Source organism: Salvelinus sp. IW2-2015, linkage group LG14, assembly GCF_002910315.2.
Source record: "Salvelinus sp. IW2-2015 linkage group LG14, ASM291031v2, whole genome shotgun sequence".
Taxonomy (NCBI): domain Eukaryota; kingdom Metazoa; phylum Chordata; class Actinopteri; order Salmoniformes; family Salmonidae; genus Salvelinus; species Salvelinus sp. IW2-2015.
In genome coordinates, this window is record NC_036854.1 from 10,046,247 (window position 1) to 10,188,021 (window position 141,775).

Here is a 141,775-nt window from a genome sequence, read left to right on the forward strand (position 1 = left end):
CTCGCTCCACCCCCCCTCCCCGCTGGGAAAGCCTGGCCAGATCTAACTTACAGGGAGATATTACTTCACGATGTGGTTTACTTAGGTAATTAACCTGTCATGATAATTTGTCTACAAATTACTAGAAAGATGGCTATGTCAAATAAACTCTCAATCAATGCTTCTCCTTTGCATTATCCCTGAAATAATGCTTATGCATTGGAAAGTGTTGCCCAAAAAAAGCTTCTCACTTTTCCCCCAGCCTCCCACAAAGAGAACAGAGGCACTTGGAGGGAAAACTACACCAGTGAGTCAAAAAATAATATTGATTACCTTGTCTTGTCCACTTTACTTCCAGTGTACAGTCACAGCAGTGAGTTATCCTGTGAGAGTGTACAGTCACAGCAGTGAGTTATCCTGTGAGAGTGTACAGTCACAGCAGTGAGTTATCCATGTGAGAGTGTACAGTCACAGCAGTGAGTTATCCTGTGAGAGTGTACAGTCACAGCAGTGAGTTATCCTGTGAGAGTGTACAGTCACAGCAGTGAGTTATCCTGTGAGAGTGTACAGTCACAGCAGTGAGTTATCCTGTGAGAGTGTACAGTCCACAGCAGTGAGTTATCCTGTGAGAGTGTACAGTCACAGCAGTGAGTTATCCTGTGAGAGTGTACAGTCACAGCAGTGAGTTATCCTGTGAGAGTCAATAACGCCAGATGTCTGCCACATGGCTGAAATGAGTGGGACATCAATGGGGCCTCTGTTGACTGATTGATGCCCGGCATGAAATAACCACTTGCTGATCACGTTGTACCTTAGGGACCTCACTATTAGCTTCCTCAGATAACCCACAAATGACTTCTGAAATGCCTCCCTTCTGCACAGAAGCTGGACGAGGCCCCTGATGGGCAGATATACACTCCATTGCCTGATGGGTATAAGGAGGGTTAATGTATTCTAGATGGGGCCAGATGTGGTGTGTTAGTGCGTGTGCCTGTGCATGTGCATGTGCGTGTTTGTGCTTCATGTGCACTGTGGAAGGTAGTTAATGTACTCAGGACAAGGTGGCGTGTTCCCACCCTACCTACGAAGAGCCTGGATAGACATTGCCTTACTCATCACTGAACAGTACTCTCACATTTAGTCTGGGAATGATGACCTTTATTGGTTCATAATTAAACTGTCTTCACAATTGAATTATAGTAAATTGCTTTGGATGGCAAAACTGCTGTGATGAATAATATCGTTCTGCATTTGTTTGAAATTGCTTTGGTTTCGTTTTCTATAAGCTCCGTATTTTTTGATAGGGCTGTGCTCTCATCATACAGTAACTCTCACTCTTATCACTGAGCTTAGATACAGTGATTTGTAGCCTGCCCTACAATATGTCATTGTTTAGGGCCCAATGTCCATCTGCAGTTCAAAAGCACAGGTTAATCGCTAATAAAACATTTGTTAATGATGCAAAATAACATTAAACCCTCCCTCCAATATATTAGGAGGATAGCATATAGCCCATATAGCCCATATAGCTCCAGTCCTTGATAGAAAGTCCTCCATATATTTCTATGATCCATACCCAGCATCTCTAGCTGTGATCCGTGAAAGGGGCCAGAGATGGGTTGGAGCCAGCGCTATGGGGAGCCAGAGCCGCTTTCTGCCTGGGAATGGGATAAATGGGCCCATGATGGCTTTTTTATTGCAGTTTTATCTGCCCATGATTGAGTCGAGAAGACCATTAGGATTCTGGATTTGTTCTGATTTATCCCCAACATTGATATCCTTGCAAACGTCCATCTCCACTGGCAGGATTGGCTTGGTGCAGAGAGGGATACCATATGGGAACGTTATCTGAGTATTGTAGCCTAAAGAGACTGAGTAAGAGGAAATTGTGCCCTATGCACTGATTTAAAGGGCAATTGAACGCAAGAACCAACTTCGGCTGTTGAAAACAGCCTATGTGGCATCGATATTAGTCCGAAACGTTTACTTCAGAGCYAAAATTGACAAAAAAGTGCAAGTAGGATAATTTTGGTCATAAAGTCAGTATATTCCAACATTTTGTTTTGTGAGATTTGCGTGACTGAGTTTGTCCTGATTTACGTGGGCTTGGATTTTGATTTAAATTGTGCCAACTTGCTCAGGAATTGTCAGGCGAAATGAGACGATGCATACTTATTTGAATCCCAACTGCCATTTGTCAGTATTAAAAAATTCCAAAACATATTCATAATCATCTTGTGTCCTGCAGTGACCTGTTTTGTAACATGATTCCCTATGAAACACTGCCAGACAGACACACCCTGGTAACYGATAGTGAAAAAGTTGTAAAAAACGAAATGGCACCAAAGCACATACATCGCACCCGCCAGTGACTTGATAAGCTAATTTAGCTAGCGTGGCTCGCCTGCTCAATGTGCCTACTAGCTACTGCTAGCTAGCTTGATTGACAAACACAAATGGAACTTAGCTAGCTAGCTAGTGATTTTCAGTGGTGGAAAAAGTATACAATTGTCATACTTGAGTAAAAGTAAAGATAGCTTGACTCAAGTAAAAGTTAATTACTTTTACTTGAGAATGACTCAAGTAAAAGTGAAAGTCACCCAGTAAAATACTACTTGAGTAAAAGTATACTTATATGTAATTTCAAAAATATACTTAAGTATCAAAAGTAAAAGTATAAATCATTTCAAATTACTTATATTAAGCAAACCAGACGGCACAATTTCCATGTCTTACATTTTTTTTTTACAGATAGCCAGGGGCACACTACAACACGCACACATAATTTACAAAAAAAAGCATTTTGTGTTTAGCGAGTCCTCCAGATCAGAGGCAGTAGGGATGACAAGGGATGTTCTTTTGGTAAGTGCATGAATTGGACCATTTTCCTGTCTTGCTAAGCATTCAAAATGTAACGAGTACTTTTGGGTGTCTGGGAAAATGTATGGAGTAAAAAGTACATTATTGTCTTTAGGAATGTGGTGAAGTTAAAGTTAAAGTTGTCAAAAATATAAATAGTAAAGCAAAGTACAGACACCCCAAAAAACTACTTACACCACTGGTGAATTTGGGCTCTGATAAAGTGTGTAGCTTGTGCTTTACTTACGATAGTTTGACAGCTTGTTGACAGTCCTGCACAGCGGCAGACTCGGTAATGTGACTGTATGCAGTGCACTGCTTGTTTTCATGCACATTTTTGAACTTGAGAAAAACTGCACGAAACACCTCAGCTAGATGTAAAATTGAGCGACTAAAACCTCCTCAGAAAAWWWTMTCCAAATTAATTATAGATTTATTGATTTATCTTAGATGAATTCTGACTATTTTGAGGAAGTGGTAGGCTAGTGGTTATGTTGTTGCTACGCTGTCTCAGAAGTGACAAACAACAGTATCTGCCAGGGTACAGTAAACACATCGAACCACACCCCCAAGACTGAAATCTTKTTTTTCTTAATGAGCAACAGAAAAACGCATGGAAAAATCGATGAGTTCAGTCGCTCTTTAAGGCTAGTTTCGTCCTAACCCAACTACCGCCTAAAATAGGATTTGGGTATGGTAAGCTGATCCTAGATCTGTGCCTAAGGGCAAGCTCTACCTGAAGCATGTGGTCCTCACCTTAGATACAAGTTATGTAAAAACATCAACTTTGAAGCGACAATGTCATCATCAATTACAATGAAGGTACATGCTTGTCACCACAGCTCAAATCACAACTGACATGTTGACAGTGACTCACTGTATTTATTGATCAGCAGGGATGACAAGTTTGTCACATTGCTGTCACTGTCATCAGAAATTAACCTTGTAGTTTTGCCTGCATGGTCATTATAAACTCCAAAATAAAACTTTCGGGTGAGTTTTTGCATGGCTTTAATAACATAATAAATCCACATTTCAGTTGGGGCTTTGCACTTGGCATCTCTCAGTGGTCAGGGTTCAACTATAAATGACATTACTGTAACCTTGTCATCGGATGTGTGAGGCCAGGACCATCTACCGTACCGTACTGTAATGATAGAGGTCCGATCCACAGCACCTGGCCTGGCCACCGACAGAACGGACCTTCATCTGCACAGGACAGACATCCGGACCACACTGTACATGCTGAGGTAGCATATTATAAACATCAGCTGAAAAAGTAGGATGATCATGTTACTATGGTGTAAGGGCCGACGCCGGAGATGAGAAGCAGGTACGGGGAGTCAACATTTAACCAGGAACAGACAGGTAACAAGACAGGCACAGCGTCGGCACACTGGTAAACAAGGACATGTGACAATTAATGCTGCAGCAGGGAATAGAGCTGGGGAACAGACAGATATAGGGGCGGTAATGACAGAGGMGATTGAGTCCAGGTGAGTCCGATAAACGTTGATGCGCGTGACGGGTAAAGGCAGGTGTGCGTACTGATGGTGGCAGGAGTGTACGTAATGCTGGGGAGCCTAGCGCCTTCAACAACCAGGGAGGGAGAGGGGAGAAGGCGTGACATACGGACTATGTACAGTAAAGAGAACTACTGGTTTAGCAATGCGTGTGATGTACATGTTGATGTCACTCTGTTTAAACATCATCCCAAAATACACACCCTTCCTGGATCAAGTCGCTGTAGAGTATAAAGATAGAACGCCTTGGGAAGTCTAACAACTAAGTGTATGATGCTGGTAATATTAGCAGCTGGCTACCTCTGAGGAGTATTTCCCTTGCTTGCTGTGTCGGGGGAATGTTCAGGTGCATTTTCAAATGACCCAACATTAGCTTGGAGGTTGTGATCATTATCAATGACTTAGCTATAATGGTTTTCATCCTTACCAACGTTCTGCTCTGTTGACCAGAACTACAGCAGTTACACATCTTGTCTCCTCTTTTCCAATTAGATGAATAGGAGCAGGGGGGGGGGGGTGAGCAATAGAGATACTGTACGTCTCCAGCCCATGACTGAGCAAATTACTTTTTTTTAATCCACACTCAGACAATCATGTCATTGTATTCTATATCTCTAGCTCAGTTTATACCTGGTTCTAGTATGTGTCCTGTTTCATGATCTTGTCTACGTTCTGATTGTGCCTACATTTTCAGACATGTATCTACACATAAAATGTGTCTCATCTGTCCACTGTGTCCACATTTTGACAAGATTTCCTGGTCCCTCCCTGTATGCAAGTTATTTGACAGATATTATTTCAAAATAATATTTATTTTGACAACAGTTGATGCCATAAGTCAATGGTGCCACCTGTCAATGATTTTAGAGGGTGGAATAATTAGGATTTAAATGGTTTATCTGTCCAGATCTGTCTACACTTGTAAGATATCGAGACGCAATGCATGTCTGACTACCTCCAGAGGTGGGAAGGATGAACTGATCACAATCAGATTACAACGTGTATTTTGATTGTCAACACCAGTCTAAAAATGTGGGCACAATCCGAATGTGGACAAGATCAGGAAAAAGGACGCATGTTAGAACCAACGGTGTATATATACCCTGGATTGCTGATGCTATGCATTGGCCATTGAGAGGCTTTGAATACACTGGTCGGCCATATTGGTACTCCCCAGTAGGAGCAGTCCTCCATAGGAATGAATGAAATGCTGAAGTATTTACATTAAATGTTTGAAAGATWAAAAWATATATATATTTTAATCTTTTTTAATGTTTACACAATATAATTTCAAAGTATGCATTGATGTGTCTGTAATATAATAAATGTAGCAAAAACGAATGTAGACATTAATAAATGCATTTCTATAGCATCCAACATCGTTTTTTACAATGGTTTGGGAGTGCCAAATATAGAGGCACGGTGGGTTTAACACAGTTGGGGCGGCAGGGTAGCCTAGTGGTTAGAYTGTTGGACTAGTAACCGAAAGGTTGCAACTTCAAATCCCCGAGCTGACAAGGTACAAATTCTGCCCCTGAACAGGCAGTACAGGCACTGTTCCTAGGCTGTCATTGAAAATAAGAATTTGTTCTTAACTGACTTGCCTAGTTAAACATTATTATTTATTTTTTTAATCAGTCATCCAGTGTATATATAAATCATTGTTTAGAACCAGGTATAAATGAGACTTCTCTGTGCTTTATTGATGGAGCTGGGCAATTCACTAGGATGGATGCTCATGAAGGCCAAAATAAAGAACGGGTCTACAATTGTAGGTGTGTATGTGTCTGATGGTATTTGTGATGCTAACCATCTGTGAAGTCCTAGGAACTCCTGGAACACCTGTGCGGTGTTGGGATGTATAGTAGCTCCATGCAGCAGAAGAATCAGCCTACCAGTGGAGTCTGTGGGGAGCCATCAGGCTGCTCCTGGTTGGCAGGGAAAAGAGAGAGTACAGTAGCACCCGAGGCTACACCATAAAGACAAGAGGAAACACGTTCTGCAGTAGCAATAACAAAGTGTTTTACCCTACAAAAGCAAATGAAGTCAGTCATGTGAGGTGGAGCTCAAATGGAGGACAGTAGGCTAATATGTGTCGTTCGGCAGCAGACATGTCATTTGAGGCCAAGGGGCTAGTCTTCACAATGCAAAAAGCACTGGGACTTGAACGTTGTGAAACTTCAGTGCAACTTCTGGCGTGCGTTTACTGTGAATACTGAGGCTGTACCCGCTTAAAGTTACATTTATAACAGTATCCAATAAGCTACTGTGGCTATTTGATCATATTGTAGGCCTATCAGAGTGGCCTACCATAAAAAACAATGGAGAAAATACATCCCATAACATTGTAACATGGAAATAGCTGTTCTATCCTACAGTATCAGCCAATGTGTGGTGTTCAATGTAGGCCTACATTCCATGAAACTTTTGAAAAGATTGTAGAGATTGACATAAACCTGTTTATCCTCTTGTTCTTCAGATAAGGAGGTGACTAAAAATGTTGTGTTGTTTGATAAAAGAAACTCTTTACAAAATAAAATGTGTTATTATTCCCATAGCATTATTACAGAGAATCAGACAAATTATGCTACCCTCTGCCTATTGGCTACTTAGCTTATTCAAGCCTGTCTCAAAATACAACACTGCCCCAAAATACAACACTGCCCCTTACAGAAAAAAAGCTCTTTACCTGACTTACTTTTCAAAGATGGCTAGAAATGCAAATTTTTTGTCTATTAAAATAACATCAAATTGATCAGAAATGAAGTGTAGACATTGTTAATGTCGTAAATGACTATTGTAGCTGGAAACGGCAGATTTTTTAATGGAATATCTACATAGGCGTACAGAGGCTCATTATCAGCAATCATCACTCCTGTGTTCCAATGGCATGTTGTGTTAGCTAATCCAAGTTTATTATTTTAAAGGGCTAATTGATCATTAGAAAATCCTTTTGCAATTATGCTAGCACTGCTGAAAACTGTTGGTCTGATTAAAGAAGCAATAAAACTGTTGAGTTGATTATCTGGAGCATGAGCATTTGTGGGTTWGATTACAGGCTCAAAATGGCCAGAAACAAAGACCTTTCTTCTGAAACTCGTCAGTCTATTCTTGTTCTGAGAAATGAAGGCTATTCAATGCGAGAAATTGCCAAGAAACTGAAGATCTCGTACAACGGTGAGTACTACTACCATCACAGAACATAACAAACTGGCTCTAACCAGAATAGAAAGAGGAGTGGGAGGCCCTGGTGCACAACTGAGCAAGAGGACAAGTACATTAGTGTCTAGTTTGAGAAACAGACGCCTCACAAGTCCTCAACTGGCAGCTTCATTAAATAGTACCCATGCTTCTCTGTGCGGACTGATATTTCTTCTGTGTGGCAGTCCCAGGGGAGCTGCGCTCCCACGTGCAGCTTAGAGGGAACATTGCTGCCTACGTGTGTGCATTTGATAATGTGTGTTCTTGCATGCATTAGTCTCATTGTGAACCATGTTGAAGTCCATTCTGTGTCAATCCTGTGCATGTGAATGAGGTAATGACAGCTGGGAGGCAATACGATTCCATGCTGTCAGAACCAGTCTCTATGGTGACCAGATGCCACTATTGTAACAACACTGTTTGTGTATGTAGACTACACCATAGCATGCAAAGGCCTCACCATATACACCAGAGCGATTCGTAGCAGGGAGAAACTGTGAGAAACTGTTGGCCCAAGAACAGTTTGGGGAAATTGCTAAATGCCAGAACAACTCTAAAAGAGGAAAGAGGGAAAAGAAAGAGGGAAAAGTAGGTTGCTTTAAATTTGGCTCATTGGCGTTGCTCATTTGGATAATCCCCTGTTAAATCACAGGAGAATCCACCCTCAAAACAACGCTATGCTTCTCAAAAAAAAGAGAAAGAAAACTGTTGCTGTGTGCCTTCTTCTACAGTTCTCCTCTTACATTTCCAGGCATGTAATGCTTTATGTGGTGGCATTGCTCTCTTTGTGCTACAAAGACAAAACAAAAGGAGCTCAAACACATTTAAACAGTACATGCACGCATACACTCACACATACCTCTGTCTCTTTCTCTCACTGTTTCTCACTCACACATGTACATGTGTACACACACTCATGGCATGCACTCTCTCTCTCTCTCTCTCTCCTCTCGCTCGCTCTCTCTCTCTCTCTCTCTCTCTCTCCTGCTCCTTCTCTCTCTCTCTCTCTCTCTCTCTCTCCTCTCCTCCTCTCTCTCTCCTCTCTCTCTCTCTCTCTCTCTCCTCTCTCTCTCTCTCTCTCTCTCTCTCTCTCTCTCTCTCTCTCTCTCTCTCTCTCTCTCTCTCTCTCTCTCTCTCTCTCTCTCTCTCTACCTCCTCTCTACCTCTCTACCTCTAATCTCTCTACCTCTCTACCTCTCTACCTCTAATCTCTCTCTCCTCCAGCACATATGCTACTTTAGAAAAGGGCTGCATAGAATGCTCTCTCAGGGGACCACCATAGCATCTGGAATCCCATATCATTCTTCCTGTGCATTCTAGCTATCTGCACAGAACCAGATACTCTCTCCACTCCAACTGATCACACACATAATGGAATTGCTGACACACAATCACGGCCATAATGACACAGATCAAGGTGTTGCCTTGGAAAACACTCCACTCATCTCCAAAGGGAGATGCTGCCTGGTCCTAGTTGATAGAGCCCATCACCATCTTGGCAAGGTGCTAATATAAGTGGCTGATGCTTGAATTGCAGCAGAAACCTATTTTAGGTGGGTCTGTATCTGACCAGAGTCCATGCATTGAATCTGATTCGACTAGATTCTATCCACTTAATAGTTAAGACACACAGCATATATTCTCCCTGTTCTTTCTACCTTTTGATTTTTTATTTACAGTTCAGACTCCTGCTGGTGTTGGATTATATTCACTTCCCTACACAAGTTAGTTTTTTTGTTTTGCTTTGCCTAGCTGCCTTACGTAATGAGAAGACGTGCAGTATATTCATGGCTCTCTGGTTGTTGTGTACCTCTGTCACATTATACAGACTTTCTAGTGCAAACCTCGGAGCAGATTACTAGGTTACAGGCTCAAGTGGACCTCTGTTTGAGCCCTGTGAATGACAAATCAATGGAAATATATTCTACCGGAAGGTCAGTAAACTTTGTGTAGTGATCGCATTGAGGGGGAAGAAATGTAATAGAAAAATGTTTTCTATATTAGATCAAACTATTCAGTCCAAAAGTAAATGTAAAGATATTTTATTTGATTACTATTTTTGTTTCTTTAACCTCTATGAAAGCACAGAAACAGTATTCAAATAATATATGAGGGAAAGTTTCAAAAACTTTTTTGCAGTGTTTTTGAGTGATCTTATGTCCAGAAGTCGACCATTATGTACAGTAAAGTTTAGAAATGTATCTTTTAGTGTTCTATCAATATTCATGTGTTCTTGGGGAGAGACAGTGTATGCCCTATTTAACACTGTACAGAGAAAGAACATCATTTGGGAGATCAAAGATAATTAATTCCCCATCCACTCCCATTATTACACTCACATGTTTCTAATTTGTAGTTCCGTTCATTAGAAATGTTCCACTAATTAGATTTTCCCCTTGTTTTCCCCGTTGTCGCTTCTGCAATGTGGTTGTTGTCATGTGTGTGCGTGTGTGTGTATGTGTTTTTTGGACCCATTCCGAAATGGACATATAGAGACCCGTTCTGTAACGGACCCGAGGGACAGACCCATTCCGTATAGACCTGGTTGGATCCAGACCAGGTCCAATCCAATCCGAGTGAGGGAAGCAGCAGAAAAATAAATTAAGATACTTTATTAACCAGTCGATAAAGTGCGAGAGGAGGGAAAGAGGTGCCACTCTAGCAGGGAGGCAGGGAGGGGCCGTACTGTGAGCGAGTGACACAGGGAAGAGGGAGCGAGAGACGAAAGACACCAACCAACCAAGCCGACTTGCCATACCTAGGTGGCGTTAAGCTAGCTAATGTTAGCTAGCTAGGCTACCTAAGGCTGCAGTGCATTGCAGTTTTGATGACTCATGATTGGCCAACAACAAGCTACACCCGCCACGCTCCACTCTCGTGAAAAGCAAGTGCAGCACCACAAACAGCAGCGTTTCTCTCTTTCTCTACTGTAGCAGTCACGTTCGGATCTGTACAAGTCAGTTAAAATTACACATACCCGAAACCCTTGACAATCATATCAAATCCGATCCAGACCTGTGACATTATTTAGAATGCTGGATCCGGACACGCTCGGGTCCCGGATCAGGTCTCAGGCATTCGGGTACAGGTGGATCAGTGAAGACCTCTAGTATTTGTGTGTGTGTGTGTGTGTGTGCGTGCGTGTGCGTGTGCGTGTGCGTGTAAGAGAGATATGATGATGATATCAGACTAGCACAAACCTTCCTCACATACGCATGGTCATTATGGTCCTAATCTATATACTGCATGGAACAACTCAAATGTTATCTATGGATTTTATTCATTTAATCTCAAAAACGACTCTCGTGGGTAATAAAAAATGAGGCCTTCCAGATATATTGACCAATGATAACAGAAGAAAGCAATTTTAGTGTCTCTCAAAATTATCCCACAGGCCAGATCTTGGCCTTCTAATTCAGCTACTGTGTGGAGTAACCCAGTGCAGATCACTAAGTGGATATCACGTTATAAGATGCATGTCTGCAACTGAAGTAATGGCCACACCATGGAATGGACATGAAAATAGTTTTGATTATATAGAGATCCCTCTGCAGTGCAAAGAACATAAGGTATTCACAGGACGGTATGAGCATTGTACACACATGGAACATCTTGCCTCCGAATAGAATATGCATAAAAAGGACACAGAAACTATGTAACCTGCAGCAAACAAATAAAATATCTCCTTTTAGAATGCAAATAACATTTTCTCTCAGTCTCATCTCCTTGCCTCCTTGCCCCCTCTAAATGTGTATCGTTGATACTGACGGCCATTCCCTAAATTACACATTACGAGTCTACACAGCCTACACATAGTATATAATGAAATGCCTTTAATGTCTATGCTTATTTTCTTTGATGTATAGAGACACATTAGTGTGTTATTGGAAAACGAGAGACCCAAAATAAAAAAATGCAGCAGCAGTCAACTTCCTCACTGCCCCTTCTGCACACATAAGGCTGAACAATATATGGACAACAACCACATCAAAGGTCATGCTTCAGTGAGGCACATGACCCTGTCTTTCAAAGATAATTCGTAAAAATCCAAATAACTTCATAGATCTTCATTGAAAAGGGTTTAAACACTGTTTCCCATGCTTGTTCAATGAACCATAAACAATTAATGAACATGCTCCTGTGGAACGGTCGTTTAGACACTAACAGTTTACAGACGGTAGTCAATTAAGGTCACAGTTATGAAAACTTAGGACACTAAAGAGGCCTTTCTACTGACTCTGAAAAACACCAAAAGAAAGATGCCCAGCGTCCCTGCTCATCTGCGTGAACGTGCCTTAGGCATGCTGCAAGGAGGCATGAGGACTGCAGATGTGGCCAGGGCAATAAATTGCAATGTCCGTACTGTGAGACGCCTAAGACAGTGCTACAGGGAGACAGGACGGACAGCTGATCGTCCTCGCAGTGGCAGACCACATGTAACAACACCTGCACAGGATCGGTACACCCGAACATCACACCTGCTGGACAGGTACAGGATGGCAACAACAACTGCCCGAGTTACATCAGGAACGCACAATCAGTGCTCAGACTGTCCGCAATAGGCTGAAAGAGACTGGACTGAGGGCTTGTAGGCCTGTTGTAAGGCAGGTCCTCACCAGACATCACTGGCAACAATGTTGCCTATGGGCACAAACCCACCGTCGCTGGACCAGACAGGACTGGCAGAAAGTGCTCTTCAATGACGAGTCGCGGTTTTGTCTCACCATGGGTCACCATCAGATTCGCATTTATCGTAGAAGAATGAGCGTTACACTGAGGCCTGTACTCTGGAGCGAGATCGATTTGGAGGTGGAGGTTCCATCATGGTCTGGGGTGGTGTGTCACAACATCATCGGACTAAGCTTGTTGTCATTGCAGGCAATCTCAATGCTGTGCGTTACAGGGAAGACATCCTCTTCTCTCATGTGGTACCCTTCCTGCAGGCTCATCCTGACATGACCCTCCAGCATGACAATGCCACCAGTCATACTGCTCGTTCTGTGCGAGATTCCCTTCAAGACAGGAATGTCAGTGTTCTGCCATGGCCAGCGAAGAGCACGGATCTCAATCCCATTGAGCACGTCTGAGACCTGTTGAATCGGAGGGTGAGGGTGAGGGCCATTCCCCCCAGAAATGTCCGGGAACTTGTAGGTGCCTTGGTGGAAGAGGTGGGTAACATCTCACAGCAAGAACTGGCAAATTTGGTGCATTCCATGAGGAGAAGATGCACTGCAGTACTTAATAATGCAGCTGGTGGCCACACCAGATACTGACTGCTACTTTTGATTTTGACCCCCCCTCCTTTGTTCAGGGACACATTATTCKATTTCTGTTAGTCACGTGTCTGTGGAACTTGTTCAGTTTATGTCGCAGTTGTTGAATCCTTTGATGTTCATACACATATTTACACATGTTAAGTTTGCTGAAAATAAACGCAGTTGACAGTGAGAGGACGTATCTTTTTTTGCTGACTTGATTTCTTTCTTAGTTTATTGAATATATTTGACATTCACGTTTTTTGATTTGCCCTATTTTTTCAGTTACATCAGTGTATTTATTTAAATGTTATAACTTGTTAAGTAACAAGTGAATGTCAAATATATTCAATAAACTAAGAAAGAAAGAAAGTCAGCAAAAAAAGATACGTCCTCTCACTGTCAACTGCGTTTATTTTCAGCAAACTTAACATGTGTAAATATGTGTATGAACATCAAAAGATTCAACAACTGCGACATAAACTGAACAAGTTCCACAGACACGTGACTAACAGAAATGAAATAATGTGTCCCTGAACAAGGGGGGGGGGGGTCAAAATCAAAAGTAGCAGTCAGTATCTGGTGTGGCCACCAGCTGCATTAACTTCTTATGGCTGGGGCAGTATTGAGTAGCTTGGATGAATAAGGTGCCCAGAGTAAACTGCCTCAGGCCCAGTTGCTAATATATGCATATTATTAGTAGATTTGGATAGAAAACCCTCTGAAGTTTCTAAAACTGTTTGAATGATGGCTGTGAGTATAACAGAACTCATCTGGCAGGCAAAAACCTGAGAAAAAATCCAACCAGGAAGTGGGAAATCTGAGGTTTGTAGGTTTGCCTATCCAATATACAGTGTCTATGTGGTCAAATTGCACTTCCTACGGCTTCCACTAGATGTCAAAAGTCTTTAGAACTGTTTTTCCTCTCTTTCAGAGGTCACAATCATAAACTGTGGCTTCAGTTGTCGAAATGCGACACACATTCATTGTTGCTGTTGCACGCCAACAATAATCAACAGAACACAGTTTCTGAACACCTGACATACCATCAGCATCCAGTGGCCCCTCAAAAGCACCCAGAGGCCCTTAAACAGCGGCCAGTGGCCCCTCAAGAGCACCCAGAGGCCCTTAAACAATGGCCAGTGGCCCAACAAGAGCACCCAGAGGCCCTTAAACAGTCCACAGAGGAACTGTGTTATGTGTTATGTTATGTTGTTTAGTAAAGCTGACGTTGAAGTCAGCAGAGTCTCTGATCTCTTTACTGGAGCTGGTTTAACTTAATGTACAAAGCACATTCAGCTTGTCAATATGTCTATATGGTATAGTCTGTCTCCATTCTCATGAGGAAAGTAAATAGCATTATAAATCAGGATAGGTAGTAACTGTTTATATATGCTCAATGAAATAATATAATTGCAAAGTTATAACATATATCAACACAATTTTAACAGTACATGACATACATAACAAGTCTGTTGTTCGCTGCAACAATATCAGTAGCTTGTCTCAAATATAGCATGAGGCCAAAGTGTTACAGTGCTGGTACAACTTTATATAACATTTCTTATGATCTTCAAAAACGAAATACGTTTGTATTCAACGTGTGCCTTGCACAAACGTCTGTGTTTGTATTCAGTGTGTGACTGTCAAACCTCCGCCCACATTGAGCCCGACCCTGAACTGCACATTGCAGTCAGGGGTACATGTGTCTTTCTGTGTGCGTATGTACAGTACTCAATGCCACTACTATTATTATGAGCAGTATCCTTTTCATTGGGGGACTGGAGCCGCGGTGAACATCTCTTCTGTTGATATTTTAATGATTTAGTCCTTTGCTCACCAGCCCCTCCACCCCTCCATCTCTAGTTCTGTGACAGCATTATGAATGTGAATGCCCCCCACCCCCTCCTCCAGAGATATCAGAGAGCCTCACAGCGCCAACCAAAATAATGAAGTCATTTTCATAACGAACCTTTGAAAGAAAAAGCACCATATACCTTCTTGGGTCGGAGGAGATAAAAATGGCCAGTCTCCTTTACAACATTTGTATAACATTTTAGTGTGAGCCAGCTGGTTCGTCTTGGCTCGATGGAGTGCTGGTTATTTGCCATCAAATCACTCAAAACCTCTCCATAGCTCTTACACCTAAAGGACTCATTTGACCTTCATCTACACTGATTGTTTCAGCTGCATCATCTACCTTAGCCAGCCAGATGAGTCACCTAGAACTGGGATTTAACCCAAATGTCACCCTATTCCCTGTATTCGGCTCTGGTCCAAAGTAGTGCACTATGAAGGCAATCGAATGCCATTTGAGATGGAGACCTGGGCTTTGGGTAGCAGGCTCACGGCTAGGGAGGGGCCAGGAGATGATGGATGACCCATTACACCAGTCACGCGACTGCAATCGTCACCAGGAGGAGAAAGCAAGGGAGAAACCCCTAGACAATGAATTGCTACCACTCAACTTTCTACAAGTGGGTGAGTACTGAGAGGGAAGGAGGGTGTAATCCAGAAAAGCTATGTCAGCTTGGTGGCGGTAGAATCCACTGTGACAAGTTAAATTATTAATACGTTTTTTTTTTACCCCCACAACCCCCCACCCTGCTCCTTGTTATTTATGGGAAGTGGTTAAGAGATATTGCATTACAATCACAGCAGCATAATACTACCTATTGCAGAATAGTACTACAGTATAGCAGAGCCAGTGTGGACCGGGGCTTGGCCTGTCTCCCCTTCTTACAGGAGGGTTCACGATCGTGTGCTCAATGAAGACGTACTCAAGGAAAACACGGTCAGATTTCCAGACCAGGTGGTGCTTCCTGTTCCTCTGACCGGGTGCCAAGTCCATCCATGACTCAAGGTTGCTCTGACTGGGAATCAGAGGTGGGAGTCAGCACAAGACAAGGTACATACAGTATGTATAAAAGCCCATTGATAACACTGGCTAGAAACAACGGCAACAGACACTGTCCTTCTCTGGCCGATGTTCCATTGAATGGCTGTTGCGTTGTTTGTGATTAATTGATCAAAAGATAGGAACAATAATGAGAGACCTGCACCTCCCTCTCCTTCTTCTTCTTCTTCTTCTTCTTCTTCTTCTCTCTCCCCTCCCTCTCTCCCTACTGTTGTGAGCTAGTATGATGTTTACCAGAGGCTATAAGTGCAGAGTAACACTTGGCCAACCAAGTGGTGTTATGAATTACCCTATGTGTATAAAAGCGTGTCACGTTGGAGCAAAACACCCATCACTTCAAATCGCCATACACCCGTCGTAGGCCTCGTTCGTAAGTTGCCGCAAATCAAACTACAGTACATTAGGCCATTATACATGTGATTGCTGAATATGGCTCTGCAATGTTGACTCGCTTTCAAATGAGGGTTGTTGATCATCGACAGTCAAGATTCAAATTAAAAAAAGAAATTGCCTAGTGTGCACTTTGAGTACACTTTTCCAATATCTCCAGCCTGTAGATATGATCCCATCCCACATGGGACGTCTTTAAAACTGCATTACGCAAGTAGATACGAAATAATGCATAAGGTTTCGTATTTATATGATATGGGTGTATTGACAGCAGCAGTCTATGTGGGTCCCTTCAAGAGGAAGCTCTGTTTTAAAGCCAGTCTTAATCAAAGAGGCTCATTAATTTTAGCTGGGATGTTATGGCTGGCCCAGTGGTGATCTATACACATTAGTGTCAGCTCATGTGGGTGGTGTCTTCCTAACCAGAACACATGTCAATACTTCTGTATTCATACGTAGAAAAAAGCATAGCGATATGGCATCTGTTTGATATTGTATTATTGCATTAATAATGTAAATAGATGTACAATTCTATACTATGAAATGAAAATGAAGTATCATTTTGCTACACTACAGAGCATATTAATATATACATAACAATTAAAAGCATTCTACCACCCACATAAACAATAACAATCACAAATGCAAATTCTCAGCTGATGTCAATTATAGGTAACAGTGAGATAGATACCAGTCGATATCTATAGATGTCTATATCATATACACAGCTTATGGATGTTGCATAAGATAGTCTTTAATAACCCTATACTGTTCAGTACTACTGAAAATCCGATATACTGTTATCGCCCAGGTTTTTACCCTACTACAGTAGCTCAGGCCTACTGCCAATTTGTTGCCATGGACATGGGCAGATTGGAGTGGTATAAAGCGGATTGATGGTCAGACAGTAGTGATTGTGGATTCTGTCTGTGGCTGTGTGATTTATGAATGTAAAAGTCGTTCTGGGCCGTGTTTCTGAGGCAGAGCACCTCCAGAGTGCAGCACCTGGCAGCAGTGCTACATTAGGTGATCCACCCAACATCCCTGCATCCCTGCACAGAGGTAGGCCATCATTGTAAATAAGAATTTGTTCTTAACTGACTTGCCTAGTTAAATAAAGGTGAAATAAAACATTTCAATAAAAAGAGAAGGGATCCTAACTCATGGAGCACCCTGTCCTGAACCACATCCTCCTCCTGCCTACTCCACTCTGTTTCTCTGTCTCTCTCAACCCTATCACAATCTCTAAATGCATGAAGTCTTTCTCACCATGGTCTCTCCATCTCTCTCTATCAAGACTCAGCCCATCTCTTTCTCTAGGCGCTTTTCATGTACTAATATTCTTTGGGGAATTGATGATGTCTTGTGCTTCCCGAAATACACAGAATAATACTTTGCACTACCTTTTAAAGAAAAGCAGCATGTGCTGTACATCCAACATATGTATGTATGCACATATGTTTCCATTATTAAGTATTAATGAATGGATGTACAGTGTATTTCCATGGACAGTCATGAATAAAACAACAACAAAGCAACAAAGTTTAACTGGAGTAACACAGCACACATATCTCAGGCAATATCTGCAGTCGTGAGTTTGAAACCAGGAATCCTCAATAGGGTAGCGTAATTGTTGCCTGACTGGGGGGGTTACTGAGGAAAACTTTGAGCTGATTGAGACTTAATGACTCCCAATTTAGGTTAAATTAGCTAACTAAGAAATGTAGAATACAGTACTCATTTGGTTCGTCTGTGGGGAATAGGCAAGGACAAGCTGAATTAATCAGTGACATTCTCCATTGTAACCTCATTAGGGACAAGGAGTGTAGATTTCTGCTAAGTCACCTTTACATGGAGAGAGGGAAGAATTGCTCTTAAGATGCTCTGTGAATGTACTACTACAGAAAAAAGTAGCTGCCGGCTAAATTTAGATTTTTTGAAAAACATTTTTATAAATAATGATTAGAACAGAGATGGTGAAATTAGAACATGAATCAAATGACAAAGCTACATCCTTTAATACTTATTATACTTAGGTAGACAGTAGGCCTTTAGTAGTCAGGTAGAGACAGAAATAGATCATTTGAGCATAATCAAAGGCTCATTTGCTCAAGTTCTCCTGGAATTCACTGACAGTTTACTGATCCCCCTGAATCTAAGAGATCCGTAATTCCTTGTATTATATTCTTGTGGCTAAGCTCCTTGCAATATAATATTTGAAATTATATGCCTAAAGAAATGTTTGTTTTGTAACATTAGAATATTATAGCATAATTCAAGGGAACATTTTGACGGATGAGTATTGCATTTATGTGCCGAAAAAAAAGCATTATTATAAGTATAAAGGGTATGATGATGCATTTGAAACATAGCTTGACCTTATCACTGTTCAAACAGGATGTGCTGCAGTCACAGCTTAAGGTATTAGAGGTTTTAAATGTCAAAGCATTACCTCTGTTTGTCATGCTGCAGACCACATGGAGATTTGGGTTTGAACAAGTGCACACACATATATCAACACAAACCATTGTGACGTACTGTACAGTATGCTTGGCAAGGCCAACCACCCTCTTGACAGTGACTGTCATCTTTCATAGAACTCCACAACAAAGGAGAGCAATCCGTAATTCAGTGGGTAAACGTGTATACTCTCTCTCTCTCTTTCTTTCTCTCTCTCTCTGTGTCTGGGGCTGTTGATGAATAGGGGTGATTAGTTGTGAGAGGCAATGTGAGAGCCTTAATAGCAGTTTGCAGGATTACAAGCCATCACAAGGGTGGAAGACGATCACTGAGGCAGAAAATAACTTTCATAAAGAGTCTACATTTAAATAATACACACCACATACAAACAAGACCTGATAGGCCCAGGGTGCTGTAGTGGGTTTCGTAAAAACAATTTCAACATGGACAGCGAGGAACAAATTAAACCCCAATGCTGGTTCCCAACAAGAAATATAAATCAGAAAAAATCATTGCCATGTTTCAAATCAAAACCAGCAGTCACTGGTGAGATCAGTGTGTCAGTGTGGTATTCAAAACTCCACAGCTGAAACAAAATAACACTGTCCATAGAAAGTTTATGGAAGAAAAACTGAGCACTGTTAAAGAGGTAAAAAAGATATACTATAATAACTGCATGTTTACAACAACATTGGTTGGCTTGACTGTCATCTGTATGCTATGTATTTAAGAAACGCATAACTTATGCAAGGCTTGCGATCATTCAAATCAATTGTTATTTGTCACATGCTTTGTAAACAGCCGATGTCGACGAACAGTGAAATGCTTACTTAGGGACCCTTCCCAACAATGCAGAGAGAAAGAAAATAGAGAAATAATAGAAAAGTAAAAAAAGTAATAATAAATACACGAGTAACGATGACTTGGCAACATGCACAGATGTTGTGACTTTACTTTCATTAATCTGATGACTGTTATTTATTTAATCCAATAACTATGTTTTTTATGTTTTTTATTTATTTAACCTTTATTTAACTAAGCAAGTCAGTTATGAACAAATTCTTATTTTAATTGTTACCTGATTAAATGAATCATGTAACAATAAACTCATTAGGAATATGGGGAACCACAGTAGAGGTTGTTAAATCTCCTGAATTAAACTCTATAAGGTATATATACTGTATATATCTCTATTACATCGATAAACAGTCATCTTATTAATCATTACCTCTTATCATATTATCATTCTGAACAGGCGTAACCTTCTTGGATCTGCAAAAACCCCAGTCTTACTCATGATTCAGTACTCCACAAATTGGTTTAATTATTTATTTACTAGCTAACTAAATAATAACAGGATAACATGCACACTTTATACATGACACAAAGGTCCCTGGCCTAATGTTGAGTGATAATACCAGGAGCAACTAGAACTATTCCTCTTCCTCAGCTCTTGATCTTCTGAGGCTTCTCTCTGTGTGTGAGAAGAGAGAGAAGTAGAGAGAAGAGAGAGAGAAGAGAGATGAGAGAGAGAGAGAGAGAGAGAGAGAGAGAGAGAGAGAGAGAGAGAGAGAGAGAGAGAGAGAGAGAGAAGAGAGAGAGGAGAGAGAGAGAGAGAGAGAGAGAGAGAGAGAGAGAGAGAGAAGAAGAGAGAGAGAGAGAGAGAGGAGAGTAGAGAGAGAGAGAGAGAGAGAGAGAGAGAGAGAGAGAGAGAGAGAGAGAGAGATTCACACAAATCAATGCATAATATTATCGTGTATATATTTCAGAACTATCCTCACAGTAGTCAAATAGTTTGCACACGAACCGCCGCCCGTTTGGAATAAGAAATCATGAATGTATTTACATGTGACTGCCTTTGTTTTCTGTTTATCTCTGTCAGGAACAAGCCCTCCTTAGGAAGGTTGTTGGCCTTTCAGCGGCAAGATTGTATGGCTCTGACTGTCCGAAAGGGGTCCCCCCTTTCCCGTCTTCCACTGTTGTTCACTCTGGAAGATAGCTAGCCAGCCGTGTCAACGGTTCCCATTATGTGATGAGCATAGTAGGATAGTCTCACTAGCTTTTCTAGATATTTGACTCAAGACAGCTAATCAGCTGTCTCAGTGATTGTCTGAGAGGGGAGTTTGTTTTCTACCTTGTGTTGGTATTCAGGATTCGGACCACAATGGACATGAGCTGCAGCTCGCCGTCTTTCTGGTCTTAAGGAAGGAGAGTTTATTTCTTCACCTCATGTTGAGGTTCAAAGTTCAAACCACTTCAAACGTGTAGCTCCTGCCTCACGTTTCCTGGTCTCTGAGATTCAGTGTTTAAACCACTTTAGACGTGGGCTGCTACTCCCTGACTTTCCTGGTCTGAAATGTTAACTCTCAGCCAGTCCTTTTAAGCACTCTGGTCGAAAAGGATGGTCCCATCAGGCTGAAACACTCTTCTGACCTCACTCGGGGCATGGCTACTTACTATGCACAAAGTTATGTAAATGTTTTTCTCTTATGGCTCCTAAAATCATGTACTTATCTTAACAATAATACTTTCTTCATTTTTCATATTACTTGCACATTGTATTGGATGGAAACTTGACAGATAAAGTTGACATACTTTCCAAGTTACAGTATTTCGTCCATACCATATTTAATGGCATCACAAAACAAAAACCAATATGACATTTGTTTTCTATAGCTCTCCACTGACCATTCCCCACATTCTTATGTTTAAATTATTGTTTCCAGTATTCACGTTTGACCGCGTTAGAGTTTCGGGCAGGAAAACTGTCTGTGAAACAAAGGCACATTGCGATGCGCATTTGAAGAGGGAGGGAGAGAGTCTTCTTCTACCTTAATTTACAACAGGGTGTGGATGTGTTAAAACCCCCACACCAGTTCCCTCCTCCCCTCTCCTGTGGGTGAGAGAAGGTCTGGTTACTGTCAGCCATTGCCAAGCTGATCTGACCCATTCTGATCCTCACAGGACAGTCATGACACAGAGTACCTGTGCCTAGTCGATGTGTAGGGGTACAAGGTAATTGAGGAAGATACACAATATATACAAACGTATGTGGACACCCCTTCAAATGAGTGGATTAAGCTATTTCTTCTGCAACCGTTGCTGACAGGTGTATAAAATCGAGCAAACAGCCATGCAATCTCCATAGACAAACATTGACAGTAGAAGGGCCTTACTGAAGAGCTCAGTGACTTTCAACGTGGCACCGTCATAGGATGCCACCTTTTCAACAAACCAGTTTGTTACATTTCTCCCCTGCTAGAGCTGCCCTGGGCAACTGTAAGTGCTGTTATTGTGAAGTGGAAACGTCTAGGAGCAACAATGGCTCAGCCGCGAAGTGGTTGGCCACACAAGCTCACAGAACGGGACCGCAGAGTGCTGAAGCACGTAGCACTTACAAATCGTCTGTCCTCTGTTGTAACACTCACTACCGACTTACAAACTGCCTCTGGATGCAATGTCAACATAATAACTGTTTGTCYGGAGCTTTATGAAATGGGTTTCCATGACCGAGCAGCCACACACAAGCCTAAGATCACCATGAGCAATGCCAAGCTTCGGCTGGACTGGTGTAAAGCTCGCCACCATTGGACTCTGGAGCAGCGGAAACTCGTTCTCTGAAGTGATGAATTACACTTCACCATCTGGCAGTTCAACGGACTAATCTAGGTTTGGCGTATGCCAAGAAAACGCTACCTGCCCCAATGCATAGTGCCAAATGTAGAGTTTGGTGGAGGAGGAATAATGGTCTGGGGCTGTTTTTCATGGTTCGGGCTAGGCCCCATAGTTCCAGTGAAAGGAAATCTTAACGCTACAGCATACAATGACATTCTAGACGATTCTGTGCTTCCAACTTTGTGGCAACAGTTTGGGGAAGGCCCTTTCTTGTTTTAGCATGACAATMCCCCCATGCACAAAGCGAGGTCCATATAGAAAGGGTTTGTCGAGATTGGTGTGGTAGAACTTGACTGGCCTGCACAGAGCCCTGACCTCAACCCCATCGAACACCTTTGGGATGAATTGGAACGCCAACTGCGAGCCAGGCCTAATCGCCCAACATCAGTGCCTGACCTCACTAATGCTCTTGTGGCTGATTGGATGCAAGTCCCCTCAGAAGAAGCTGTTCAGTGTTCTTTTGGTTCCAGACTTGATGCATCAGTACCGCTTGCTGTGAAGAGAGAAAAGTCTATGACTTGGGTGGTTGGAGTCTTTGACAATTTTTTGGGCCTTCCTCTGACACTGCCTGGTATTGAGGTCCTGGATGGCAGGGAGCTCGGCCCCACTAATGTACTGACTCTACGCACTACAACCTGTAGCGCCTTGTAGTCGGATGTCAAGCAGTGTCCATACCAAGCGGTGAAGTAGCCAGTCAATATGCTCTCAATGGTGCAGATGTAGAACTTTTTGAGGATCTAAGGTTCTGAGCGCCCATGAGAAATCTTTTCAGCCTCCTGAGAGGGAAGAGGCATTGTCATGACTGTATTGTTGTGTGTGGACCATGATAGATCCTTAGTGGACACCGAGGAACTTGAAGCTCTCAAACCAAGCTCTTCATCCAATGCAGATCAGCATGCAGCAAAACCTACTGTTCTACAATATGGTTTCTTTCTTTCTAGAGTAATTGGAGAACTTCCTTTACTAGCTTTGTTGGTGACTTAATTTCCTCCCTGACGTTATTATGATTATTTATTTGATGTATGCCGTATATGACTTCATTGCCATGATGGATGTCTTGCTGCACTTTCAATGCCATGCTTGTTTTTATGTGCACTTTGGAGAATGCATCACCATAATTAGATCATTTCTCTTATAAGTGAGCTGAATGAAAAGTCATTAGTGTGAAGCAACGCAGACTGGAGGATTGTGTTACACTCTTTCACAACACCATTCATCAGAAAGCGTCACAAACTCAATTCATTAGTTTGTTGACGTGGTGTGACTGGCATTGAGTGAAGGGAGAGTTAGTTAACAGTAGCCTACAGGTATTACATTGCATATTTGATCATATTGCAGTAACCAGGGTGGTCTCAGCATTAAGCTTCCACTTCATCCACTTGTCTTGAGATGTTTTCCTTTCACTTATAATAACAGCAGTGTGCATGTGACCATCCCACAGACCTGGTGGATTTTTAAAGAAAACCCTTGGCACATATTTAAAGGCAAGTGGTCTGGTCAATCACTGAGGAGAGCAATAGTGAATCCGTTCTCCAAGGAGAGGGCACACTTCACAGTGCACAAGGGAACAAACATGACTATATTAGGCAACAATTTTGTCAATGTGTCTTTTGAATGTATGTAGCCTAGTGGAGGTAGTTGCAGCTAGCGTCATGCAAGGATGCAGAGTTCATAGGGGTGCCTTCCAGGTTATTCTAGGCGTCTCCCTCTCTATAGGCCCCTTTCCATGTATCCTGGCCTGGGACTCTCCAGTGTCAAGTGACTGTCGCTGTCCACGCTGTTCTGGTGCTGAAAATACGAATTCCGATTATGTCGCTGAATCGCCTCAATGGGGCTGAATTGCTTGTTTGTTTATTTACTGCCAATGAATCCCAACAGATAAAAGTGAGCTATAGATAGCCTGCTGTAACCCGATGGTATCATTGACAGTATTGTCCCAGATTGTGTGGCAGGTGTAAACAAGTGTTGTATTGAGAGGCAATCCAGCGTTGTCTTTACTTTACTTTGCTCCTGTAAGTCACTCTGAATAAGAGCTTCTGCTAAATGACTAAAATGTAAATATAAACTTCCTGAGGTGAAAAAAGTACTTCATCAGCAAACTCCCCATGACTTTGAAAGGCTTTGAAGGACATGCTGTCGCCCCCTCTCACGAGGCTAATTCATTAGCTAGTGTTAAATTTGAGCAAGACTATGTGATTTATCAAATACACCCACGTATAAAATACATCTAGCATAGCCTAGGCTACTGGCTATTTAGCTTTAAGCGCAACAGTATGGTTCTCATTCATGAGGTATTGGGAGTGATTTCAGGAAGTGCACTTGGCCATTGTGCAACCAGTGAATATTTCACGACTCTTATGGCCATTGCGCGTGTTCCTAAAATAACCCACCATCAGCATTTCTCCGTCTTCCCCCTTCAACCAGCACATGGTTACAGTCAAGTAGGCGGCACCGATAGTGTAGTTAGAACTTGGTATGCAAGCACATCAGACAGCCGCAGGTTGCTGCTATTGCAGCAGGAGCAATAGGACTAGTCACGGATCTGAGGTTAATAAGTGAGAGAAATGGCTTGAGATTAAACCCAAAAAAGCAACGAGAGATGAGCAATATCTGACAGTCTTGTTGGAAATTGCTGCAGTGCTCTTTTTCCAGGTGTAGTGTATTATCATACAGATTGAATAAACTGGGCAACGGAGTCTCATGTCACATGTGCTTCATAGGAAGAAACGGGGCATCTGCAAGCTGGATCTGGAGGAGGATGCTGCGGCAAATGATACACAGAGGGCTCAAAGCTTCTTTCTACTGGCTGGGCTTATTTGTTAGTAGGCATCCGGTTTTTTTCCTCACCGTTCCCGCAGTCTTAACCATCATTTTCGGATCTACAGTGCTGAGCAGATTCAAGCCCGAAACGGACCTCGAGATACTGGTTGCCCCGACCCACAGCTTTGCTAAAGTAGAGCGGAGTCTTGCGAACAGCCTTTTCCCCATCGACCAGTCAAAAAACAAGCTCTATTCCGACCTGCACACCCCCGGCAGATATGGCAGACTGATTCTACTGGCTAAGTCTGGGGGAAATATATTGGAGCTAGCCGACCAGGTCCTGCAGGTTCACAAGCAGGTGTTGGATTTGAGTGTTAATTACAAGGGATTCAATTACACTTTCGCTCATCTCTGTGTCCTGAGCCATCAGGATAAGCGATGCATCTTGGATGATATAATTACGATATTCGAAGATATCCGTTTAGCTATTCTGTCGAATTATACTTTCTCGAAGGTGCCCGTGAGCTATCCAAATACAACCTTAAAGGTAAGAAGGCGAGAATTCGGTTTTATTATAGTAAAATGATAGGCTACAATGTTTATGTTGGCCGCAAGCATCAATTACCGATTTTAGTGTCAGAGAACGTGACTGACACGCTGTGTTATTTAAAAAAAAAAAACGAATTACTTGGATTAACAGTGGGACAATGTTTCTGTAATGAGACCATAACCCACTGTCTGAAACCTGCAATAATTTCTCAATGAACGCAATAGTTGTATTCACTAAGCCTATTATGTAGGCTGCTGATGTCTTCATTTCAGGCAGTCAAAGCAAGGAAACACTCAGAATAGATTGATTGAATTGCCGGTGTGTAGGCTAGTTGTTAGCTGCAGGTTGTGAATTGGCGGCACAGCCCTGCACTGCTCCAGTATACAGGGAATGTCCCCCTTCCTATTCTGATGCAGTGTCTTTCTCCCTCTCCTGCACATATATAATGACATAGCTGATAGACTAGTATGGGCCTGCATCCCGTCTTCCCCTGTAAAATATTGTTATGCCTCCTAAATGTATGCTGTGATTGCAGCCCTCTGCAGATGTATGGCTAGGCTGCTAGGCTACCTCTGCCCATGTCATTTTAAACAGTAGGTTATAAATTAGGTTTATATTTTAATCAGCTGTTACACAGTTACAACAGGTAGCCTAATTTTACAACAGGTGACCAGATCTGTTGCTAGTAACATGGCACATTGAGCCCATTAAATTAATGAGTGTAGATAGAGCCTTAGGTAATAATCTACCTTGAGTGAGAGTCATTATGCTGGGTAACATGAGTAGCCTAGTCACTGAGTGGAAAACTGTACTGTACAAAATAATGCCTTTGCTACACAGAGCATCTTAAATTGCAAGGCACATGTCTAGCTACTGTGTCTCCTCCAATATGAGCATTTCTAGTGTGAGCTAGCTAATCCTCCTGCACCAGGCCTAGCTGTGTAATGCACTTGGGCCTGCTCTGTTCATTCATACTGGGCTGTCCCTAAATCACTTCTAGACAGCAAATCCTACTACCGTTCATTCCTCTGCATCCAAGGCCACGGTCTCCATGCATTACTATTGCAGCTAGTTGCCTGATTCGCTATATGTCTCTGGCCCTTGTGCACCCTTTGCCACCAACCCCTTTCACCTCATCGGGGTAAAAGGCTTCCGTTTTAAGGTTGGAATATACTGACCATATACTGACCTTCTTTTCCACCCCTCTTTGGCAGATACTTCCATGGCGCCATGCGTTGTGTGGTGTCGTCTGCATCATTGATATTCCTCGTCTGTCTGAGCTGAATGTCTTGACACATTTGTTGCTCTTCATTCAGTGCTGTGATATCAGCTGGTGGCTTTACTCATGTGCTTACTAGTCTGATGCTAAAACAAGCCACGCCACTGTACTACGAACGTTTACATCGCTGGTTGGTATGTCAGACTTTCATGTCGTCTGCTTGTTAGAGGAGTCTTTGTGGTGTGGGGTTGGCTATAATGTCCAGGCCCACTGTTTTAAGAAGCTCTTACTGATTACCCCATCTACATGATAATGAAAGGGAATGAATGGCAGTAATACCAGGCAATTCCCTGTTCTGCTGACAGTGCAAGTGATATTTAATGACAATACCCCATGGAATCATTCATTTTCTGACGTTAGAGTTGTACAATCAACATCAAGTATTGTATTGAAGCGATCCAGGATTGTCTGTACAGTACAGTAGGCTGCAGATTACAAATAGTGATCAAATCAGACCATCTAGGGCCCTTGTCCGAAAGGAACAAACAATGCTCTATTACATTTGCATCATTTCACAATTGGCTGACAAGTTAACTGTTCCCCCACTTGTCTAGGAGATCCATCTTCTCTGGAGGACAGTTAAGTGGTGTCCTATATCTCATCTCCACATATCAGTCACCTTCTGGGGGAATGAATATCACTGCATCCCTATACTAGTGGCGCGCCAATCTGATAGGACAAAATATGCCTTTCTAAAAACAACTAGGCAGCCAGTGATTGGTTTAATGTATGTCTTATTCAACAGTGTTTTAGGAATCATACTGCTCTGATTCTGTAGTAGCTGTAGTAATCAGACATTTTCAGGCATGATTCCCAGATACACAATTTACTATAGTATAAATGATGGGAATAGTTTATCATAGTGCAATTTTACTATTGCTTAGTAAATATGATATTATAACATTATTTATCTTACCGTAAAATGTATTAAATGTGTCATTATCTCTCCTGCAGGGAATTCATGCATTATGTAATGGTTGATTGATGGGTCACAGTGTTCAAATCATTCACAAGGTAATCATAATCCAAAAACATAACCGACTGTTGTTATTTCAGGCGACAGAAACCAAACAGCATATCTCCAGCTATGCTCTGTAGGTACTTGAGATTCCTCTGTCAGTGTGTCTGATAGTATCCTGTCTGCTGTGCTCCATCTCCCAGGACGGTCGTGTGTCTTTCATCGGCCACCAGCTGGGTGGAGTGGCCTTCTCGCCCAACAGCCGAGACCAGCAGGTGAAGTTTGCCCGGGCCGTCCAGATCACCTACTACCTCCGCAATCATGGCCCCGTGGTTCAGGACGTCATCGCAGAGAAATGGGAGAACGCCTTCTGCGCCCTCATCACGCGCCTGTCCACGCTCAGCGAGGACCTGCACATCCAGTCTCTCACCTCCTTCAGCCTGTGGAGGGATTTCCACCAGACGGGCGTGCTGGCTAAAGGGGAGGTGCTGGTCAGCATGGTGCTCCTCCTGCTGGCAGCCACCATTTCCAGCTCCATGAGGGACTGCCTGAGGGGGAAGCCCTTCCTGGGTCTACTGGGTGTGCTCACCATAGCCATCGCCAACGTGACTGCAGCTGGCATCTTCTTCATCTCCGACGGGAAGTTTAACTCCACGCTGCTGGGGATCCCCTTCTTTTCCATGGGTGAGTCTGGAGCTGCTTAGTCTTATCAGGGGAAGGCATGTTGCTGATTGGGGAGAGGATTAGGGTAATTGGCTGCTGTGGGCTTCCTCGAAGAGGGCCACCCCTTCCTCCACTGATTGTTTTCAGTTTGTTTTGGTGGGAGTGTGTTGAATTGTGTTTGTGTGTGTATGTGTGTGTGTATGTGTATAAGTGTGTGTGTATATGTGTGTGTGTATGTGTGTGTATATGTGTGTGTGTATGTGTGTGGATGTGTGTGTATATGTGTGTGTGTGTGTGTGTGTATATGTGTGTGTGTGCCTGCCCTGCATATATGTGAGTGTATCTAACATCAGTACAACAATGCTCGATATTTCCCAAATAATCATCAGATAAATGTTTTAATCAACTATTAAATCACAATTAAAATTCATTGTATTACGTATGTTACAAAGCACTACTGTACATCATCTAATGGCTGCAATAAAAAAGCCTGACTATCTATTTTTTGTATGAAAACTTTGAACTGAGTTATGATAATCTTAACAATCACAAATTGCAGGCTACTTATAACATTTATATTTTCTAAATAGATAAACTCTTTATGAAAGTGCATCTACAAACATCTCCATCTTAATTGTCCCATTGTCTGTGGAGGGTAATACAAGTTTCCTGGCAGAGTTTTTACTCAAACCATTCTAAGCCACAGTATCACAAGGCGATCTCCTGTGTATATGTGGTTTTCTGCCATATACAGTAACCTATTTTCCCAGTCTGAAAGGTTCAGAAGTCAGTCAATCCCTGGAGGCTGACTAAACTACTCTGACGTAAATAAAGTAAGAAGCAGGAACAGGAAGCAGAGGCATCTTGGTGACCTGCAGGTTGTGTCTCACCAGGGAAAGGGAGGAGGAGAGACAGAGTCAGGGAGGAATGGCGGGAGGATAGACATAGGCAGGGAGGAACTTAATTAAAGGGGCAATCTGCAGTTGCTACAACCATTTTTTGTACTTATAAATTTATGATATGTACCCATTTATTCATGAAGAAAATAACTTATTAATGTCTCATGAGCTTAGTTCAACTGTTGTACCCCATCAGAACTCAAAATATAAGCTTGTTTTACTCCAATGTTAGTTAACAATGTAATTTTAAACAAACACTATGCAGCTTTAAAACATGGTTAAAACTAATGTTGATATTGTGGATGGTCAGTCCTTGCATCCATAGCTCAGTCTATTAATTTAAGAGTAGTTACATTTCTCCAGCCCCATCCCTCAGCTTTTACCGAAACAGAGAGCGCTTTGTTATTGTTTCAACTGCTAATTGCTGCTTTAAATCACTAAATACATGTGACAGGTCCTCTGAGACTAAAGATTTCCACCACCAGGGATGACACTGTAGTTTCTCACAAAGTAAACAAAAACTGTACTTGACTCCATCCTTGTCCAAAATTAGTTTTGTAGTTATCCTTGAAATGAATGCAACATGATTATTGCCAGACTCAAAGTCCAAAGYATATTTTAGTTCTGTAATGTTAAATCATCTGACGAATTGTACTTAACCAATCAACGATAATCTTTTTGGACGGGGCCAACCCCCATGAGGGCAGTCGACTCTCACCACATGTCAGTGGACAACTGTAAGATGAGACAGACGGACAATCTTAACACAGTGCACCTTTTCATGTATTTTACCAACTATGTCTACCTGGGATGTCATCTTAGTGAAGCCAATTACTGTATCGCTGAGCTTGTCAGTTCTCGTCTCCCTGGGTAGAAAGTTGTTAACTGGAGGAAAAGAGGGAGAGAGAGGGCTTTGTGCCAGGACTCATGAAACGTACATGACACCACTGGCAGGTACTGCCTGTTGTTCTCTCTCCACCAAATGAGCTGTGGACATTCACCTTACCTACTGTACTGTAACTCACACACTATTCACTTTGCTGTAAATGAGTACTTACTTTCTGCAGTTCTTCTGAACCCACTGTTTTACAACATGTGTTATTCTTTGTCCTAGAAAGATTTCACTCTCACTACTAAAACATAAATCATTGTCAACAAATTGTTTTAAAGGACCAAATTAAAAAGTGTTGACGCTGTGTGTATGCTTAGCAGAATGGTTTTGCAGGCAGGCACGGTGGCCTTTGTGGGAGTTTTACTCCATTTAAAAGTAATTTATCCTGTTTCGTGACTACTGAACACTACCCTTGAAGAACTGGTAAAAGCCTACACCTAGTATCTAAACCATGCCTCCTAAATCTAGTCCACAGTCAGATCAATCACAGTGAATGCTCTACAGGAAGTCCTTTCTGATTTACAGAGTTTGCATTTTCCTTTCTGGAAAACATCATTCTGGAGGAATTGATTTTATCCCACAGGCTAAGACGAATAGTGACACTGGACACGGCTGGTTACAGGCACACAATGTGGTGAACACTGGTCCTCTGAGACCCAGCTGGCCGCTGATGGACTGGAACACTGATGACACGTTCATTAATATTATTGTCATGAGCGTAGGATGATGATGATTATGGATGTGACAATTTCTCAGCCATTATGATTATGGCCATAGTATCATGACACAAGGCGAGACCCAGATGCAGACACAGGAGGCAGATGGTTGGAGTCTTACAATATTTTTTTATCCAATAAGGCAAGAGAATGGTCGTGAACAGGCAAAAGGGTCAAAACCAGTTTAGAGTCCAAAAGGTACCGAAGGACAGGCAGAATCAAGGTCAGGGCAGYCAGGATGATCAGGCAGGCGGGAAAGTAGTCCAGTCAGGCAGGGGTCAAAACCGGGAAGACTATCAAAAGAGAATAGCAAAAGGAGTACGGGAAAAACACGCTGGTTGACTTGACTAACATACAAGACGAACTGGCACAGAGAGACAGGAAACACAGGGATAAATACACTGGGGAAAATAAGCGACACCTGGAGGGGGTGGAGACAATCACAGGAACAGGTGAAACAGATCAGGGCGTGACACATAGGGAATACAATATTCTTTAGGGCTTGATTAGCAAGAACCTTTGAATTGTACTCAGATTAGTGTCCAGGAACAGTCCTATCAGAGAGTGATTGCAGCAGATATGAGAAACATTCTGAGAGACCTCCACAGTGAATCAATGTCAGGATGAGGGGATGATTTTATTTTAGTGTATGTCAATGCAGACAGTTGTTCCATGTACAGTATACAGTATGGTCGAGTTAGAACCGTTTTAATTTTCGAGTGGCGACACTGAAGATACAAGATACGTATATATATTTTGTTGGCAAAAGCCTGTCCACCAGGACCAATGAGAATGGAGAAGGAAGCGGTGGGAAATGCTACAACTGATGTGTTTGGTACCTAATGAGCACACTGAATAATAAGCATGAGTGGAAGTGGGATTTACAGAGAAGAGGGAATAAGTAAACACTGTAGTATAGCTGGTTGAGGATTGATTGTCATTAGTAGTGTGTTGGTTATTATCATTCATGATCAAAAAGTCCATGGAATGAATGGATAATGTCGATACACCACCGAAGAAGAAATCACCACATTTACTCATTCCACGTAACACATTGATTCCTAAGAGCAGTCAAAGCAATATAATGTAGGTTCACAGGCAGCTGATGCACTTCTTGGGCCAATTTGTCACCACTGTTGCGTCACAGACAAGTCATTCGTATTCAGTGCTGTCACGTTCCTGACCTTGTTTCCTTTGTTTTGTCTTTGTTTAGTATGGTCAGGGCGTGAGTTGGGGTGTGCATTCTATGTTATGTGTTTCTATGTTGGGTTCATTTTCAATTAGCCTGATATGGTTCTCAATCAGGGGCAGGTGTTTTACGTTTCCTCTGATTGAGAACCATATTAAGGTAGGCTGTTCTCACTGTTTGTTTGTGGGTGATTGTTGCCGTGTCTGTGTTTGTGCGCCACACGGTACTGTTTTCGTTCGTTCGTTCGTTCGTTCGTTTGTTCACGTCGTTTATTTGTTTTGTATTTTGTTTAAGAGTTTTTTCGTCTTCGTTGCTTTATTAAAAGATATGTATTCAACCCACGCTGCGTTTTGGTCCGATCCATGCTCCTCTTCAGACGAGGAGGAAGACGAGCGTTACAAGTGCTGTGCTGCTGCTGCCACCAACCTTGAGTCAATGGCCTCAGATAGGGTATGTGTGATACAGACAGACACTTGGTGGGTGTGGCACGCTACCAGAGACAGTCCAGATAGCTCCTCCTCAGTACGTCAGCTCATTGATCCAACTCATTACTGTTATTGGCCTTAGACTGAGGAGGATTGTGTGCTATATGCACACACACATGGATGCACGTAGACCCATTGCCTCCAGGACACATACATTGCAATTTTGTTTAAATACATACATAAGGGCGCTCCAGCCTGTGACGCCTCCACATATGATTTAAGAAAATCATCAATGATAACACAATGAAGCTTATAAGCTTATTTACATTGTGGTCCAATACATTTTGTTCAAAACATACACTTTCCGATCCAATAAATTGACATCTTTCGGAGAGTAAAAGTGAGAGAGCCTTTCTGTGTGTGGTCACACATGCACACATGCTCACACATGCACTACCCACTCGCACATGCACCAGCACACTAGCAGGCAGCCCCTGTCCTGTTTAAAATTGTAAACAGGACAGGGGCTGTGTGGTCATGGCAAACATGCTCAAGTTGCTCCGGGAAGGAATATGACAGTGTCCCCCCCAATCAGTGAGCGAGACCACACACAGACATGCTCTCTCACTCTTTCTCTCACAAACACAACCACACACACAGAGAGAGAGAGAGAGAGAGAGAGAGATTCACACAAATCAATGCACCTCGCAGAGCAGACCGAAAGATGTAAATGTATTGGATCGGAAAGTGTATGTGTTGAACAAAATGTATTGATCTGCTCCTGCTCAAAGGAGAGAGAAAAATATTCAGGGAGACATTAAAGCCATTCTGATAGAGCTACTTATCGCTAATGTCCTCAAGCATGACATATAGCATGTCATTAAAAACTTCCTAAGGCTAGGGGTCCCGCTAGCGGGACAACTTCCGGTGAAACTGGAGGGTGCGCAATTCAAATAAATAATCATAAAAATTATGGATTTTAAACATTTAGGTACATACAAGTGTCTTATATCGGTTAAAAGTTTAAATTCTTGTTAATCTAACTGCACTGTCCAATTTACAGTAGGCTTTACAGCGAGAGCATGCCATGCGATTGTTTGAGGACGGCGGCCCACCAACATATTTTCCACCGGCACAGGTTTCATAAATTCACAAATAGCGATTAAATATTCACTTGCTTTTTGAAAATCTTCCTCTGATTTGTCATCCAAAGTGTCCCAGCTATAACATGTAGTGTCGTTTTGTTAGATAAAATCCTTCTTTATATCCCAAAAGTCTGTTTAGTTGACGCCATAGATTTAAGTAATCCACTCGTTCAACATGCCAAGATAGGAATCCGAAAATGTACCCCTAAACTTTGTTTCATAAAGTCAAAATATGTTTCTATTTAATCCTCAGATGCCCTAAAATATAATTATACTATAATGTTTCAAACGGAAAGAAGTATGTTCAATAGGAAAGCGATATTAGCAGGTGCGTGCATACACGAATTTCCAAGTCTGTATCCCTGTAGAAAAACTCATATTTCTTCCTCATTTTGGAAGAAACAAGCCTGAAACCTTGAACAAAGACTACTGACATCCAGTGGAAGCCATAGGAATTGCATACTGGGAGCTAGAATTAATGATTTCCCTATGCGGTCCATTGGAAGAGCATAGGCTCAAAAACAAACAAATCTGGTTGGTTTTTCTTTGGATTTCCTCCTACCATATCTATTGTGTTATAATCTCCTACATTATTTTAACATTTCTACAAACTTCAGAGTGTTTTCTTTCAAATGGTACCAATTATATGCATATCCTGGCTTCAGGGCCTGAGCAACAGGCAGTTTACTTTGGGCACGTCAGTCAGGTGGAAATTGAGAAAAATAGACCCTAGCCTGAAGAAGTTTTTAAGCTAGCGGCTATTTAATATCCCATTGCCGTGTTGGGCAGGACGCAGGGAGATTTCTTGGCAATGCAGCAGCTAGTATGGCATTTCCATGTTCATCCAGGCAGAGAGAGGAACCACTCATCGTGCAAATCAAATCAAACTGTATTTGTCACATGCGCTGAATACATGTGTAGACCATACCGTGAAATACATACTTACAATCCCTTAACCAATAGTTGAATACAGGTAGATGATGGGTAGATGACGCCTACTTTCCTCTATCTGAACTTTTGCCCATACTATGGCCATACTAGGCCTATGTTTTGCCCAGATTCATTCACGTCATCTATCTTGTCTTTGGTTTTATGCCTGTATAAAGACATAATGAACAAACATCAAGCATCTCTTTTCTGTATTTTCTCACCATTTACTCCAGTTTACAGCAGTAAGAATTAGCTTGATGCTGTTTTAAGTGATCTGCCTTGTGGTAAATAAGCAGACGAGTATCGACTGAGGAGGAAGACAATATAGATGAGAATCAATGCGGTGGTATGTTAGGGTAATCCATCTTTTATTGAACAATCAGCAGGAAATGTACTTTGACTTGACAGATGTGTTCCTGCCAGGGCTGTATTTCCTTCTATTGGCCTCCCAAGCCAGGTCGCTCCAGTTCATGATAAGAGCTAGAACAGCCACCATGTATTTATGTCTAGACGCCAATTTATGCTATTATTTTCTAGACAAATACTGTGTTGATACTGTAAGGTTTATAGTCTATTTAATCAGCAACAACAAAAATGATATAACTGTGAGAATGTTTCCAACAAGTCATCTTGAATCCCACAGGGTTATTTAGKTTTTTGTGGTAAAACATACCTTGAAGATATGTCTGAATAGGTCCTTTATTTGGTTCCATTTCTGAAGTGGAATCATAAAGACTCTCACCCCACTGCAGTCATGTATGATGTCTGAGAGAGCAAGTGTCAATAAAACTTTACAGCAAACTGCATCCAATAAGTTGTTCTTGAATTTATGTGACCCAAACACTGTTTTGCAGTACAGAGTAAACTAAAGTGCCCATAACTGGAGAAACTGTTTTGAGTGTTTTGGAGCATTATTCTTTTGGTGTAATATTGGTAAATGTACCAACATTTTTACTCAGAGTTTTAAATCAGGATGATGCTTGGCTGATATTGTCACGGCTATTGACATGGTATTGACATGGTAACTGTAATGCCATTTTATGGGCTGACAGGCAATAGTTGGATGTTGAAGGTGCTTCTTTGTTTCATTGTGAAATCATCAGATGGAAGCCACACATGCACGCACAAGCACACACCCTCTCACTCACACTCACTCACTCTTACAAATCAACTGTCTTTCTGGATTGGTGTATGACTGGAATCAAATTACAGAAATCAAATCCAATAGAAACCAATATACCTTGTGTTCCCTCAGGAATGTCATAACCCTGCACAATACGGAGATATGTTCTAACTGCACACAAACATACAGACCTACAGAGTAAAGAGGGTTTCTTCTCCTCCTTTCAATTTCTAGTGCAGCCACCATGAACACAAGGTTTTAACAATTCATGCTAATTAGTTTTCTTCCAGGAAGATAAACCTTCAAAATGCAAATTAAAGCATTTGCTGTTCCATACCCGCAGGAATGTTTCCGGATCTGTTTCTGCCAAACGGGACTCCTGCCAGTTTTACCGTAAAAACATACAGTTGAAGTCGGAAGTTTACATACACTTAGGTTGAAGTCATTAAAACTCGTTTTTCAACCACTCCACAAATTTCTTGTTAACAAACTATAGTTTTGGCAAGTCGGTTAGGACATCTACTTTGTGCATGACACAAGTAATTTTTCCAACAATTGTTTGCAGGCAGATTATTTCACTTATAATTCACAATTCCAGTGGGTCAGAAGTTTACATACACTAAGTTGACTGTGCCTTTAAACAGCTTGGAAAATTCCAGAAAATAATGTCATGGCTTTAGAAGCTTCCTATAGAATAATTTACACAATTTGAGTCAATTGGAGGTGTACCAAGACCTCCAAAAATTGTAGACCTCCACAAATTTCCAAACACCTGAAGGTACTACGTTCATCTGTACAAACAATAGTACGCAAGTATAAACACCATGGGACCAAGCAGCCGTCATACCGCTCAGGAAGAAGACGCGGTCTGTCTCCTATAGATGAATGTACTTTGGTGAAAACGCGCAAATCAATCACAGAACAATAGCAAAGGACCTTGTGAAGATGCTGGAGGAAACAGGTACAAAGTATCTATATCCACAGTAAAACGAGTCCTATATTGACATAACCTGAAAGGCCGCTCAGCAAGGAAGAAGCCACTGCTCCAAAACCGCTATAAAAAAGCCAGACTACGGTTTGCAACTGCACATGGGGACGAAGATCGTACTTTTTGGAGAAATGTCCTCTGGTCTGATGAAACAAAAATAGAACTGTTTGGGCATAATTATCATCGTTACGTTTAGAGGAAAAAGGGGGAGGCTTGCAAGCCGAAGAACACCATCCCAACCGTGAAGCACGGGTGTGGCAGCATCATGTTGTGGGGGTAGATGGCATCATGAGGAAGGACAATTACATGGATATATTGAAGCAACATCTCAAGACATCAGTCAGGAAGTTAAAGCTTGGTCGCAAATGGGTCTTCCAAATGGACAATGACCCCAAGCATACATCCAAAGTTGTGGCAAAATGGCTTAAGGACAATGAAGTCAAGGTATTGTAGTGGCAATCAGAAATTCCTGACCTCAATCCTATAGATCATTTTTGGCCAGAACTGAAAGATTGTGTGCGAGCAAGGCCTACAAACCTGACTCAGTTTCACCAGCTCTGTCAGGAGGAATGGGCCAAATTTCACCCAACTTATTGTGGGAAGCTTGTGGAAGGCTACCCGAAACGTTTGACCCAAGTTAAACCATTTAAAGGCAATGCTACCAAATATTAATTGAGTGAATGTAAACTTCTGACCCACTGGGAATGTGAAATAAATAAAAGCTGAAATAAATAATTCTCTCTACTATTATTCTGACATTTCACATTCTTAAAATAAAGTGATGATCCTAACTGACCTAAGACAGGGAATTTTTACTAGGATTAAATGTCAGGAATTGTGAAAAACTGAGATTAAATGTATTTGGCTAAGGTGTATGTAAACTTCCGACTTCAACTGTAACTGTCTTTACCAGAGCGAGCCTGCTATTGTGTGAGCTCACATTTGTAATAATAATTGATCACCCTTAATGAAACTCAGACACAAGTCAGAGTAATTGATTTCGAGTGATATGGATATGGGTCACAGAACTATGAAATGGGTTTGATCCATCCAGAGAAATAATGAATATATAATGTACCTATGTTTGACAGATACATGTAGATATGCATAGACATAGAACCAACCATTCTGTCCCATACAGTATTTCATGTTATAAAGCAGTTCTATTGATCTTACTGAGCCTGCTTCCGATGAACATAGAACTAATTAACTGATTACACTAACCTCTTTTCCATCCATAGTTTTTATGCGAGTAAAGTCATATTGTATATAAAAACAAATCTCGACAGCTGTAATGGAAACAGGAAGGTTCGGTGTAATTTTATAAATGTCAACAGATAATTTGTTCATTCGACATGGTGGGATCTTTTTGTGTCGGTAAAATTAATTATTGGGGAAATGGCGGTGGGAACGCCTTTAAGTAAATATTGATATAATAACCATTATCTCGAAGTACATTTGGAGTCACCCGATGATATGTTGTGTGGTCCTCCCACTACGACTCGGGAAGCCATGCAGTTTATTAGGCAACAGATGGAATAATTTATGATGAACTTCACAGCGTGGTGAAAGTGCAAGGTGATGAACATGATGCTGTTTTCCAATAAATATTGAGGGTCTTATTCTGGTGACATGYTGATCGATGCTTGACTGCTGTTTGACAAGTAAAAATATTCTCGCTCTTGTCCAGAGCACCTAACAAATCAACGCTATTGGACATTATTCTAACGAATACCCCTCACAAATACACATGGACTGGGATATTCTGTAATGATGTCAGTGATCGCTGTGTTAGAAATAAAAAAATGACCAAAGCCAAACCCTGTTATATTTTTAAAAGACATTTTCGACAGTATGATGAGCAAGCGTTCTTACATGATCTGTACCATAATAATGACAGACTAAGTCTGATTCCCCATGTTGACACTGCCTGGGACTATTCTTATATAAAATTTGTGTCGATTTGTGAAAAGCATGCCCCTGTGAAGAAATGTAGAATCAGTGGAAGGGACAATCCCTGGTTTTCAGATAACTTGGCAGAATTGATTAGAAAGAGAAATATCTCTTGGGCTCAAGATAGACATACAAATGTTCCTGTTGACTGGGCCTCCTTCAGAGCACTAAGAAACACATGTTCCTGTTGACTGGGCCTCCTTCAGAGTGCTAAGAAACACATGTTCCTGTTGACTGGACCTCCTTCAGAGCGCTAAGAAACACATGTTCCTGTTGACTGGGCCTCCTTCAGAGCGCTAAGAAACACATGTTCCTGTTGACTGGGCCTCCTTCAGAGCGCTAAGAAACAAATGCACAGGATTGATCAGGAAGTCCAAATCAGATGACTATTTAAATGCAGTCACAAAGAACCTAAACAATCCTACCAAGTTCTGGAAGCTAATCAAATCAGTGTCAGGTTCTAATGTCTCCTCTGGCCTTCCTGACCATTTAATGATGGATTCTAATGAAGTGAAGGATAAAGTCAATATTTTAGGGTTTTTTAACAAGCACTTCATATCTGCTGGTTCAGTTGTTGATAATGGTGGGGCCCAGGCCTCTAATGTCAGCTCTGTTATAGGGGTTTTTAACAAGCACTTCATATCTGCTGGTTCAGTTGTTGATAATGGTGGGGCCCAGGCCTCTAATGTAAGCTCTGTTACAGTCAACTATGATATAGGCCCTCATGTGAACCATTTTAACTTTGAGCCTGTTTCTTATACTGAGGTCTATAAAGCACTAAAGGCAATAAACACAAAAACATCTGCAGGTCCAGACAACCTGGACCCCTACCTCTTAAAGATAGCAGATGGTATTATTACTGAACCTGTGGCTCACATTTTCAACTTGAGTCTCTTGACTAATTCCATACCCCTCCCACTGCTAAAGGGTGGAGATCCCTCAGATGCTAATAACTATTGTACCATCTCTAAACTCCCTATCCTGGCCAGTCTATGAATCCCTAGTGAACTCACAGTTTAAAAACGTCTTCATTGAAAAGAACATACTGAGCGGGGTTCAGTCTGGCTTTAGATCGGGGCACAGCACCACAACTGCAGCTATGGCAGTGGCAAACTACATCATTAATGGACTTGATAAAAAGCAACATTGTGCTGCTCTGTTTGTGGATTTATCAAAGGCCTTTGAGTCAGTTGACCATTAATTGTTGCTAGCTAGACTCAGAAACATTGGTCTCAATGAAGGGGCAGTAAATTCGTTTAGGAACTATCTTTCTGACAGAACACAATGTGTATATACTGACAATCACAAGTCTAGCTTTCTWGAGATTAATAGAGGTGTGCCCCAGGGTTCCATTTTAGCTCCTGTGTTGTTCTCAATTTTTATTAATGATTTGGGAAATGGGATGCAACCAGCAAAGCTGCATCTATATGCAGATGATACAGTCATATATTAATGTGCTCCTTCTCTGGTTCAGGCTGTTGAAGAACTCCAGACTGCTTTTCAGTCACTGCAGGCCTCCCTTTATGGTCTCAAACTGGTCTTGAATATACAAAAAACTAAATTCATGACCTTTACCAGAGCTAGAACTCTGCCAGAGAACGTTAGCATTGTCACATCTGGTGGCTTATCCATTGAAAAAGGGTCATCCTACAAATACCTAGGTATTTGGTTGGATGACAAATTGTCCTTTAAAGTTCATGTGGATGATCTTGTGACAAAGCTTAAATTGAAAATGGGTTTTTATTTTCGTAATAAGGCTTGCTTCCCACTTATGGCTAGAAAGAAGCTTGTTCAGGCCACATTTCTCTCTGTAATTGATTATGGTGACTTGTTGTATATGCATGCAGCCTCCTCCGTCTTACAGATACTGGACTCTGTTTATCATGCAACCTCCTCCGTCTTACAGAGACTGGACTCTGTTTATCATGCATCCTTGCGCTTTATTACAAATGCCAAGTCACTCACTCACCCACCATTGTACAATGTACCAAATGGTAGGTTGGACCTCACTTTATATGCACAGAAAGATACATTTGTATGTGTTCATCTACAAAGCCCTTCTGGGTAAACTCCCTCTTTACCTCTGTAGTCTGGTCTCCTTCACCACCAGCAGGTAAACTCCCTCTTTACCTCTGTAGTCTGGTCTCCTTCACCATCAGCAGTTACCATACCCGGTCTGTTAGGTGGTTGCTACTTAAAGTCCCCAGGACATTCACAGTATTAGGCAAGACTGCCTTCTCTTCTTGTGCACCAGAGGCATGGAATAGTTTCAAATATTGATGGGAGACTGTTACAGAGGAGTGTAAATGCTTTTTTAGGCTGGATCGTGTTGTATTGTATTGTTGTATGTTTTAATTATGTAATGTATTGATTGTTGCTGCCTTCTTGGCCAGGTCTCCCTTGAAAAAGAGACTCTGGGTCTCAATGGGCATTTCCTGGTTAAATAAAGGTAAAATAAAAAAATAATCTCATCATGTAGACTAGACAACCCGCACAGCCTACTGGCAATGCATTCTTTTATTCAACCTTTATTTATACAGCTTTTTCTCATTGAGATAACATTTCTTTTTCAAAAGAGACCTGGTCCAARAACAGCAGGGGGAACATAGTTTCAGACAAAACAACTTATATGCACTAACACAACATTAAACAAACTCTGCCACTTTTAGGTTTTTAGATGTGCACTCAACAAACAAACAGAAACAAAATAAAAGAGCCACAAAACAAACTTGTCTCTGATTCTGTTTGTACAGTATATCATACATTTGTCAAAGGAATTTGAAGATGATTGATGTTCCAAGTGCAGTGAAATCTTTATTTACACAAGGTGGCTCTGTTAGTCAGCAGATTGTTTTATTTTACTAGGCAAGTCAGTTAAGAACAAATTCTTATTTTCAATGACAGCCTAGGAACAGTGGGTTAACTGCCTTGTTCAGGGGCAGAACGACAGATTGTTACCTTGTCAGCTCGGGGATTRGATCTTGCAACCTTTCGTTTTTTATATCTTTCATATGTTTTCCAACATGCTGCAGGTTTAAGGAGTAGCCTGATAGTACCTCTGTGTGTGTGTGTGTGTGTGTGTGTGTGTGTGTGTGTGTGTTGTGTGTGGTGTGTGTGTGGTGTGTGTGTGTGTGTGTGTGTGTGTGTGTGTGTGTTTGTGTGTCTCACATCCCTCCACTTCTGACCGTTAGTGTTGAGTTTCTCCAGATGGCTGGGCATTCCCTCTCCATGCCTCAGGGCAGGCAGTGGGTAGATTAGGCTGTGCTGTACTATGCTGTCTGGAACCACATGTGATGCCCATGTGTAGGCTAGCTAGGCTGCCGCTGTGTTTGTAGGTCTGTCTTCATGGCTTCCCTCTATCACTCATACAGTACTGTAGGCTTCACTCATTGCATCTGTAATCCACTGCAGAGGGATTAGCTCACCTACAGAGAGAACGAATGCTGCTAACTAGGCCAGGGTTTGGACAAAAGGAATATTTTGGAGTAGACAGCACTGGGAAATCTGTAGCCTAATGAAAGCCTAACGAAAGACATGCCTCAAAAGTCTAGCAAGAGCTAGTTTGTTGTTCTGAGGGAAATAAACACCTCATTGTATTAGAAATGTTGTCAAGATATTACATTTGACATTAGTTTACTTCGATATTGGTAAGCTATACTCCGCAAAGACGCATTCTCTATTACATACTACTCATCTGTCTTTTTACTCACAAAAAAAAATCCAATATTTGCTCTGTCACATTACCTGTGACAAATGTATGTGGTTTATAAATCCCTTTCCTCATCTGAGATTGATGTGTTTTCTGCCTGTGTGCCACTGAAGTTTTAGAGCTGTAATTTGGTTTAATGACTCAGGCTCGGGGTTGCGGTCTCCCTACTTCCAATAAGGGTTTCAGTTCCTCAGTGTCGTGCCTGAAAAGGTCCACCAGAGGCCTTTGACAAACTGCCCTCTTAAGCTCAATGGAACGTTGTACCTGGGAGCTGCGGTGGACATGAAGTACAACCTTTCATCTAACCGCCTGCCTCCTCTTGAGACACCGTTGGCCACAGCCTCATGGCACGCCGCATCTGAGATCATTCCCCAGGTGTTGTCCTCCGTCCGTCTGGAACACAATTTACAGCATCATAAAATGTTTCCCTTCTCCTGAGAGAGTGCGGCAGGTGTGCCCCCCTAGCCTATTGCTCATGGCTCTAAACGTCCTGAGATGTGTGGCTGTCCTGTCGGTTACAAAGTGTCTTGACTGTTTGGCTAAGGGTTGTCCGTCCGTATGGCGATAGGACAATCGTTAAGATGAGATTGTGAAGGATCAAGAGGCACTGGTTTTGTTTTATTGGCAGATTGATCTGAGTTGAAGCAATGCTAGGCCTTAACCTCAGCCCATTCTGTATGAGCTGCCAACAGTATGGATCTACAGCGCATGAGGGTTTATGGCTGGGAAGGCCAGTGGACTGCAAATTGAACATTCTGAGCATAACATTCTCTGTCTAGAYGAAAGCTTTGAACAGTCCTGTTTTCAGACCTCATGTTTGATTGAGGAGTTTGGATTCTTTCAGACATTGCATTTCAGACATTGTGTGGATATTGGATGTGAGAGTGTCTCCTCAACTGTTTGAGGTTGCTCTGCTTGAATGAGTATCACACTCGTGAATATGTTGTTTCTGAAAGTGCTCTCACCCCTTAATTTGAATTCTGTTCAATTCCCTGTTTTACATAGTGGTTTCTTGTTAAAGTAGCAGAATTCTAAAAAGTAAACCTCAAAGTAATCAAGGTGAAACTGTAATCTTCCAAGTGTGTATTCATTAAACAGTATTATATCAATACAATCAAGTTTTTGCCCAGAGGCAAAAATTGATTGAACATATTCCCCAAACTACAGTCTTGTTCTTCACTTGTTTCATAACTCTACCTATACAGAATGATTAGATCAAAGAAAGAACTATGCCCATGTGCTCAATTATATAATTATATATGATCTTTCYACCCAAATTCCTGGCGAGTTACCAGCTTCCATAGCCCTGCATTCCCTGTCTCAAACAGTAAAGACAGATAACACCATACCTCAGAGAGATCAAGCATCTTCATTACTGGGGGAGTGTATCTCCTTCCCTCCCCCTCCTCTCTCCCTGGTGCTTCCCTCCCATGTGTTGCTGCATCACAGGCATCCACAGTGTATTCCCGCTAGCTCCCTTCACACACAGCAGCCACAGTGAGCAGGCAGGCGGAGTGTCAGAGGGAGGCAGAGCAGCAGACTTGTATGAATCAAGCAGCCAGCAGTGCTCCTGACCTTGGCCAGCCCGGCACTCAGCCATGATTAGAATATGCAACAGGGATTCATACAGCCACGTGGGACACATCTGTATCACGCCGAGAGTGCCTCCTCGCGTCGCATGGCGTCTAGTCCTCTTTATCCAGATCCTCTCCCTGCTTATGGCCAGCTTCACATCTTACATTAGCTAACAAATGCAGCGTTATAGCAGCATCTGAAGGGAGTGATAACATACTGTATTTATCTCTGTGGAAAGGGTCCTACATGGAACCAAAAGGGTTCTACCTGGAACCAGAAGGGTTCTACCTGGAACCAAAAAAGGTTCTACCTGGAACCCAAAAGGGTTCTACCTGGAACCAAAAAGGGTTCTACCTGGAACCAAAACGGGTTCTACCTGGAACCCAAAAGGGTTCTACCTGGAACCAAAAAGGGTTCTACCTGGAACCGAAAAGGGTTCTACCTGGAACCAAAAAAGGTTCTTCAAACGGTTCTCTTATGGGGACAGCCAAAGGACCTTTTTAGGTTCTAGATAGCACCTTTCTTTCTAAGAGTGTAGAGTTTCATGATAATGGCCCTGTCAGGGGTTCGGTGGAATGGAATGAGAGGAGCTTTGTTATTGGCTGTGTGTGGAGGCTAATTCATTCCCCTTTTTCTTGCACACATCTTAGTCTGCACAAAGTGAGTGGAAACCCTGTCCCAGTCTGCCTTATGAAGTTTTTATGTTTTACATCAACATGGTGACATCAGACCAAGGCTTTGGTAATGGAGTGGAGATATTATCTGGGGATATTTTACCAGATGGGCCCAACGTTATTATCCATTCCCCACCTGTGACTCATAAATCACATTCATGTAACCCAGGGCTTTTCCAATCATACACAGAAATGCCAGATATGTAGAACATGGAAATCATGGGTACCATCCTTACTGAATAATGTTAGTAAACTGCTGCATATACTGTAGTGCGAAATTCCCACACACCATCTAAATGAACTGACACTAACTAATTGACTTGTACCGCAGCTTAATAAAACTAAAAGCAAGCCAAGTAAATCCACCTGACTCATTATATTGGCCTAATCCTTTATAGTTAATTAACTTTTTTTCATTGTGTCAAATGAGTCTAAATTTATGACGCCGTCGAGAGCGAGGAACCAACCAGGCAGATTTTTCAGGAAATCTTTAAAACAGTGTGGACACAGCATGCAGGCGAGCCAAATCCACAACTCCCACTGAAATATTTAGGAGATGGAGGAGCGTTAAATTTATTCAAATGTTTCAAAGCCAACACATTCATGGCAGGCAACTCCCAGCCAGAAATATGTCAAAATATGGGTGTGTGTGTAATATTTGTGTGTGTGTGTGTGTGTGTGTGTGTGTGTGTGTGTGTGTGTGTGTGTGTGTGTGTGTGTGTGTGTGTGGTGTGTGTGTGTGTGTGTGTGTGGTGTGTGTGTGTGTGTGTGGTGTGTCGTTGTTTGTGCGCGGCCTGTGTGTGCCTGTGTGGGTGAATATGGAGAATATGCCCCTGAGTGCGTCTATTCATGTCTATTTTTATAGCTCATGAGCGATCCCACAGATTTAACTCACATGCATTTTACCATACTTATACACAGATCATGAGTACTGTGTATTCACTGGCATTGGCATTAACAAAGTATGTGTTCCTGTCATTTCAGGTCATGGAACCAAAGGAGTGTTTGAGCTCCTGGCGGGCTGGAGAAGAACTCGAGAGAGCCTTCCCTTCAAGGAGCGCGTGGCAGACGCCTTCGCCGACGTGATGGTGTGCTATACCATGACCAGTTCCCTCTACATCATCACCTTTGGCATGGGTGCCAGCCCCTTCACCAACATCGAGTCGGTGAAGATCTTCTGCCAGAGCATGTGCGTGGCCGTCCTGGTCAACTACTTCTACGTGTTCTCCTTCTACGGTTCCTGCTTGGTGTTTGCTGGTCAGCTCGAGCAGAACCGCTACCACAGTGTGTTCTGCTGTAAGATCCCCTCAGTGGAGTACCTGGACCGCCAGCCCACCTGGTTCAAGACCATGATGAGCGACGGCCATGACCACGTCACTCATCACGAGGTCTTGCCCTACCACAACCACTTCATCCAGCACTTCCTGAGGGAGCACTACACGGAGTGGATCACCAACACCTACGTCAAGCCCTTCGTGGTCATCCTCTACCTGATCTACGCCTCCTTCTCCTTCATGGGATGTTTACAAATCAGTGATGGATCCAACATCGTCAACCTCCTAGCCAGCAACACGCCCAGTGTGTCCTACGCCACAACCCAGCAGAAGTACTTCAGTAACTACAGCCCCGTGATCGGCTTCTACATCTATGAACCCATCGAGTACTGGAACTCCACGGTGCAGGAGCACCTCACAACGCTGAGCCATGGCTTCAACAAGATCTCCTGGATGGATAACTACTTTCAGTATCTGAAGGTGGTGAATGTGAGCGCCTCGACCAAAAGTGATTTCATCACCATCCTGCAGGGCTCCTTCCTGCGCAGCCCAGAGTATCAGCACTTCATGGAGGACATCATTCTGTCCAAGACAGATGGGGATGAAATGGAGATCATCGCTTCCAGGATGTACCTGGTGGCACGGACCACGGAGAAGACCAGGGAGGAAGTGGTGGAGCTGCTGGAGAGGCTCCGCCCACTCTCGCTCATCAACAACATCAAGTTCATCGTCTTCAACCCCACCTTCGTCTTCATGGACCGTTACAGTTCCTCCGTAGTGTCGCCCATCCTCACCTCAGCTTTCAGTGTGCTCACCATCCTCATCCTCACCTTCTTCCTAGTCATAAACCCTCTGGGGAACTTCTGGTTGATCCTGACCGTCACCTCTGTAGAGCTGGGGGTCCTGGGCCTCATGACCCTCTGGAATGTACACATGGACAGCATCTCTATCCTGTGCCTTATTTATACTCTAAACTTTGCCATGGATCACTGTGCACCCCACTTGTATACCTTCGTACTGGCCACGGAGCACACCAGGACCCAGTGCATTAAGATCTCGCTGGAGGAGCACGGGGCGGCCATTTTGCAAAACGCCTGCTGTTTCGTTATCGGGATGTTGCCCTTGGTGTTTGTGCCTTCCAATCTGACCTACACGCTGTTCAAGTGCTCCCTCCTCACCGCAGGCTGCACAGTGCTGCACTGTTTCGTTATCCTGCCTGTGTTTCTAACGTTTTTCCCCCCATCCAAAAAAAGGCACAAGAAGAAGAAACGGGCCAAACGGAAAGAGAGAGAGAGGGAGCGGGAGATGATGGAGAGGGAGAGAGTGAGGGAAAGGGAGGAGATAGAGTGCATTGAAGTCAGGGAGAACCCTGATCATGTGACTAACGTCTGAGAGGCCGTGTGTCTGTGAGCGGCGAACGTTGAGCGTCAGCAGGACGGTCTTCAGTGATTGGTGGATGAGGTGTTGGAAACCTTTCCTAAAGTGAAGGTGGCCATGTGGTGTAGCACCTCACAGGGCCCAAGGGGTTAGAGCTGACCGGTCCTCAGAGGGAGGAGGGAGAGATAGGCTAGCAGCCATGACCCAGCCAGACAGCCAGCAGCCATGCTGTCCAGAGTAGAAACCAGACCAGATCAGACCCATAGATCAGCTACGCCTTCAAACTGGATGGGACAGTGTATATTATCTGCACAGTCTGCTCATGGTTCCCTCTGCTGTTCATACAGACACATGCACACAGCCAGGATGCAACTACAAACGCCTACATTCACTTACAGTGTTATGTGTATGTGAATAATACATCTTATTTTAACAATTGTAAATCTACAGTACCTTGAGCAAAGCATGCTAGCATGACAATGAGAGACATGTCTACCTCCAGGATGGTTGTCAAAGTTATCTAAATTGTTTTCTACCATTTGTCATAGTAAATCTGGCCATTCACTGGCATATATGACCACCCTTATAGTATGATTAGTTTGATGAATGACAGGCAGAAGGATCTATACATTAGAATTTGTTTGAGAGTACACAGAGATAATGAATACCAACAGTACATTCCATTCGGTCTTTTCGGTGAACACCCAAGCGAACAGCTGAACTGGACAGATGGCATACACTGTGTCCATTATTAAGAATTATCTTGCACAGTACAATTGTCAAGGTACATTTTAAAGGAAGACAAGTATATCTGCTTTATTTCTGTTTTCACATCTGTTCTTAGCCAACAATTACAGTGGAACTGCAGCAAGGTACGTCATTTAATAGAGTCATGCATGTTCTAGAAATCCTAGCAGAATGAACTAGGGTCTCTTTAAAGCAGTAAAACCAAAAGGATGGAGTACTGCAGAGGTTGAAGATTGTATTGCCATAATAACTGGGCTCGGATATGGGGTCATCTGAACATCATGGTTGACGAGGCATGGTTAGTGTTTAACACATTTCAGTGTCACATGTTTTATTGGCCCATGATTATGGGTCATGAACAAAATAAATGATTGGGTGGGTTAGACACGACAGGCTACATGTTAGGTCATCATTTAATCAGAGATACTGTATATTAGCTCTTTTTGTTTTTGTGAAATTCTATGGTGCCAAATAATTAGAGGGAAAAACAACTTTTGGGTGCAGATAAAACACTTGATTTGTTTTGTAAATGTGGACATTCTGTCAAATGAAATCTGGAAGTAAAAGACGTCTTATTGGTTCTAACCTCAAAGCAATGTCATACATCACAATTATTCTAGTTTAAGCAACCATTGGTATTCATATTCCAATTGCTTTTATGGCCCTATGCTTGATGTACTTTAGAACTTTCCAGAGAATATCAACGTTCTCCTCCAGTAGCCTCTCTACGATCCTGTGGCCAAAATGTAGTCCCTCTCCCCTGGGGAAAACCAAGCGCATTAACTAGCTATGTCTGGATAAGATCTCTGTAAGGGCTGAGAAGCACACTCTCAAGGTCAGATTGCAGGAGATAGTCATCACTGACCTCTGACACATAATCTTAGAGTGGCTTGTGGCATGTGACAGAGTGCCTCTCATGTAAAAGGATGTGGCTGTCCTTCGGTTATTCTTATTTGAAAGTTATGACTTTGAGAAAGCATTGCTTTCTTTATATGATGCTTGAAAGGGTTGAGGTACTCCTCAAAAAGGACAGATAAAGCTAGCAGGGCAGCTGAAGCAGATTTGTGTGTGTTTGGACCAAAAGTTAGAGAAGTTTACATGAGAAAAATGGTTAGTAGAATTAACCATCATGAAATCATCATGTTGTAGGCGTACATATTAATGTAAAGAATAGAAGAGTGGTTTATACTTCAGTATGATAGTTCGCTAGTTATCAAGATAATGCCTTTAACTGCACATGGGCTTTCCCATTCCTCCGTTAGTGAAATAAATGCAATTAAAGGGGTCCTCCATCATGAAACAATCACCCTCCTTACAKAATTCTTTGTCTCAGAGTTATTAGCAAAGAATGAATCTCTCATGTTAAAAATGTTGACAAGGTAAATCCCTCGTTTCATTCTCAAATCTCTTGTCTGTGGTGATGATTAATCATAAGCATTGAAACCTAAATAGCAAGAGAGAATCTGGTACCTTTGAACCAGACATAGTTTAGTGAGGGGTATAGGCTAGCTACAACACCTGTAGCTGTTGGTATCTCTGCAGTTTGTAAAAGCCATGTCATGTATGTATAGCAAGAAAGCATGAACATTTAATATAATGGGAACAAAATGCCAATTGAAATCATTGACTTCCCAAAATGACTGTACGCATGGCACTGTAATGTATGTATGCATGTATTTAATTTTTGTACATTTCGTCTGTGTATCCTCATTTTGCTACTCTGTAGTAACCTATTTCAATGCATATTCTATAACATCTTGTGCAAAAAAGAGAACTAAATGTCCTTTATGTTCAACAAGACAAAAGCCAGAGAATCATATTATGACATGTAATATAATTGTATATGATTTTTTTGTAAGATTTTATAAGAAAAATAGGAAAAAACTCTACAATATAAGATTTTTTTAAGCTGAAATGTTATTATAAAAAAGCAATAAAGAAAAAAAAGGTTGAACACAGTAGGCCAGTAATAAACTGTGGAATGCCAGCAGTATACAGAATAGGTCGACCCATCGCAGACTGCGGTGGACCTACATGTTTGTTGTGCTTCAACAAATGTAACATGTTTTCTATGGGGAGACTTCTTTGGTTGTTTATTTGTTTGTTTGTCTATTCCTCACTACCTGGCCATTATATTACAGGGAAATATTACAGCCTCTTTTTACTACACCACAATTTGATCTGGCTTGGTTAGTCTACCGGAATAGTTTGCAAAATAACAAACATTAACGACAAAGTATTTACATTTTATACGCTGAAAATGTCTAAGATTGAGCTTAAAGGCTTGCCGTGCTGTTATGACCCATATGTACATAACTTCTGTTGAATATTCAGATTACAATATGATTATACATGATCCATGAACATGCTTAACCCTACAATAACTTTCATTGCTTTTTTGCAAGACTCTCATGATACAGGATAGTCGATTCATATTTTCAAATACTCTGCTTGCTGTGGTTACTTTGTACAAGTCATCTCAGATGAAGCTATGTTTAATGCTGTCTTTCTGAGTCTACTGTGTGTTCAAACGTGCGACCAATCATCACTTGTCTAACAACTTCACTGTCTGCTCCGCTGAGAAAGTCAGTACCTCCACCAATGTTTAATTTGTCATCATTAAGTATTCAATATCCAAAATACAGTACGTGGCTGTCCAGTGTCCAAATCCTCTCGATCTCCAAACTCCCTTGCTTATGGTTTTATTTATCCCTTAAAGCAGGCTGTCTGATGCAGTCATTTGTTGGTGCTTACTGTGTGTGGTAGGGTGTAATTTTGAGTTTTGAGTTTGGACAGAACGTGGTCGTTGATTGAGGACATCGGTGAAGACGTCATTATCTGAGGTTTGGTATTGATCACTGTGGTGTCTGATGCTCTGTGTGTGAATATAAAAACKCAAACACTGTTATTGAGTAGCAGGTGATAGCAGGCTACTTTAACATTCCACCACACTTTGTTATACTAAGGATAGGCATCAAACCTGCTGCAGTTGGGCTCATGATTCTAGCTTATACTACTTGCCAGGAAAACACTGCAATAAGATGTGTGAAACAACCATTGAACATGATGACTGAATTAGAATGTTGAAAGATGCATAGGAAAGTCAGAATAACCCAAGCAGCAGGTGAATTAATGTCTGCCCCTCGATCATACACAAGCTTAGTTACGTTTGCATGTTCAGGTATACAACAACACAGTGCAATACGATTATGCAATTATAAACTGTAGTTGACTACGCTGTATTACTGTTATAACAGCAAGAACACATTTATTCTGTATTGTTAGGTATCCATTTCCTCATTGGTTGTAACCCCGACAGTGGAGGCTGCTGAGGGGAGGACTGTTTATAATACTGGCTGGAATGGAGCAAATGGAATGGCAACAAACTATGTGTTTGATGTATTTGATACCATTCCACTGATTCCGCTCCAGCCACTACCACGAGCCCGTCCTCCCCAATTAAGGTGCCACCAACCTCCTGTGAACCCAGCCAATGTATTTTCTGCTCATTCATCAATACTGTAGTCATCCCCTTTTTTACATTTGCAATTTCATACAGCATTTCTACACCACATGTCAATGTCAACAATTGAGTACTGCAGTAGGATTTCCCCCCTTAGAATAAGCAAAAGACTGAAAACGGAACTGTCTCATAACGACTTGTGTGTGCTAGGCCAGTTTAAATACAATGCTACTAACATAGTGAACATGCATGTCAGCCATCTTTCAGACAGTACAAAGTGCTCAGTGTTAAAGATAGAAAGTGAATGACTTGATGATTTATTTGGAGTCTGGATTAGGTTTAAAAACGCTAATGTCTGAGGCTATGTACGTGTCATCATAAGCTTGAAATAACATGTCTTTGTGCACGTCATAAGCTCTACATAAGGCTGTGGGGTCCAGGATAGATGCACACCATTTATCTACAATAGAATTACTTTTGATTTGTCAGAATGGTTTGGTTGCATTGCTTTACTTTTCAATGCTTTATGTGTCTTTTATGCAAAATAACTGTTTGGATTCTGGTGAATGGTTTGTCGGTGCTGTTGTGATCCTGTCAGACAGAGTTGAAAACTGGTGGTGGGTTGAGCTGACTGTATATCAATCGATACATGGTATTTGGAGTTTGATTGTGACCAAGGTTGAATGTTATGTTGGATATGCTGTACATAGATAGGATACATAGAATGTAGGCCCTGAATCAAGCAGCTAGTGTAAGGATGTGGTTATGACAACAATTTGTGTTTGTGTACTATAGTTAACACACCCCCTAATCCCTAAAATTACACTTAATTTACTTTGCATACACCAACTGTAACCACCATGCTGCTATGAGGCTTATGGTGAAAACAGATGACATTGCATGAGGAGTAATCACAGCTTTGTTTAAGTGCACATCAGTGTAGGCTCCTCAGAGGAGGAAGGGGAGGACCATCCTCCTCAGTGAATTTCATGAAAATATAAATTGTGAAACATTAAAAAAGTAATGCTTTTTAGATAAAACTATACTAAATAATATCACGTCACCAAATAATTGATTAAAACAAACTGTTTTGCAGTGGAGGTCTACAGTAGCCTCAACAGCACTCTGCAGGGTAGCACCATGGTGTAGCCGGAGGACAGCTAGCTTCCTTCCTCCTCTGAGTACAGTGACTTTAATACAAAACCTAGGAGGTTAATGGTTCTCATCCCCTTCCATACGTACACTAATTATGACAACTTCCAGAGGATGTCCTCCAACCTATCAGAGCTGTTGCAGTAATAACTGACATGTTGTCGACCCAATCAAAGGATCAGAGAATTAATCTCATTGTGAAAGCATAATCTACAGCTAGCTAGCACTGCAGTGCATACAATGTGGTGAGTTTTTTGGCTCAAAGAGAGAGAAAGACGATAGTTGAACAGTTTTGAACAAATTAATTTCTTAAAAAATAAAGGAGAAGCGAGAGAGAGAGAGAGAGAGAGAGAGAGAGAGAGAGATGGCTAGTTAGCTACATTTCATAGTATTTTTCTTTCACTTTGAATTACCTAGCTAGCGAATGCAGCTAGCTAGTTTAGCCTACTCAAGCAGAGCTGGCTATGGCTATCCAACACTGGAACTCTTCCAAGTCAAGAGTAATGGAAAGTAGATCAGCTTTAATATTTCAGATAAATTATAGCTAACACATGTGGAATCACGTAGTAACCAAACAAGGGTTTAAAGAAGTCAAAATATATTTTATATTTGAGATTCTTCAAATTAGCCACTGTTTGCCTTGATGGCAGCTTCTTGGCATTCCTTCAACCAGCTTCATGAGGTAGTCACCTGGAATGCATTTCACTTGGTAAAAGACCAAGTCCATATTATGGCAAGAACAGCTCAAATTAGCAATGAGAGATAACAGTCCATCACTACAGTCCATCATTGACTGACATGAAACTGTCTCTCATGGGGACCGCCACAGGAAATGAAGACCCAAAGTTACCTCTGCTGTAGAGGATAAGTTAATTAGAGTTACCAGCCTCAGAAATTGCAGCCCAAATAAATGCTTCACAGAGTTCAAGTAACAGACACACCTCAACATCAACTGTTTAGAGGAGACTGTGTGAATCAGGCCTTCATGGTCGAATTGCTGCAAAGAAACCACTACTAAAGGACACCAATAAGAATAAGAGACTTGCTTGGGCTAAGAAACTCAAGCAATTGACATTAGACCAGTGGAAATCTGTCCTTTGATCTAATGAGTACAAATTTGAGATTTTTTGTTCCAACCGCCATGTCTTTGTGAGACGCAGAGTAGGTGAACTGATGATCTCCACATGTGTGGTTCCCACCGTGAAGCATGGAGGAGGAGGTGTGATGTTGGGGGGGTGCTTTGCTAGTGACATTGTCAGTGATATATTTAGATTTCAAGGCACACTTAACCAGCATGACTATCACAGCATTCTGCAGCGATACGCCATCCCATCTGGTTTGCGCTTAGTAGGATTATCATTTGTTTTTCAACAGGACAATGACCCAACACATCTCCAGGCTGTGTAAGGGCTATTTGACCAAGAAGGAGTGATGGAGTGCTGCATCAGTTGACCTGGCCTCCACAATCACCTGAGCTCAACCCAATTGATATGGTTTGGGATGAGTTGGACCACAGAGTGAAGGAAAAGCAGCCAACAAGTTCTCAGTATATGTGCGAACTCCTTCAAGACTTTCGGAAAAGCATTCCAGGGGAAGCTGGTTGAGAGAATGCCAAGAGTGTGCAAATCTGTCATCAAGGCAAAGGGTGGCTACTTTGAGGAATCTCAAATATATTTTGATTTGTTTAACACTTTTTTGGTTATTACATGATCCCATATGTGTTATTTCATAGTTTTGATGTATTCCCTATTCTTGTGCAATGTAGAAAATTGTAAAAAAATAAAGAAAAACCTTTGAATGAGTAGTTGTGTCCAAACTTATGACTGGTACTGTATATATATATATTTTCCTTTATTATTTTCCCCTAACCCTACCAACCCTAGCCTAATTGGAGTAAACTAGTGAACATCACCACTTAGGCTTCTACTTCCAACTTATACATACTAACATAATTTATTTTACTATAGTTATAATTGTTTTGTTTTGAATCCCATCCTTCAGATTCCCTCAACCCTATTTGACATATTTTTTTAATTGCTGTTTCACAAAAGTTCTGAACCTTTCTATTCTCATAGTTTCTACAGATTGTAAATTAAAGATCTTTTTTTTGTTGCTAAAAGTATTATTATATTATTGATCGATTGACTATGACTTTTCAAATCACCCAGCAGTGCTATTTGCAGACTTAGCTCCAGGTAAATGTTGCAATTCTTTAGCCATTCCTGGACCTGCCACCAAAAACAAGTTACATATGGGCAGTACCGAAACAAATGATATAATGATTCTGTCTCTTCACAGCTAAATCTGCAGAGCTGGGATGGTTGTATCCCCCATATACAGTATATAACATTCTATTGGTTGCAAAGTTTTGAGTCCGGTGTCATTTTGCATAAACCATGTACCGTGGAATCGGTACATCGGAAATTATTCCCAACTATATGGCACAACTGTCAGTTTAGGTTCTTATTAAATTAAACTGGTATACTTTTTTATGTATCACAATTTTCTTTAACCAATTTTGATCTTTAATGCAGGGCCGAGAAACAAGTTCCTTACTTTATCCCCCTTCCACTTGCTTCTTCCATTTTTGCGGTAATGCTGCAATTAGTTGGTTGTAATTTTGGGTAGAGCAGACTTTTCTATATATTTTTGTTAGCTGCATGTGTGACATAACTGCACCAGTCCTATGATATCATTTACAAAGATTATACTTTATTTAAAAAAAATATCAATTAGTATATTTGAGTAACCATAATATTTGTTGTATTATTTGAAATTGCAACCAACTTTTTATTGCAACCAACTTTAAAAATAGCGATATTTTGGAGATAACTGAAATTGAGAGGTTGTAATCTGAATAAAAGGAAAAAGGCCATTCTTGACTATGAGGTGAGACATTCTTACTTATCTGCTAGAGAACCAGTTTGGATTTAAGTATAACTTTTCTATGACTGAAGCCTTTAGTAAAAGTTCTAATGCTTTAATATTTCGTAATTTCTGTCCTCTTAATTCATATGCATTATATAAATAGGCCATTTTAATTTTGTGTGGCTTGCTGTTCCAAATAAAATTGAATATATTATCAAGGTAAGATTTTGGTTTTATACATTTATTGCCACTGGGGCCTGCCGGTGTAACTGCTAAACTGCTTGCTGTACATTGTATTGCATTATCGTAGCGGGTTTATTAACGCGTTAGTTATAGTAGCTAGCTATGTTGACTATGACGTTAGCTAAAATGGCAGCAACGATGTATGCTGTGTGTAGCTGCTAGCATTCCACAAGCCAAGGGAAAAAGTGAGATGAGGAGAGCACGTAGATGCGAGAAGGAATTGTACAAAGAGCAAATTATCATGGTGTTTGTATGTGGCTGCTATGAAAGTGAACTGTTTGAGGTTATCAGGGGTGTATTCATTCCACCGATTCTGTTGAAAAACGTTTCTTAAATGGAAGCACACGGAAGGGAACGGGGATAAACATACTTGAATTTCTCCAATAGAAACTCTCGTTTGCAACTGTTGGACTAATGATTACACCCTAGATCAGCTAGATGCAGACAAGAGTGTGCAATGCATTATTGAATGTGTCACTGTCTGTCACCTTGAATACACAAATATTTATCTCAACCTGTGCACCTACGTTGTAAACTTTAATTTTGTAGGCTAGGTTGTACAGTAGCAACCTCATGATGGGAATATGGAAAATTTGAGTATCATGTAGTAGCCTAAACCTATTGATGTTACAGTAATCTAATATGCTGTAATAGAAATAAGGCCATGCTCATTAAAAAAGATTGTCCTCCCTCATTTTAAACGGCACCGACCGCCAATGTTTAAGCTAAATCACTTAGCATATTTTGGCTAAACCATTGTATATAGGGACAACGTTTCTCCATGTGTAATCACCCCAAATGTAATCCATGTACTGTAATGTAAATGCAAATGTGGTCAGTCATCCATTAGGTCTTCCCATGGCTCAGAGACAATCGGCCCGGCGTACAGAGAATTATGGAGGGAGGAGGGAGGCACAGGGGTGTGAAGTGAACAATACCACAGGAACACTGGCTAGTGACCCTGTGACTACCACAATGTTCTTTCGCCCTCAGTAGCATAGACAAGGGAGCCCTCAGACCAGGCCATTAGTGTTGAAATGTAGAACTATCATTTCTGATGCTCTACCCAGCTCCTCAGTGGCTGACTGAATAGGCTTTTCTAGGCTCCAGTGCTGTGGTAGCAAGCTGGCAGGGCTGACAGCAATCCTCTCTCTCTCTTTTTCCTTATCTTGTGGCAGCAGGAGAATATTTAAAAGATTCAGAGAACTGGAGAGGTAAGCCCTCATTTTAATCTCAAACGATTTTAGCAGCTAGCGCAGGAAGGAAACTGTGATAGTCATTACAGAAGATGACTGCAAGCTGTCTGATTGCTGCAACAGCAGAAGGACTCTCAACCCGCAACGTTTACTCCTCATGTTGGAGAGTTGGATCCAAACACCCAGAGTTTCCACACTCATTTTTWAAATCTCCATAGACTACCTGAGAGGAAAAGTTGGCAGAATGAAGGGTGGTTTGTGTCATGTATTTGGTTTGTGTCTTTACTGTTCTGTATGCTGAGAGGGATATTCTTGGCTCCTGTTTTTGATTCTGCTGAGGCTTATGTGTGCTGCGTCTCTGGCTCTCCTTCCCTCGTCACCGACCTGTCTGTTGGACTGCTTGGGCCCGGTGTGGCTACTGCTGCCCGCAGGTGGCTAATTCAATTAACTGTTCCCATCACACTCTAGTGGTGGTAAAATTCTTCAACCAAGTTACAGTGATTTCTTCCCCCTCACTTCTGCCACTTTCTTTCTTCGGGGGATGTCAACCCAGCTGAACACTGTGTTTTGGGGCAGAGAATTGACTGTTTAGTATGAGTGAGCCTTGTTGTGGTCAGACGATGTTCTGATTTATGTTTCACTGTGGCTAGATGATGACAGTGTTTAGAGTGAGTTGATTTTGAACTTCTGTTGCAAGCGTGCTCATTCACCTGCTCTCGAAGACCACATTCGGTACGGTTGTATCTTCAATGATATATCTACTTAAGCAAAATACTACAAATGGTCATAGCACCAAATGAACTACAGTCTTCCATAAATGCAGAAATCGCCGTAATAAATGGTCTCTAGGACATTATCGTACATCTCAGCTGACGTTCTCTAGACAAAAGTTTAGCTATGCAGGTGTCTAGCTGAATTTAAGGAATCCAACTCCAGGAACATCTTTACATTTGAATTGTAACGTATAACAACCTGACCAGCCAAAAATAAAACCATAGTGAATTGATTATGTAAAGGAATGTTTCAGTGTGAATTTATTAGAAGTATGCTTTTGAATGCTATTCATATTTTCATTGTAAACTATTTTCTACTGCCTGCTATGTTGAAGCTATAAATAGTATGCATATGTGAAATTTTTATATGACCAAAACATTTTCATTAAAACCTTTGTCTATTTAACTGACTGTGATTCTTTACTCTCAACCTAACTAAAGTGAAAATGTTTCATCTTCATTTATTATTTGATGAATCTTCATTTAGTATTAGCCAACAATGTTTTCATATATTATACAGCAGGCAACAAGGTCTCGCTTGCTCTCATTAAGCCCTATTTATATCTGGTTCTAACTTGCGTCCTTTGTCCTGATCTTGTCCACATTCTGATTGTGCCCACATTTTTAGTCAGGTGTAGACAATCAAAATACACATTGTGGTCTGATTGTGATCAGATCAACCTGCCCACCCCCGGAGGTGGTCAGACACGCATTGTGTCTGTATATCTTACAGGTGTAGACAGATCTGGACAGAGAAACCATTTAAATCATACTTTTCTGCACTCTAAAATCATCGACAGGTGGCACCACTGACTAATTACATCCATATGTGTCTTACATTAAATAAATAAATCATATTTTGAATGAATATCTGTGAAATAATTTGCATAAAGGAAGGGACCAGGAAATCTGGTCACAATGCAGACACAGTAGATGGATAACAGACACATTTTAATACAATGCAAAGACACATTTCGGGAAATATGGGTACAATCAGAATGTAGACAAGAGCAAGACAAAGGACCCATGTTAGTACCAGGTATAAACAGGGATTAAGTAATTGGCCCTGATTCTCAGCACAATTACAGTTTGACTCACCCGTTTGCCTTTTTATAACATTACAGGCCACCCAAAACATTTTTAAAACTATTTCAGCTGAACACATTTCCACTTTACTAGGAGATCGGTCTCTGTTTCAGACTGGAGCTGTATCAGAAAATAACTCTGCTCTTCTGAACAACTCACGCATGCACCTAAGCACACACATATTCATGCACACACACACACGCAGGCACATACATACGCAAGCAGGCATGCACACACACACACTCAAACGAAACCCCAGAGTCTCTGTGTCCTTGTTTCTTCAATATGTGGTTCAAACCATTACATTTGTCTGTCCATCCTGGGAATGTGATGTCATGTGATTTGTATTTGTATTTATTTGTGTTTATTAAGGATCCCCATTAGTTCCTGAGGTTCAAACAAGATTAAGGCAATTGCATCACACATGCAACACATTATTACACCACTCTACCTGTCACGGTGTGCGCTACTGGTGGAGAAGTCAGGTGCAGGAGAGCAGAGAGTTGTGAACAGGCGCACACCTTATTAATAAGGCAGAGGCAAATAAAACAGACAGACGCCACTGCGTCAAAACCTCAAGCCAAAGGTAAAAGGTTTATGCGCGAAACAATCACAAAAATTTAGCAAATGTTGTACAATAAACATCCCTCGTGAAAAGCCACGGAAATAACGGGGAAAAACCCAGCCTGGCGTGTACACACAAACATGTAACAAAAACAAATTCACACAAAGACATGGAGGGGAACAGAGGAATAAATAAATGCAGTGTGATTAGGGAATGAAAACCAGGTGTGCAGGGAACAAGACAAAACAAATGGAACAATGGAAAAATGGAGCGGCGATGGCTAGAAAGCCGGTGACGTCGACCGCCGAACGCCGCCCGAACAAGGAGAGGAGCCGACTTTGGCGGAAGTCGTGACACTACCACTACATTACTACAATACACCATTTATAATACCACAATATTACAACATTGCAATGTACATGTGTGTAGAGTGCGTGTGTGTGCCTGTGTGTGTGTGTCTTCAAAGTCCACGTTTGTCCATAAGGTACAGTTTTATCTGTTTTTTAAATCTGATTTTACTGCTTCATTGAGTTACTTGATGTGGTATTTCCCAGAGTCTGTTCTGGACTTGGGGACTGTGAAGAGAACCCTGGTGGCATGTCTTGTGGGGTATGCCTGGGTGTCTGTTTCACGTTCGTTGAATGGAGGAGACCAAGGCACATCGTGATGTGAATACATTCTTCTAATTATTAACGAAGAAACACTAAACACTAGGGTCCCTTGCCGTCCAGAATCTCCTCCCAGGTCCAGTAGTCCTGCGATCGCTGCTGCTGCCCGTTACCACGCTGCTTGGTCCTTAGGTGGTGGGTGATCCTGTCACATTCGTTGAATGGAGGAGACCAAGGCGCAGCGTGATGTGAATACATTCTTCTATTTATTAACGAAGAAACACTAAACAAACTATACAAAAACAACAAAAGGAACGTGACGCTATATATAAACAAGTGCAGACACAGGCAACTAACCATAGACAATCACCCACAACCCACAATGACAAAACAGGCTACCTAAATATGGCTCCCAATCAGAGACAACGGCAAACACCTGCCTCTGATTGAGAACCATATCAGGCCAAACACATAGAAATAACTAGACATACAACATAGAATGCCCACTCAGATCAGACCCTGACCAAACAAAACATAGAAACATACAAAGCAAACTATGGTCAGGGCGTGACAGCTCGGTGCTTTCAACATGTCAACATTTTACAAAGACAGGTACTGATGCAGTCAATCTCTCCTCTACTTTGAGCCTGGAGAGATTGACATACATTTTATTGATGTTAGCAATCGATGAACATTTAAGGGCCAGCCATGTTGCTCTGTTCTGGGACAACTGTAATTTGCCTATGTCCCTCTTTGTGGCACTTTACCATATGACTGGGCAGTAGTCCATGTGCGATAAAAGTAGGTTATGCAAGAATTGATGACAAACTTCATGGTAAATGGTAAAATTTTCTACCCAATATTTTAAAAATAAGGTACAGTCATCGCTGCACTTTGAAATGTATGTGGAGGCAATGTACCTGTGGGACTCATTAGCATATTTGGAATTGTGATCTACTAAATGTGTATTTGTGCCAACCGTCAATGGAAGTATTGTACCAGTTTAAGTGGTTGATGATTATGTTGTCAAAGGTTGTCACCTCTTTTTTAACATGGGCAGTTCTGCAATTGTTGTAAGCGCATGTGACATGAAAGAGCTGCACTGTTAAAACGTTATTGTGCATGTCACATTCATTTAATGAAAAGTAGTTTCTGTGAATTTTGTATTACCTAATTGGCATCCAGCTGTCAGTGAGTTATTGTAAAACTCACAGTAACTGCTAGCAATGCATTGGCAAACCGATGTCAGTAAGTTATTGTAAAATGCACTTGCAACTAGCTGCCAGTAGCTAGCAGTAGTTTTCTGATTACAGAAAAGCTTGAAACATTAAGTAACAACTAAGTATTCGTTATAGTGAGCACACTTGGGATCCAGCCTCACCTTCTTTGTTGGCATCAGACTGACCTTCCTGTCACACCATCAGTGCAGTGACCATTACGGTGATCAGCCACAGTAAGTTACTGTGAATTTATCAATAACTAATCGCAGCAAGCTGACAGTAAGTTACTGAAAATTAAACATGAACTTCCCAATGACTAACTGCCACTAAATTACTAGAAAATGCACAGCAATCTCTTCACAGTGCACCTCTCGAGTGTCAAATCAAATCAAATTGTATTTGTCACATACACATGGTTAGCAGATTTGAAGGAGTGTAGCGAAATGCTTGTGCTTCTAGTTCCGACAATGCAGTAATATCCAACGAGTAATCTAACCTAACAATTTCACAACAACTACCTTGTACACACAAGTGTAAAGGAATGAATAAGAATATGTACATAAAAAAATATATGAATGAGTGATGGTATAGAAAGGCATAGGCAAGATGCAATGGATGGTATTTTCAGAGTACAGTATATACATTATGAGATGAGTAATGTAGGGTATGTAAACATATATGAAGTGGCATTGTTTAAAGTGGCTAGTGATACATTACATTCAAGATGGCAATATGCAGTAGATGGTTATAGAGTACCAGTATATACATATGAGATGAGTAAAATGTAGGTATGTAAACATTATATTGAAGTGGCATTGTTAAAGTGGTAGTGATACATTACATCAAGCTGGCATATCGCAGTAGATGTATAGAGTACAGTATATACATATGAGAGTAATGTACGGTATGTAAACATTATATGAAGTGCATTGTTTAAAGTGGCTAGTGATACATTACATCAATGGCAATATGCAGTAGATGGTATAGAGTACAGTATATACATATGAGATGAGTAATGTAGGGTATGTAAACATTATATGAAGTGGCATTGTTTAAAGTGGCTAGTGATACATATATTACATAAATTTTTTCCATTATTAAAGTGGCTGGAGTTGAGTCAGTATGTTGGCAGCAGCCACTCAATGTTTGTGATGGCTGTATAACAGTCTGATGGCCTTGAGATAGAAGCTGTTTTTCCAGTCTTTCGGTCCCTGCTTTGATGCACCTGTACTGACCTCGCCTTCTGGATGATAGCGGGGTGAACAGGCAGTGGCTCAGGTGGTTGTTGTCCTTTGATGATCTTTTTGGCCTTCCTGTGACATCGGTGGTGTAGGTGTCCTGAGGGCAGGTAGTTTGCCCCGTGATGCATTGTGCAGACCTCCACTACCCTCTGGAGAGCCTTACGGTTGTGGACGGAGCAGTTGCCGTACCAAGCGATGATACAGCCCGACAGGATGCCTCGATTGTGCATCTGTAAGAGTGTTTTTGGTGACAAGCCGAATTTCTTCAGCCTCCTGAGTTGAATAGGCGCTCCTGCGCCTTCTTCGCCACGCTGTCTGTGTGGGTGGACCATTTCAGTTTGTCCGTGATGTGTACACTGAGGAACTTAACATTTTCTACCCTCTCCACTACTGTCCTGTCGATGTGGAAAGGGGGTGCTTCCTCTGCTGTTTCCTGAAGTCCACGATCATCTCCTTAGTTTTGTTGACGTTGAGTGTGAGGTTATTTTCCTGACACCACACACACAGGGCCCTCACCTCCTCCCTGTAGGCCGTCTCATTGTGTTGGTAATCAAGCCTACCACTGTAGTGTCGTCTGCAAACTTGATGATTGAGTTGGAGGCGTGCATGGCCATGCAGTCGTGGGTGAACAGGAAGTACAGGAGAGGGCTGAGAACGCACCCTTGTGGGGCCCAGTGTTGAGGATCATAGGGGTGGAGATGTTGTTACCTACCCTCACCACCTGGGTGCGGCCCGTTCAGGAAGTCCAGGACCCAGTTGCACAGGGCGGGGTCGAGACCCAGGGTCTCGAGCTTGATAACGAGTTTGGAGGGTACTATGGTGTTAAATGCTGAGCTGTAGTCAATGAACAGCATTCTCACATAGGTATTCCTCTTGTCCAGATGGCTTAMGGCAGTGTGCAGTGTGATTGTGATTGCGATTGCGGCGGGCCGTGTCCGTTGCACTGTAGTGTCCTCAAAGCGAGCAAAGAAGTCGTTTAGTCTGTCTGGGAGCAAGACATCCTGGTCCGCGATGGGGCTGGTTTTCCTTTTATAGTCTGTGATTGACTGTAGACCCTGCCACATACCTCTTGTGTCTGAGCCGTTGAATTGCGACTCTACTTTGTGTCTATACTGACGCTTAGCTTGTTTGATTGCCTTGCGGAGGGAATAGCTACACTGTTTGTATTCAGTCATGTTTCCGGTCACCTTGCCCTGATTAAAAGCAGTGGTTCGCACTTTCAGTTTTGCACGAATGCTGCCATCAATCCACGGTTTCTGGTTTGGGAATGTTTTAATAGATGCTGTGGGTACGACATCGCCGATGCACTTGCTAATAAACCCGCTCACCGAATCAGCGTATACATCAATGTTGTTGTTCGCCGCAATGCGGAACATATCCCAGTCCACGTGATCGAAGCAATCTTGAAGCGTGGAATCCGATTGGTCGGACCAGCGTTGAACAGACCTAAGCGCGGGAGCTTCCTGTTTTAGTTTCTGTCTATAGGCAGGGAGCAACAAAATGGAGTCGTGGTCAGCTTTTACGAAAGGAGGGCGGGGGGGGCCTTATATGCGTCGCGGAAGTTAAAATAACAATGATCTAGGGTTTTGCCAGCCCTGGTTGCACAATTGATATGCTGATAGAATTTAGGGAGCCTTGTTTTCAGATTAGCCTTGTTAAAATCCCCAGCTACAATAAATGCAGCCTCAGGCTATGTGGTTTTCAGTTTACATAGAGTCAAATGAAGTTCGTTCAGGGCCATCGATGTGTCGATATATGCGGCTGTGATTATAATCTAAGAGAATTCTCTTGGTAGATAATGCGGTCGGCATTTGATTGTGAGGAATTCTAAGTCAGGTGAACAGAAGGACTTGAGTTCCTGTATGTTGTTATGTTCACACCACGTCTCGTTAATCATAAGGCATACACCTCCGCCCTTCTTCTTACCAGAAAGATGCTTGTTTCAGTCTGCGCGATGCGTGAAGAAACTAGCTGGCTGTACCGACTCCGATAGCGTGTCTCGAGTCAGCCATGTTTCCGTGAAACAAAGAACGTTACAGTCTCTGATGTCTCTCTGGAAGGCTACCCTTGCACGGATTTCATCTACCTTGTTGTCAAGAGACTGGACATTGGCGAGTAGTATGCTCGGGAGCGGTGCGCGATGTGCCCGTCTACGGAGCCTGACCAGAAGACCGCTCCGTCTGCCCCCGCACTTACAAAGACTATAGAACTGGGAGAGGACAAATTAATAAATATAACAATAATGCACCACTTAAACTGGTACAACACTTCCACTAACGGTTGGCACAAATACATCATATTTTAAACCATACCCCCAAATATGTTAAATAGCCCCTGTCAGCATATTTCTCCCGCCCACCTATGTTTCAAATTGCAGTAAGGTAAACAACAAGTTATTTTACAACAATAACTCCTTAATTCAACTGTAAAAATACTGTATTTTTACTACAACTCAGTAGCCAGTAACTTACTGTCAAATTATAGGTACTTTTTAACAGTGTCTGCCATAAGTACATCAGAAGTATCCTGGAAGTATAACTGTAGAACCTGTCATTGGTTCTACCTGGAACCAGAGGCTTCTTCATGATTGGTTTTAAATGGAACTCAAAAGTGTTCCCCTACAGTGGCAAATCAAAGGGTGCTATGTAGCACCCAAAAGGGTTCTCTCTAATGTCTATTGGTTCTAATATTTTAACAATCTTTATCATACCCACAGATAGCAGGAAATTCAGGTCACTGGCAACCGAGAGGTAGTGAACTCAACTCCCCAGTGAGATTGATGCCCAAGTAATCTGAATTTTGACGGTCTGCAAAACCACTCCGTCATTAGATTTTTTGAATTGTTTGTTGCAGTATCTGTGTTTTTGCATGTACATTGATTGGTTAATTAAACAATTAATTTGTTTTATGCTACACAAAGATAGCATAAATTTTCTAAACTAATCCAATCTGTTAGTTTGATTTATTGCGCCCATTACTGAAATGGTTGTTCCACTTTATATGGTTTAGGTAGTCTCATTCATTCATCTTTCTAACCTTAGTGGTCACTCTAAATGCAGATTGTGGGATCCACTCTAGGAATTAAACATCACTTTGTAAACCAGCATAATGTGACTTGATGCTGATTTCACTTTAGCTTATACTGGTCACCAAACACAGCGAAGGCAGGTCACCAGCAAAAACACAACAAAGGATGATCTGACAGAAAAAACAGCTAGACCATGCTGGTCGGCCAGCATAACCAGTTAGACAAGCTGGTCTGCCAGCATAACCAGCTAGACAAATTGCTGGTCGGCCAGCTAACCAGCTAGACCATGTGCTGGTCGGCCAGCATAACCAGCTAGACCATGCTGGTCGGCCAGACGAACCAGTTAGACCATACTGGTCGGCCAGACGAACCAGTTAGACAAGCTGGTCTGCCAGCATAACCAGCTAGACCATGCTGGTCGGCCAGCATAACCAGCTAGACCATGCTGGTCGGCCAGACGAACCAGTTAGACAAGCTGGTCAGACCAGCTCGACCAACATCGAACAGCAAAGATCAGCATGGAACAGCTTGAAATGTATGCTGGTCTATGCTGTTTTTTTMTTMTTTTTTGGCAGGGCTGAGACATCTGTTAGAGCCACATTGATTATGTATGTGGACTAGCACTGCCTAAGGCGGGGAATATTTATAACCTCAATCAATTCACAATGCATAGCACTACTCCTACAGTTCAGTTCGCCTCCCATTCAATGTGTGTGTTTTTTTACTCCTGTGTAGCTACAATGAGGGCTTAGATGAATTCATATTTAATGGCACTATAGTTTTTATGATATATTTCATGAAGGAACAGTCAGAGTGGAATTCATTCAAACCTGCCAGTCATATTTATCATATATATTAAGTATCTTTGTTTACAAAATTATTCCTGGCACTCTTACTATGAATCCAGTGGAAATGCGAAGCCAAGGAATGATCAATCCATTTATCAATCCTCGCCGTGCTGAAGCATACGATGTGATTCGACTCTACTTTGAATTAACATGGGGATCACGGCTAGACAAATTAATGTAATCATCTGACAGGACCCAATATTTGAGTTTCTCCACACAAACACCAGCGCCCAGGTTTTTCCTATTGTATTCCAATGAACCAGCTAGGCCACCAGATCCCTGCTACACCAATGAAACTGACTAACTGGGAATATCTCCCTGGCACATCTAGCCATGCAAAGAAGAATGACAATCTCATGTCTGATTCAAAATTAATTACGTTAGAGGGAATTTAATCTGTACTAATTATAAAATCCCATCAGATTATGAAAACAGTCCATTTGGCTTGGTGTAGGCAAAGGGAGGCAGAGGGAGGCAGAGGGAGACAGGGAGTGCTGTGGCCTGGAGATTTAGTATCTCTCATCAGCTGTGCGTGTTTGTGCTGTTGCTATGTCAAGCTATGCCCCTTCTCTCTCTCCCTCACCCCCTCACTCATCTACCCTTTCCCTCTCTCTCGCTCTCTCTCTCTCTCACTCTCTCTCGCTCTTTCTGCTCCTCACCCACTCCACTGTCTCTCAAGGAATGAAATATTGATGGAAGACCTGGATTTTATCTGCTGCCTATCATACAGCCGTCCCCCACCGAGTTCACACAGTGTATTATAAGAGCAGAGCCCTGGCAACAGCAACCTCTATCCATCCTACTTCCACTAAAAGAAATGCAAAAGCGTGTCACGGAAATGGATAATGAATGAATGCATCTCCAGATGTCTGCTGCCAAGGTGGAGCTAGTCATTCCTAGTAGCAATCACTTGACTGTTTCTACAACACAATATATTTTTCTTTATTTAACACATATTTTTTTCCACACCCCCATGCTGAATTTAATGATACAATCAAAAAGTTGGGAATAAGTGGAATGAAGTAAAGGCTGCTGAGGGGAGGACGGCTCATAATAGCTGGAATACGGAGTAAATGGAATGGCATCAAACACACGGAAACCATGTGTTTGATGTATTTGATTCCATTACAGAGTGAAAAACAGTGGTTGTTTTGTTTTTAAAGCCTTGGTAGATGGCTCCCTCTACAGGGCTTAAAAGCATATTTAATCGTCAGTCTCTCATTTTCTTTGCAATCTTTGTTTTGGGGGTTTAAATTGATTTGTGACTAATTACTTTGTAAAAGCTTTACAAGTTAAATGTATTTGATTGTTGATGATGATGGGTGACAATGTTGACAGTAGAATTGATCATTTAAATATGTGTACTTTTTTACAATATTAAGATTGTTTTACAGGATTATCACATCAATCACAGAAGCGTAGGGCAGATGTATGAAGGGAAAAACTTCACTCTGAGATGAACATCTACAATTGGTAAATGTCTAAATAAAACCACCCTAGTGAGCATCAGGGAATACGCTTTGCGAAACAAAAGGATCTAAAAAAAACAGCAATCATACAGCCATACTAGGAGTCAGTACTGGCTACTGCCTTCGATATATTTCATATTTGTAGAATGTCTACACAAAATAACGTAACTTGCATCACCAACCACTTCCATCCAGGAGGCAAATATGGTGTAGTTCATCTCAGTTACCAGCTGGTGGCAGTAAAGGATAGTGGATAGAATATATCCAATGGACGCCTAGTGACCCAGTCTCCATCTGAAGCAGGCCAAGTATTACAGTAGGTCACAATTATCTTATGAGTTTGAATTTTGGGAGACCCTATCTTTTAAAGCCACAATCTCATCAGATCATCAGATATCATTTAAGAATGGCATTTAAAGGGCATGATGCAAAAAACGATGTCTCCTTGGATCTCCTTGCTAATTATGAAATTAAAATATTTCATCTTCTCCCTATTGATTGTGTTGACCATCTGATTATAGGACATAGTAGACGTACAGTGCATTCGGAAAATATTCAGACCCCTTCCCTTTTTCCAAATTTTGTTACGTTACAGCCTTATTCGAAAACAGATTAAATACCCCATAATGACAAAGTGACCCCATAATGACATTTTAGATATTTTTGCAAATGTATATAAAAAAAACAAAATATCTTATTAACATAAGTAATCAGACCCTTTGCTATGACACTCAAAATTGAGCTCAGCTGCATCTTGTTTCCATTGATCATCCTTGAGATGTTTCTACAACTTCATTGGAATCCACCTGTGGTAAATTCAATTGATTGGACATGATTTGGAAAAGCACACACCTGTCTATATAAGGTCCCACAGTTGACAGTGCATGTCAGAGCAAAAACCAAGCCATGAGGTTGAAGAAATTGTCCGCAGAGCTCCGAGACAGGATTGTGTRGAGACACAGATCTAGGGAAGGGTACCAAAAAATGTCTGCAGCATTGAAGGTTCCCAAGAACACAGTGGCCTCATCATTCTTAAATGAAAGAAGTTTGGAACCACCAAGACACTTCCTAGAGCTGGCTGCTCGGCCAAACTGAGCAATCTGGGAGCAGGGCCTTGGTCAGGGAGTTGACCAAGAACCCGATGGTCACTCTGACAGATCTCCAGAGTTCCTCTGTGGAGATGGGAGAACCTTCCAGAAAGAAAACCATCTCTGCAGCACTCCACCAATCAGGCCTTTATGGTAGAGTGGCCAGACTCAGCAAAAGGCACATGACATCCTGCTTGGAGGCACCTAAAGGACTCTCAGACCATGGGAAACACGATTCTCTGGTCAGATGAAACAAAAATAGAACTGTTTGGCCATAATGACCATTGTTYTGTTTGGAGGAAAAAGGGGGAGGCTTGCAAGCCGAAGAACACCATCCCAACCATGAAGCATCATGTTGTGGGGATGCTTTGCTGCAGGAGGGACTGGTGCACTTCACAGAATAGATGGCATCATGAGGGAGTAAAATTATGTGGATATATTGAAGCAACATCTCAAGACATCAGTCAGGAAGTTAAAGCTTGGTCGCAAATTGATCTTCCAAATGGACAATGACCCCAAGCAAGTTTAGAAAGTTGTGGCAAAATGGCTTAAGGACAACAAAGTCAAGGTATTGGAATGGCCATCATAAAGCCCTGACCTCAATCCTATAGAAAATGTGTGGGCAGAACTTTAAAAGCATGTGTGAGCAAGGAGGCCTACAAACCTGACTCAGATACACCAGCTCTGTCAGGAGCAATGGGCCAAATTTATCCCAACTTATTGTGGGAAGCTTGTGGAAGGCTACATGAAATGTTTGACCCAAGTTAAAGAATTTAAAGGCAATACTACCAAATACTAATTGAGTGTATGTAAACTTCTGACCCACTGGGAATGTGATGAAAGAATTTAAATCTGAAATAAATAATTCTCTCTACTATTATTCTGACATTTCACCTTCTTAAAATAAAGTGGTGATCCTAACTGACCTAAGACAGGGACTTTTTACTATGATTAAATGTCAGGAATTGTGAAAAACTGCGTTTAAATGTATTTGGCTAAGGTGTATGTAAACTTCCGACTTCAACTGTAGGTACAAGTGTCTGAATGTCTTTGAGTGGCTCAGCCAGAGCCCAGACATGAACCCGATCGAACATCTCTGGAGATACCTGAAAGTAGCTGTGCAGTGACGCTCCCCATCCAATCTGACAGAGCTTGAGAGGATCTGCAGAGAAAAATGAGAGAAACTCACCAAATACAGGTGTGCCAAGCTTGTAGCATCATACCGAACAAGATACAAGCCTGAAAACCCTGCCAAAGGTGTTTCAACAAAGTACTGAGTAAAGGGTCTGAATACTTAAGTAAATGTGATATTTCAGTTATTTTTTTAATACATTTGCAAACATGTCTAAAAACCTGTTTTTGCTTTGTCATTATGGGGTATTGTGTGGAGATTGACGAGGGGGGAAAAAACMAATTAATAKATTTTTTAATTAGGCTGTAACGTAACAAAATGTGAAAAAAGGCAGGGGTCTGAATACTTACCAAATGCACTGTAAGCATGTAGTTAAAACTGAGGAAAATCTGCTATCTTGGTACTGGATATCCATTTCTACAGCAAGATCTTGAGCCTTTGCCAAATTAAATAAAATGGTTTGCTGTTAAGTGCCATTGTCAGCAACTAAATACAGCAATAAAATGTTTAGGCCATGCTTGCTCAAAGGCATGGAAATGTTCAGTTAAAATTCTGCAGAAAATATTAAAATATATATATGCTTCACATGAATATTATACAGATATCTTACATTTTAGGATCAATTTATTGTAGGGTATTGTGCATGTAACTCATGATGATTGAACCAGACTTTCCAGTAGAAGTGTTATGTGACTCTGAATTAAGTGTGTATCAACATGGGAGACAGACTATTTGTGTACCATTCTATTCTCTCCTCATGAGGGTGTTGAATGCCTCATGAGGCTGCCTTATCAAACATAAATAAAACATATATATCATCTAAATATATGTGCATAACTGCACCTTTTATTTGCATCTTTATTCAACACAACAGATTTGCAATGGCTATGGAATGCTGTACTTTTTCTTTACAAAATAAAGGAACAAAATGAATTCCTCAAAGAATGTGTAATGAAGTATAAGGTGTGACATGTGGTACTTGAAAGCAAACTACAGGTAGTATAAATTAATACAATTACTGTATGCTTTTAGGAAATACATATGACAATAAGCAATGTGACATATTCCTCCTGGACCACAGTACTTGCTTCTTCAGATGATGTTCTTCATGATAAAACATTAAAACAAAACACTTTCAGTGATTTAGATTGGAAAATGCAATGAATGACAGATGTAGGATCTTAATTTGATCACACTGCTGCAGGAAATTTAAAAAGGCTTCTGAAGTTTGTAATTTCCACTTTGAAATTTCAGACTTGAGATTCCCGCACAAAAWWWTMTATCAACCCCAACAAAAATGAACATTAAATATAATCCACAAAATAATTCTAATTTTCTCCTGCTGAATAATTACTTTCCTGCTGCAGAAAACTGTCTCAAATTAAGATCCTACACCTGTAGAGCAGCCTTCTTTTCTGAGACACAATCAAACCCTGTTGAAGTATACTAGTGCATCATCCTTAAACCCCTTTAAGAAACCCAACAGAGATGGTGAGATTAATACTGTGATGTGGAGACATACAGACAGCCCACCAAGGAAAAAAATTACACCTTGTCTTAACCTATACCTGAGATCAAATAACGACATCATATTAGCTATCTCCTTCCTCATTCATAATTTTTGTACATAAGCAAGATGTGATGACAGGTTAGCATTACAGTTGACTACTACCTCTTTGACATCAATATTAAGCTCTTAGTTGACATACATTTTGTACAGATGCAAATCTCAAAAATGGAAAGAAAATGCATAACATTATAGAACATTTGATATCAATAAGCTCTCCTAATACTGTCATTCACAACTTTACACAATAATAAACAAATCAAATCAAATGATTAGCAAGGCAATGAAAGAGTACAAACTGAAAATCATACAAACAAACAAAAACACAGATCCAGTAAGACACTGAGAAATGTGATATTGCTTAAGTGATAATGCCCTTGAAGCCGGTGTTTGAAGGATATATTGGCACGGGTGTTGTAAGTCGAGGGCCGGCAAACCGTGCCAATATATCCTCCAAACACTGGCTTCAAGGGCATTATCACTTTTATACAACGGGTAACCAACATATTCACATAATGATTGACATATTTTCATTAAAAACATTATTTTGATGAATTTATTCATACTATTTCATCCTTCCACAAGATATAGTGCCGACACAAATCTAGAGTTGCTACCCAAGCCGTCTGGTCYTTCGTTCTATCGGTTCGGTTGACAGAGACGCGACCCATTCGTTCAGTCTTTTTGTTCTGTATCTATGGATGCGACCCAGTCATTTGTTCTAAATGTTCCATTGCCATACTGGCTGGCAACGTACTCATCCCTTGCTTTCTAGATATCCAACTATGGCTAACTTACAGTCACGTCAAACAGTGCAGCTAGAATAACAACAGTAGCTGCATTTGCCTTTTTTAAATGTTTTCTAGAGACATTTAATCGGATACATCCATAACAATGAGCTAATGAGGCACGATTTTGCCTGGCATAGAAAATGTGCTCTCTCCTCAGGAAACTGTTGTTCAGAGAAGCTAGCCAACAACACAGCTAACATAATCACTTCAAACTGCAGCTAGAAAGACTGCAAACGTTTCGTTTGACCAGTTTTCTATTGATAGTTCTTTGTATATATCCATAAAAATGATGCTGATTCATGATTTCGATTGTCTGAGAAAAGTTGCCTGCCTGTCTCGTCCCAACATGTGCTGGAGATCGAATTTGAATATTGAAGCAATGTTGTAAATGTCAGAGAGACAGACAGCAAGGTTTATACAAATCTCCGCTGTTGAAAACTAAATGTTAGTCTAAAAGAAATATGAGATAATGTCTAGATGCTTTTTATAGTGGAGATCAAGTTTATAAATTGCCTGGCTGGGCTGATGAGACAGTGGATTGCACCGTCAGATGGAACAGAGTAAATAGGCATTTTAACATCATAGATTTAGCCGGTGGTAACTTGTGGAATAGACGCTAGCTGGAATGCGGTTTTCCAATCAGCATTCAGGATTAGACCCACCTGTTGTATAATTTTGAATAAATCCCGTCAAATAAAGATTGTTGATTGTTCTTGCCAATGTTAGGACCTTAGGCTGAGTGCAGGTGTGTTGATCCTTCTGCCTTTCTATTGTTCTAAGGAGGTCAGCAAGACTAGGGCCTCTTTTGTTTTTACCGTGTGTTGAATGCAGACACCCTCAGTTAGAGTAAAGATGAAAGATTTAAAAGGCAATAATAGACAATATGACAGTTGTAATAATAACCAATAGGATCATTATTTGCACTGAATGTTTATGTTTTTCTAAAGATTGTTTTCTTGCGTATAACTCAAAGCCTGGACTRCATACACAAGCACACACAGTATAAATACTTTAAAACAAAACATGTTACTCAAAAGAAAACTGACTTTGATCTTAATAGCACCTCAACTTACTTTAATTCATTGAATTACTTTAATTAATTTAGTAATTGAAAGGTATACAAGCAAAAAACACATTTATGGTTGTCTTATTCTTTCTGATCATGTGGATTTTTATTTTTATTAAATTGTGCTTTGTCAATCAACATAAACTGAGTGTACACAGCATTAAGAACACCTGCTCTTTCCATGACAGAGACTGACCAGGTGAATCCAGGTGAATCCAGGTGAATCCAGGTGAAAGCTATGATCCTTTATAGCTGTCACCTGTTAAACCCACTTCAATCAGTGTAGACGAAGGTGAGGAGCGAGGTTAAAGAAGGATTTTTAAGCCTTAAGACATAGATTGTGTATGTGTGCCATTTAGAGGGTGAAAGTGCAAGACAAAACATTGAAGTGCCTTTGAACGGGTTATGGTAGTAGGTGCCAGGCGCACTGGTTTGTGTCAAGAACTGCAARGCTGCRTGATTTTTCACGCTCAACATTTTACAGTGTGTATCAAAAATGGTCCTCCACCCAAAGGACATCCAGCCAACTTGACACAACTTTGGGAAGCAATGGAGTCAACATGGGCCAGCATTCCTGTCGAACGCTTTTGACACCTTGTCGAATCCATGCCCCGACAAATTGAGGCTGTTCTGGGGGTTAAAGGGAGGGTGTAACTCAATATTAGGAAGGTGTTCTTAATGTCTTGTATATGAGACGTAAAGGCTAACATCTGCGCATACAGAATGGATAACGATGACAGGAGCATAGTGCTGTACCACATAGCCACTACTCTTAACAGATATTGTTGTGCTGTGACTTGATATTTGGTCCAATTAACATACGCTGGTGGCTACCTCGCAGTGGAGCGTGCAGTTTGTGCATGAGCTAAAATAGTATTTTGTTTCATGATGTCAATGACGTCTCTTAACATGTATCCAGTGACACTAAGAATCATATGATGACTTTGACCGTTGATAAAAAGTGCTGCTACGGTCAAACCTGCATGAAGCAGGGAATAACACTTAACCCCAACATCAACACCACAGTCTCTCCAGCTCTCTGTACAGATATGGTATCTTCATTTGATCACTTTACTCCACAGAACATTTTTAAGAGTCCTAGTAGTACCATAATGTCCKTGAAAACCTGCAGTTTCTCTTTCTATCACTAGATCTCACACCTAAACTATAGCCTACTGTAGCCTATCAAAACAATGTTCCTGTTAGAAATAACTTTTTGGGGAGAATAATCAAATAATCCTCCTCCTGCTGCAGGATTATTTTACTCCTGCAACGAAACTGGTCAAATTAAGATCCAACATCTGTATATCATACCTCATTCTTAACAACACTTTAGATCTTACAGGAGCACATAAAGGTTAAAGTTTAAATATGCATGTCACAGGTGTCACAATGCACAATCTGTACAAAGTGTAAAAATACATCTTGACAACAGCCTTGAGCTGTAAACACAGAGGGACGTGAGGTAGGAGAGTACAGAGAGCTGTTTGAAGCAGGAACATAGATACAGCAAGGCTGGGTAGCGTACAGTAAGTCTGGGTGATGAGCGGTGGTCAATATCTTTGCAGATGATAGCAGGGTTGTGATTGGACAGGTGTCAAATCATAGGAGATTACCACTGTCTTTCTCTCACATTTAAATGTGAGACTCATTACTGGACGGACTGACTTTAAGTGAGCCAGAAATTGTGTAAAACCTGTGGAAGATACAATGGGAGAAAAGTTTCATAAGTTAGAAAAGTTGCATTGAAAACGATGCAGTTTTTATAAGGTATAGCGGCGATATGACGTACATGCAGAAAGTAAACAGCATAGTGGGTCAATTTCCACAACAACTAAGAGCATTGAAGCATGAGGCTCAACTTTTCAGCTGTTTTGGTGCCCTGACTACCACGCTGTGAACAGCGTGAAGCGAACCCGTGCACATGAGCAGATATTATGTATGACTGTGTGAGAGCAAAGTCTTGCATCTCGCTCATCTTAATATCTGCGATGCTGCTTGTGGCAACGTRATTTAGCATTTAACTTTAGATCTAGCAAGCTGTTTGAGAAAATTTTAAACTATATTGTTTTAATTCTTGCAAGCCATTAAACAAGGGAAATGTTAAACTAGGTCTGTACAGTTTTAACTGTCATTCCAGGGGAATAGAAAGTAGAAGAGAAAGCCATGAAATGAATAGTACTCCATACCGTGACTTTTTAAAATGTGTGCGCTTCTTCAGAACTTGAAAACAGGAGGATTTAGCGCAGGAGTGTTTCAGGTCGATGACCTGGTAGATGATGGGGTTGTACATGGCAGAGGACTTAGCAAGCAGAGTGGGGATCACAGAGACCGAGATAGGCACTGAGTCGGGCTCGCCAAACGCAGACACCACTGAGACCACTGCATAAGGGATCCACGCTATCAAGAAACCGGCACAGATCAGCATCGCCACCTGGAGGACACAAGTAGAACCACATCATTGGTCAGTCTCACAATAGTTAAAGTATCTCTGAGGTGAGGTTCCGTGCACACACGTCCACACACACACACACAAGAGATCTGCTAACCGACTCGAGCCCGACGGGCCCTGACATTATACATCGGGTTAGGGCCAGGTAGGGCCTGTTTTTTCCTCAATAACTAGGGTACGGGCAGGGCTTGGGTATCCATAAATTGATCACTAACATTTTGAAGCTGCGCAGTACAGTCATATCTAACTAAGATCATAACATTGTGTCAGAAGTTCTTTTTCAAATATAAGACAGGAGAGATTATTTCACAGAAAAMAATGATGTTCCTTGAGTTTTGTCAGAGTTTAGAGTGACAAAGTTGCTAACAGCAAACTGCTCTCTCATGTCTCATAATTGAGCAGAGGAGCCCAAGTGGAGCCGTTGCTATGGATACTCACAGACTCAGATTCGTCATGAGCAGAGAGCATGCAGAGTGAGCAGCGCTCAGGGAGCGAGTGACAGACAGAGAGGAGCAGCTAATTGATTTACTAACAGAGGATGTTATTTCTGATTTCGGGTAGGGCCTTATATTTGGCAGAAGCAATCGGGCCTGGGTAGGGTAGAGCCTGAACGTTGTAGGCATAGGTAGGGCTCGGGCTTAAAATTCATGTCTGTTCAGGGCTCTGACACACACACACACACACACACACACACACACACACACACACACACCTTGGTCAGTTTCATCTCCAGATTATGGCTGTTCTGGTTCCTGGTGTCAAAGTGGGAGATTTCCTTGGCTGAGGACTTGACCTTGAAGATGATCATGACGTAGGAGAAAACGATGATGCCGGTGGGGAAGATGAGGCAGAAGAAGAGGATTGCAATGACGAAGCTCTGGCCCGCCACGGAGGCCTGGGCCAGCCACCAGTCCAGAGTGCAGGAAGTGCCAAAGGGCTCGGGAGCATAGTTGCCCCAGCCTACCAGGGGCATGGTGGCCCAGAAGCCTGCATACAGCCACACAAACACCATACTCAGGAAAGCATGTTGCCTCTTTAGCCACGTCCCTGTGGGTACAATTATGGGCAGAAAGATTGATAATTAATTGGTTCATCATAATAATAAAGTGTCCAGATATCACAGATCATAATTTCAATTAACTTATTCATGAAAAAGTGCTCATTCATTCTTATAAAGGTCTTGTGTTACTGTAAACAGGGGTGTCAAACATACACTCCGGGTCCAATCCGGCTCCCGGGTGGTTTAAGTAAAACAAATACAACTTGTAAAGTTTTTTTATACTTTAAAATGACTAAATCAAACTGTGTAGAAATGATAATGGACCTACAGTACATTCATAAAGTTTGTTGACTGTGTCTAGCTCGATAATAATCACTGAATTGAAAGCTAAACAGTCAGGAAGTATCTACAATTTTTTTTTAACGATTAGATGATACACTGTACCGCCCAAACAGATCCACAGATGACACAATCTCTATTGCACTCCACACTGCCCTTTCCCACTATGTGAGAACGCTGTTAATTGACTACAACTCAGTGTTCAACACCATAGTGCCCTCCAAGCTAACAGTAAGCTAAGGACCCTGGGACTGAACACCTCCCTCTGCAACTGGATCCTGGACTTTCTGACAGGATGGCCCCAGGTGGTGAGGGTAGGCAACAACACATTCGCCACGCTGACCCTTAACATGGGAGCCCTTCAGTGGTGCATGCTTAGATGCCTTCCTCTATTCCCTGTTCACCCGCTACTGCGGGTAGAGCACAACTCCAACACCATCATTAAGTTAGCCTGATTTCCGACAACAACGAGACAGCCTATAGGGAGGAGGTCAGAGACCTGGCAGTGTGGTGCCAGGACAACAACCTCTCCCTCAACGTCAGCAAGACAAAGGAGCTGATTGTGGACTACAGGAAACGGAGAGCTGAGCACGCACCCATTCACATCGACAAGGATGTAGTGGAGCGGGTGGAGAGCTTTAAGTCACGAGATCCTGAGGCCTATTGTTGTGCCATTCATCCCCCGCCATCACGTCATGTTTCAGCATGATAATGCACAGCCCCATGTCGCAAGGATCTGCACACAATTCCTGGAAGCTGAAAATGTCCCAACTCTTCCATGGCCTGCATACACACCAGACATGTCAACCACTGAGCCTGTTTGGGATGCTCTGGATCGACGTGTACGACATCGTGTTCCAGTTTCCGCCAATAACCAGCAACTTCGCACAGCCATTGAAGAGGAGTGGGACAACATTCCACAGGCCACAATCAACTCTATGCAAAGGAGATGTGTCTCGCTGCATGAGGCAAATGGTGGTCACACCAGATCCTGACTTGTTTTCTGATCCACGCCCCTATCATTTTTTAAGGTATCTGTGACCAACAGATGCATATCTGTATTCCCAGTCATGTGAAATACATAGATTAGGGCCTAATGAATTTAGTTCAATTGACTGATTTCCTTATATGAACTGTAACTAAATTGTTGCATGTTGCATTTATATTTTTGTTCAGTGTGGTTAGGTAAATAGTTAACGAATAGCTATCCAGACTATCTGCATTGACTGCACACATTTTTTTACCCATCACATACACTGCTGCTACTGTTTAAGATTTGTCACTTTATTCCTAGTTTTTTTGTACATATTTACCTCAATTACATCATGCCCCTGCACATCGACTCGATACTGGTACCCCTTGTATATAGCCAAGTTATCATTACTCATTGTGTATTTATTATTACTTATTTTATTGTATGTTTTACTTTTCTATTATTGTCACGCCCTGACCATAGAGAGCCTTTTTATTCTCTATGTTGGTTAGGTCAGGGTGTGACTAGGGTGGGTAATCCTAGGTTGTTTTTTCCTATGTTGGCCTGGTATGGTTCCCAATCAGAGGCAGCTGTTTATCGTTGTCTCTGATTGGGGATCATATTTAGGCAGCCATTTCCCCACTGTGTTTTGTGGGATCTTGTTTATGTGTAGTTGCCTGTGAGCACTCCATAGCTTCACGTATCGTTTGCAGATTTTTTTATTGTTTTGTGCGTTCTCACGAATAAAAAGATGTGGAACCCATATCACGCTGCGCCTTGGTCCGAATGTTGTTTCGACGATCGTGCCAGAAGATCCCACCACACCAGGACAAGCAGCGTGCCCAGGAGGAGAAGGTATCCTGGGTTGGGAGGAGATCAAGGAGGAGAAGATATCTGGACTTGGGAGGAAATAATGGGAGTACACGAAAGCCTTCCTTGGAAGCAGTGCGTGTCACCTGAAGTGATGTCACCAGTCCAGGTTCCGGCGAGCGTCCCCGTCCAGAGCTTCCGGCGACGGTCCCCAGTCCAGAGCTTCGGCGACGGTCCCCAGTCCAGAGCTTCCGGCGACGGATCCCGGTCCGGACTTCCGGCGACGCGTGCCCGGTCCGGAGCTTTCCGGCGACGGTTCACGGTCCGGAGCTCTCGGCGACGGTTCACGGTCCGGAACCTCCTGCGAGCGGTCGTCCGGAACTCCAGCGACGGTCGTCCGGAACTCCAGCGCGCGGTCCGGCGTCCGGAACCTCCAGCGACAGTCCACGGTCCCGGAACCTCTACGACGGTCCACGGTCCGGACTCCTGCTACGACGGTCCACGGTCCGGAACCTGCTACCGACGGTCCACGCGTCCGGAACCCTCCTGCGAAGGTCGTGCCGGAACCTCCAGCGAGGTCCCGGTCCCGGAACCTCCAGCGACAGTCACCGGTCCGGAACTCCTACGACGGTCCCACGGTCGGAACCTCCTACCGACGGTCCACGGTCCGGCCACCTGCCTCACGACGGTCCACCCGCCGTCCGGAACCTGCTACGCGACGCTCCACGGTCCGGAACCTCCTGCGACGGTCACGGTCCGGAACCTCCAGCGACGGTCCACGGTCCGGAACCTCCAGCCGACGGTGCCACGGTCCGGAACCTCAGCCGACGGTCACGGTCTGGAACCTCCACGCGACGGTCCACGGTCCGGCAAACCTGCCCAGCGACGGTCCACGGTCCGGAAACCTCCAGCGAGTCACCGGTCCTGAAACCCAGCGCGGTCCCAGGTCGGAACCACCAGCGACGGTCCACGGTCCGAACCCAGTCCGTCCCGGAACCTCCAGCGACGGTCCACGGTCCGGAACCTCTCAGCCGACGCGTCCCACGGTCGGAACCTCCAGCGAGCGGTCCCACGGTCCGGAACTCCGCAGCACGGTCCACGGTCCCCGGAACCTCCAGCGACGTCCAACGGTCCGGAACCTCCGCGACGGTCCACGGTCCGGAACCTCAGCCGACGGTCCACGCGTCGGAACCTCCAGCGACGGTCCACGGTCCGGAACTCCAGCGACGTCCACGTCCGAACTCCCAGCGAACGGTCCACGGTCCGGAACCTCCAGCGACCGGTCCGGAACCAACCCAGCCGACGGTCCATGTGGTGCCGGAACCTCTAAGCGAGTCCACAAGTACCAGGAAACCTCCAGCTGAGGTCGAACGGTCCAGGAGCTTCCAGGCAAAGGCGTCCAGTCCCAGCTCCAGGGCAGGAGCCTTTCCTCTGCGCCAATGTCCCAGTCCAGCACGGCGGTCCAGGTCCCCGTCTACAAAGGCCGTGAGGCCTTCCATCTGCGCCGTGCGCCATCCAGGCACAGGCGTACAAGTCCCGCTCCAAGGCCGGAGGCCTTCCCTCTGCGCCGTATTGTCCAAGATCCAGCACGGCGTCCAGTCCTGCTCTATGGCTGAGACTTCCTCTGCGCCGGTGCCCAGTCCAGGCCACGGCGGCTAACTCAGCTCCAGTGGCCGGGGCCTACCTCGGCGCCTTCACTGTGCCCAGTCCGGGTGCCGCGTTCCAAGGCCCAGCTCCATGGCCGGGTTCTTTCCTCTGCGCGAGGCCCAGTCCAGGCACGGCGGACCCTCCCCTATGGAGTCAGTACTTTCACGCCCTGACCATAGAGGCCTTTTTATTCTCTATGTTGGTTAGGTCGGGGTGTGACTAGGGTGGGTAATCCTAGGTAGTTTTTTCTATGTTGGCCTGGTATGGTTCCCAAATCAGAGGCAGCTGTTTATCGGGATCAATATTTAGGGCAGCCATTTCCCCACTGTGTTTTGTGGGATCTTGTTTATGTGTAGTTGCCTGTGAGCACTCCATAGCTTCACGTATCGTTTGCTGATTTTTTATTGTTTTGTGCGTTTCACGAATAAAAAGATGTGGAACGCATATCACGCTGCGCCTTGGTKCGAWTGTTATTTCGACGATCGTGACAATTATTTCTAGATTTTCTTTCTCTCTGCATTATTGGGAAGGACCCGTAAGTAAGCGTTTCACTGTTAGTAATTTATTTGTTAGAGGATATTCTTTGCTAATTCTTTGCTAGGCACGGAAATGTAAGCGATTTTCCGTGTAGCCCTACGGACACCATTGAAGACCGAATACGACCCGCGGGACAAATGTTAGTTTGACACCCCTGCTGTAAACCAAACACAAACTGAGAACATAGCCCACTGTACCGTATCTGAGATGGCAGATCTTGAGATATCTGTCTAGGCTGACTACGGTCATAGTGATGAGGCTGCCAACACCGAAGAAGAAGCCAGCCCAGCCATAGAAACGACAGCCCTCCCAGCCAAACAGCCAGCGGTGGGAGAAACTGGACGCCACAAAGAACGGCTTCCCTGTGACTTCAAGACCAAACACACACAGTTGTTAACTACCTCAAATGATCAGTGTGTGCTGTGAAGACATGCGAATATATAGTATACATGTACAGTAACATAGTAATGCAGGCCTTAAAATGCATGAGAATTCCAATGAAAAACCATCATCTTCATCCACTTGACATAACAGAAGTGCTGGTTCTTCAAACCCCACAATGATAACAGATACAGTAAAGTTACAATCCTGAGGCATAGCATGTGACAGAAGAGGTGATAATGAATAGTGTTTCTATCGTGTGAGGAGAAAGTGGCATCCTCACCGGTCTGAGGCCACAGAGGTTCAGAGAGCACAGTTATGACCCTGTCTCTATGTACATGTTGACGTACACACACTGCACTCTCCACCAACCCTCATAGTTAATAAAATAGTCTTTCTCTCACTTTATGACTCCTACAGTATTACGGTAAAATGGCTACGAAATATTCTGGCKCTCTTTTCATTTGGACCTCCAACATCTGAGTGATATTCCCAAGATGCAGGCAAAGCTGGCAGACACAAATAGATCATGCTTGTTGTCTGCTGTGGACGTTGGCTCAAGTCCTAGAGAGCAATGCAGGCGTCTCATACAGAGAGACATAGTTGGGCCAAAGACCAAGAAATTAACAGATAAACAAGTGAGCATCCCGTGGTTGTATGAGACACAGAGAGAGCTGGCCAGAGATTGTTCTGAGACTGAGACATACTGTTGTGAATTCTGCTTCTGGCTGGGTCACAGGGACTCTTTGAGAAACTAGAATATTCTCAGATAAAGGGGATTTTTAAAACAAAATTTCTTAACTAAGATGACTGCTTACAGTGGAACTAAATCTCTTGTACATCAAAGGCCTAGTCTTTCGATATAGTGTGATCAATATGCCAGGTAGAGTAATATTAGAGGTGAGTTCTTTTTACGTGATGCTGTTCCTCTAATATCCAAACGATGGCGATAAAGGACTAATTCCAGATTAAACCACAATTTAGCAGTTACCAAACATGCCTAAAAAGTTATGACTTTAAAGCAACTCAGTGATTCTCTCTCTCTCTCTTACTCTCTCGCTTTCTTGTCATTATATTCCACCACTTCATCTTCTTCCAACCATGACAACCATTCCCATGTATCAGGATGTACAGTACATGAGTAAATGTTAATGCAGCGCTACCATTGTTCATATCCATGCTGTTCTGAATGGAAATACACAGACTACACAGGACCAATCCACCATACACTGTTCTGTACAGAAACACACTGTACATGGACATACTGTATGAAGAGACGGATGGTTTACCTGATATGCCAAAGTCAAATATGGCTAAGTTGACTGTCATGAGCTCAGGCGGCCTTAGCTTTGTCTTGCGTTTGATGGTCATGTATATAACATAGCCATTTCCTATGGCTGACATGATCCCTGCAGAGAAAACAGAGGACAAGAGGAAGACATGACAAGTTGTAAAATGCAACATGACAGGGTGTACCTACAGGTTAGTCAATTTACATACTTAGGCCTATGGCATAATTGGTTTAATTATAATGCTATAATACTTTAAAGGGGCAATCTGCAGTTGCTACGTCCATTTTTTGACTTATAAATGAATGATATGTACATATAGATTTTTGAAGAATATAACTTAGAAATGCCTCATGATCTTAGTTGAACTGTCGTACCGCATTAGAACCCAAAATATAAGCTAGTTTATTTTACTCGCTAATGTCCAATCTCTGGATAATAAAATTGATGAGCTCAAGGCGAGAGTTACTTTTCAGAAAGACATCAGGGATTGTAACATACTCTGCTTCACGGACACGTGGCTCTCTCGAGATATACAGTCTGACTCTATAAAGCCAGTTGGGATCTCAGTACATCGCGCCGACAGGAACAAACATCTCTCCGGGAAGCAGAAGGGTGGAGGTATATGTTTTATGATTAACGTCTTATGGTGTAACTGTGATAGCATACAGGAACTCAAGTCCTTCTGTTCACCTAACCTAGAATATCTCACAATCAAATGCCGACCGTACTATCTCCCAAGCAGAGGGAGCACCCCCCTATCCACATCGATGGTACCACAGTGGAGAAGGTGAAAAGCTTCAAGTTCCTCGGCGTACACATCACTGATAATCTGAAATGGTCCACCCACACAGACAGTGTGATGAAGAAGGCGCAACAGATGGATTACCAGGACGTGTACTCTGAGCATGCGTTGACCAACTGGCAAATGTCTTCACTGACATTTTCAACCTCTCCCTGTCTGAGTCTGTAATAGCAACATGTTTCATGCAGACCACCATAGTCCCTGTGCCCAAGAACACTAAGGTAACCTGCCTAAATGACTACTGACCTGTAGCACTCACGTCTGTAGCCATGAAGTCCTTTGAAAGGCTGGTCATGGCCCACATCAACACCATTATCCCAGAAACCCTAGACCCACCCCAGGTTGCATGCCGCCCCAACAGGTCCACAGATGATACAATCTCTATTGCACTCCACACTGCCCTTTCCCACCTGGACAAAAGGAACACCTGTGTGAGAATGCTATTCATTGATTACAGCTCAGCGTTCAACAGCATAGTGCCCTCAAAGCTCATCACTAAGCTAAGGACCCTGGGACTAAACACCTCCCTCTGCAACTGGATCCTGGACTTACTGACGGGCCGCCCCCAGGTGGTAAGGGTAGGCAACAACACATTCTCGGTCCCCTTCTGTACTCCCTGTTCACTCATGACTGCATGGCCAGGCATGACTCCAACACCATCATTAAGTTTGCTGATGACACAACAGTCAAATATGATCACCGACAACGATGAGACATATTACCTCAATTACCTTGACTAACTGGTGCCCCCGTACATTGACTCTGTACCGGTACCCTCTGTAAAAAGCCTCGCTATTGTTATTTTACTGCTGCTCTTTAATTATTTGTTACATTTATTTTTTATTTTTTACTTTACACTTAATTTTCTTAAAACAGCATTGTTGGTTAAGGGCTTGTAAGTAAGCATTTCACTTTAAGGTCTACACCTGTTGTATTCGGCGCATGTGACAAATAAACATTGATTTGATTTGATCTGCTTGCTTGGCAGAGTGTCACTCTTCCATAGAAACGCTGTGCATTTATTGGCTGCAATGACTGCAAATTTAATGAATCTGGTTTTGCTACCAATATTAACTGGTAGAACAGTCATCTCCAAGGAGAATAAGGGAAGGATCTAGTGGTACAGTCATATTAGTGACCTGGGATAAGATCTGAATAATTCTTCCCAATAATTGCCTAGTTCAGGGCAGGACAAAAACATATGCAAAAGTTTGCCCACCCCTGTTTTACAAGGCCCATACACATTCACAATGGTAATGGGCTCAGTATTAATACAACCCTGAATGATCACAAACCTACCTCCTTTGTCTTTAATCTGAGATTGAAGCTGAAAGAGGCATTGCTTATTCATGAGAATGGCCACCCCTCTTGCCCGAGAGGTGAAAGATGAATAGTACACTTGACCCACCCACTCTCTCTTCAGTTTATCATGCTCAGAGTCAGTCAGGTGTGTCTCCTGAAGAGGAGCTATATCAACCTTATGCTGCTTTAGATAATTCAGAATGTGTTTGCGCTTGACTGGGCATTTAGTATCCCTAATGTTAGTTGTCATAAATGTATACATATTAGGTGTCGACATCTTTAAAGAAAATAAGAAAGAGGGAAAGAGATGTAACTAAAATTTTGTTGAGCGTGTACAAATTGTACAAAATGAAAGTATAAAATAGTCAACATCTCATGGGCTAATACCCTGACCCTACCACAAACCCACCCAACCCCCTCCCAAACTGAGGGAGTTAAAAACCCATACCCCTAGACACTAGTCTTTAAGCTAGATGTATCTGCTATGCATAGCATCGCCTGAAGTAGGTCAATTCTAAATTATATGTACAAGATAGCACATAAAAGTGCATTGCCTGTTCACTGTAATATGAAAATGTTGTCAGTCGAGTCACAAAATCAATCAAAGCGGAAAATGTCGTCAACAATGATGACGGGATTATTTAGCCCCACATGACCATGTCAACAACAAAAAAACAGAAAAAAACAGAGGATTCATTCATGGTCACTAGCAACACCTACCCGCACACACAAATGTCAACGAATCGTCATTCCCCAAGGCACCCTGAAACCTGTGCCGCACGGTGACAAAAGTGTTGACCACAAATGCACCRAAGCAGCACAGGAAAAAAGTTATCAAGCTATGATGAATAAATGAAAACCTTTACCAGATGAGAACTATCATCCCGTATATGAAATAGAGATAATTAGTTAAACAAATCACCATCATCCTGAGTCCATATTATGGCAAGAACAGCTCAAATAAGCAAAGAGAAATGACAGTCCATCATTACTTTAAGACATGAAGGTCAGTCAATGTGGAACATTTCAAGAACTTTTAAAGTTTCTTCAAGTGCAGTTGCAAAAACCATCAAGCGCTATGATGAAACTGGCTCTCATGAGGATCGCTACATGAAAGGAAGACCCAGAGCTGCTGCAGAGGATAAGTTCATTAGAGGTACCAGTCTTAGAAATCAGCAATTAACAGCACCTCAGAAATTGCAGCCCAAATAAATGCTTCACAGAGTTCAAGTAACAGACACATCTCAACATCAACTGTTCAGAGGAGACTGCGTGAATCAGGCGTTCATGGTCAAATTGCTGCAAAGAAACCACTACTAAAGGACACCAATAAGAAGAATAGACTTGCTTGGGCCAAGAAACACGATCAATGGACATTAGACCGGTGGAAATCTGTCCTTTAGTCTGATGAGTCCAAATTTGAGATTTCTGGTTACAACCGCCGTGACTTTGTGAGACACAGAGTAGGTGAACGGATGATGTSTGCATGTGTGGTTCCCACCGTGAAGCATGGAAGAGGAGGTGTCATGGTGTGGGGGTGCTTTGCTGGCGACACTGTCAGTGATTTATTTAGAAWTCAAGGCATACTTAACCAGCATTGCTACCACAGCATTCTGCAGTGATACACCATCCCATCTGGTTTGCGCTTAGTGGGACAATCATTTGTTTTTCAACAAGACAATGACCCAAAACAGGACAATGACCCAAAACACACKTCCAGGCTGTTTAAGGGCTATTTGACCAAGAAGGAGAGAGATGGAGTGCTGCATCAGATGACGTGGCCTCCACAATCACCAGACCTCAATCCAATTGAGATAGTTTGGATGAGTCGGACCGCACAGTGAAGCAAAATTAGCCAACAAGTGCTCAGCATATGTGGGAACTCCTTCAAGACAATTGGAAAAGCATTCCAGGTGAAGCTGGTTGAGAGAATGCCAAGAGTGTGCAAAGCTGTCATCAGGGCAAAGGGTGGCTACTTTGAAGAATCTAAAATCTAAAATATATTTAGATTTGTTTAACACTTTTTTGGTTACTACAAAATTCCATGTGTTATTTTATTGTTTTGATGTCTTCACGATTCTTGTACAATGTAGAAAATAGTAAAAATAAAGAAAAACCCTTGAATGAGTAGGTGTGTCCAAACCTTTGACTGGTACTGTAGATACATACACATACACAATTTTAAAGCTATCGTCTAGCTGGCAATTAGGCGGTCAGTCACATATTAGTGCCAACTGGTGTACAGCTTATCCCTGCCTCGGTATCACTAACGCTAGCATACATCTCTAACAATAAACAAACCAGCAAACATTAGTAGCTAAAATTCCCTGAAGTAATATAAACAACATAGTTTGGCTTGAAACCCAGTCAAAAGCCACATAGCTATTTAACCAAACCCGACTGGACCACTATGCGTAAAAGAAAAGTATACAGAAAAAGGTAATGTAGCTATAGCTATAGTCACAACCTTGTAAACTTAGCGAGCTGGCTTAATAGCGCAGCCAACATTAGCTATGATCCAACGTTACCTCGCCAGTCATTATCAAGCTAGCCATCTAGCCAGCCAACCCTGACAGCCAGTCGATCATATAAGTAATTTCATGGTATCCTCATGTTTCACTAGTGACGGGCCACCCCCAGGTGGTAAGGGTAGGTAACCCACACTGGATCCAATTCAAATGACAGTTCCTTATGATGTAGTAGGAGTGAACAAGTCAGGGAGTTCTTTCCTCYTGTATGTTTCAGCCGTCTTCACAGCGTCAAATGTGCACTCACCATTCTTGGTTTCGATCCACAAAGTCACCGGGTAGCGCAGGCCGTATGCCAAGCCAGATGTTCGATCGGGTTCAAGTCTGGGCTCTGGCTGGGCCACTCAAGGACATTTATAGACTTGTCCCAAAGCCACTCCTGCTTTGTCTTGGCTGTGTGCTTAGGGTTGTTGTCCTGTTGAAAGGTGAACCTTCGCCCCAGTCTGAGGTCCTGAGTGCTCTGGAACACGTTTTCATCAAGGATCTCTCTGTACTTTGCTCTATTCATCTTTCCCTCAATCCTGACTAGTCTCCCAGTCCCTCCAACTGAAAAACATCCCACAGAATGATGCTGCCAAAACAATACTTCACCGTAGGGATGGTATTGGCCAGGTGATAAGCGGTGCCTGGTTTTCTCCAGATGTAACGCTTGACATTCAGGCCAAAGCGTTTAATCTTGGTTTCATCAGACCAGAGAATCGTGTTTCTCATGGTCTGAGAGTCCTTTAGGTGCCTTTTGGCAACCTCCAAGCAGGCTGTCATGTGCCTTTTACTGAGGAGTGGCTTCCATCTGGTCACTCCATAAAGGCATGATTGGTGGAGTGCTGCAGAGATGGTTGTCCTTKTGGAAAGTTCTCCCATCTCCACAGAGGAACTCTGGAGCTCTGTCAGAGTGACCATTGGGTTCTTGGTCACCTCCCTGACCAAGGCCCTTCTCCCCCGATTACTCAGTGTGGCAAGGCGGCCAGCTCTAAATAGAGTCTTGGTGGTTCCAAACTTCTTCCATTTAAGAATGATGGAGGCCACTGTGTTCTTGGGGACCTTCAATGCTGCAGATATYTTTTGGTACCCTTCCCCAGATCTGTGCCTCGACACAATCCTGTCTCGGAGCTCTATGGACAATTCCTTCGACCTCATGGCTTGGTTTTTCCTTTGACATGCACTGTCAACTGTGGGACCTTATATAGACAGGTGTGTGCCTTTCCAAATCATGTCCAATCAATTGAATTTACCACAAGTGGACTCTAATGAAGTTGTAGAAACATCTCAAGCATATCAATGGAAACAGGATGCAACAGAGCTCAATTTTGAGTCTCATAGCATAGGGTCTGAATACTTATGTAAATGCTGTTATGTACCTGTAGCACTAACACCTGTTTATTTTATTGTCATGTAAACCATGATCTACTGTTGTGTGTACAAGTCCATTGAAACACCCATGAAAAGAAGACAAAGAGACGCTTCATGTTTGGGTAGACAGACATTATCCTCTGCTCTATTCTATGATATGTGATGTGAGCATATACCCTGTAAAGCAGGGTTTCCCAAACTCAGTCCTGGAGCCTCCCCTGGCTGCATGTTTTGTTTTTGCCCTAGCACTACACAGCTGATTCAAATAATCAAAGCTTGATGATGAGCTGGTTATTAGGGCAAAAACCACATGCGCCTGGGGGGGCCCCAGGACCGAGTTTGGGAAACCCTGCTATAAAGTGAAGGCTCTCTAGCTCATTCTCTGGTAAAATTTTCCATTCACTCTGGACTGCATCAGCTGAATGACCCTGGTTTTACACACAAAGCAAGTTATTGAGAGAAATTTAGGAGGGGAAAAATGAATTATCTATTGCATTCCAATTCTATCATATGATTAACAGATTACAGAAAGACTAAACAAATGGGTTATACAGTTTATTTTTTCAGTTATCGAGGGCACAGGATATGGACAGAACATCAGGGCGTAACCACATTTGATCTTCTTAATGATTAACTCCATGTCTAGCTTAAGGGTTAAATGGAAAATGTTAGTATGGCTGCACACATTTGTTTGTGCCATGCAATATCAATGTGACCACGAGTTGTTTGACTTTTGTGATTAATTTATACCTAAGCAGAAAAGTAAAGAAAACATGCAAAGAAACATGCAAGAGAAGAGTACACTGTCCTTCTCTCAGCACATATCAAAGCTGCAGGCTAAAGTTATATCTAGACTTGGTTTCCTCTATTGTAATCGCTCCTCTTTCACCCCAGCTGCCAAACNCTCTATTGTAATCGCTCCTCTTTCACCCCAGCTGCCAAACTAACCCTGATTCAGATGACCATCCTACACATGCTAGATTAAGGAGATGTAATTTATAGATCAGCAGGTAAGGGTGCTCTCGAGCGGCTAGATGTTCTTTACCATTCGGCCATCAGATTTGCCACCAATGTTTCTTATAGGTCACATCACTGCACTCTACACTCCTCTGTAAACTGGTCATCTCTGTATACCCGTCGCAAGACCCACTGGTCGACGCTTATTTATAAAACCCTCTTAGGCCTCACACCCCCCTATTTGAGATATCTACTGCAGCCCTCATCCCCCACATARAACACCCGTTCTGCCAGTCACATTCTGTTAAAGGTCCCCAAAGCACACACATCCCTGGGACTCTCCTCTTTTCAGTTCGCTGCAGTTAGCGACTGAAACGAGCTACAACAAACACTCAAACTGGACAGTTTTATCTCAATCTCTTCATTCAAAGACTCAAAGACTCAAAGACTCAATCATGGACACTCTTACTGACAGCTGTGGTACTTTGCATGATGTATTGTCTTGCCCTTTGTGCTGTTGTCTGTGCTCAATAATATTTGTACCATGTTTTGTGCTGCTACCATGTTGTTGTCATGTTGTGTTGCTACCATGGTGTGTTGTCATGTGTTGCTGCCTTGCTATGTTGTTGTCTTTAGGTCTCTCCTTATGTAGTGTTGTGTTGTCTCTCTTGTCGAGGTTTGTGTTTTGTCCTATATTTATATATTTTTGTTTTGTAATCGCAGCCCCCGTCTTCYCAGGAGGCCTTTTGCCTTTTGGTAGCCCGTCATTGTAAATAACAATTTGTTCTTAACTGACTTGCCCAGTTAAATAAAGGATCAATGTAAAAATAAAATAAAAAGACCATGTTTTGTGCTGCTACCATGTTATGTTGCTACTATGTTGTTGTCATGTTGTGTTTCTACCATGTTATGTTGCTACTATGTTGTTGTCATGTTGTGTTGCTACCCATGTTATGTTGCTACTATGTTGTTGTCATGTTGTTGTTGCTACCATGTTATGTTGCTACTATGTTGTTGTCATGTTGTGTTGCTACCATGTTATGTTGCTACTATGTTGTTGTCATGTTGTGTTGCTACCATGTTATGTTGCTACTAGTTGTTGTCATGTTGTGTGCTTTACCATGTTATTTGCTTACTATGTTGTTTGTCATGTTGTGTTGCTACCATGTTATGTTGCTACCATGTTGTTGTCATTGTTGTGTTGCTACCATGTTATGTTGCTACCATGTTTGTCATGTTTGTTTTTGCTACCATGTATTTTGCTACCATGTTTGTTGTTCATGTTGTGTTGCTACCATGTTATGTTGCTACCATGTTGTTGTCATGTTGTGTTGCTACCATGTTATGTTGCTACCATGTTGTTGTCATGTTGTGTTGCTACCATGTTATGTTGCTACTATGTTGTTGTCATGTTGTGTTGCTACCATGTTATGTTGCTACCATGTTGTCATGTTGTGTTGCTACCATGGTGTGTTGTCATGTGTTGCTGCCTTGATATGTTGTTGTCTTAGGTCTCTCTTTATGTAGTGTTGTGTTGTCTCTRTTGTCGTGATGTGTGTTTTGTACTATAAGGCCTTTTGGTAAGCCGTCATTGTAAATAAGAATTTGTTCTTAACTGACTTGCCCAGTTAAATAAATATTTTTATGAAGAACCAATACAACTTCACACAATACCATTTGGAGAACCTTTAGCAAACAAAGGAATGGTCTGAATGTCCTGAACCTGTTTGGTGGGACTGAGGTCACCAAGAAATGCCAAGCAGACCTGAAGTTGTATGTAATTTATATCCCGAATGTCCTTGTACACAGCAACTCATCACTTTAATGTCAAAGCATCTCCTGTCTCTCTGTTAGACACTTTAGGGTGAATTGGATGTCCCTGTTCACTGCTGCCTGCATCTCTCTCTCTTTTCCCATCACCACCTTCCAGACTCTGCTCAGTACACCTAAGTCCACACATCTTTGGAGGTTAGCAAGGGGCCTCAATGTGGAAGTTACCTCTGCCTGTTGTTTATTGTGTGCTAGTTTCGGGTCAGTCATATTTTCTTATGATCTCCTATTCCATAGAGAGGCCTGACACACATTAAAATCAGTCAATCGTTTGCGGTAATTTATGGCATTGCTAGTGGTACTACTGTTTCTAGCGGGAGAGACTGTGAGGGGTTTATAGAATGGTCTTGTACAACTGGGCTTATTAGCTAGCAGCATTAGCATAATCAAAGTCAACCAACACAGCTGTAAAGAGAGTGCAGACCAGGGATGGGGATGGTACAGTCCCTCGGAGCAAGTAATGGAGTAGACAGGTGTAGGACTTATGGGTGTTAGGGAGTGAGAGATGGAGGGAGGGAGTGGGAGAGAGACATGGGATTCATGGGACTCAGGAGCTCAGAGGGATAAGCCCCAAATGTCTTTCTCACTGAAAAGCCACATCAAAATGCATGAGACCCTGGCATGAGGCATCTTCACCGTCCATCCGTTCATTAGGTCAGGACAGCAGTTATACAGGGCATTGTAGAGTTTGCAAATGGCTCAGCAAAGTATAAACAAAACATTTGTCGGTATGAACATTTCTGTGAACACACACAAGGCAGTTGTTGTGGCAAGAGAAACAAAAAATGACAAGAAAAGATTTGTGACAGGTGTGCATCCTGAAGTAAAGAAATAAGTAATCTGACATCTAGGAAAAMAAAACCCTGAGTTTCCCTACTGACTGCAAGTGATGTTTAATACGAAGGTGAGCATATTAAAGAGACAGAGATTGCATAACTGTATCCATTCATATATGAATCTATCGATTCCTGTATCTATTCAATCAATTTGAGTCATGGATACAAATCGACCTAATTTTCAAACATTGCTACYGGCACAGCCAAATAACACAAGTAATGGATTTGACTTCCGCTTTACTTCCGCACTTCAGCGCGCAGATGGAAAACTTGCTGGAGTAAATTATTTGAAGGAGTCCATTTATAGAGTATAAAATTCAAGTAAACAAGTATATGTGTATAAGTGTAATTTTACATTTATTTCATTCAAGTTAGCTAACATTACCTTCTAGTAGTTCTGTTGTGATACATAGAGATAGATAGGACTCATCTTTAGATCTTTGCTATTATAGCATCTGTGACAGCATGGACAGCACCACCGAGGCTACAACCCTAAGGAATCTCTACACAGTTGACTACTATGACTAATTTAAAATGGTGGAAACATGGTGGAAGCCCTCAATGGCGCTGCCCATGCTAAAATGACCTATTGGCCACTAGAGTCATCTATCATTCTCTATGGTTGTGTCAGCATTAAGGGCCATCCACCAAGCCAATAACTATACTATAACGATAATTAAAAAACTATAAAACGATGGTGAGCATCCACACTAGAGGAAAGTGTATCATTCTACTGTCCTACACCTGTCAATRAACTGATCAAGGCATCCTACTGCACACTGCCTATTAATAAGGTGGTAACACAAGACCATTCAGTGATTTCAGGGTGTCATTGTCACAGTGACAACTGAAAATAATACTTAAATGTACATGTAGGCATAATGAAAAATAATATATTAACTCATATTTAAATGTTGCAATTCAACAACAAACACTGTTTAGCCTGCACATATTTTACAGCATGTCATTGCCTCGTGGCTCATGTGGTTTGCAAGTGATTTCCATTTTTCAAATGGTTGTCAATTACTTTGGGTCTTCTTTTTCACTGTGCTCATCTCTCTGTCTGTTCTGTTCAACTATTTGCAATGCATCAGTGCAACAATGTTATCATAATCGGCCAAAAGTGATCACACCAATGCAATTTCTCTCCTCAGCTTTCCCAGACAGATAATATGGCCTATATGGCCTGTTTTAAGCCTGCTTCTTTCCCCAGGGCTATTAGGCCTAGTATAGAAATATGATCAAAATAAATGTCCTATAGCTTTGGCAGCCTAAAGCCTAACCTGGGATTTCAAGAGAAGAGGAATGGCCTAATTCTGAGAGACTTCCGCAGCCTATTGTGCACGGGAACTGCTGGAAAAGAGAGGCTACTGATGTTTAGCCAACGTAAGAAGCTAAATATTAGGGCTATACAGAGGTGTAAAGTAGCCATGAAAAATACTTTGAAGTACTACTTAAATCTGTACTTTACTTTACTATTCACATTTTTTACAACTTCTACTTTTACTCCACTACATTCCTAAAGAAAACATGTACTTTTTACTCCCATACCTTTTCACTGACAACCAAAAGTATTCTTTACATTTCGAATATGGTCCAATTCACGCATCTATCAATATAACGCGTTGTCATCCTCGGACCCCTGGCTGRCTGTTAAAAAAAGAACATCTTGCTGTCTGGTTTGCGTAATATAAGGACGTTGATGTGTAGAATTTACTTTGACTTTTTACTTTTACTCAAGTATGACAATTGAGTACCTTTTCCACCACTGTACTTAAGTACCTTTAAAACCAGATACTTTTAGACTTTTACGCAAGTAGTATTTTACTGGGTGACTTTCACTTTTACRTGAATAATTTTCTATTAAGGTATCTTTACTTTTACTTAAGTATAACAACTGAGTACTTTTTACACAACTGGGGCTATAGACTAAATATTTACCTGTCAAAGTGCAAGAAAACAAAGTTAACAGATGATGAAATGGCAGATCTTTGCTTTACTCTAGACTGCACTCTAGATCCAGTCAATTCACACAGCTTAAGAAAAAAAAGTTAACAGATAAGGAAATCATAGGTAGGCCTAGTCTACATTATGTGCACTCCCAAAGATGCGATGAGTCCCCGAGCATGCAGCTTGAAAAGCTACCCTATTGATTATGTTTTTAGGGACAATAAATGTATCCTACCTAAGTTACAACAGCACAATGTAATGTTAATATTGTTATCAAGAGTACTAAACTGTAGTCTAGGCTGTCAACTGCAGTAAATAGCCTATAGCTCAAAAGCCTGGCATTTTGAATACTGTGGAAGGACCAACAGAGGACAGGCTGCTCCCACAGACAGTAGCCCAGCCCGGCATGTGAGTCAGGGTGATCAGAGGCAATTAAGCACAGCTGACGGTACTAATGAGCTATTCTCTTCCCCTACAAGAGAGAGGAGGGAACAGGGAGAAAGAAAATAGCGTTTGCTTCTACAAAGGAGAGGACACCACCTCTAGGGAATGTTCACCACGGATCCGGACAACCGCCCGAAGGGAGCTCTCCACGGACGGATCGTGAAGGTGGTGACACACCCGTGATTTATGTTATAGTTTAAAGATACTCACCTTGTGTTCCTTGTGAAGATTTGTTTTCCTTGGGATATCGTRCTTGATTGTGTTTGAGAAGGGTAAAAAATACCTCAATAGAGAACTTTGTTCAATTAAGAACTTGCTCSTGACTCGTTTATTCTACCTTTCTACTTTAGAGCAACCTCCAAGTACTTGGTCTGCTCACAATACATATTAATTTTGAAATAACTGCATCTAGCCTACCTGATTGGGAAACCATTTGGATCAGTTATGGGGTTTTTTTCTCTGCAATTTAGCCTACAAGGTCAAGGCACACTAGTAGACCAGTATTTTGCAGTGGCGTGTCTTCATGGATGCCAAGGGAAACTAGGCTTCCCCAAAACATTTACCATGGGGGATACAGAAATGTATCTTTCGTCTCTGTTTTCMTAATTGTCCTTCAATTTGCAAGAGGATGACTATCTCACCGGAGAAAGCATTGAAGCGAGCGAAACAGCACCCCTCTGTTTCTGTATGTGTACACCTCGATTTGGTCTAATGTACATTACACTACCGTTCAAAAGTTAGGGGTCACTTAAATGTCCTTGCTTTTTTTAAAGAAATTCAAATTTTATCATAAAAATAATTTCAAATTGATCAGAAATACAGTGAAGAGTTGTTGTAAATGACTATTGTAGCTGGAAACMGCATTTTTTATGGATTATCTACGTAGGTGTACAGAGGCCCATTATCAGCAACCATCACGCCTGTGTTCCAATGGCACGTTGTGTTAGCTAATCCAAGTTTATCATTTTAAAAGGCTAATTGATCATTAGAAAACCCTTTTGCAATTATGTTAGCACAGCTGAAAAGTGTTCTGATTTTAAGGAAGCAATAACACTGTCGTTAGACTAGTTTAGTATCTGGAGCATCAGCATTTGTGGGTTTGATTACAGGATCAAGTGGCCAGAATTAAGGCCTTCTGAAACTCGTCAGTCTATTGTTCTGAGAAATGAAGGCTATTCCATGCGAGAAACTGAAGATCTCATATAACGCTGTGTCCTACTCCCTTCACAGAACAGCGCAAACTGTCTCTAACCAGAATTGAAAACGGAGTGGGAGGCCCTGGTGCACAACTGAGCAAGAGAACAAGTACATTAGTGTCTAGTTTGAGAAACAGATGCCTCACAACAGCGAAGAGGTGACTCCAGGATGCTGGCCTTCTAGGCAGAGTTCCTCTGTCCAGTGTTTGTGTTCTTTTTCCCATCTTAATCTTTTCTTTTATGGGCCAGTCTGAGATGGGGCTTTTTCTTTGCAACTCTGCCTAGAAGGCCAGCATCTGGAGTCGCCTCTTCACTGGTGACTGAGATTGGTGTTTTGCGGGTACTATTTAATGAAGCTGCCAGTTGAGGACTTGTCTGTTTCTCAAACTAGACGCACTAATGTACTTGTCCTCTTGCTCATTTGTGCACTGAGGCCTCCCACTCTAATCGAACCCACAAATGCTGATGCTCCAGATACTCAACTAGTCTAAAGGCCAGTTTTATTGCTTTAATCAGGACAACAGTTTTCAGCTGTGCTAACATAATTGCAAAAGGGTTTCCTAATGATCAATTAGCCTTTTAAAAAGATAAAGTTGGATTAGCTAACACAACGTGCCATTGGAACACAGGAGTGATGGTTACTGATAATGGGCCTATGTAGATATTCCATAAAAAATCTGCCGTTTCCAGCTACAATAGTCATTTACAACAACAATGTCTACAGTCGTGGCCAAAAGTTTTGAGAATGACACATATTAATTCTCACAAAGTCTGCTGCCTCAGTTTGTATGATGGCAATTTGCATATACTCCAGAAWATTATGAAGAGTGATCAGATGAATTGCAATWAAATGCAAAGTCCCTCTTTGCCATGCAAATTAACTGAATCCCCCAAAAACACTGCATTTCAGCCCTGCAACAATTCTCTCGTTAACACAGGTGTGAGTGTTAACGAGGACAAGGCTGGAGATCACACTGTCATGCTGATTGAGTTCGAATAACAGACTGAAAGCTTCAAAAGGAGGGTTGTGCATGGAATCATTGTTCTTCCTCTGTCAACCATGGTTACCTGCAAGGAAACACGTGCCGTCACCATTGCTTTGCACAAAAAGGGCTTCACAGGCAAGGATATTGCTGCCAGTAAGATTGCACCTAACTCAACCATTTATTGGATCATCAAGAATTTCAAGGAGAGTGGTTCAACTGTGGTGAAGAAGGCTTCAGGGAGCCGAAGAAAGTCCAACAAGCGCCAGGACCGTCTCCTAAAGTTGATTCAGCTGCGGGATRGGGGCACCACCAGTACAGAGCTTGCTCAATGGCAGCAGGCAGGTGTGAGTGCATCTGCACGTGTAACAGTATAACTTTAGTACGTCCCCTCGCCCCGACACGGGCGCGAACCAGGGACCCTCTGCACACATCAACAACTGACACCCACGAAGCGTCATTACCCATCGCTCCACAAAAGCCGCGGCCCTTGCAGAGCAGTGCACACTACTTCTAGGTTTCAGAGCAAGTGACGTAACTGATTGAAACGCTAGTAGCGCGTACCAGCTAACTAGCTAGCCATTTCACATCCGTTACACTCACCCCCCTTTCAACCTCCTCCTTTTCCGCAGCAACCAGTGATCCGGGTCAACAGCATCAATGTAACAGTATAACTTTATGGCGTCCCCTCGCCCCGACCCGGCGCGAACCAGGGACCCTCTGCACACATCAACAACGGTCGCCCACGAAGCATCGTTACCCATCGCTCCACAAAGGCCGCGGCCCTTGCAGAGCAAGGTGCAACACTACTTCTAGGTTTCAGAGCAAGTGACGTAACTGATTGAAACGCTAGTAGCGCGTACCAGCTAACTAGCTAGCCATTTCGACATCCGTTACACACACGCACATGAGGGCAAAGACTTTTGGGGATGGCAGGTGTTCAGAAGGCAGAAAAGAAGCCACTTCTCTCCCAGGAAAAAACATCAGGGGACAGACTGATATTCTGCAAAAGGTACCAGGATTGGACTCCCTGCCGACGCCAGGTCAGCGGAGTCATCACCACCTTCCGGAGACACCTGAAACCCCACCTCTTTAAGGAATACCTAGGATTAGATAAAGTAACCTTCCTGACCCCCCCCCCCCCTTAAAAGAGTTAGATGCACTATTGTAAAGTGGTTGTTCCACTGGATATCATAAGGTGAATGCACCAATTTGTAAGTCGCTCTGGATAAGAGCGTCCGCTAAATGACTTAAATGTAAATGTAAATGTAGGACTGGGGTAAAGTCTGATTGTTTGGGGCATCCGGAAAAAAGTTTGTCTGGAGAAGACAAGGTGAGCGCTACCATCAGTCCTGTGTCATGCCAACAGTAAAGCATCTGAGACCATTCATGTGTGGGGTTGCTTCTCAGCCAAGGGAGTGGGCTCACTCACAATTTTGCCTAAGAACACAGCCATGAATAAAGATCGGCACCAACACATCCTCCGAGATCAACTTCTCCCAACCATCCAGGAACAGTTTGGTGACAAACAATGCCTTTTCCAGCATGATGGGAGCACCTTGCCATAAGGCAAAAGTGATAACTAAGTGGCTCGGGGAACAAAACATAGATATTTTGGGTCCGTGGCCAGGAAACTCCCSAGACCTTAATCCCATTGAGAACACTGCAAATATTGACTCTTTGCATCAACTTCATGTAATTGTCAATAAAAGCCTTTGACACTTACGAAATGCTTGTAATTATATTTCAGTATTCCATAGTAACATCTGACAAATATCTAAAGACACTGAAGCAGCAAACTTTGTGGAAATTAATATTTGTGTCATTCTCAAAACTTTTGGCCACAACTGTACACTGTATTTCTGATCAATTTCATGTTATTTTAATGGACAAAAAATGTGCTTTTCTTTAAAAAACAAGGACATTTCTAAGTGACCCCAAACTTTTGAACGGTAGTGTAGCAAATTTTGATATTGTGTTTGTTATGTTAGCTAAAAGTAGAGACTCAGAGCTACAAAATGGTACATCATACACTGCAGTTGAGGAACAATGAGAAAGTCATTCTGCTTTAAAAGTTCCTGGAATGTTTTGGTACATCTACTGGAGAGCTCTTTGTCTACACCTAGTCAGCATCATTCACAACCTTTTTAAGCCTTAGCCCCACCCATCTCTTTAAGTATTCACATGTGAGACCATGTGCTAAACAGAGTGAGTAAGGTACAGTAGTATAGTAAACAACCAAAGAATTCAAGACTAAAAGTGGTTTAAGTAGTGGCCTACTATAAGGAAAAACTCCAGGTAAAAATATGTTATCTAGTCCTTCGCCTATATCCTAATCTGACTTTTGAAAGTGTCCAGATAAAAATATTGTATAATTATTAGATGATGGGTCATGTGAAAGAAATGCTACAAACACCCCCCAACCACATCTAGCTAAGTGGTTGGGTCACTATTGTCTAGACATACACATGTTCATGAAATACAATAGATGGCTGTAATCACCCCCAGACACACCTGGCACAATTTTATGGGTCATGTAATTATTCTCTTGTGGAGTCTTTTGTTTAGACATKTAGCTAGCTAGCTAAACAATTAACCATAATCCCCAGCCATAGCTACAGTAAAAATGGATTGTCATAGCTAGCCACAATGCATGAAAGTATGAATTTGCAGGTAGCTAAAGCTAACGAACTAGCTAGCTAGTTAACATTAGGCTATAACTCGCAATGCAAATGGCTTTCTGAGATACTAATAATATTACTACACAGATCATACATGTAACATTAGCTAGCGAGCCAGCAAGCTAATGTTCGCTAGACTGCAAAAAGTACACTTAACTTGCAAAGAAAACAACTTTCRGAGAAAACATATAGAAACATAATATCTGAAAATGTAGCTAGACTCTTACCCGTAAAGATGGATGAACTCTTCATGGCAACGTATCTTTTACGTTTGTTTTGTAACTAGCTACAGCTTATTTGGGCCGTTGTTGTGTCAGTCACTCCGGTTCACACTGACCGTGTGCAGAAAGTAGCCCATCACAACTTTTTCCCACTGATCTTTGTCAATAYCGCCTGAAATTCTGGGCAGCAATGATGTAGAAAGCAGTAGCAACACTTTTGCAGTTCTCCTTGGCTAACGTTAGATCTTTGAAAAAAGCTGCGGTAGCAAGGATTATCTACACATACTGAGCACCTCTGATTCAGAAGGGTTGGGTTAAATGCGGAAGACACATTTCAATTGAAGGCATGGAGTTGTACAACTGACTAGGTATCCCCCTTTCCCCTTTCATGTTATAGACAGAAGCTACATGGCAGACCAATCCAAACCCAGCCCATCCATTATCTCAGCTAATCATGAATAGCAGGGTTCCTGTCTTTTCCGTGGCTAAACAAACTAGGCTCGTAATTTAACAATTTATTTGTATTTACAGATGGCTACACGTTTGTTATTAAGGCACATGAAATTTTGATTAAAAAWAAATTAAATAAAAAAWYTTAAAATGCCTCTCCTGTGAAGTAGTGATGTGCGACATATYCCTAGTTTCTTGAAACGGGTCATCTATCTGATGCTGTCTGGTCATAAAGAGGAGGACATTGTTGCCGCCCGTAGCATTGAATGCAAGGAAGCCAGCGATCATTTGGGGTCCCTTGATAAAATAATAGTCTAGTGTTGGGCTAAACTGAGTGAGCACAACAATGAATGGTCCTGGCACACTAAAAAAAGTGTCAAGGGACGCCAGTTTGGATTTGGCTTCACTGCTCTCACATCGCATCAAGAGAATTACGTCATTGACAGAAACAACTTGAATTGCTGCATCTCATTGTGTTTTTTATTCCGGGGGCTAGCTAGCTAAAATTGGCCCTTTTGTAAATTAGCCATGGATGGAGATAGGGATTTGGACTTGTGGCTTTACTTAATTCTCCGTACTGGCCAATGATTATAACGTTGATTCTGTTCCAACCGTAAATTACTACATTGTGCCCCTGGACTGAGAGGATGTAAGTTCAATTTGTAGCTAGATGTAGAAGGCTAATGTTAACTAGCTAACGTTGCCCATGAAAGGAAGTTAGGCTAGCAGGCATGCAATTTAGCCAGGTAGCCTAGGACAACAAAATATAGTGTGTACTGTATGACAGGGTCATAGACTGTTTTGTCAACATGAAACAGAGGAGGATGGCATTCGCAATTCTCTACAAGTAGGGTGAGTCAACATGTTTTTTCTACTTGCACAAACGTGCACGCACATACACACACACATAAGTGCCGAAGAAGCGCCGAAGAACATGGCTGACGTTTTACATTCTCCCAACCAATTGTGCTATTTTGTTAGTTTTTTTTGCGTTTTGTGTAACTTATTTTTTTACTTATTGTGTACATAATGTTTCTGCTACCGTCTCTTATGACCGAAAATAACTTCTGGACATCAGAACAGCGATTACTCACTGCGGACTGGAAGAAACTTTTTCCTTTAACGAGTCCGACGAGAAGGATAAACTGCTTTCACTGGAACAGGCCCAGATCCCCGCCTTTTGCGTGAAGAAAAGATGCAGGAAAAGGGGCCGCAGATCGGGCAGCCTTCTGAGAATCCGTAGGCGAGTAAACTCCCACTGCCATCCGTTCTTCTTGCTAACGTGCAATCATTTGAAAATAAAATTGATGACCTACGATTAAGATTATCCTACCAACGGGACATTAAAAACTGTAATATCTTATATTACACGAGACGTTCCTGAACGACGATACGGACAATACATAGCTAGCGGGATTTCCCATGCACCGGCAGAACAGAGATGCTACCTCTGGTAAGACGAGGGGTGTGTGTCTATTTGTCAATAATAGCTGGTGCGCAATGTCTAACATTAAAGAAGTCTTGAAGTATTGCTCGCCTGAGGTAGAGTACCTTGTGATAAGCTACAAAGAGAGTTCTCATCTATATTATTCATAGCCGTCTATTTACCACCACAGAATGAAGCTGGCACCAAGACCGCTCTGAATCAACTCTATAAGGCCATAAGCAAAAAAGAAGCGTCGCTCCTAGTGGCCGGGGACTTTATTGCAGTCAAACTTAAATCAGTTTTACCCAATTTTTACCAGCATGTCACATGTGCAACCAGAGGGAAAAAAATCATGGACCACCTTTACTCCACACACAGAGATGCATACAAAGCTCTCCCCCGCCCTCCATTTGGCAAATCTGACCATAATTCTATCCTCCTGATTCCTGCTTACAAGCAAAAACTAAAGCAGGAAGTACCAGTGACTCGCTCAATACGGAAGTGGTCAGATGACGCGGATGCTACACTACAGGACTGTTTTTCTAGCACAGAAAGGAATATTCATCCAATGGCATTGAGGAGTACACCACGTCAGTCATTGGCTTCATCAATAAGTGCATCGACGACGTCATCCCCACAGTGACTGTACGTACATATCCCAACCAGAAGCCATGGATTACAGGCAACATCCGCATCGAGCTAAAGGCTAGAGCTGCCGCTTTCAAGGAGCGGGAGACTAATCTGGACGCTTATAAGAAATCCCGCTATGCCCTCAGACGAACCATCAAACAAGCAAAGCGTCAATACAGGATTAAGATTGAATCCTACTACACCGGCTCTGACGCTCGTCAGATGTGGCAGGGCTTGAAAACTATTACGGACTACAAAGGGAAACCCAGATGCGAGTTGCCCAGTGACGCGAGCCTACCAGACGAGCTAAATGCCTTTTATGCTCGCTTCGAGGCAAGCAACACTGAAGCATGCACGAGAGCACCAGCTATTCTGGATGACTGTGTGATAACATTCTCGGTAGCCGATGTGAACAAAACCTTTAAACAGGTCAACATTCACAAAGCCGCTGGCCCAGACGGATTACCAGGACGTGAACTCAAAGTATGCGCATACCAACTGTCAAGTGTCTTCACTGACATTTTCAACCTCTCCCTGACCAAGTCTGTAATACCTACATGTTTCAAGCAGACTACAATAGTCCCTGTGCCCAAGGAAGCTAAGGTAACCTGCCTAAATGATTACCGTCCCGTGGCACTCATGTCGGTAGCCATGAAGTGCTTTGAAAGGCTGGTCATGGCTCACATCAACAGCATCCTCCCGGACGCCCTAGACCCACTCCAATCGCATACCGCCCCAACAGATCCACAGATGATGCAATCTCAATCACACTCCACACTGCCCTTTCTCACCTGGACAAAAGGAACACCAATGTGAGAATGCTGTTCATTGACTACAGCTCAGCGGTCAACACCATATTGCCCACGAAGCTCATCACTAAGTTAAGAACTCTGGGACTAAACACCTCCCTCTGCAATTGGATCCTGGACTTCCTGACGGGTCGAGAGTGGGCCACAACATGTCTGCCATGCTGATCCTTAACAGGGGTGTGTACTTAGTCCCCTCCTGTACTCCCTGTTCCCTCCTGTACCTCCTCTTCCTTAATGTGAGCAAGACAAAGGAGCTGGTCGTGGACTACAGGAAAAGGCGGGCCGAACAGGCCCCCAATAACATCGACGGGGCTGTAGTGGAGCGGGTCGAGAGTTTCAAGTTCCTTGGTGTCCACATCAGCAACGAACTATCATGGTCAAAACATACCAAGACAGTCGTGAAGAGGGCACGACAAAACCTTTTCCCCCTCAGGAGACTGAAAAGAATTGGCATGGGTTCTCAGATCCTCAAACGGTTCTACAGCTGCAGCATCAAGAGCATCCTGACCGGTTGCATCACCGCCTCGTATGGAAACTGCTCGGCATCTGACCGTAAGGCACTACAGAGGGTAGTGCGAACGGCCCAGTACATCACTGGGGCCAAGCTTCCTGCCATCCAGGACCTATATAATAGGTGGTGTCAGAGGAAAGCCCATAAAATGTCAGAGACTCCAGTCACCCAAGTTATAGACTGTTTTTTCTGCTACCGCACGGCAAGCAGTACCGAAGCGCCAAGTCTAGGACCAAAAGGCTCCTCAACAGCTTCTACCTCAAAGCCATAAGACTGCTGAACAATTAACAAAATCYCCTCCTGACAATTTACATTGACCCCCCCTCCTCCCTTTTGTACACTGCTGCTACTCGCTGTTTATTATCTATGCATTGTCACTTCACCCCTACTTACATGTACAAATTACCTCAACTAACCTGTACCCCTGCACACTGACTCAGTACCGGTGTCCCCTGTATATAGTCTCATAATTGTTATTCTTATTGTGTTACTTTTTATTATAATTTTCTACTTGGTACTTGGTAAATATTTTCTTAACTCTTCTTGAACTGCATTGTTAAGGGATTGTAAGTAAGCATTTCATGGTAATGTCTACACTTGTTGTATTAGGCGCATGTGACAAAGTTTATTTGATTTAACACACACACACACACACACACACACACACACAGAAATCAGAACCATCGACAGCCACATCATATTTAGCTTACGTTAATTGAACTAAATAGTTTTTTGTATGTTTTTGTTGTCACAGTATTAGACTAAGCATAGGTGATTTGAAAACAAAGGTTTCTGTACCAAATATTAAGTTCTGCTTTTCTGATGTATCAAATACTTATGTCATGCAATAAAATGCTAATTAATTACTTAAAAATCATACAATGTGATTTTCTGGATTTTTTTAGATTCCGTCTCTCACAGTTGAAGTGTACCTACGATAAAAATTACAGACCTCTACATGCTTTGTAAGTAGGAAAACCTGCAAAATCAGCATTGTATCAGATACTTGTTCTCCCCCACTGTATATACATGTACGGCTGTCAATGTCGTTCTCCTCTCTAGACGAGGAGGAGCATGGATCGGACCAAGATGCGGAGTAGGAGGTATTCATGATTTTAATGGCAAACCAAAAAAACACTAAAATAAACAAAACAACGACGTGACTAACCTGCAACAGTCCTGTGTGGCCCAAACGCTAACACAGGAAACAAACACCCCACAAAACACCAGTGAAACCCTGGCTGCCTTAGTATGACTCTCAATCAGAGACAAACGATACACACCTGTCTCTAATTGAGAATCATACCAGGCCGAACACAAAACCCAACATAGAATAGAAAACATAGACTGCCCACCCAACACTCACGGCTGACCAATAAATACATATAAAACAAGAGAAAACAGGTCAGGAACGTGACTAACCCCCCCCTTAAGGTGCGAACTCCGGGCGCACCAGCACAAAGTCTAGGGGAGGGTCTGGGTGGGCATCTGACCACGGTGGTGGATCAGGCTCTGGGCGAGGTCCCCACCCCACCATAGTCACTCCCCGCTTCCGTATCCCCCTCCCAATGACTACTCTCCAACTCAACCCACCTAAATGAAGGGACAGCATCGGATAAGGCCAGCAGCTCCGGGATAAGGGGCAGCAGCTCCGGGATAAGGGGCAGCAGCTCCGGGATAAGGGGCAGCAGCTCCGGGATAAGGGCAGCAGCTCCGGGATAGGGGCAGCAGCTCCGGATAAGGGAGCTCCGGACTGAGTGGCAGCTCCGGACTGAGTGGCAGCTCCGGACTGAGTGGCAGCTCCGGACTGGGTGGAAGCTCATGACTGTAGGGCAGCTCATGCACTGTAGGGCAGCTCATGACTGTAGGGCAGCTCATGACTGTAGGGCAGCTCAGACTGTAGGGCAGCTCATGACTGGAGAGCAGCTCATGACTGGAGAGCAGCTCATGACTGTAGGGCAGCTCATGACTGTAGGGCAGCTCATGACCGTAGGGCAGCTCATGACTGTCTGGCGTCTCTGGCAGCTCCTGACTGTCTGGCATCTCTGACAGCTCCTGACTGCTGGCGTCTCTGGCAGCTCTGACTGGCTGGCGTCTCTGGCAGCTCCTGACTGGCTGGCGTCTCTGGCAGCTCCTGACTGGCTGGCGTCTCTGGCAGCTCCTGACTGGCTGGCGTCTCTGGCAGCTCCTGACTGGTGGCGTCTCTGGCAGCTCCTGATGGCTGGCGTCTCTGGAGCTCCTGACTGGCTGGCGGCTCTGGCAGCTCCTGACTGACGGACGGCTCTAGCGGCTCCTGACTGACGGACGGCTCTAACGGCTCGGGACAGACGGGCGGCTCTAACGGCTCGTGGCAGACGGATGGCTCAGATGGCGCTTGGCAGACGGATGGCTCAGACGGCGCTGGGCAGACGGATGGCTCAGACGGCGTTGGGCAGACGGATGCTCAGACGGCGTTGGGCAGACAGATGGCTCAGACGGCGTTGGGCGACAGATGGCTCAGACGGCGTTGGGCAGACAGATGGCTCAGACGGCGTTGGGCAGACAGATGGCTCAGAGGCGTTGGGCAGACAGATGGCTCAGACGGCGCTGGGCAGACGGATGGCTCAGACGGCGCTGGGCAGACGGATGGCTCAGACGGCGCTGGCAGACGGATGGCTCAGACGGCGTTGGGCAGCGGATGGCTCAGACGGCGCTGGGCAGACAGATGGCTCAGACGGCGTTGGGCAGCCGGGCAGTTCAGGCACCGCTGGGCAGACGGGCAGTTCAGGCACCGCTGGGCAGACGGCAGACTCTGGCCGGCTGAGACGCACAATAGGCCTGATGCGTGGTGCCGGAACTGAGGTACCGGGCTGAGGGCACGCACCTCAGGGCGAGTGCGGGGAGGAGGAACAGGGCTCTGGAGATGCACTGGAAGCCTGGTGCGTGGTGTGGCACTGGTGGTACTGGGCTGGGGCGGGAAGGTGGCGCCGGATATGCCGGACCGTGAAGGAGGACACGCGCTCTTGAGCACCGAGCCTCTCCAACCTTACCAGGTTGAATGGTCCCCGTAGCCCTGCCAGTGCGGCGAGGTGGAATAGCCCGCACTGGGCTATGCAGGCGAACCGGGGACACCACCTGTAAGGCTGGTGCCATGTACGCCGGCCCGAGGAGACGTACTGGAGGCCAGATACGTTGTGCCGGCTTCATGACATCCGGCTCGATGCCCAACCTAGCCCTCCCAGTGCGGCAAGGTGGAATAGCCCGCACTGGGCTAAGCACGCGTACTGGGACACCGTGCGCTTTACCGCATAACCACGGTGTCTGACCAGTACGACGCCCTCTCACTCCACGGTAAGCCCGGGGAGTTGGCTCAGGTAACCAACCCGGCTTCGCCACACTCCCCTTTAGCCCCCCCCCCCCAAGACATTTTTGGGTGAGCTCTCGGGCTTCCAGCCTCTCTTACGTGCTGCCTCCTCATACCAGCGCTCCTGGGCTGTGGCTGCCTCCTTCTCCTCCCGAGAGCGGCGATTCTCTCCCACCTTAGCCCAGGGTCCTTCTCCGTTGAGTATTTGCTCCATGTCATTCCTCTTCTCTCCATTGCTTTTGTTCCTGCCTTCCTTCTCCAATCCGCTTGATCCTGGTTTGGTGGTGTTTCTGTAACGGCTGTCAATGTCGTTCTCCTCCTCAGACGAGGAGGAGCATGGATCGGACCAAGATGCGGAGTAGGAGGTATTCATGATTTTAATGGCAAACCAAAACACTACAAATAAACAAAACAACGAACGTGACTACCTGCAACAGTCCTGTGTGGCCCAAACGCTAACACAGGAAACAAACACCCACAAAACACCAGTGAAACCCTGGTGCCTTAGTATGACTCTCAATCAGAGACAAACGATACACACCTGTCTCTAATTGAGAATCATACCAGGCCGAACACAAAACCCAACATAGAAATAGAAAACATAGACTGCCCACCCAACACTCACGCCCTGACCAATAAATACATATAAACAAGAGAAAACAGGTCAGGAACGTGACAATACACTGCTCAAAAAAATAAAGGAACACTTAAACAACACAATGTAACTCCAAGTCAATCACACTTCTGTGAAATCAAACTGTCCACTTAGGAAGCAACACTGATTGACAATAAATTTCACATGCTGTTGTGCAAATGGATAAGACAACAGGTGGAAATTATAGGCAATTAGCAAGACACCCCCAATAAAGGAGTGGTTCTGCAGGTGGTGACCACAGACCACTTCTCAGTTCCTATGCTTCCTGGCTGATGTTTTGGTCACTTTTGAATGCTGCCGGTGCTTTCACTCTAGTGGTAGCATGAGACGGAGTCTACAACCCACACAAGTGGCTCAGGTAGTGCAGCTCATCCAGGATGCACATCAATGCGAGCTGTGGCAAGAAGGTTTGCTGTGTCTGTCAGCGTAGTGTCCAGAGCATGGAGGCGCTACCAGGAGACAGGCCAGTACATCAGGAGACGTGGAGGAGGCCGTAGGAGGGCAACAAACCCAGCAGCAGGACCGCTACCTCCGCCTTTGTGCAAGAGGAGCAGGAGGAGCACTGCCAGAGCCCTGCAAAATGACCTCCAGCAGGCCACAAATGTGCATGTGTCTGCTCAAACGGTCAGAAACAGACTCCATGAGGGTGGTATGAGGGCCCGACGTCCACAGGTGGGGGTTGTGCTTACAGCCCAACACCGTGCAGGACGTTTGGCATTTGCCAGAGAACACCAAGATTGGCAAATTCACCACTGGCGCCCTGTGCTCTTCACAGATGAAGCAGGTTCACACTGAGCACATGTGACAGATGTGACAGAGTCTGGAGACGCCGTGGAGAACGTTGCTGCCTGCAACATCCTCCAGCATGACCGGTTTGGCGTGGGTCAGTCATGGTGTGGGGTGGCATTTCTTTGGGGGGCCGCACAGCCCTCCATGTGCTCGCCAGAGGTAGCCTGACTGCCATTAGGTACCGAGATGAGATCCTCAGACCCTTGTGAGACCATATGCTGGTGCGGTTGGCCCTGGGTTCCTCCTAATGCAAGACAATGCTGGACCTCATGTGGCTGGAGTGTGTCAGCAGTTCCTGCAAGAGGAAGGCATTGATGCTATGGACTGGCCCGCCGTTCCCCAGACCTGAGTCCAATTGAGCACATCTGGGACATCATGTCTCGCTCCATCCACCAACGCCACGTTGCACACAGACTGTCCAGGAGTTGGCGGATGCTTTAGTCCAGGTCTGGGAGGAGATCCCTCAGGAGACCATCCGCCACCTCATCAGGAGCATGCCCAGGCGTTGTAGGGAGGTCATACAGGCACGTGGAGGCCACACACACTACTGAGCCTCATTATGACTTGTTTAAGGACATTACATCAAAGTTGGATCAGCCTTGTAGTGTGGTTTTCCACTTTAATTTTGAGTGTGACTCCAAATCCAGACCTCCATGGGTTGATAAATTTGATTTCCATTGATCATTTTTGTGTGATTTTGTTGTCAGCACATTCAACTATGTAAAGAAAAAAGTATTTAATAAGAATATTTCATTCATTCAGATCTAGGATGTGTTATTTTAGTGTTCCCTTTATTTTTTTGAGCAGTGTATTTAAATCACAACACATAGGTTGTAATATGGATATTTTTTCTAGCATGGCTTCTCCAGTGATTTTACCCACGCACCACTACTGGTATTTTGACAGGATGTATCAGCTAACAGAATAATGCAATTGCAGGGATTTCTAGTGGCGCAGATATGAGTTATGATAATGCACAAGCACAGAGGAAGTTGTCTCCATAGTTTCCTCATTTGGCTTCCGTGTTTTAAAAGCATGCAGAAATGAGGTGGATYCAGCAGAAAACGCCAACAGTAAAAAGATGGAACTTTATCCCTGAATTCACATTTTTCCATCCAGTAGCTAAAGCTATGTCTACATTAAATGCATTTTCAAAGTAGGATGTATTCAGCTTTGATGTTGAGCAAACATCACTCCATATTACAGTACCTTCCTCTCCTAAATCAATCTGTTGATAATCGATCTAAGCACATCCTTCGAATACATTTTATATCATAACATTCAAATTCCTAAGGTTTCATTTAAGTGTTATGTACTTGAATGACCACAATAATGTATGTTGATTAACATTGGTTGATAGAAGAACATTCTTGATTGACAGATGGATCAAACAACCTGGTGATCATATAGCATGATATCCCACAATGAAAGCTCATCAGAGCTGTTGACCAATCAGGATGCCAGAACATTATCAACAGAGAGCTTCTGAACAGCCTCTAACAGGAGTCTCTTATGCCCCGTGCAGTCTGGCTTCTGAACAGCCTCTAACAGGAGTCTCCTATGCCCCGTGCAGTCTGGCTTCTGAACAGCCTCTTCGGGCTAGGGGGCGGTATTTTCACGTCCGGATGAAAAGCGTGCCCAAAGTAAACTGCCTGCTACTCAGGCCCAGAAGCTAGGATATGCATATAATTGGTAGATTTGGATAGAAAACACTCTTAAGTTTCTAACTGTTAAAATTATGTCTGTGAGTATAACAGAACTTATTTGACAGGACAAAACCCCGAGGACAAACCATCCAGGATAAAAAAAAATTAGGTGACAGTGTTTCCAAGAGGTTTCTATGTGGATCTAGATTTCTAAGGCACTTGCTTGCAGTTCCTATCCCTTCCACTGCATGTCAACAGTCTTTAGAAAATGGTTGATGTTTTTCCTTTGAGAAATGAAGAAGTAGGGCTGTTCAGAATGAGGGTCTAGTCTAGTGTACTGTTGTGGTTGGGGTGTGACCTGAAAGGTCGCTCCACTTTGTTTTTATCCGCTATTGAACGCAGTTTATCCCGTCTTAAATTTGATTGATTATTTACGTTAAAAAATACCTAAAGTTGTATTAGGAAAGTTGTTTGAAATGTTTAGATCAAGATTACAGGTAATTTATTAGATATTTTGTAGTCATGTTGCGCGAGTTGGAACCGTTTTTTTATTTTATCAAAGCGTCAAATAAATTGACATTTTGTAGATATAACGACGGAATGAATCGAACAAAAGGACCATTTATGATGTTTATGGGACATATTGGAGTGCCAACAGAGGAAGATCTTCAWAGGTAAGGCATGGATTATATCGTTATTTCTGACTTTTGTGTCGCGTCTGGCGGGTTGAATTATGATTGTCATGTGTTTGTTTGATGGGGTGCTGTCCTCAGATAATAGCATGGTTTGCTTTCGCCGTAAAGCATTTTTGAAATATGACACGGTGGCTAGATTAACAAGAAGTTAAGTTTTAATTTGGTTTATTGCACTTGTATATATATTTGAATTTCACGCTCTGCCATTTCACCGGATGTTGTCGAAACGTTCCGCTAGCGGAACCCCTAGCCGTAAAAGCAGTCCCCTATGCCCGTGCAGTCTGGCAGACCAAATAGTGGCCTTTACAACTCAGTAGCCCATAGTCAACATGTCTGGAGGCTGTCATAGATCAGTTTGTGTCCTGTAACTGTGTTAATTAGCATGAACATTCAAACCTTTCTTAATGTGATAACATTTATAGAAAGGCAGGGGCACATTAGAATTCATTTAACCTGTTAATAGACTAACCACTAACCATCACCATTTGTGTGATACATTGCTGTCAAACTGTCATTTTAATCGTTTTAGTTGGCTTCAAAGAGGGTTTCCATTTCCTAGCCAACCTAGCCAACCTAGACAACTTAGCCAACAAAATAACCTGTAATTACTACTGTACCCTTTAGAGGAGAAACACACAGTGGTTTCCAGTGGGGAGTCTGTCTATATAAGGAGACGGGCATCTCTTTCTAACTGCATGTTAACTGCTGATACACAGCCACCTCTTGACTGTTCTATTAAAGTCCTTTCATGTCAATGTGCCACATAGCTGATAATAGCAGGTTATACAGTAGATGTATGTCTATTTTATCCACTTTCTCTGTAACGTAGGCAACAGCTACAGTACTCTTCATGTTGTCCACGTAACATCTCCCTTTGGTCCACACACAAATTGATAGAGGAGGAGAGGGGTACGTTTATAAATTAAACTTTCTATCGTCTTTGAAAAGGTGCAATGAGTGATGGAAAAGTATGTGGAATCATTACAACCAGATTATTGCTATCAATTGAAGCAAAGCTGAAAAGCTACTGAATATAGGATCTTCTACATTCGAAAAGAAAATAACCTTCTATCCCTTTTCAAATACATTTTSAATGTACAATGTCTTACAGATATAGGCAGTGCTTGACTTGGGCTGAAATAGGTGCCGGTACTCATTTTGGGTGCCGGTACTGTTTATATCTAGGTGCAGGAGCTCCAGAATACTTTTGAGCTAATATTCTATTCTATAGGAGGAAGAGGAGCATAAGCAGTATTCAGCTCTGGTGAGCTCCTGCCCAAGTCAAGCACTGGATGTAGGATCTTAATTTGAGCCAGTCTCTTAGCAGGAAAATTTGAATTATTATGTGGATTATAATGAATGGACATTTTTGTAGCGGTTGATACATTTTTCATAAGGGAAAATGAAGTGGAAAATGTAAAACTTTCGAAGCCTTTTTAAWCCTCAAATACACTACAAGTTTAAAACGGAAAGGTGTCCTGCAACAGGGTGATCAAATTAAGATCCTACATCGGTAGACAATGGACAACCTTGATGAATCACAATTGATTGCAAACATAATCGAATCAGAATGGCTCTCCTTGAGGTGAAGACCGGTTAGGCTATGTCTCAAGGGAGATGATTGAGCAGAGGATATCAGTGAGTCTATTGATGAGTCTACTTCCCTATGCAGTCTACATCCCTGTACTTTATTGACACTTACCTATGATGCAGATGTAGAAAGCAGCCACGATGTCGGCCTCCTTGGACAGCTTGGAGGCAAAAGGGTCGCCCGCCAGGAGGTAATGGGGAACATAATCGGGGCGAGCTGAGGTTTCATTTCCTATCAGAGCCATGATTAGGAGTGTCAGCCGCTTCCTGGGGAGCCAAAAGAAAAAAGAAAAAGCAGTAACACACCTGATTACTAGCTCACATTCTATTACTGCATTCGTAAAACTCAATCATGTCTTGAATTATCAGTCTGTACCTCCATGATGTTCAGTGCTGTATATTGCCTCTAATGGAAGACAGCGATAAGAGAGAGAATTTAATCAAACACTTGGCCATGAAGAATAAATCCCAGATTAGTCACCATGGGGTTCAGTCTAGTTTCCTGCTTACTGTCCTTGGCTATCGCTCCCTCCACACACTGCACCATCTCACCTAGGGTGACCACATGTCCGGCATTTGATCAACAAATTCAAAATATGTCCAAAATAAGCCCAATGCATTTTTACTGTCTTATTTTGGACCTAAGCTGGTCCACTGCCTTCCCGCCTTTGGGATAACAACTCCCATTGTTAGGGCGGAAACATGAGCATCTCGTCATCTTGTCTCTGTTTGCAGTCACATTGCGCTTTTMACAAGATATACAGTATATCACAAGGATGTGGTACTGGAGATGTTAAACACTTATCCAATTGTTGTTAAGATCTGATAATCAGCACAGCGCAAGGCGAGACGTAGGCCAATGTCATTTCGTCAACCAATCACTGTCAAATCCTTTCGGTCTCAAATCGAGCTAAACTTGGAGAGGACAGTTAACTACCTACAAAAAGCTGCTTCTGATGAAGATCTACAAAGTAAATAGCAATATTAGACTGAAAGATATAACATAATTTCGTCAAAATTGTGAGGCGATCCATGCTTATTAGTTGCTCATTCAACATATTTTCTGCTACTTCTCTCAATTTGATTTTCAATGTCTCCCTTCCTAACTTTTTTACATTCCTTGAGACCAACCAGAAATGTTTGATTGGCCAACTATTCCCAAATTTTCATAAAAAGTCACACATTTGGTCTCTCGTTTCTGCATGACCAAATTTTGCACGAGGCAAAGGAGTAACCTATAGGCACACATAAATTAGCTCCTTCAGTGAATTGGGAGGGGGATTTATGAGTAAGTGTGGGGGCGATGACTGGAAATCACTACTAGATTTATCGTGAGAAGAAGCACATAACTTTACAGAGAGACCAATGGTACCATTTCAATGTTCTTTAGTGTTTTAGGCACACTGTTTTGAGTTCAAAGGCAGAAACTGGACACACAAATACTCACAAACCAGACACAAGATCACACACACATGCATGCACACAAACACAGTAATTTCTGAAAACAAAGAACCCCAATTTTCTGGTGGTCATACAGGAAGTCACTGCTGGGACTCGTGAGTCATCCATTAAACAAGCACACAAACACACACACACGGAGAGATACAGATACACACAAAAAAAACACTATAATCCTTTTGTGAAATCCCTTTCTGCTGGCCAGTAGGTCCTTCAGCAGGGAGGCACACCGTAGCCCTTAAGGCGCCTGCATGCTTTCCATCAAAAACAGTTATTATGATGACATTTTGGTCTTCGTTTTGGTCTTCCATAAGGGTTTTTTCAGCGGTTTGTGCACACAAAAAATGTTCTGGAGGCAAGCCAAAGTTCGGTAGTGGAAGTCTAAGCCCCTTCTTCAGTGATTGGGCAACAGTAGGGATTCTTCAATTAAATGTTTGTTGTCATTCAATGAGAGGTTTTCATGCACATTTTTTCACTTGAGAAATACTTCACCAAACATCTTAATCACCTGCAAAAACATAAAATSTATTACAGATTTCTTGAGTTATCTCTGAATTTCAATCAGATTTAAGTCAGGACTGAGACTGGACCATTCAGGAACCCTCAATATCTATTGGAAAGCCATTCTGGTGTGTCTTTGCCATTAAAATCTGTTTAATTGACCTGGTGAAAAATAAAACTCTATCCCAGGGTTAGGTATTTAGAAGACTGGGGCAGGGTTTCCTCTAACGTTTTATCTGTGCTTTGTTCCTTCCATATTTATATCCTGACAAACTCCCCAGATCCTGACAGTGACAAGCATATACCCATAACATGATGCAGCCACCACAATACAGGGTTATGTAAATCGGTAGGAAAAAAATTAAATTAAATTTTTAAGGCAGCAAAATATGATGACTGTGCAAGAGACTTTGACTAGGCACTGTATGTGTGGACTGGGGAGTTTGTTTGTTGTGGCCAGAATCAGTGCAGTGAATCCTATGGCAGACACCCCCAACCTCTGAAGGTGTGGCTCCGCTAAGAGAACGAGCAGCCAGCCAGGCAATTCTTAGTGTAATGAATACGATGGGAGACAGAGTTCTGGTTTCAAACGCAGGGCACAGCAGGTGTTTATTAGCAAAGGACATCAGGAAGAGGCAGGTAGCTGGGTCCAGGGACGGGCAGAAGGTCATACACAGGGACTCCAAAACGGTAACAGTACAGGCAGGGAATAGGCAAAAAGGCATTGTTAGTGAGGATGGCCAAAAACTATGATACTAATACGGAAATGACCAGAGCTTCGAGTAGTACATGTAACAAAACAAACAATACCTCACAATGATGGGGTGCAAAGAACTGAACTAAATAGTGTGTGTAAATGTCATGCAGGTGTGTGAACAGGTGATCAGAATTCAGATGATTGGGATCTGGAGAGTGAGCTGCGTTCATGGGATCTATGTGTTTGAGAGCGTGAGCTGGAAAGTGGGCTGGAAAGTGAGCTGCGTTCAGGAGATCTACGAATTTGAGAGTGTGAGTTGGAAGCAGACGTTACACTGAGTGGCACTTCTGCCTTCAAAATCTACTTCCCCTCAGAAAGCATACCTCCATTTACAAGTCAGACAAGTCAGACATGAAAAAAGGTCAACTTTTGCTTTAACTCTGAAGGCCTGTTGCAAGCCAATCTTTCCCTTGTTGTGTTGAAACTATATTACACACCCCACAATAGTTTGTTCGTTTTCAAAGCCCTTCAACAAAGTCTAAAATCTGAAACAGAATAAAAATAAGTCTGCAATTTTCTCTCAAAAAAACGTGAGAATATATGTTTTTCTATGCTCTAGGTGTCCAGTAGCACAGTTTCGATACAATTACAGCCTAAGCCTAGGTACCAGGCTCTCCATGTAAAACAAGACCAAATGTTCTTCAGAGTACTAAAACAAACAGAAGTTTGTGACATCGGGTGCTGTAGGTGTCCTTGGAGGGCAGGCAGTGAGCAAATGCATTCCAGATTCAAGTCAGCCACAGTAGCCTGCAGGGTTGGGAGCACCTGCCTAAAGTTATTTGCTATATTTAATTTCAGGAGCACCTTTAGGGGTTACTTCCAGTAGCAGATTATCATGACTTTCCCCAACCAAAAAAGTCTGCCTACTGTCTGCCAATCAAGAGTAAAACACTGGCAGGTCCTACAACTTGAGTATTTCTGACAAGGGACACSACAAAACACCACACAATATAATGAATTAGAAAAGGATGTGTACAAAGGGTGTGTACTTTCACTAGGCACTGTATGTGTGGACTGGGGAGTTTGATATACAGTACCACACATACAGTATATTATGTATAATACGGTACTTCTTCGAAAATGTAGGTTTATTTGAATAATTGATGAGCAGTCCATGCCAGGGCAGAAGAGTCTGACTCTGAACAGCAGAACTTCTACTATAGCTCACAATGTTAAGGAAGAAATTCCAATGAACATATTCAAAGGAGAAAACATAAAGATAAAGAACTGTACATGACCTTGAAAAGTGGTAGCAGAATCTAGCAAAATCCCCCAAAATAGTGACACATTCACTATGACAGCAAATGCATAATTCTTCAGGGGAATAATAARGATAAGGTTAAGTAAATATAGCATATAACTTTAGGCAGGTGCTCCCACCCCCTGCAGGCTACTGTGGCTGACTTGAATCTGGAATGCATTTGCTTGCTTTAATAGGCTACGGTAAATTCATGAATAATTATATAAGATTAAATGCAGTTTACAGATTAAGACCATGTTAGTCAAATGTGCGTTGTGGATGTATTATTTTTCTCTGATTGGCTGCCTGCACTATACATCTCTTGACCTGAAGTTACAGGTGATTGTTGGTATTCAACAAAATAATCAGGACTGTATGCTTGATGTTTAATCAAACCCAGTGAATTGCATGATGAAGTATTGACTGTGATGTACTTTGAGAATTCTGTCATACATCAGAATTTTCAAAGTACATCCGAGACACACCATTTAAGTAACCATCTGTCTTATGTACCCATACCAAACGTGACATATCGTACTAAATGGAGTGTCTTGGATTTACTTACAGAATAATACAAAATGTTCTGAGACCAGGTTGCTGTCTATGGGGACAAACATCTATAGCCATCCACAGCATGCATAGTGTTGACAACTTTGACTGCTAAACTACTTCAGATTGGAGCTGTTATATAGAGGTTAGAGATAGAATGTGGGGGCAAGTTGCTACATGGATTATGGATTTCAATGCAAGATTTTTCAGAAGTAGTCTGTGCAGTTTGATTGAGGACACCATAGCAGCAGAAACCCAATCAACTTGATATTGTGGTCTAACGACGTCTCGTCTAATGATCCTCTGTGGAGATGGATGATCATTGATTATGTACAATTTGGTCTTTCGACAAGAACAACAAGAGGAGAAACATACCTGATGGGGCTCCATTTGAATGAGGAAGACTTCAGAACATGACATTATTGAATGTTTACTGTGACTGATGCAGCAATCTGAAAGTACAATGACTACACTTCCACCTTCCCTTTGGTGCTTTTGCAATTAAACACAGGGGAGACATCAGAGGAGGCTGGTGAGGGGAGGATGGCTCATAATAATGGATGGAATGGAATTGTATCAAACACATGGAAAACCAGATGTTTGATAATAAGAAAGAGAGTTCCAAACCTCTGCTAATAATAACTCGTTTTCAGTTTTACCCTCCACATTAAGACCACTCCCAGAAAGTCCTAGCAAAAATTTGTGCTTGAGAAATTTCTCTTTGCTAAGAAGTAAATTGTTTTTCTTTTTGACCATTTTAATGGAAGACAATCACGGTAAGGTATTTAATTGTTACCCAGAAGTGATTTGATATTGCGATAAAAACTACCTTTAAAATATGTAAAGATAATATATCCACATCTCACTGCTACTATATTGTTACAAACAATGCAACTTCCATGGACCAGATATTTCCTGAAAATAAATGAATGAGCATATTTTATCAGATTTGTGTCTGTGGCCACAGTTGATAAACAGTACCAGTCAAAAGTTTTGACACACCAACTCATTCAAGGGTTTTTCTTTATTTTTACTATTTTCTACATTGTAGAATAGTGGTGAAGCCATCAAAACCATGAAGTAACACATATGGAATGTAGTAAACAAAAAAGTGTTAAATAAATCTAAATATATTTGAGATTTTTCAAAGTAGCCACCCTTTGCCTTGATGACAGCTTTACACACTCTTGGCATTCTCTCAACCAGATTCATTGTTTGAATGGTAAGATGTCTAATGTCCATTGCTCGTGTTTCTTGGCCCAAGCAGGTCTCTTCTTCTTATTGGTGTCCTTTAGTAGTGATTTATTTGCAGCAATTCGACCAAGAATGCCTGATTCACACAGTCTCCTCTAAACAATTGATGTTGAGATGTGTCTGTTACTTGAACTCTATGAAGCATTTATTTAGGCTGAAATCTGAGGTGCAGTTAACTCTAATGAATTTATCCTCTGTAGCAGAGAAGGAAAGAAATTCAACAAATATATATTTTTACAAAGCACACCTGCTAATTGAAATGCATTCCAGATGACTAAGATTGGCATCTTACCATTCAAACAATGAATCTGGTTGAGAGAATGCCAAGAGTGTGTAAAGCTGTCATCAAGGCAAAGGGTGGCTACTTTGAAGAATCTGTTGTTTAACACTTTTTTGGTTACTATATGATTCCATATGTGTTATTTCATAGCTTTGATAACTTCACTATTATTTTACATTGTAGAAAATAGTAAAAATAAATAAAAACCTTTGAATGAGTAGGTGTATCCAAACTGATCCTGTATATATAGTGCTGTTTTGATTATCTCCAAATATGATGCTGCAGTTCTGCATCAACTTTCCCRCCAGAGTCATATGTGCACTGCAGACATCATATAGCTACTTTAAGAGTAGGTCTTCCACCTGCAATGTATTATGAATGCATGCATTATATATACGARTACGTAAAAAGTACCGTACAGCAATAACCTGTGTGCACGCGTTGTAACGCATTATGTACACCAGATGCGCAAGGTGTTTTGCCTTGCACATTTGCTGTCTAGTCCGCATTTTCCATACTTGATGCACATGTGCTTCGCAAGGCTGCAGAATGGAGAAGGTTATTTTCGCCGTCTCTGGGTTTCCTTCCGTGTTCGACCAAAGCGCAGATTGCTATCCGGACTGCCATGCTAAAAATGCTGCATGGAGACACATCACCAATGAGATTGGATTACATGGTCAGTTGACTGTTAAATAACAAAACTGGAAAGTGGAAGCTATGTGCTGGTAATTTCTTAGCTAAGCTATCTAGCAAAATGGTTAGCTTTGTAGTTAGACATCTAGCTAGCTTGACTGTTTATGAACTTCCGTTTGTACCACTGCACGGTAAAGCGACGCACAAATTGAAAATATTGAACGCATGCGGTACACAGAACGGAGCGCAGCCTAGTGCGGCATCCCCAACACAGTTTTGTGGACTGCTCCATTGACAAGGCATGACTTCCGTCTGAACACAAAGAGTTGACGCATCTGGTGGACTGAGGCTTTCTTGTACACCAACTGTGTGTGAGGCTTTCTTGTACACCAACTGTGTGTGAGGCTTTCTTGTACACCAACTGTGTCAAACTCTATGCGTTCTGCCGGAAGTTAATTTCAATGGGAGGCAATCCGCACRGCTGCGACTCATCTGCTGGAATATGTTGTGGTGTGGCATGTGTTGGATTTTGCCAACTTGTGTCTTTGCCGCGTGTTATCAGAATCGGACGTAGATAGACAACCGAAGAAGGTGCTAATGTGTAGGGTGAATCTTTTTGTTGTGATGCTGCACATGGATTTCAGGTGTACCCACTTTTCTTTCTACAAAAAATGTCATTTTGTCGGCAAGACACATCAATTAATTTGAGTGTAGACCTAATGACAATCGCAGAATGTCATTACACTTTTTGGTGTTTTGTAACAGATGTCTCTTACCATTCAACAAATGGCAGGTGCACAGTGCACTGTTTGGATTCTGGAATTGTTTTGGAGTGGCGGAACATGCGCAGGTAACCTACTTTTTGAAGTGATTTGTTTGACAATCAGATGAAAACATCGTAACTGGTTGTGTTCATGCCTCATTAAAAGGTACAACTTTTTTACCGTTAAATTACATATTTACTATTAGGCCCATAAATTGTTTTCGTGGACACATAGGAGTTCCCGTGAAAAAGAGACCCCTGACCACTGTATAATTTGTACTCTGCTTACTTCGAATGCACTATACCCCTTGCGTGTAATGCAGAATAAGCATCTGTGGATTCATAAATGCTGTTAGTTGTATAAATGATTATATTAAGTTTTGGTTGAACTTATTAGAAATCTATTACAGAAAGTTCTAAATATATGAATGAGTAGTTTATGAATAGGCTATTAACCGTCCTAACCCCATCGACTTTACAAGAAAAATAAACGGGTATAATTCAGTGGTATCCATTATCAGCCTTACTCCTCTATACATGATTTCATTAACATATGCATGACTACATAAATCACAACCCACTGGGCACAGACTTCAGTCAGTTCAATGTCAAGTTTTGATTTACATTTGGTTGAGTTTTCAACTAACGTGTATTCAAGTGAAATAAACTAAACATGTCACCATGTCATTGGATTTAGGTTAAAAGTTGGGTAAAAAATAGACAATATGCACTTAAGATGGTGACCTTTTAGTAAATCCAATCAGTTCTCCACGTTGGTCATCACATTGATTGTTTTGGTTGAAATCACGTGAAATAACGTTGAGTCGAGTCGGCCAGTTTTTGCCCAGTGGGAAGGGATTATACTYGTACTATAGTAGTCTATACAATGCATTGTTGGCTCTCATATGACTGATTTACCAAAAATATCTGCAGAAGTGATAATGATGTAGCCTATAATAAAGACTAAATCGATGCAACACATTCCCGCTTCTTGAAAGCGCATTGAGCGAGGTTTGTATACTGTCCAACATTTTTACGAGAAACAAACTGAATAGCCTACATTGCACATTCATGTCAATATTTTTTCAACTTTTGTTTTGAAAATAAATCTAAGTCTTCCACAAAGACTCACAATAATGATAGTATAATATAGAATAATAATAACAATGTGAGTGAGTCTTAGTAGAAATGACTTGCCTTTACAAGTCTTCAGTCATTCCCGGTAGTTCCGTTCACTTTCCGCCAAAATAATACTGTCCAACTGCCTCCTTCCGCAAAATTAAAAATAAAGAACCGACAACCAACTGTAGCAAATACTTTGTAAGTGTTCTTGTGATAGTACACCCGTTGGACAGAGATTGCACTCCGTGTAACAGCCTGTTTTCTTCACAGCCTGTTTTCTTCACAGCCTGTTTTCGTCGTCCTGGTGGGGGATTCTCAGTAGAGCGCTTTGGTGATGCGCGGCGCCTCCAAACTACCGCTGCGAGTAAATCAACCACAGCTGAATCATTGCGTTCAGTCATCTACAATAGTGTCATGTGTTGACTTCATTACGGAATTAAACACATCCCATCTAGAGTGTAAAAACAGGAAACCTCGCGGCCTCATCTTTGGATGCAACTGAAATCCATAACCACAACGGGGATAAAATAGGATGTCATCAGGCTTATTATCCATATAATCCAAAGAAGTGAATCAGGTTGCAGTCGAAGAGTTTGATTCTCGTTCGTGAGTGGAGTATCCAAACTATGCCGCATACTTGAATGCACACTGGAGCCTATTCATTGTATAATGGATTGAGCACCACCCATCTTAATCAGGCAATGTAATGTAAAACAGACAGCAGGCTACATGAAGCTGCCAGATGTGGAGGGTACTTGCCATAGGTGCTCATATAGGATATTGCTAGGAGGCTGTAGAAATAGGGATGCATGGAGCTCACTGGACCCATTTCTTACATTTAGTAAACAATCATCATATCAACCAAGTTATACTTTAGATGTTGCACTAAACTCTAGGGAGCCAAGTCTGAAAACATAACCCTTGCATCTAGTAAACAAAAACACATTTATTCAAACTGCCCAGAGCTATCATGGTCTGAGAAGTCACATCTAGGCCTACAACTTGTGGCTTCTGCAAACTGCACTCTGCTCAACAAAAAAATCATGCATGCAGAAAAAACTATTTCTATTGAATGCTTAGCAGATAAGGCTAATGAAATGAAAGAGAGCCTTCCTTAATCCCCTTTTGTGATGTGACTGAATAAGTCATTTTCACAATGCTGTATCACTCAGAATTACTCAACCCACCTTATGGCATAGGCCTATACAGCGCAAACTGTATGTCTCAATGTTTCCCCTTATTTCTCTGTTTGTGAATCAAGCCTGTGAAGTCGTGGATGGTGAAATCTTAACATATCTCCAATGTCCTCTGGGTTATGTTTGTAGCACCACAGATGCTGCACGTCCTCCTCAGTGGATGGATATGACTATCGCAAAGACCACATGGAGTAATAAATAGCACTCGTTTTCACATGACCCTTTCAACTGTTGTCTATCTCCTCTGAAAGAATGCTGTCCACTGTGCAGTTAGTGAATGATATCCTGGCGTGAAGCACAACAACCAAAGCGGTTACATTGCTTTTACTGTCTGCACTTCAGTTAATATCCAAAGGATCAGTGGTGGAAAAAGTACTAAATTGTCATATTTGAGTAAAAATAAAGATACCTTGTATAGAAAATGACTCAATTAAAAGTGAAAGTCAGCCCAGTAAAATACTACTTGAGTAAAAGTCTAAAAGTATTTGGTTTTGATAATACTTAAGTATCAAAAGTAAATGGAATTGCAAAAATGTACTTAAGTATCAAAAGTAGAAGTATAAATCATTTAAAATTCCTTATATTAAGCAAACCAGACGGAATAATTTTCTTGTTTTTTTTGTATTGACGGATAGCCAGCGGCACACTCCAACACTCAGACATAATTTACAAACAAAGCATGTGTGTTTAGTGAGTCCGCCAGATCAGATGCAGTAGGGATGACCAGGGATGCTCTCTTGATACTTTAAGTATGTGAATTGGACCATTTTCTGTCAAAATGTAACGAGTACTTTTGAGTGTCAGGGAAAATGTATGGAGTAAAGAGTACATTATTTTCTTTAGGAATGTAGTGAAGTAAAAGTTACCAAAAATATCAATAGTAAAGTACAGATACCTGAAAAAACTACTTAAGTAGTACTTTAAAGTATTTTTACTTAAGTACTTTACCCCACTGCAAAGGATAGACCCTATAATGTAAATCAAGTCTGCTTCTCAACACAGATCAAATAAAATGTTATTGGTCGCGTACACATTTAGCAGATGTTATTGTGGGTGTAGCGAAATGCTTATGTTCCTAGCTCCAGCAGTGCAGTAACACCTAACAATACAAAAGAATACATGCAAAACCTAAAAAGAAAGGAATTAAGAAATATAGAACAAGCAATGTCAGAGTCCAGAATATAAATATACTGTATGATGATGTGTATAGACATTATGGACAGTATATGAATAGAACAGGTGCGTACAGCAGTAGTTATATAGGCTGAGCCATGAACACAGTAAACATCAGTCTTGTTTCGTCCCTGGGTCTGAACCAGGGACCGTCTGCACACATCGACTATGGTCACCCTCAAAGCATCGATACCTATCGCCCCACAAAAACCACGGTCCTTGCAGAGCAAGGGAAACAACTACTTCAAGGTCTCTGAGCAAGTGATGTCACCGATTTAAATGCTACTAGCGCACACCGCWAACTAACTACCCATTTCACACTGGTTACATGAACATTTGTGAGAGATAATTTTCTTTACACAGTGTCTTCAGAAAGTATTCACACCTCTTTACTTTTTCCACATTTTGTTGTTACAGCCTGAATTTAAAAGTGATTACAGTTAGATATTTTTGTCACTGGCCTACACACAATACCCTGTAATGTCAAAGTGCAAATGTGTTTTCCTTTCTTTTTTTTWKCTTTTTTTTTTTTTTTTAATGAGTCAAATATTCAACCCCTTTGCTATGGCAGCCTCAATAAGTTCAGGAGTAAACATTTGCTTAACTCTGTCACATAATAAGTTGCATGGACTCACTCTGTGTGCAATAATAGTTTTTAACATGATTTTTGAATGATACCTCATCTCTCCATCTGTAAAGGTCGAGCAGTGAATTAGAAGCACGAAGAACAGGGAGGTTTTCCAATGCCTCGCAAAGAAGGGCACCTATTGGTAGAAGAGTAAAAATGTAAAAAGCAGACATTGAATATCCCTTTGAGCATGGTGAAGTTATTAATTACACTTTGGATGGTGTATCAATGCACCCATTCACTACAAATATACAGGCGTCCTTCCTAACTCAGTTGCTGGAGAGGAAGGAAACCACTCAGGGATTTCACCATTATGAGGCCAATGGTGACTTTAAAACAGAGAGTTTAAAATCGCTTTGAACGGTCATCCAACTCGGAATTCCAAGTCGGAAACTCGGGCATCTTTCTAGAACTCCCGACTTTTCGACCTGAAGATCACTTACGTCGTGATTTGACCTCGTTGACCATCAGATGCAGGTACCAAAGTACAATGGCGCCGACAGAGATGGTCGCGTCGCTTCACGTTCTTAGGAAACTATGCAATAGTTTTTTTTTTTATGTATTATTTCTTACATTGCTACACCAGGAAATCGTAAGTCTTATTACACAGAGCCGGGAAGAACTATTGGATATAAGAGTAACGTCAACTTACCAACATTACAACCAGGAATACGACTTTCCCGAAGCYGATCCTCTGTTTGGACCACCACCCAAGACAATGGATCGGAACCCAGTAGGCGACCCAAAACAACGACGCCGCAGACGGAGCGGTCTTCTGGTCAGGCTCCGTAGACGGGCTCACCGCTCCCGAGTATACTACTTGCATATGTCCAGTCTCTTCACAACAAGGTAGACTAAATTCTCAGGTCTGTTCAACGCTGGTCTGACCAATCGGATTCCACGCTTCAAGATTGCTTCGATCACGTGGACTGGGATATGTTCTGGGATAAGCCTCAGACAATAACATTGATGTATACGCTGATTCGGTGAGCGAGTTTATTAGCAAGTGCATCGGTGATGTTGTACCCATGGTGACTATTAAAACCTTTCCCAACCAGAAACCGTGGATTGATGGCAGCATTCGCGCACAACTGAAAACGCGAATCACTGCTTTTAATCATGGCAAGGCGACCGGAAACATGACCAAATACAAACAGTGTATTCCCTCCGCAAGGCAATCAAACAAGCTAAGCGTCAGTATAGAGATAAAGTAGAGTTGCAATTAAACTGCTCAGATACGCGACGTATGTGGCATGGTCTACAGTCAATCTCGATTTTAAAAAGAAAACCAGCCCCGTCGCAGACACCGACGCCTTGCTCCCAGACAAATTAAACAACTTCTTTGCTCGCTTTGAGGACAGTACAGTGCCACTGACACAGCCCACTACCAAAACCTGCGGGCTCTCCTTCACCGCGGCCAACATGAGTAAAACATTTAAATGTGTTAACCCTCGCAAGGGTGCCGGCCCAGATGGCATCCCTAGCCGCGTCCTCAGAGCATGCGCAGACCAGCTGACTGGTGTGTTTACGGACATATTCAATCAATCCCTATCCCAGTCTGCTGTTCCCACATGCTTCAAGAGGGCTACCATTGTTCCTGTTCCCAAGAAAGCTAAGGTAACTGAGCTCAATGACTATCGCCCCGTAGCACTCACTTCTGTCATCATGAAGTGCTTTGAGAGACTAGTCAAGGATCATATCACCTCCACCCTACTTGACACCCCAGACCCACTCCAATTTGCTTACCACCCCAATAGGTCCACAGACGATGCAATCGCAATCGTAATCGCAATCACTCTGCATGCTGCCCTAACCCATCTGGACAAGAGGAATATCTATGTAAAAATGCTGTTCATCGATTACAGCTCAAGCATTTAGCACCATAGTACCCTCCAAACTTGTCATTAAGCTCGAGACCCTGGGTCTCGACCCCGCCCTGTGCAACTGGGTCCTGGACATTCTAATGGGCCGCCCCCAGGTGGTGAGGGTAGGAAACAACATCTCCACCCTGCTGATCCTCAACACTGGGGCCCCACAAGGGTGCGTTCTCAGCCGTCTCCTGTACTCCCTGTTCACCCATGACTGTGTGGCCATGCACGCCTCCAACTCAATCATCAAGTTTGCAGGCTTGATTACCAACAACGACGAGACGGCCTACAGGGATGAGGTGAGGGCCTTTGGAGTGTGATGTCAGGAAAATAACCTCACACTCAACGTCAACAAAACAAAGGAGATGATCGTGGACTTCAGGAAACAGCAGAGGGAGCACCCCCCTATCCACATTGATGGGACAGTAGTGGAGAAGGAAAGTTTTAAGTTCCTCGGCGTAAACATTACGGACAAACTGAAATGGTCCACCCACACAGACAGCGTGGTGAAGAAGGCGCAACAGCCTATATGCTGTTGTAACGGATGTGAAATGGCTAGCTAGTTAGCGGTCCGCGCTAATAGCGTTTCAATCGATTACGTCACTTGCTCTGAGACTTGAAGTAGGGTTTCCCCTTGCTCTGCAAGGGCGTGGCTTTTGTGGAGCGATGGGTAACGATGCGTCGTGGGTGACTGTTGTTGATGTGTGCAGAGGGTCTCTGGTTCGCGCCCGAGGTCGGGGCGAGGGGACGTACTAAAGTTATACTGTTACGTTGATGCTGTTGACCCGGATCACTGGTTGCTGGCGGAAAAGGAGGAGGTCGAAAGGGGGGTGAGTGTAACGGATGTGAAATGGCTAGCTAGTTAGGGGTACGCGCCAATAGCGTTTCAATCGATTACGTCACTTGCTCTGAGACTTGAAGTAGGTTTTCCCTTGCTCTGCAAGGGCCGCGGCTTTTGTGGAGCGATGGGTACACGATGCTTCGTGGTGACTGTTGTTGATGTGTGCAGAGGGTCTCTGGTTCGCGCCGAGGTCGGGGCGAGGGGACGTACTAAAGTTATACTGTTACGTTGATGCTGTTGACCCGGATCACTGGTTGCTGCGGAAAAGGAGGAGGTGAAAAGGGGGGTGAGTGTAACGGATGTGAAATGGCTAGCTGTTAGCGGGTACGCGCTAATAGCGTTTCAATCGATTACGTAACTTGCTCTGAGACTTGAAGTAGGGTTTCCCTTGCTCTGCAAGGGCCGTGGCTTTTGTGGAGCGATGGGTAACGATGCTTCGTGGGTGACTGTTGTTGATGTGTGCAGAGGGTCCCTGGTTCGCGCCCGAGGTCGGGGCGAGGGGACGTACTAAAGTTATACTGTTACACTGTGATAATGTATTAGGCCTACTGCCCAAACCTCATTCCTACAACACTGTTTGTGTGAGGTTAATGTAAAAAAACACACACAAAAAATCGAATGGGTTAATGGGTGGGTGAGGAATGGGTTAATGGGTGAGGGAAAAAATCTATTCAATCCATTTTGAATTAAGGCTGTAACACAACAAAATGTGGAATAAGCCAAGAGGTATGAATACTGTCTGAAGGCACTGTAGGTATAGGAGCATAAGGCTGGCCATCCTACTTTATTTCAAAGGTGGCACGTAATTTACCCAACACTCCAAAGGTCACCAAATGTTGTATACATTATTTTATAACAGAGATTGTGTAAAAAGTCATTATGAAAATTCAATTCCAAAGACAAATTATTATTGCACTGTCAAACACTCACTCCCTGATAATGAATCAATTAAGTGTATACACCACTCTCACTCTGTGGGTGGCACAAAGCAGTTCAGAGCACATTCCATTCTGTAGGAGAATAATTAATCCTGTCTGAATAGGTTGACAATGGTTTTGATTATGGTGATGAATGAGAAAAGTAATGTTACCCAAAAAGTATTGTCGAGAGTGCAATTTGAGAATGAGAGAGAAAGCYGGTGAAATTTTGATTTATGACATCCTTACGATGAGCTAGTCATAGATTGGAATGTGCAGGCCCCAGATTAGCTATAATGTCTCGTCACTACCCTGATATTTTCATCCTGGAAAGCTACAGAATAACTACTGTACTACCTCCAAATTAATATAAAATATCGACTACCACAAAATCACTATGCCAGGGTGCAGGAGAAAGCTCAGCCGAACTGATTTTTCATTATAGTTTTTCTCAATCGCGTACAAGCATTTTTTGGAAACTGTGGTCAAGCATACCTAGCAAAACAACAATGATCAAATGGTTAAATACATGTGCATCATTGTCTGATAATTTTCTTGCTTTTGTACCTGGATTGCAAATCATAGATTCACTTTTGCAAACTTTAAATACAATTGTCATGAATGATTCCAAATTCTGTGTAAAGTGTGTGTTTTTTCACAGAATATCAACTCTTTGTTTTATCAGAAGAGAATTGTTGCAATGTGGAAATAAGGAAAGGTGAATACAATGGAAGAACACAACTGATATGAATGTATAGACCTACATACACACCAAAGCAAAGCTCTACACTCTTAGAAAAAAAGGTGCTATCTAGAACCTAAAATGGTTATTTGACTGTCCCCATAGGGGAACCCTTTGAATAACTCTTTTTGGTTTCAGGTAGAACCCTTTTGGTTCCAGGTGGAACCTTTTTGGGTTCCATGTAAACCCTTTCCACAGTGGGTTCTTCCTGGCAAAAAAATGGTTCTACCTGGAACCAAAAAGGGTGCTCCTACGGGGATAGCCGAAGAACCCTTTTTGAACCTGTGTATAATGGAAGGTCACAATGTTGAAGATGATGACTTAAGAGTAACCCAAAGTTACATAGAAGTAACTCAACTTCATTCTCTACATGACCTCAATATTGTAAAAAAACATAACAATTAGACAGTCCCCATTGGCTAGACCTTTCCAAATATTCTACATGGTAGGACACTGACTGGATTATTTAGAATTTTGTGCATTAGTATTTACTGATTGCCAGAAAGAGTGAACACAATGCCACACATTTCTCTTGATGAAAACAATGTGCTAATATTCCGTGAACAAAACATTATATTCACTGATGACATTTGTATTTAATGTTTTGCAAAAGGTGATCTAAGATATGCAAGTTGGGTACTAAGGCAAGAAAATGATCAGAAGTTCTGTAAATGTTTCAGCATTTGATCATTGCTGTTCTACTATATTTACAGTACCTACTCATTCAAGGGTGTTTCTTATATTTGAGATTCCTCAAAGTTGCCATCCTTTTCCTTGATGACAGCTTTGCACACTCTTGGCATTCTCTCAATCAGCTTCACCTGGAATACTTTTCCAACTGTCTTGAAGGAGTTCCCACATATGCTGAGCACTTGTTGGCTGCTTTTCCTCACTCATCCCAAACCATCTCAATTGGGTTGAGGTTGGGTGATTGTGGAGGCCAGGTCATCTGATGCAGCACTCCATCACTCTCCTTGTTCAAATAGCACTTACACAGCCTGAAGGTGTGTTGCATCATTGTCCTGTTGTAAATCAAATGATAGTCCCACTAAGCGCAAACCAGATGGGATGGCGTATCGATGCAGAATGTGGTAGCCATGCTGGTTAAGTGTCCCTTGAATTCTAAATAAATCACTGACAGTGTCACCAGCAAAGCACCATCACACCTCTTCCGCCATGCTTCACGGTGGGAACCACACATGCTGAGATCATCAGCTCACCTACTCTGCCTCTCGCAAAGACACGGCTATTGGAACCAAAAATCTAAAATTTGATCTCATCAGACCAAAATACAGATTTCCACCGGTCTAATGTCCATTGCTCATGTTTCTTGGCCAAAGCAAGTCTCTTCTTTGTAGTTCTTTGCAGCAATTCGACCATGAAGGCCTGATTTATGCAGTCTCCTCTGAACAGTTGATGTTGAGATGTGTTAACTGTAGGTCTTCCATTCCTGTGGTGGTCCTCATGAAAGCCAGTTTCATCATCGCGCTTGATTGTTTTTGCAACAGCACTTGAAGAAACTTTCAAAGTTCTTGAAATGTTCCGGATTGACTGACCTTCATGCCTTAAAGTAATGATGGAGTGTAATTTCTCTTTGCTTATTTGAGCTGTTCTTGCCATAATATGGACTTGGTCTTCTAACAAATAGGCATCCTTGTTTTCAGCACCCTCCCATGCAAGGATAACGGCACTTAGCCTTTTTCTGCACTTTTTGTTAGTTGTATTTCCAATTTTTTATCAACATGATGTATTATAGTGACTGCATTAAAAATCAATAAATCTACTGGGAGATTTTGTCAGCTTAGACTCGAGATGTACAGTATGTTTGTGTTAATCTTTTTGCAGACAGTCAGGTTCGTTTGATGAATGTATTTGCAATGTTGATGGTATAATTTAGTTTTGATGAATGTATTTATGTTTTGAGGCAACTACAATTTTAACATGTATTTACTGTTTTGCAAAAGGCCACAGAGTTCTGTYTCTTGTGAACACTGTTTTTGAAAATTGACAACATTGTTCTAAAAATAGCTTGTAAACAATTGAGAAAAATGTAAAGTCAAATAGCTCATCCTTTTTACTTGACAGTTGGGTTGTTCCGCCGATTCGGTGCAGTGTAATTTGGTCCCGAAAAAAAACATTTGATTTCACTTCATTTTAACATTCTATCATAAAGAGAACATTTTCAACTTAATAAAAACATGTATTCCCATCTCATCTCTATTAAGTGCCAAATAAAGTAACAGCGTTGATTGTAACAGTGTTGCCAATTTAATCTTAAATCAGTCATAAATCCCCTCATGACAAAGGTAATGGAACTTTATGTGCATCAGGGAGCGGAAATTGAATGCAAGCTTCACAAAAATGGAAATGAACATTTCTAGGCTGTCTATCTATGGGTAATAGGGTTGACGTGTTATGCTTGACCGTCTTAGTTTCCCACCACAAAACACCAGAAKATTTTCAAAAATAGTAAACCCAGCTCACCTGCTTTAAACACTATGACTTGACTATTAGATGTTCAATGTTTCTTTTGAAAAAATATTTTTAAAGGAATAGTTTCATCATATCAAACAAGAATTCAGTTCACGTAACAAAGTTAACCTTAAATGGGGACAGATGTAAATGAATAATAATCTTCAGAAATGACTTTGTCAAAGCAACAAAATAACTAGGGCTTTACAATGATGGTTAAACTTGGAGAAATGTAAGTGGGTTGAAATCTTTCCAGAAGTGACACAGGGTTGAGAGGGACATGTAAAAATGCACTTTAGCAAGCCTTTATTCATATTAAAAATCTGATTTATGGAATGTTCCATATGGTCTACATTAAAGGGCACTTCATTTAATATAACAGGCTTTTAAAATCCAATATTGGTGCACATTTTCGATTTAAAATATAAAAATCAAATCAAATTGTATTTGTCACATGCGCCGAATACAACAGGTGTAGTCCTTACAGTGAAATGCTTAATTACAAGCCCTTAACCAACAATGCGGTTTTAAGAAAAAAAAGTGTTAAAGTATTTACTCAAATAAACTGGAGTAAAAAAATACATTTAAAAAAAATCTAATAATTAAGGAGCAACAATAAAATAACAGTAGCAAGGCTATATACAGGGGGTACTGGTACAGAGTCAATGTGCGGGGGTACCGGTTAATCGAGGTAATATGTAGGTAGAGGTAAAGTGACTATGCATGGCTAATAAACAGAGACTAGTAGCAGCAGTGTAYAAATAGGGGTGGTGGGGGGACAATGCAAATAGTCTGGGTAGCCATTTGAAAAGCTGTTCAGGAGTCTTATGGCTTGGGGATAGAAGCTGTTAAGAAGCCTTTTGGACCTAGACTTGGTGCTCTGGTACCGCTTGCTGTGCCGTAGCAGAGAGAACAGTCTATGACTAGGGTGGCTGGAGTCTTTGGCCATTTTTTGGCCTTCCTCTGACACTGCCTGGTATAGAGGTCCTGGATGGCAGGAAGCTTGGCCCCAGTGATGTACTGGGCCGTATGTTCTACCCTCTGTAGTGCCTTGCGGTCAGAGGCCGAGCAATTGCCATACCAGGCAGTGATGCAACCAGTCAGGATGCTCTCAATGGTGCAGCTGTAGAACTTTTTGAGGATCTGAGGACCCATGCCAAATATTTTCAGTCTCCTGAGGGGGAATAGGTGTTGTCGTGCCCTTCTCACGGCTGTCTTGGTGTGTTTGGACCATGTTAGTTTGTTGGTTATGTCTACTGGTGAAAAAAAGTTGAATCAATCGTTTATCCATTGGAGACACATCTGAATGTGGTGTTTGCAAAGAGTCACAATCAGCACTCTGGAAGTAGGACCAAAATGGCCAGACAGCAGGTGTTGACTTTTCTCTTTCTTATCACAATGTTTTGATTCTGTCCTGAAGTGTGTCAGTAGCACTTTGGAACTAGCACCTCTAATGGAAACCATGACCAGGTCTGAGTGTGTCGTGGTGGTGTGAAGTTCAGATCTTGGCAAGTCGAAACCGATATGTTGTTCATCTTTTTATGATTGATTGTTTACAGAAATAGTTATTGGCTTTACTCTTTATTTTGGTCTCACAAGACGTGTTGAATGTAACTTCATATGGATGGAAAAGAACATGTGTTTGACACATTTTGCTCCAAGCTAGGAGCTAAAAGGAATAAGTCAAGTCAAGCCAGTAAGGCTACGTTTACACAGACAGACCAATTCTGATATTTTTTTTCACTAATAGGTCTTTTGACAAATCAGATCAGCTCCTTTGCCAATATTTGAGCCAATTTGGGTTGTCTGTGTTAACGCAGCCTGAGTCACTGCACTGTATGTGATATAGGCCTTATGTAATTACTGTATATGAAGTTCTTCCCTCCCTCTCCGTAAGACTTCCCCATATGCTGTATGTTCCAGTATCCGCTGTTAGCTCTGACTCACTAGTTCATTCTGACCAATGGTTAAAATGTTGTTATGATAGGCACACATAGGAGGAGCATAGCCTATATTATACAAAAACATTAAGAACATCTGCTCTTCCCATGACAGACTGACCAGGTGAATCCAGGTGAAAGCTATGATCRTTTATTGATGTCACTTGTTAAATCCACTTCAATGAATGTAGATGAAGGTGAAGAAGGATTTTTAAGCCTTGAGACAATTGAGACATGGATTGTGTATGTGTACCATTCAGAGGGTGAATGGGCAAGACAAAACATTTCAAAGGGAACTTAATCCTGGAGGAATCTGGGCTTGTTTTTGTCATTTCTGAGTCATTTCTAGGACAGTGAGATGTGTTTCACATATATTTGGCTAGTACATGGCTTCATGGGCGAATGATACACCCTATGACGGCTTCCCATGTATTGGGGGGGGGGGCGAGATCTAAAAATACATGTACTCCTGCTTTGTGGCATTTCGCAAAGTCTCTATGTAATACTGATCCCGCAATACGTTTTTGTGTGTGTAGATATGGTTGTTCTTCTTTGATTCATCCATTTGACATCTTTCAGCGATGTTCCTATCAGCTGATTAATTGAAAAGTATACAAGCAGACGCATTTTTCCAGTCTCTGAAAGACTACATCTTGTGTTGTGCGGTGCTTCGTGCTCTGGCCCCCATACCTCCCACAAGGCAGGCTTTTTTTTAAAGGAGGCGGACAACAATTCTTTGTGCAAAACTGAATGGACTGACCATGCGTAATGGCTTCAAGTAATTCCTCTCATCAACACGAATTCGATGAGCTAACATACTGGCTAACATACTCTCTACTGTGTTACAGTGGCAGGAAATAAAATTATTTTTTCTGTTTGCTAAGTTGGCTAGCTAAACAACTACTGGTAGCCATATCTATGACTAAAAATAGATGTATTACAATCCGAGATCTTTTGAATCTCGATTGCTAATCTTTTCTCTTTTTAATCGTAGATGTGGCTAGCTACTAAACAGCAAGAAACAACATTACAACCAGCCACCTAAAGCTAGGTTTACTAGCAAACGTTAGTGCATGACTGTAGTTAGCTAGCTGGTTAGCCTGGCGCCTGCTAACTTGTTATGCACCATGCCTCACATTTGTAACTTGTTAGCAAACGTGTAACATCAGCAATTGTAAATAATATTACTAGCTAGCTATGTAACAATTGAGGGTTGACATTGGTTATGATTATGTGAGATTGAAATGCATCCAAGGTCATAATTACAGGAATGACGCAAGATAGGATTTCAAACAGATGTAAATAAGTATTGTATATCCAGCAAGCTAGCTAACTAAGTTTACAAGCAAACAGTGAGGAGAAACAATAATTCAACAATTTACTGTTGTGAATCTGAAATTTAAACTGTTGTAAAAACTGAAACTGGTTTTATAATTAAAACTATTTGCCTAAGCATGCCGGATAGACATGGCTGTAGGTAGATACTGTCTGTCTACCTACCTAGGCTCATTTGTACGGTCTGGTCACTGTGCAAAGGTTGAGGGTTATACCACAATGTTGTAAATGTAATCTCTGTGCCTGTGCACATATACTGTCGGTTCTTGTTAGACTTCAAACAACTACGTGGTGGGCTTCATGGCTCCGCGGTTGGAGACGCCCCTGGGGGGGGGGGGGGGGGGGGGTGTACTATCATGGTTCCTCCTGGCACCAGAGGGTGGCAGAGACCGCCCTAGAGACTTTTATTGGACTCAGGTGTGTCGTATTATTTCATGATTGTGTCCCTGTTAAAAGAGGTGGGTTTGCTATGGTCCTTTGCACAAGTTTGAATTGTTTACCGTGTGCGTTCGTTCCCTGAGTGAGTTTGAGTTTTTTCAAGTATACTGTGATCCTGCGGCTACCGTATCTCAGTAAAGTATTATGTTTTTCTGATTCCTCGTCTAGTCTCTTCTCTGCACCTGGGTCCAACCTTACCACGACACACATATGACATGCCTATATAGAGCATGTCTGCTCCTTACAGTATATCTAATAGATTGAGAGAGATCTGACATTTTATCTATATAGAAAAGATATCCTCTGATATTGACCCTTTCCGCCCAGTGTTACGATAGCTAGCGTCAGTCAAAGATAGAACGAACAAACACGTTTACTCTGCTAAAGGTATCTAGCAGTGACTACCATGGCATAGGCAAAATGGATTGACAGTGTGTATACTAAAAGATAGCTATCTGAATGCTTTCAGAGTTCAATACAGGACTGTAACATTAGCTTGCTAGCTAATTTACCCAGCTAAGCTCAGCTAGCTAGCTAGCGTTAGGTTACCTCTAATTGAGAATCTTCTGTTTTGTTGTGAAGGATTGATGGTATCGCATCACTTCTCAGCTGCCGTCAAAATGGATTCCTCATCAGTTCAGACTGAAAATCCCTCTGATAATCTTTAGTCACCACATCATTCTTGATAGCCGCAAGCCGCTGGCAGAATCAGGGTGAATCTCTGGTAGGTAGAATGGTGAAAGCTTGTTTGTAATTAGCACAGCCAGGCACAGAACATCAGAAAGGCATGATGACAAACAGTGAAAAACAAATGTTTAAAAAAATCTTGCATAGAAAAGTTCAGAGATTGAACGACCAACACACAGCAAAGTAAACAATGACATTATTGCTGTTTGTGGGCACACCCCCTCTCATCCACTTTCAGTTTCAGTCAACATGGGCCAGCATCCTTGTGGAATTGTGTACCTAATGTTTGGTATACAGTACTTAATGTGTCACAGTTTTCATTTTAGCTGATCCTGGTTTAAGGCCAACATCATATCGCATGAGAGAGCTAATTTAATTTAGTATAGAGTAGTAATGGGGAAATTAGATTTTAAATTAGCCCAATAAACTGAAAGTCGATAGTATGAAACACACACATCCAGTAGGATTTCATGATAAAACCTACTGCTTGTCTAATCATCACAGATACAGCATTAGAACAGAAAGAACAGCTATATAGACACCATAGATGCATCTCTTTTCTATTAAACGTGACTGCTTGGCACACTGTAAACTCACATTTATTATATTTTCTTTGCACATCTTGGTCCATAAATTAGCATCAAGACAGATTTTCAGAATTGGTTAATTGATTGCAGAGGTGAATGTGGGGTGATTGCAGGCTATGTGGAGCAGTGAAGTTGTCCAGTGGGAAGAAAACAAACGGGCATGATCAAACAAAGTCTATGGGCTGTGAACGTGATGACCAGAGGATAGATGGTTGGAACACCCCTGATTTGATGACTGACTCAAATGATTATATGGATAAAAATTCCTATGATGCATTCACCTTAGTGGCAAAGATGATTTGATGTGTTGCTTGAAGAGACTATTACATTACATTTTACTGGTCAGGAAATGTAGGGTTTTGTTCCCATAACCAATCTAAAATTAAATACACGCTCCCAAGGAACCAAACAACCAAATTCCAAGGAACCAAATGTGCCAGCTGGGTAGTTTCAATCATGAGCTTTTGCCTTGGGATTCTTTCCTTTTCTTAAAAATCTATATTTATGTACTGGTAAGATAATTCCGTCAGTTTTTTAATCGTATTGCAGTAGTCTTATTGAACATGGTAATTCTGATAATTCCCCATCACAGTACAGTTTGTCATGAATCGTTCTGTTTGTTTGTGCTGCTGAACTGTCTCAGTAATCTGGTGTCAGTGTCAGGCACTTATCTGTGAAAACCATACAGAGAGGTGCTGCATCAACGGTGCGTGCACTTACGTGGGCTGTTTTTGTAAGTGGCTCAACCCTCCAGTTCTGAGGCCCGAGGCGAAGCCAAGGCAAAACCTGGATAATTCCCAGGTTCCAGGGCATTATTGCTTTTATAAACATACTTTTGATCATGTAGTGTATGTTGTCTAGTGCTCGTCGAACATTTCATTCCAAAATCATCATGCCTGATGTTTCCATTGATGGCACGTGTGGAAGAGCTGTCCCTGGTCCTGGTGCTGGTTGGTGACAGCCAGTTGCTGGTTGGTGACAGCCACTCACATTGTTGCCAGGTAGCACTCCAGCACTGCTGAATTATTAGTTTCATGTTCATTCTTGGGCTAGCTTGAATACTGGCACAGGAGAAATCACATTTGTAAAATGATACATTGTTGGACAGGTCGTAAAGGCAGACAGGTAGGTTTATACAACCCCCAACTGTTGCAAACCAAATAGTAGCATGGGAAAATAATGTGTAGATGCTTTTTTCCCCCGAGGGAGAGGAAGTTTATGAATTTCCTGCCTGGGCTGTGGGACAGTGGAATTATGACATTAACTGGTATTGGTATTTTGCGGGAGTTGTCCCACAACATATCCACCAATCAGCATCAAGGATCAAAACAACCCGTTTTATAAATGGTACATTTTCATTAAACTGTAAGAACAAAATGTAAACGTTATTTGGATGTATTTTTTAAAATAAATTCCTTAATGTCACTGAATGTGTCAACTTTTAATAACAGCGCCAGCTTATTTTGGGTTAACTTTTTGAACTCCAAGCAGAGGACACATGGAAATGAATATGCTTAGCACACACACACACACACACGTGTTTCTTTTGCACCCTTAAGGGGGACCCCACTTTTTATTGTGACAACATTAGTGAGATTCGAACCTATGATCTTCTCTCCAGAATGGACATTCTTAGAATGTTCTCTGAGTCACAAATGTTGTGTTTTTTAGAACATTCCCAGAATATTGCCAGGAACTGACATAAGAGAACCGAACGTTCTGAGAGCATAGCTTAAGTCACACCATTTTTGAGAACATTCCCAGAATGTAGTAAAAATATTACATTAAATTGAACCACATGGGGAGAATGTTGTCTGTTCAGAGAACTTTAAGAATCCACGTTCTTTCGTGGGAAGTTCAGTACTTCAGCATAATGTTTCCTCGTGGTTCTATTTAAAGTCATGTTCTCAGATTCTTAAAGTTCTCTGAACTACTTTAAATAGAACCATGAGGAAACACTATGCTGAAGTACTGAAATTCCCACGAAAGAACGTGGATTCTTAAAAGGTCTCTGGACAATTTGAGAACATTKCATTAAATAGAACCATGCAGTAACCTGTGGGAAACATTATGCTGCAGTACTGAACTGTCTTCAGAAGAACATTGTTTCTTAAAGTTACCATGTGTGAACCTTTTGGGAAAAGGTCTGTTAAAGTAATGAAATACCAAGGACAAAAAGTTTGGGGGTGAAGTTCCTTAAATGTGCTGAGTATGTTCCAAAACTAAGCAACTATCCTGCATCATTCCCAGAATGTTGTGGGAAGTTTGTATGCAAAATAACCATAGAGCGTGTTTGTCCTAACAAACACATTTTGATTAGAARGTTTTGTGCTAGCTGGGCTTGAATTAGATTAAAAGTCATCAAGGTGTGAAAAATATTGACATGTAGTGGATTCTGGGCTTACATCCACAGTATTAGGCAAGACTGCCTTCTCTTCTTGTGCACCAGACGCATGGAATAGTCTACAATCCATGTTTCATCTAGATACAGTGGGGAGAACAAGTATTTGATACACTGCCGATTTTACAGGTTTTCCTACTTATAAAGCATGTAGAGGTCTGTAATTTTTATCATAGGTACACTTCAACTGTGAGAGACGGAATCTAAAACAAAAATTCAGAAAATCACATTGTATGATTTTTAAGTAATTAATTTGCATTTTATTGCATGACATAAGTATTTGATCACCTACCAACCAGTAAGAATTCCGGCTCTCACAGACCTGTTCGTTTTTCTTTAAGAAGCCCTCCTGTTCTCCACTCATTACCTGTATTAACTGCACCTGTTTGAACTCGTTACCTGTATAAAAGACACCTGTCCACACACTCAATCAAACAGACTCGCAACACTCTCCACAATGGCCAAGACAAGAGAGCTGTGTAAGGACATCAGGGATAAAATTGTAGACCTGCACAGAGTGGGATGGGCTACAGGACAATAGGCAATCAGCTTGGTGAGAAGGCAACAACTGTTGGCGCAATTATTAGAAATGGAAGAAGTTCAAGATGACGGTCAATCACCCTCGGTCTGGGGCTCCATGCAAGATTCACCTCGTGGGACATCAATGATCATGAGGAAGGTGAGGGATCAGCCCAGAACTACACGCGGCAGGCCTGGTCAATGACTGAAGAGAGCTGGGACCACAGTCTCAAAGAAAACCATTAGTAACACACTACGCCGTCATGGATTAAAATCCTGCAGCGCACGCAATGTCCCCCTGATCAAGCCAGCGCATGTCCAGGCCCGTCTGAAGTTTGCCAATGACCATCTGGATGATCCAGAGGAGGAATGGGAGAAGGTCACGTGGTCTGATGAGACAAAAATAGAGCTTTTTGGTCTAAACTCCACTCGCCGTGTTTGGAGGAAGAAGAAGGATGAGTACAACCCCAAGAACAACCATCCCAACCGCGTGAAGCATGGCGGTGGAAACATCATTCTTTGGGGATGCTTTCTGCAAAGGGGACAGGACGACTGCACCGTATTGAGGGGAGGATGGATGGGGCCATGTATCGCGAGATCTTGGCCAACAACCTCCTTCCCTCAGTAAGAGCATTGAAGATGGGTCGTGGCTGGGTCTTCCAGCATGACAACGACCCGAAACACACAAGCAAGGGCAACTAAGGAGTGGCTCCGTAAGAAGCATCTCAAGGTCCTGGAGTGGCCTAGCCAGTCTCCAGACCTGACCAATAGAAAATCTTTGGAGGGAGCTGAAGTCCGTATTGCCCAGCGACAGCCCCGAAACCTGAAGGACCTGGAGAAAGTCTGTATGGAGGAGTGGGCCAAAATCCCTGCTGGCAGTGTGTGCAAACCTGGTCAAGAACTACAGGAAAACGTATGATCTTCGTATTTGCAAACAAAGGTTTCTGTACCAAATATTAAGTTCTGCTTTTCTGATGTATCAAATACTTATGTCATGCAATAAAATGCAAATTAATTACTTAAAAATCATACAATGTGATTTTCTGGATTTTTGTTTTAGATTCCGTTTCTCACAGTTGAAGTGTACCTATGGGAAAAATTACAGACGTCGCATGCCCTTTGGGTAAGGTAGGCAAAACCTGCAAAATCGGCAGTGTATCAAATACTTGTTCTCCCCACTGTATGTTAGTGCCACTGATTGAATTTAAAATATTGATGAGACTGCTACAGAGGAGTGTCAAGGCTTTTGTTAGGCTGGATCATGTTGTATTGTATTGTTGTATGTTTTAATTCTGTAATGTATTGATTGTTGCTGCCTTCTTGGCCAGGTCTCTCTTGAAAAAGAGACTGGGTCTCAATGGGCTTTTCCTGGTTAAATAAAAGTTTAAAAAAATAAACATCCCCCTGTATTTTCTTTCCCAATTGAACTCAACTTGAGGCTTTTCCGCCTTTTCTAACTACTACAGAAGAAACAATGAGAGATTTTTTAAATTTTCTTTCGATAGTCCTGGGTTTAGGTCTCTACACTCTTGAGAAAAAAAGTGGAATCTAGAACCTGAAAGGGAGAAGGGAGAAGAACCCTTTGAAGAAACTATTTTCGATTCCATGTAGAACCAAAAATACTGTACTTCTCCTCCTAAAGCTGGTGACCCAGCAGCCTCTGAGTTTTCACTGATGCTGCTTCAGTGGGTAGAGAAGAACAGACACACAGCTCCCTGCTTCACCGAGACAGCATTCAAGATGTCAGTGAGTCTGACATTCAAAGCCCCTTAAAATCAAATCCATGCTTTACCTGTAACAGGGCTCCTAGCTAAAATTCTCCACTGCTATGGAGAGAAAGAATCAAGAGTCTCCTCAAACTACTCCATGGGCTGGCTAAAGTCTTTAACTTCTCTGCTGCTGTAAGACCAGAGGAGATTGGCAAATTGCACACGGTTGCACCCTTAAGGGGGGAAAGAAACACGGTGGGGGAGAGAGCGAGAGAAAAAGTGAGAGTATAAGAGAAGGTTATGGTCGAGATTTATTTATCACATACATACAGGGAGTTGCAGGTTTCTCTCACAGCAGGAGGAACTTTGGCAGGTTCATTAGTAGAGGAAATTAAAGGTGATATGGAAACAATACTCTATTACAGACTAGCTGTAAGAATGCTATAGAGCCTACTAGGAACTCTGGTGCATGCAATACATCATTTTACTTATCAGTTTGGTTCCTGGCTGCTCTCACCGGTGATGTCTTGCTTATTAAAATAGAAAAGTGAAGGGCAAAGAGAAAGAGAGTGGGAGGAACGAAGAATGCATATCACCATCTATTAAAGACAACTTTGGCGACTAGTAAGTATTTTTTAAACCTTCCACTTTGTGCTGGATGTGTCAATGTCTCGTTCATACGGTACATGCATAATCTATGAGCAGAATTCTGAATGCTTACCTCCATTAGCCACAAAATCCCTAGTTTGAAAGCAACTGTTTTCTGGAAGCTGTGCGATACCATTTTCCCCCATGTGGACCAGCTCCCAAACTATTTTAGTTTCAGCCAATGACCTTTGCGATTTAAGTGACAGCTAGCATGATGCACACACAGCAGAAGGATAGAGAGAGCAATGACGTGATGCACATATCTGCACATACAGTATCTGGCGTAGTATCCAATTTTCAGGGACCACTTTTGGCTCGAGCGCTACTTTCAGAACTGGCTAAAAAGTACAGAAGAATCTCTTTAACAATATGAATACCAATGTTTCGGGATGAAACCAGACATGAAAGGTTTAAATGTAAATTGCTCTCTTGTCATGCTAAAATGACAGAGTTGCTTTTGGGTCACATTGGTGCATGGTTTCCATATTATTTTCCTTCTAAACTGTCCATATCTTCGCTGTCATTGGCTGAGGGAATTAACATATGACCTACATTTCCTCAACAGCAAAGCTA

At 42.3% G+C, this 141,775-nt stretch overlaps 2 protein-coding genes across 3 annotated transcripts; one reads left to right on the forward strand and one right to left on the reverse strand.

Annotated features, from left to right (window-relative positions):
* The first annotated feature begins 24,717 nt into the window (after nucleotides 1–24,717).
* On the forward strand, nucleotides 24,718–50,878 carry LOC111972591 (patched domain-containing protein 1). The gene is made up of 3 exons (XM_023999608.3): nucleotides 24,718–25,566; nucleotides 28,010–28,490; nucleotides 45,672–50,878. The coding sequence occupies exons 1-3, from the start codon at nucleotides 24,967–24,969 to the stop codon at nucleotides 47,351–47,353; spliced, it is 2,763 nt and encodes a 920-aa protein (XP_023855376.1). The 5' UTR covers nucleotides 24,718–24,966; the 3' UTR covers nucleotides 47,354–50,878.
* A 20,011-nt stretch (nucleotides 50,879–70,889) lies between these two features.
* Nucleotides 70,890–121,393, reverse strand: LOC111973184 (opsin-5). 2 transcript variants are annotated; one of them, XM_024000456.2, is made up of 7 exons: nucleotides 121,177–121,393; nucleotides 112,657–112,811; nucleotides 82,918–83,037; nucleotides 81,445–81,615; nucleotides 76,654–76,988; nucleotides 75,679–75,923; nucleotides 70,890–75,185 (listed from the first exon to the last, which is right to left on the reverse strand). In XM_024000456.2, the coding sequence occupies exons 2-7, from the start codon at nucleotides 112,787–112,789 to the stop codon at nucleotides 75,125–75,127; spliced, it is 1,065 nt and encodes a 354-aa protein (XP_023856224.1). In that variant the 5' UTR covers nucleotides 112,790–112,811; nucleotides 121,177–121,393; the 3' UTR covers nucleotides 70,890–75,124. The 2 variants fall into 2 exon arrangements, with proteins under 2 accessions (XP_023856224.1, XP_023856225.1); XM_024000457.2 differs by lacking the exon at nucleotides 81,445–81,615.
* Nucleotides 121,394–141,775: the final 20,382 nt, after the last annotated feature.

Bases quoted from the DNA above. Each gene is read 5' to 3' on its own strand.
- LOC111972591 (XM_023999608.3), top strand. From the start codon at position 24,967: ATGTGCTTCATAGGAAGAAACGGGGCATCTGCAAGCTGGATCTGGAGG. The intron at 25,567-28,009 runs GTAAGAAGGCGA...TCCATCTCCCAG, and splicing joins ATCCAAATACAACCTTAAAG to GACGGTCGTGTGTCTTTCAT. The intron at 28,491-45,671 runs GTGAGTCTGGAG...CTGTCATTTCAG, and splicing joins GATCCCCTTCTTTTCCATGG to GTCATGGAACCAAAGGAGTG.
- LOC111973184 (XM_024000456.2), bottom strand. From the start codon at position 112,789: ATGGCTCTGATAGGAAATGAAACCTCAGCTCGCCCCGATTATGTTCCC. The intron at 81,616-82,917 runs GTAAACCATCCG...TTGGTCTTGAAG, and splicing joins ATTTGACTTTGGCATATCAG to TCACAGGGAAGCCGTTCTTT. The intron at 76,989-81,444 runs GTACAGTGGGCT...TTGTACCCACAG, and splicing joins GATCTGCCATCTCAGATACG to GGACGTGGCTAAAGAGGCAA.